Source organism: Strigops habroptila, chromosome 2 (assembly GCF_004027225.2).
Source record: "Strigops habroptila isolate Jane chromosome 2, bStrHab1.2.pri, whole genome shotgun sequence".
In the NCBI taxonomy this organism is placed as follows: domain Eukaryota; kingdom Metazoa; phylum Chordata; class Aves; order Psittaciformes; family Psittacidae; genus Strigops; species Strigops habroptila.
This window is the reverse complement of record NC_044278.2, coordinates 68035262-68154690: the sequence shown is the minus strand read 5'-3', so window position 1 is coordinate 68154690 and position 119429 is coordinate 68035262. Positions and strand designations below refer to the sequence as shown.

At 39.4% G+C, this 119429-nt stretch overlaps 2 protein-coding genes across 7 annotated transcripts; one reads left to right on the top strand and one right to left on the bottom strand.

The window, feature by feature from the left end:
• Positions 1-43122: 43122 nt before the first annotated feature.
• Positions 43123-94975, top strand: TPP2 (tripeptidyl peptidase 2). Of its 6 annotated transcripts, XR_003989660.1 has the most exons (31): positions 43179-43403; positions 49259-49387; positions 50475-50570; positions 50972-51076; positions 51739-51863; positions 52634-52797; positions 54918-55072; positions 56111-56187; positions 56660-56787; positions 58366-58465; positions 60547-60695; positions 60840-60955; positions 62488-62656; positions 64255-64412; positions 65730-65806; positions 66811-66917; positions 67690-67844; positions 68508-68624; positions 69856-69956; positions 71575-71671; positions 71936-72073; positions 73900-74144; positions 74349-74427; positions 76319-76357; positions 83191-83342; positions 83437-83533; positions 84031-84161; positions 85433-85640; positions 91837-91927; positions 93778-93897; positions 94527-94975. XR_003989660.1 is itself a non-coding variant. In XM_030473511.1 (30 exons), the coding sequence occupies exons 1-30, from the start codon at positions 43242-43244 to the stop codon at positions 94614-94616; spliced, it is 3786 nt and encodes a 1261-aa protein (XP_030329371.1). In that variant the 5' UTR covers positions 43179-43241; the 3' UTR covers positions 94617-94975. The 6 variants fall into 6 exon arrangements, 5 of the variants coding, with proteins under 5 accessions (XP_030329379.1, XP_030329371.1, XP_030329387.1 ...); XM_030473511.1 differs by lacking the exon at positions 91837-91927; XM_030473527.1 differs by lacking the exon at positions 91837-91927 and having other exon boundaries at positions 43181-43403; positions 56720-56787.
• Positions 94976-95780: 805 nt separating this feature from the next.
• METTL21C (methyltransferase like 21C) lies at positions 95781-104305 on the bottom strand. Its single transcript, XM_030477564.1, is given in 8 exon segments — positions 95781-96199; positions 96474-96591; positions 98179-98321; positions 99466-99629; positions 103524-103587; positions 103590-103632; positions 104062-104132; positions 104287-104305. Coding segments are annotated over 8 exon segments (1017 nt in total). The 3' UTR covers positions 95781-95804.
• Between the last annotated feature and the right edge of the window lie 15124 nt (positions 104306-119429).

Sequence of the window (119429 nt, the reverse complement as noted above, 5' to 3'; positions counted from 1 at the left end):
TGGTGCTGACAGCACACTTGGGGGTCATTCAGCCTTGTCACACAGGCAACGCTTCTCATGATTGAGCTGTTGCTCTTGGCCCCTGCTGACAAAGCAAAAGTTGCAAGCTGTTGCACTGACCATTTGAGAAGTATCTCTTTGTCAGTTAAGGAATAACCTCAGTTTCTGCAGTGGTGGCATGTCTGTGGCACCACTTAAGACTGAAGATGTTTAGAAGAAACATCTTTCAGGGTTGAATTCCCTCCCTGGGACTAATTGACTCTTTAAGGTACAAATGCTGCAGTCTACAATGTCCAGTACAGTGACACACACATGCACTCGAGACTCCTCTCAAGGCTGTTATTTGGGTGCAGGAAATGGTAGTTTATACTGGTGGAGTGATGTGTTGGTATGGCCATACAGCTTTGGTTGGCATGTGAGTCCAGTCAGACCTAGATCCAGACCCTGTGCAGAACAAACTTTCGTTGGCTCCCCAAATTTCCTCCTGTGTCAGATTCACACGAAGCATGGATGTTAATGGGAGCTTTATAGAGGGGCTTTGCTGGGTGAAGGATTTCACCCATGACTTCATGGCAGCTTCCCAGTTCTGTATTAAAATAAGGACAGAGGAGTTTTTATTTTAAAAAGTTAATATTAATATCCTTTGAAATACCTAACTGGAAAATATTTTATTACAGCTAGATGGAATGATTATAGCACTTTAAAAATCAATCACTGTTCCCCTTTTAAAAGGTTCTTTGCATTTACCAAGCTGATGAATAGCCTAATTAAATTCAAAGGAGTTAAAAAAAAACAAGTTCAGAAACTGAAGCATGCCAAAGTGCTATTTTGGGGAACACAAAATATGACTATGTCAAACGCCTGTTTGGTGAAGCAGCATGTGATAAAAACCATCTTACTCAATTAAGGCTGCTCCCTTTCTATCTCTCATAAAGATTTTGAATGAAGAATAGAAGTGCTGTTCTTTCATGATTGGAGTTCTTGTTTCATCTGCACCTTGTTCACTTCCAGGAGTGATGTAAAACAGGAAGAAATTATAAATGCACAAGTGTAAGTTACTGCTCTCCATTTTTATTCTTTGTGGAATTATGGATGCATAATCATTTTTATGGCTTGTTTCACTGTCCAGGCAGAGCAGAATTTTGTTGTGCAAGGCACTATGCAGAGCATAAAGTGGGCTGAGTTACTTTAGTGTGTAATAGGCACTAGAAAAAGTAGAAAAATTCTTCTCCTCCCTTGAACTGGGAGATTTAAGGGATAATATTGCATTGCTACAACTAAAATACTTTCATTTTTGTATCTTCAAATATAGAACTAATTTATATTTATTACCTATTTATACTTATTTATTATGTCAATTTATGTTCTATATTGAATTTATATCTTCTTTCTTCCTTACACTTTAGTCCAGTGAAACAGAAGGATGCTATAGGCACTTGCATTTGCTCATTCTGAACTTCTAGTGAAGCCTTCTTCTAGTTTCTCAGGCTCGTTTAATTTTCAAAGACAACAGGAGGGGTTAAGATTTCCCTAAAGGTGGTTAGCGGATCTCCAGTGTGAGAAGTTACCTAATCTGGCATTTGGGTTCCAAAAAACCAAACTCTCTTTTCTGCACAGGGATAAGTTATTTGCCCACCTTCCATGTAATACTTGTAGGGACCTGCTTTACTCAAAATTTTGAACTATTAGCTCAAATAAGGTGAAAGAAATAGAAGGGACAAAGAGCATTTATGATATTATTTGTACCCCGAATTTGAAAAAGCTGGCTGCAAAAGAAGAGGTTTAGATAGAGGATATGATAGAGAAGAAAATATGGTTGTGATTAGAGAAAACATATTATGCAGGCAAACAGAGATAAGGTCCAGAAAGAAACTTGATTGATAGGCGACAGATGGAGTTGAAATAGGGCAAGCGAGAAAGTGAAAGAAGAGGCAGCGGAGGCAGAGACTTCCAGCAAAAAAGTCAGAGGTGTTGGAGTAAGGGAGGAAAGTCAGAGGACTGGAAAAATGAAACCTGCAGACAGACACAGTATGCCATGTCTAAGAAACAAGAGAAGGAAATGTTAGCAAAGAGCTTGTTAAAGCAATCCAGTGAGAAAGGAAGAAGCACCATGCACGGAAGAGTAAAATCCAGCTCTGTGCTGGCCTTTACTGTGGAGTACCACAGCTCAAAGGAAGGGGCAAGTGTCAGCTAATGTCAACTTAAGGGACAAAGTAATATGGGAGGACACTGAGCTAAAGTGATAGATCCGTGCTCTTTAAATACTGTGCTCAGTGAAATGTGGGTTGACTTTTCTTCAAACTGTCAGGTTTTGAGACATGTTCAGGATTACCCTTTGCCTTGGGGGAGAGAGAATGAGAGATTACTCTGATTTTTCTAGTTGTGGATCAATGCTTTAACAAAATTAATAGAAGAATTTCAAGTAAAAAGAAAACTACCAGCAGCTCCTTTTCTTCCTTGGATTTCTTTTTGCTAGCACATATTGGAGTTTGACATTGCTTTCTCTTTGCTTCCAGATGCATTAGCACACACTTTTCTATGATAATAGTGTCACTGGCAGGTTTGGATTGACTTCTGCTACTGACTGACTTGGAAAGTGAAGCCTTCTGGGGGAGATAAGCTTCTAAGTAGCTCCATAAAATTTCTACTTGTTTCTTTTTTTACATTGTGCAGAGGTTATCAGGCAGCCAAAGTTCATTCACTCTCAAGTGCAGTTCACAGCTCAGGAATATACAGGTGCCAGAAGAACTTATTGCAGAGTGGCACAGCCTGATTTCAGTGGGAGAATGGTCCCTCCAATGAAAAATTCATAGCACATAGAATCTGGAGTTTCCAAAAAGCATCTCACAGTGAAAAACTGAAACCTGTTATAAACTTAATAGGTGTGTTTGCTAACTTTTTTGTTTTGTAAAGTTCATGTGTCTGGGAAAGATATCAACCTCCTGACCATTTTATTTAGACATTACAGTTGTTAAACCCTCATTTTTCTTCTTGTTTCTCTTCTTTATTTTTTTCTTTCTGTTTGATTGTTCGGGAGTTTCTCTTCCCTTTGCACCTCAGTAGTCAATGATCTTGGTCTAGTACTAACAATACAACTTTCTACCAGCAATTCCTGGAAAATGGCTGATGTGTCTCCATTGAGGAGTGAATACAGCTGCACGTTTGGTCAGCTGAATGTTGGAAAGTTTTAGAATCTGGTTTTGGTCTTGTATGCTGAGCTAAATTTTCAAAGCCGTGTGGGGGTAACCACATTAACAGGCTGATTATCATTGCCTGCTACTGCTTTGTGTTCTTCACACAGTGTGCCCCAGTTATGTGTATGTGCAAATAAGATATACATAATGCTTCTGCATGTTTAACTTAAAAAGGCATGTTTGGTTGACCAAACTGCTGCTGTGTATCTATGCTTCATTTTTCTTTCAGCTTGCTTCATTTGTAAATCCTATGCTCTGTGTGCACAGGGATAAGCAACCTTGAGCTTTAGTTTCAAACACACGAAGATGTCACCCCAGGTGCCCAGGTTCATCATGGCACTTTCATGAGCCAGCTCTCAAGTGGAAAGATCCTCATCCCTCTTGACTTCCCTGAACTGCAAACTGCTGGGAACAACAGCAGAGAACTGCAAGACTACCTAGCAGTGATAGGTTTCGCTGAATATTTGGGCTTTTAGGTTTCTGAATATTCATTGCCACCTTTTCATGTATTGAATTTAACTTTATTTTTAAAAAACAAGGCTATATTTAAACACCATTACAGCTGCCAACCAACCATCTTGATGGGAGTGAGAGAGTTTACGTATTAATGGTATGGGCTGTTATTTGCACCAGAGCAGGATCTGTGCCAGGGAACAAGCAGGGCAGGAGCTGCCCATGCAGGCAGGGGAGACAGGAGCAAAAGGTGACAGTGGGGCAGGGCCCTGACTCAGCCAGTGCAGACGCACAGCACCCAAGCAGAGCAGGTCCAGGGAAGGTCACCTGGATCAGGTGAGAGTCCAGATGGCCAGGGCAGACCATGGCAACAAGACAGGGCCAAGATCAGGATGGGAAGCCAAGTCAGCACAGCAAGGCCAGGCTTAATGAGGTACAAGACTGAGCATTGCCTTTCTTGTTGTGTAGCACACGTAGAGACAGAGGGCTGGCCTTAAAGCTCAGTTTAAGCCTGTGTTTAAAAGCAGATACCAAGTTAAGAGATGGGTAGGACCACTTTCTCTGACCCAGTACTTTTCATAACAGCATTACAGTGCTTGTTTTGGGACCTCAGTCCAGCATCTAAGTTTCTGAAGAGAATCCCCACACTCATTCTGGGTGGCACAGAGAACCCTCAGGTTATATCTGTGCAGTGCTTAGCACAGATAACATCTTCAGCTTCTGTGATGATCAAACTTCATTGCCTCTGCTCCCAAACTGAGCATGTTTAGTAATTTTCTAAGTTGTTTACATTTGTGCAGATCTTTATGGGAGAGAAAACACACACCATGCCAATAACCTTGAAGGTTCTTAAAATGCTTTTAATGGCAGAAAGACAAAGAGCTTGTCCCCACTTTCGTTTTTACCTAAAATCTTTTAAGAAACTACAAAATCCCAGCCTGGAAAAAAAATTTAGCCCAGAACTTTGGTTAATCTTTGGCAACATTTTAAATAACTGGAAACAGAGTCTTCTAATGGAATGTGTCAGGCAAATTGAACTGTAGGAGGGATTGTCAGCTGTGCCTATGATTTCTTACACTCATCTCGTATTGGAGATATCACTATATAAAAATCTTAAAACATAATTAGCATGAGCACTGCACCCTTACTAATAGTTTTCCTTATTTGAGCCTGATAATTGTCCATTACATCACCATTACTGCAGTTAATCATACCCTTCTTCACAGGTTTGCTTTCTTTGCAGTTAAGTTTTGCCTCAAGTAACAGCTCTTTTTAGTATTGTTGCCTTAAGGTCTAGCAACATCCTAGTTCTTGTTCCTGATCTCTTGGGACATGCAGATATGATAGATGTCTTGAACTAAATCCAGGAGGAAATGCCATTACCACTACTTGAGAGACCCTTCTGCACATATCTAGTTTATAAGCATCTGAAGTTGGATTAAATTAATCCCATCCCAATTGGAGTTATTTGCTATTACCCTCCTCACTATCAGATGAAGGACAAACAAACACAAGCAGTTCCCAAAATTTTCATCTTCATTTGCAGGTGTCATCTGACATTTTAATGTCATTCTCCCAGAACAGTGAGGATAGTATCCTGAACCCAAAATCAAAGTAGGCAAATTCAAACCTATGCAATCAAATGAAGAGAAGGTCCACTCACATCTGCCAATTCTGAGGACTAACCAAGCCTAAAAGCTATGTTGTCATACAAGGTCATAACAATCTAAAGGAAGAAGGATCTGTAAGCCATCTGTAATCATAGCATGGTCAATTCTCCATTTAGAATGCTCTTAAAAAAATAAAAAAAATAAGGTTGCTATTTCCCTCTAATTCGGTCCAAGAATTTCTCATTTTTATCACCTTGCAGAATACTGATCCAAAACAAAAACCCTCACGGCTCTGAGGGAATATCAGATCTCCCCTTCTCAACATGTTACATATAGATTCTTCTAAAGCTGTTGGCTTTTATCCCTGCTGGAGAAGCCCTTCACTTGCATTCTTCAAGAAGTAAGAGTCTGATAAATAACAAAAAGTCCTTCCTTCCTGTCAGCTCTTCCAACTGCTTCAAGCCAGATGGAGCGTTCTCTTTCTGCTTCTCCCACCTTTGATTTTGGAAGCACTAAACTATTTATTGTTCAGCCAGAAGCCACAGCTAGTCTTTCTCTTCTCATCCTATTTTGTATCTCCTGTTGCTGTAAATAGTTCCAGACTGTCACTGTGACTCTTCTTCAAAGCTTCTCCAAGCTTATGGAGGAGAACTCTGACCCAAGTTTTGTCAGTTGCTCAGCTGTCCCCAGCTATCCCTGCATTACTACTGTCCACAGCAATCCCAGGGGTACCAGTTTATCTTATTCTAAAATAGACACCTAGAACAGATAAAAGTGCCAAAGACCTCATCCAGCCATAACAGTTGGGAAAGCTGGAAACAGCAGTACAAACACTGACAGCTGTGTGCCCATAACCACAAGGAAGGCAGCATTGATCCAGTCATTCCTGCTTCATGTTCAGAAGGTTTTCATTCAAACCACACAGGCTCCAGCCTTCTATTTCCATACTGATACTTAAATAAAGCTAAAATTCTACACTTGTTTGGAAGAAATGAGGTTAGAGAGGAGCTGTTTCGTCAAGTCTTACATATTTAGTAACTGACATCTGCTACTATATTTAGCTTGTGTACTGGAGAGCAGATAGTTGATTATGCAACAAATTGAACTTTTTCCAACCTCTTTGCAATGAGTAGGGCATTCAGCACCCTGATTACAACTGTAAACAGTTAATAATTATTGTAATAAGGACTGTTATTAATCTAGCATTAAACTTCTGAGATTTTCAAAGCATTTTACAAAATAATGGAGACTCTTTCTTTTGGAACTGAGGATTAAGTGCCTGAACTGGAAAGGAATGTAGATGATATTGACTCAGGTTTCAGTTTTAGCATTAATAATATTGATAACATTTAATTAAGTGTTTAAGCTCATGTAACTTCTGTGCCTGAGTACAGTAACTGCTAAACTGTACTAACCTACAGTTGGCCAGACTTTTCCAGAAGTTTCTCTTGCTATTTATAATGAAAGCACAATTAACCCAAGTGTTAATGAACTTCTAAATCCTGCTAGTGTAACATTTGTTAAATGTGTGAGGAAAAAGAGGAAGGCTGAAAGAAAATTCATGCAGCAGAAAGCCAGGTTTTTAATCCCCAGTTAATGGTGAACCAACCATACAAGTATCAGACATAAGGATTTTTTTTTAAGACTGGTATTTTTGTCAGTGTTTAATTTCATGTAGTTGGCACTTTCCAAAGATTACTGAGGAAATGGATGGCATAGGGACTTTGAGATCTGAAGAAATTTCCCCAAATACCCAGGCCTTTCGTCTCTCAGCACTCTCCTCTAAAAATTAAATTCTCACCCTCCAATGAGAGAATGAAACAGATTTCTGAAGCATCATTACTGAGCTTTATAACTCCAGAAGTAAATCAGGAAAGATGCTGCATAAGAAATATGTATCTTACACTCTTTAGTTTCTCTCAAAGTGCTAATTATCAGTGCTATGCTTAAAAAGTCTATCTGTTCTTCTTTTTGTGATTGATCTTCTAAACATTTAATAAATTACCATGATAAAAAAATTACTTTGACTTGTTAACTGTGCTGTAAATTAAATGTTGCTGTATTAGACAGCAACATTTCTTAATACTGTGTTTGTGTATATAGCTGTAGGTGAATTGCCAGAGCAACATTAAGTCAATAATGAAACCTGTAGTTCTTCTTTCTAGTTTCACAAAAAGAAACCCAACAAACCAGTATTCACATTTGAAATAGAGAAAAATTTAAACCAAATATCTGTAGCTTATTCTATCGACTTACCATTGTTCAATTCATTCATGCTTATGCAATGTGTGAGCTTAGCCATGATAAGCATTCCATTTAAAAACTGAAAATTTACTGTTGATTAATTAATGTATATTTTATCATCTGCTGAAGTGCCAGCACTGGGGAGATGGATGATTTTATATTCTGTATTCCCTAAAGAACCACGCATTACCTGTGCAGTACCACACACTGGACACAACAAGCGAATCAGTTTAATTTGGAACAAGCTGTATCTCTCAAGACAGAGGGATTTTGCATTTGACTTAATGTATGCTTGTGTAAGTATTACTGAATGCAAAATTAATTTATTACTTTTGGTTTTCTTCTGATAAAGACAGTCTTTCACTTCCCGTTTCTTATTTATTGACATTCTGATGTAACTTTTAATGTTTCATTTTATAAGTTCTTTTCTCTTTTAGTAAACCAACTGCCACTATATTTTTGCCATTCTGTTTAACTGTGACAAACAGTAACTTCAGATTTAGCAGAATTTCAATTGTTTCTCCTTTAAATATCAATATTCCATAATTTTGTTACAAGCCATTCTTCCAAAAGAAAAATATATCAGAACTTAAGAGTGGTAAAAAGAATTGCCCAGTTTTCACGTGATCTCATCCCACCTTAACTCAACCACACAACATCACTGATCAGGCAGTAATGAGGCAAAAGCACTGCCCACCAAATGAATGATAGAACGCTACATATCTCCTGTTCTTTCAGCTTTCCAGTCTTATTCAGCCTTGAGGAAAAAGAAGTTTTATGCTCTTTTCTTTCCTTCTGTAGCTGTTTCTATGGTTTTGTGGGTTGGGTGTGTTTTTTTGACTAATAGCAACCCTTGATATTTGCAGAGTAATGGACTAGTTCACTGATTGGTTTCCTCAACTTTAATATGTGTAATTTTTCTGACTAGGGAAGAGAAGGCATCAGATACAACGGCTGAAGTACTGACTGCTTTGTGACATTAATTGGGAAGCTGATATAGACTTCAGCTCAGATGAGAAGCAAGCACGGACTTGTCAGTCTCCAAGCTCAGGATCACATGGCCATTGTAACTGCCTGATGGCTGAGCCATGACAAATGTGCCCCAGCTCAAGACAAATGCAATGCAGTATGATCTAACTTAGCCCGCCCACTGTGAAGAAGGGTAGCGGCAAGTCACTTCCCCTACATTCGTCACAGCCTAGGAACCGCGCTTCTCAGCACATGTGCGCGTTTTACCCTGCGACAATCTGGTCATGTATCTGAGCCTAGTGAAGAAAGTGCTAACATACAAAAAGCTCAGCTACAGGGAGGTGGGGTGGGAAGAGAGAATATTTTGTCACAGGAACAATGTGTTTGGAGTATTGTTAGAGGCATTTGGCATACCACATTTGGCTTCCAATGCATGTCTTCCCAAAGGTGCTCAGAGGCTTACCATTTTTAATCAAAGACTTTTATTTGAATTACTGAGCACTGAGAGTGTTAAGAATTTCCTGGGTGACAACTGTATTACTTATGGCAGACTGCTCAGTTTCCAGTTAGCAATAACATTAAATTAATATGACACCAGTATAGAAGTTAGCTAGAAAACCATGGAATATCATATGAATCTATTTGGGAAGTCACCATCTCAGAGGTTTCCCGAGGTTAAAACTCAGCTTTGTACAAGCATCTAATATATACACACAGCAGATCTAGAAACTTTAGTCGTTTCTGAATTGCTGTTATTAGTCAATTTTTAGTCTGTTTGTTAGGAGTATCTCAACACACATATTAAGCAACACAGATTACCATAGTTTAGCATCTTCTCACTCATCCTTCCATTTTTCAGCCAGTAGGTCTGTTATGAAAAGCGCTATATTATTTCTAATCTTTTGTTCTATTTTAACCTAGGACAACCCACTGCCTTTTGTTCACATATGTGGCAGAATGTCACTATGGTAATAACTGTGCTATTTTTTCAGCTGTTTTAATGGTATGTTAATATTTGTTGGAATACACCGATTTTGCTGTGGTACTATTTCTCGCATCTGGACCATATTGACCACTGAGGTTTGCATTGTTGATTTAATTACTGATTACAAATCCAGACCTGAATTTTATTGTTCTCCTTGGTTTTCACAGAATGAAGTAAATTTGTGGTTTTGTATTCTGTATGTGTAATTTTCCTTAAGACACTCTGTGAAAATCACTATGTAAGCACAATTTGTGCTGCATGGTGTTATTAAGTATTCTCTTTTAAGTTGTACAATGAAAGAACTGTATAATTCATTTTGTGGTAGCTTCCCAAACAAATATATTTTGCTAAAATATTTTTGATTAAAAATTGATATGTCATGTAGCTACTTCCAACTGATTTTAAAGTGAACACAAATAGGACTGACTGAAGGATTTTCAAAAGACAGGCTCATCTCATATATTTTCTTCAGGTTGAATCTAAAAAGGCTTTCACTGTTCAAACACCGTTTCAAAGCTACCATATGGAATTTTCTATGCCAGTAGTCCTATGGAGGTCAAGATTTTAGAGTCAGATCATCAATAACATAATGCAGACTTCATAGATATGTGAATCAATCTCCTTTCTTTCACTTTGAATTTTAATATTTCAGATCATAGTATGGAGCACCATGGTACACAGTACTGCCTAAAATATTCTGCTGGTGAGAAGGCAATGTGAGAACTGCTATTTAAAATAAAAAATCCCATTTTTACGTCAGACCAGGAGGTGATTATGCACTGCTATTTCGCAGTTCACTGTAACAGCAGTGAATAGTGAGTGACTGCTTCGAAAACATGGTTGGCTGAGTTTCTAAACAGATTTTAACCAAACTGCACTTCCACAGTAATCACCTATGGTGCATTAGACGTCTAATGGGTTTTTTTGTTGTACCACTACATATTTTGGTGTAAAAAAAATTGTGAGTTTTTGGAGAACAGTTCTTACAAAAGTTGCCTTTAATTCTTTGCAAAGGGATAGCTTTGTCTGTGGAGCCACAGACAAATTTTATGCTCAGAGCTACATGATCAGCTTCTATCTATCTTCATAGTACTGACAAATGCATATACAAGCTGATCTAATCTCACTATGCCATAGCTTACAATGACCAAAAAAGTTCCAATTCAAATCAATCCTATACATTCCCTTCTTTAATAAGCATTCAATTTGAATCAAAATGCCATTGAAATTTAGGAATATCTCCAGATTTCAATATGCACCTGAGTTCCACTGAAAGTAATAAAGTTACTCAATCAAATCCAAATAGAAATACCCTTCGAAGTTGGCGAGTGAACTGGATCTGAGTTTATGTGACTCAAAGATGTCTTTAACAGTTGAATTATGAAACAGTTACAACTGTTTCTTGATTTATTGAAATATCCAGGGCACAGCAAAACTTGAGATCCTCTGCTAAACTCTACTGTAGTCTTATTTTTATTTGTTTTTGAAGGAATCATCATCTTTCTAAGTCATTGCATATAATAGCATCTCTTCTGCTCTTGTCAATGGCCCTTTTCATCAGCTTCTCCTTGGCTCGCCACTCCTATTCTGCCTGCTCTGCAGTCTTTCCATTCCTCAGTCAACATATTACTGGCATATATTTTTATTTTTTCTACCTTTCTGAAATCTCACTTCCTGAGAAACCTCTTTTGCACCATATTCTCTGTAAATGGTCTGTTGTATACTTGTAGCTTCTTAAACCTATGTCTACTCCTCTGCCCAAATATTGGAGGGGGGAATGCAAATCTAGGCTAAGTAACTCAGAAGCCAGACTTGTGCCTCAATTTTCTGTTCCTAGTTCATCAGTTCCTGTAAACTAGATGAGTCTCCTCTATAGCTAATAGAGTGAAGAGTGTGCTTTTGAAAGTCTTCAGGAGGAGGCCCTATCTGCCTAAATTTTAAGTGCAAGTTAAAAGCCTAAATTAGGCACATTGTGTGTCATGTTCCATGACTCTGCGCAGAGAGATGGGATATTGTTTAGCCCTGTACTTCCTCAGCTTAAGACTACTAAAATTGAATTCTCTTTCTTCCTATCCCTCTTTTGTATTATTGTCATTAACATTTCAGACGTACTTTCAGTGATTCGGATTTCCACCTGTGCAGTTCTCTGATCTGTCATGCTTCTCAGGGGCAGATTTACTTTTCTGACATCCTTCAAAATCTATCCTTTTCTTTACATGTCCACCAGCAAAATTTCATGCAATCTTGTTTTCCAAGGTTACAGTATCCTTCTGTTCCTCCAATCTCTCTCACTGAAGATTTCCTTCTTACAATTGTTCAGCTTGAACATCCATTCAGTTCCGCTCTAAATTACAACTGACATGAGTTCCAAGAACCTCAGTTGGATCCCTATATCATGTAAGATAAAGATTTACTCTGCCCTCTCCTATTGAGAGAACCCACACTAAGTCGCTGCGTAATTGTGGTTCTTCTCATTTGAGTGTCCTTCTGCCCTTGTACTCTCTCTCTGCTTCCATTCTGCTTTGTTTCTTTCCTTGCCTTTTCTCCCTCTTTTGGAGGTTTTTCATGTAGCTCTAGCTTAAGGTGGTGGAGATGAGGGCAATGCATAATACATTGTCCTGGGTTCAGCTGTAGCAGTCATTTTTCTCCTTCTTAGTAGCTGCTGCAGTGCTGTGTTTTTGGCTTTAGTCTGAGAACAACGCTGATAACACCGATGTTTCTAGTTGTTGCTAAGTAATGTTTACTCTCATCAAGGACTTTTCAGTCTCATGCTCTGCCAGTGAGGAGGAGCACAAGAAGCCAGGAGGAAGCAGAGACAGGACACCTGACCCAAACTGGCCAAAGGGGTATTCCATACCACAGCACATCATGCCCAGTATATAAACTTGGGGGAGTTACCGGGAAGGGGCAGATCGCTGCTTGGGTTGGGCTGGGTATCAGTCGGTGGTTGGTGAGCAATTGTATTCTCTCCCCTTGTTATTTCCCTTATCATTATTATTATTGGTGGTAGCAGTAGTGGTTTTGTATTATACCTTAGTTACTGGACTGTTCTTAACCCATGGGAATTACACTCTTTTGATTCTCCTCCCCATCCCTCTGGGAGCGGGGGGAGGAAGAAGGGTGGGGAGTGAGCGAGCGGCTGCATGGTTCCGAGTTACCAGCTGGGCTTAAACCATGACATACATGACGGTAGGTTCCTGTTCTCAGCCGGCCTGGCAGGAACCTCTTCCTCTCTCCATTGACTATGGAAGGAGGCAGACAGTAAGCCTCTGTTGGGCCAGCCCCCCACTGTGTCTTCTGCTATACTCTGCCCTCTGATTAGTGATTTTCTTGTAGTGCATTAACATATAATGCCTTCCTATCCAAAACCTGTTTGTCTTCAGCCTTCCAATCCAACAATGATTCCCTGTGTCATTGCCTACTAGATCGGGGCAGCAGTATCTTCAGGTTGGATTGCTACAGAGAGCAAAGGAATTTATCCTTTTAAATCTGAAGGATATTGGTAATCGTGGCACCTGTACAAGATGTTCTAATGTGCAGGGAGTGCTTGCTTCATATTGCATTTTTTGCATAACCTTTATTTCTACAAGTAAGATTTATTTTTAATATCAAAACATTCATATCAGGATACGGTTTTTAACTTTCCTTGGTTTTATGTTTAAACTGCACTGAGAGTAATATTTCAATTAAAATATTTGTCTTAGACTTGAATGACAGAGCATATATTAATGAGGGATTCTGCATCACAAGAGCTGCAGAGAATGAAACAATCTTTACAAAACACATTTCTTGTCCTGCTCACTTGAACAGTGAATGATTGTGCTACCTGCCTGTGAACTGCACTTTTTGTCCTAATTGTACTTTGAGTTCCCAGAAGAGGGTCACACAGGACAGAAAACACCCATTCATTCTACCAGAAGTCAGCTCTAGTGAACATCCACTCCACGTGAAATAGTGTGAGATGATCAGTCATTTTCCCACAAAAATCCATTTCACTTCCACACATCTACTACCATGTCTCACTGAGCAAAAATTCTAGCCTTGTTGAATTAATATTCTGACTAGAATACTAATTACAGGAAAAAGCAATAGAAGACTTTAGCCACCTGCATCTTCCTTTCCATTCACAAAAATCACTACTCTCTCTTCACTGACAGGTATTACTACCTAAATACGGAGAAAGGGCTCAGTCCAGTATTTATATTCCAGGTTGTTCCACTGCCACTGCAGAACTTTATTTCTGCTTATTTCTTGTCTCATCTGACTTCATATGATGTATTACTTTAAGTGAAAAATTATTCAGAGGTAACATCTCACATCACTCTAGTGGAATCTCACATGAAGATTAATGCTTGAAGTGCTCTGAGAGTAGACTCATAGAAAAGAGAGACTGAAGAAGCCCAACAAAACTAAAAGCCAACACGAATGGGCTTTCAAAGAAAGATTAGAGTGGAAGTGTGAAATAAGATGTTACTCTGATAAAGAGAACAAAGCCTTGTTTGTGTCTGATCAATGCTCCTTGCAGTCTGGGAATGAAAAGAGAGGAAACATGACTATAAGGCAGTTTGGTTTGAGGAGTGAGGTAGAGTAAAAATAAATACTAGATAGCCAGATCCCTGGCAGAGACTAACCAGATTGACACAAAACAATTTCCTTAAGATTTCCTCGGCACTGGAATTTTCCTTTACATGGATAGCTTCAGACAGAGACATTCAGTGTTTGCTCTGCTGGGCTTATGGCATCCCCATCTAAAGCTGGTGTCAAAGATCTTGGCCTTACAGCCAAGAAACTGAGCTTAGGATGTATAATGTCTCCTGCAGTTCCTTCTGTTTCTCCTACTGGTCTTGGACATCTCAGTGGTAGAAACGGCACAGCTAGTAAATCTGCCTCAGTTTTCTGTGGTGTTTCCACACTGACTTTGGGTGGCAGAATGGAGGTATGTCTCAGAAACACAGCAACAAAGGTGGGAAGACTATGGCACAGGAGCCAGGAAACTGCATACCCCAAAAAGCTGTCTGAGAGCTAACACTCAGAAGTAGTTCCTTCTCCAGCCATCTCTTCGCACACACAAGTTTCCTAGATGTGGCAGCTCACACGTGACTAAGAGTAACCAGAATTTTCACAGGCTCAGAGCACTTATAGATGAAGAAGCATCTGAACACCACATTGATAGTAGAGCTTCCTTGCACAGATGCCACTACTAGCTCTGGCAGGGCCATGCACGACTCCACATGTCCTGGAAAGGTTTCACTCAGCTGGGAGTGAGGAGGTGAGGAGCACTTTGAAGACATCCTAGAAGTGGAGGTGAAAAACATTTGGTAGTCACTAAGTAGATGCCTTGCTTTGTAGTGCCATTCTGATGTGTGGTCCCTCTGACCCCATACAAAGCAACTAACCCCCACGCAGCTTTCTCCACATGAAGAGAGGCCTGGTTGCCTCCTACATCTTGGACTTTGCAAGGCTTGAGGCATATATGGAAGCTGGGTTGTGGGATTAAAGAAGTCTGGGTGTAACAAGGGCAGCCAAGGGGTTAGTACTTAGCAGAAGAAGAGGGCCTAAAAGTATCGTGTCCTGACTGTCCCTGGTGGGGCCATTCTATGTCACGCAGCCTTCTCAGAACAATATTTCTGACACATTTGACAGTGTCCATCATGAGTGAAGCTCTGGCTGCTATAGACGTGGGGATTGTCCAGCAGCAGGCAAGGAAAGGAGTCCCTCCTGGCAGTTACTCCTCTGATTAGCATCACTAGCACCCAGAAACGGAAAAGCTGCATCTTTACCGAATAGAGTGCTGTGCATGAGAGTGTGGGCCCTAAGCAACACCATCAACCCCAAAACGGCATGGGGACAGCCTGTGGGTGTGGTGAGCAAAAAATGCAAGGTTGCTGAGAGATCTCAAGGGAGGGTCAGAGACCAGATTCCCAACTGTACAAAGCACCCACCTTTCAACACTCCCGCATCTCCACAAGACAACCTCAAGGCCAACACAGTCCATGCATCTTCATGTCCTGAGAATGCTCTTAGAAATTCTCCTACAAGATGTCATAGACACGGCCCACGCAGTCCACCTTCAGCATTTCATCTTTAAATAGATGTCTTTCTCCCTAGAAGTAAAATCTGTGACCATGTAAATATTTCGAATTTTAATGCTATGTCAATGTATCTGAATGCTTTTTCCATTTTTCCATTTTTCCACTTACAGATCAATTCCTAGAAGATGCTCTGTTTTTCCTTAGGAAAAGTGTGTCTTGCCTACAGTCAGGCAAAAAAGAGGAGAAGAAAAGCAGTAAGCAACTTCAGTTCCTGCCATGCAGAGTTGTTTCATATGTCAACCAGCAATTAGTTACTGCTCTCCAGTTAGAGTACTTACGCTTGAAGAAGTTTTAACCTTAGGTTTTACCATTAAAGGAAATTAAAAGCCAACATTGCTACCCAAATTTTGTTTCAGAACAAGTAAGGTTTATAATATCTAAACTGGCAGTCAAAATTTGCTATATAGGGAACTGATGTCAGATTCAGCTATAGTCAAAACCTAAAACTGACAGAAGAGTTTGTTATACTCGGATTTTATGACATGCTAGAGTAAACAGGATTTTGACAGACAGCTTCTCAGGGAGGCACTCTTACCGTTCTTGTATTGTGAAAAGTATGTTAGCAGTAGAGCACAGTAAGTGGTATATGTGCCAATACGCAACAAAACCTGTTTGGAATTTTGAATGCTACTTGAAAACAGGTGATGTAAAGTCAGCTTCAGCTTTTCTTTGTTTGATTGATTTACAAGCACATTGGAAAAATCAGATAAACCTACTTAGAGTATCTAAATTACTCAAACTATAGTAACTTTTCTTCCTGTTTGTATTTTTTCTTTTTCTTCCCTCCCCCCCCCCCCCCCCCCCCCCCCCGATTTTCAGGTTAACAGATCTTTGATTTTGCAGTGTTATGTGTTGTAGAAGCCTTGTCTTTTTTTCGTTGTTACTTTTTGGACTGTTTGTACTTCAGGTACATCTAACAATGTATCTATCTGAGCTGCAATGAGAAGAACGGAATTCAGCCCAGTAATTATGTTAGGGACTTACTACTATTCAGTATAATGTATTTTTTAATACCTATTTTCCAGTGTTCTCTTACAGACCGGCCCTTATAGCTTTACACAGGCAAGCTGAGCTTTTCCCAGTACTGTACTCTGTAAGACGATAAATTGGTAGACTTCTCTATTCATCACCAAAGTGGCACCACTCTAATACATAAGTTCAGTAGTCGAACATTATCGATGTGTCTCTGCAAGAAAAGAAGCAGCAAAAATGTATCTTTGTCATCAGGATCAATCTGAATATGATGGCTACAAGGTGCAGAGATGGCAGCCTGCCCATGCAAGTTCATGGCAGAACTTGGACATAGCAGCCAATATAATCCCTTTAGGACCAAACCATCTCATCCTCACAGCTGGTAATACTGAGTCATGGTTATCAGTCACAGAGGAGTAGAGATGATTCAGAGGATCATTAATTAAGCACTCTTTTGACGTAGTTGGAGGCTATGCTAATTAGGTTCAGAGACATAGCCAGAAGATTCAAGAATCTTGTTCCCTTTTGTTTGCTTGTAATTTCTGCAGTACAGCAGTTTTCAACATTAAGGGATTTATTTCTAGTTACTACAGAGTATTACGTTACCCTTTAATGTAACTCTCTGGTGACATTTTTAAATGATTCATACCCATTTTATATGTACCAGCTTATTATTAAATGGAAGATGTAGAAGAAAATTTTAAAAGACACACATCTCTACTAGGAGCCCTGCATTCGAGGAGTCAGTGATCTTGGATGGGCCACGTCTGATCTGTTAGGGCTTGTACTTAGGTCTTGAGAAGCCCCTATGTTATTAATATAATCTGCAATTTATAATATAGCTTTGGGAAAGGTAAACTCTACATGTATCTAGGGGTAGTATGTATTGATTCTGACCAGAAGAGTACTGCTCGTGCCACCTGCCCAGCCTTGACTTCATCTAAAACAGTAGCAATAAGTCCTCATGTGAGCATCCTCTAGGAATAGAGTTATTTCCTTGTGTACAGTACAATTCTTGTATTATACAATAGCTCGAATGGCCAAAAAGGGAGCACTTCTCTCCACAGACAGGATCTACTCCGAGCAGCATGCTGGGAGAAAATCCATCCAGGCTACGTCCGATGCTGTACAAATGCAGGTGCCCAGCACCTGAATGACATAACATTTACTCACTACTTATATTCCTCTTCCTATTCTTTCTTATTAAAGCAGTTATCTTACTAAGCCTTTTGTTGTCAGGCCTTTCTTACTGAGATCCAGGAAGAGCCCTGCACATGCTTGCCCTCTTTCTCACCCTCCCCCAAAACAGCCTCCTCATCACTTCCCTTACTGCTCCTGCACTGTGCAAAGTCACTAAGGCTCTTAAACAAGCACTAACCTGATTTTTAAGAGATAGATAAAGAGCAAAAGCAGAAAGAAAAAAAGTAGGAGAGTGAAGCAGATTCAGTAACTGAATTCAGGACCTCTCACTGAATGATGTAATTTTCTGTGGTCACTGTCTATAAAAACTGGAGTGTTTTCATTTATATAGCTAAGTAACAGGAGGCAAAGCAACACCGGGGAGGAAATAAAATCCATGGTATGTTTATTACTAAAATATTACTCTGAGCTTGGAAAAACAGCACCTGAGGACTTCTGATACTTAGGCAAGAAATTTGGTGGGGAGTCTATACGCTTAGAATAATACTTAGATTTCTCAGGCAGAAAGTCAGATGATGATATGATTAAAACATGGGAGCATAAATCAAGATTCTCATCCAGGTGACTTTCATGAGAAACTTTAATTAAAGTTTGATTAGGTGTAGATTCGAGAGGAGAGGTATTTTTGTCTTGCCTATCCACCTCTGTGTTCTCCTCTCCGTTTGTTCACTGTCTAATAATCTTTGAACCTACCAGCCAGTACCAATCAAATATGACAGGTCAAGGTCTTAAATACATCAGGCAGCAGGCAAAGCAGTGGCTGGGTAGAAAAGGGTCCCGACTAAGCACTGCCATGAAAGGGGAGGCAGTGATTTCTCAGCTATTAATCCTATCAAATCCCAGGAGAAGCTGTCCCCTATCAAACAGCAAGAGCCTGAGGGGCAGCCAGCCAGGGCATGACAGTCCTGAGCCTGGCAAAGCTCGGATTAAACTGGGAGAACAGTCTGTGCACAGAAGGACAGGTAGGACAAGAGCTGGGTGGGGAAAACCATCTCTCATCCCCTTACAGCATAAGGAAAAGCAGAACTCACCAGTTCTGCTGCTCAGAGAATTATTTGCGTTTTCCTCTCTCTTTTTTTTTTTTTTCTTAATCTTAATGTTTTATAAGAGATGAAAATGTTTCTGTCCTTTTTGATCAGTACATAGAATCACTTAACCCATAATCTATTTCCAGCAGTGGCTGGAACAAGAAAAGCATTTGTGAAAGTACAGAATTGCCCATCCACAGTGGGACCCCTATTCCCACACCCTCTCAGTTAATAGCTGTAGCTTGGCCTGAACATGATTTTTACATCCCTTCTATTTCCTAGGTTGGCTTTCTGAAGGCAAAAGGAATTCACAACTGCTCTTCCCACATGCCTGTGTGCCCAGGTGTGTCTCATGCCCACCAAAACCCATTGAACTAATTGGCTGTTTTTTAGAAAAACCTGAAAAAATAAGAGAAGTCAGTGATAATCATGTGAAAATTGATTGTTCTGGAAAGGTACTCTTATTAATGTTCCCACTGAGAAAAGGTCTAGCAAAATTCAACTGCAATACACCCAGATTGGCAGCAGCCCAGGAGCCAACCTGCACACAGAGAGCTACAGTAGCACTGCCTCTAGACAATGAGCATTGTTGCCTGGGGAGTTAGGGCTAGGGCACACTGGGGAAAAGCAGATGAGAGGACAAAGGATACAGTAAATCAGTTTGATCACTGTTTACAGACGACTTCAGAGACCGTTGCTTCCCTAATAAGAAAAAAGAAGTACAAAATACACATAATTTTTGTGTCAGTCTCTTCGTGTTAGTTATTCTGGAGGAAAGGAAGGAAATGCTCCCTGGCACCACAAGAAAGTTTGTACAGAATATCTGTGGGGAGTGACTCCATTGTACTATCAGAAGCTTTAACCAAAATGAGTGAAGTGTTTATGAATTTTTTAATCCATGTAAACCAGAGCAGTTTAATTACATATAAAAAAGGGTTGCATAACCTCTGTAAGGCGTTGAATATTTCATCTCAGCCTAAGGATGCTAGAGTACTCCATTAGTTGAAAAAACCCTTGAGGATGTGTGAAAGTGGTGTGAGAGCATATCTCTATGAAGGTCAGACCAGGAATGCATGAATACATACATATATACGTATATGTGTGTATGTATAGGGGAGGAGAAAAAATAGGGCCATGTAATACTGTGAGGAGTAAGTTGTATCTCGCTGAAAGGAAGCAGGTATTTATATAGAAAGATACAATCAGCTTTCATTATAAAATCCTATTTTAATAGTATAATAATTTTGACTTGAAACATTGTTTTGCCTTGAGTCTTGCCTTTGATTTTGTTTAAGGCGAAAAGAGAATGCTTATGTAAAGTCTGAATAACATTCATAAACTCTTATCTGAGTATCAGGATGTTAAACAATATCCTGCCTGTAATATTTGGCATTTGCCTAAGATGTCTTTGTTTTTATGCAATCAGCTTGCTGCTGAATGTTCACACTCCTTGTGGCTATTTGAAGAAAACAAGATTTAATTTAGCAAGGTATTTATTGTTAATTTGTTAGATAATTTGGTCTCCACTGACGTAGAGACTTTATTCATTCAGTCATTTACTTTGCTCCTGGCTTATGCAGAAGCACAACATAAAACACATGAATTCTCCTAATAGCAGTTCAGAGATGGCATACACTATGTTCCCTGCAGTTTAGGATTACCAGTTTACACCTTCTGAAGAGTATGGCTCTGAAATGAGTTCAGCACCCATGTTGGGTGGAGGTAAGTTTGGCTACCCAGCCACACTCAGTTAAGCAAGAACATCCCTCTCTCAGTAGGTATTGAAAACTGCTGCTAATACATTCATTTCATTCATTTGTCCTTGGTATGTCTCCTAGATTAACCCATTAACAGCATGTAAGAATTTAACCACTTAAAGCTGTTCCATATTTAGCCCTTATAAAGAATAACACTTGGCTTTTCTTGCTTGTCACAAACCTGGAGCCAAGGTCAGCTCTCAGCAGCGTTTTAGCAAAGTGCAGAAACATGGGGACCACATTCCTCTGTAGGCACCTGGCACCTAGTCCAGAAGGTTCCTCTGTAGGCACCTGGTCCAGAGACCTTCCCGGGCACAAAGGTCACTGCTGCGGTCTGGTAGAGGAGAGCAGGCAAGGAAGAAGTTCAGCAAGTGCTGTTACTTACAAGGCAGACTACAGTTTGCCTCTTCTGTCCGACCTCCTAACAAACCCATCTCTCCTCGCATATATCTTCCCTTAAAAACAGAGCGACTTGTGGAGTAGGAATCTGGGACAATCTTCACAGTATAGGCACCGAAAAATCTCTCTCCAGGAGCCATGTGGCCAAAAAAAATCAGTTTTATTAAAAAAAGCATGTTTAACTAAAGGTCTGTAAACATCTGGGGAAAGGGTCAAGGCAATAAATGGTTGGTCTTTGCCATAAACAGCATAAAGAGGTTTGACAAGCAGTCATTCTCTGTTGGTGAACGAGACTGCTGCTTTGTTGTCTCCTCTTTGATTTAGTCCAAGCTGTCCGCAGTGCTCCTTAGCCCATTTTTCATCCAGTGTGTTGTGGTTTAACCCCAGATAGCAACTAAACCCCATGCAGCCTTTTGCTTACTGCTGGTGAGATGGGAAAGAGAATCCGACGGGTAAAAGTGAGACAACTTGTGGGCTCAGATAAAGACAGTTTAATAGGTAAAGCAAAAGCTGCACAGGCAAGTAAAGCAAAAGAAGGAATTCATTCACCACTTCCCATGGTTGGGCAGGTGTTCAGCCACCTCCAGGAAAGCAGGGATCTGTAACAGGTAATGGTTACTTGGGAAGACAAACACCATCACTCCGAACATGCCCCCGCTTCCTTCTTCTTCCCCAGCTGTATATGCTGAGCATGATGCCATATGGTCTGGAATATCCCTTGGGCCAGCTGGCATCAGCTGTCCTGGCTGTGTCTCCTCCCAACCTCTTGTGCACCCCCAGCCTGCTCGCTGGTGGGGTGGGGTGAGAGGCAGAAAAGGCCTTGACTCTGTGCAAGCACTGCTCAGCAACAGACAAAACATGCCTGGGTTAGCAACACTTTCCAGCACAAATCTAAACCACCACCATACAAACTACGATGAAGAAAATTAACTCTAGCCCAGCCGAAACCAGCACACAGTGTCACGAGATGGAGGTTGTCCCATGCTCCTCACTGGGAAGGCCCTGGGCTGATCTGCCCGCCCCGTGTCCATGTGTGACATTTCCTCCAGGGTGGGTGGGGTGAACAGCAGAATCAGCTGAGCCCATCAAGCCCATCCCTTTCACGCTGCAGGAAAAGCAAATCCCACGCTAAGGGGCAGCAGAGGCCTGGGCTTTCCCTTTTAACATGCACTGAAGCTCCTCAAAACGTTGAGCCTTCAAGTTGCATTGGGCTGGTGCAGGTGCAAGACAGGCCCAGGTTCAAAAGGATGTTCAAAAGTCCATGATGATACGCAGTGTCACCCTAACCTTGTCATCCAGGATGACCTCAGGGTTTTATTTCATTTGACAAGTTTAAACGAGTTGTCAAATGAACTCTGGCATGGGGCTCAATCACAGAGGCAAGCTTTCCTGAGTTAACCCTGGGAAATGCCATCAGCATACTCTCTTTTCCCTCTTGTTGAGGGTTTGAAGTTGCAACTTTCAGGGCTCCCAGTCAGCACCCGCCATATAAACACACTGGATATCTCAGCAACAACTGCATCGCACTTGGCTTCAAAGGTTTACCCCCGGTGTTAGCCTGTGGTTTCACAGACAGTTGTTCTGGTACAATGGTTGTCGCCACTACAAAAGGAGAGGGTACGCTGTTCTGTCCTTCTCCTTTCCCACAGTAAAAACAAAAAAAGAAAAACCAAAAAATAAACAAACAAACAAACAAACAAAAAAGCTTTGCTTTGTGCTGAGATAGCAAACCAAATTTGTTTCCAAAAGCTCAGCAGGAGGAGTATGAATGTAGAAGGCGGCAGCAAGGCAGACTGAAGAGGAAGCAAGACCTCTCAGTTGTCAGTCTTGGATTTTAAATCTGTTCAACCTCATCCTACAAAAACTAAGTTATGAGTGTAGAGAGATGAGTGGCTTCCAGCCTAGAGACTTTAAAATGGATCTTACCTAACTGCAGTCCAAGGCAATTTAACCAACGATTCAGTCTGTTCATTTAAAAAGCTAATTGCAGAGAGATACTTATTGAGATTGCTCAAGGCAAAGTGCATCAATGCTTTACGATTGCCATCAGTGCCTCACCTTGTCTGTATGAGGAACACACCCTAAATCCCATTTCTCCAAAATAGATGCTTTTAGCACTCATTTTTGCCTTTGGAAAAAGAGCTTTATCAGTCCTGGTTATCACCTGGAAGATACAGTTTCACTCAATGGGTTTTCACTGTTCCCACAACTCCTCTAGGCAGTTTTTTCCAAGAGATACCTCATCTTTGCTTCACTCACTGTCCTCTTTCCCCTAATCTGTTCCTTTAATGTCATATAATCAGACAGAATACTATCAGTTAGTCAAATTACAGAGCAGATGACACTCCATCAGCCAGAAGGAAGGAGAGGAATTACAGAGGCTGGTCCAGCCACATGCCAATATCTAATTAGTTGAAATCTTATGAAATTCTGTGATATTTTTGGAGAGTGGGGGTAGGCAGTAGAAGAAGGGAGGGTGTTGGTGACCATTTTTTCCAATAATCTCCAAAGGAAGTGATTGATACCCCTGTCTTTGAGTATTTTGAAAATTGTCGTGGGTAGAGCATTTTTCTATCTCTAAGCATTTTCCATCTCTACTCTCTACGGTGCTGCCAGGAAATACTTCAGAGTTAATTAGAGAATATTTGTAAATCGCTTTAAATACTCAAGTGCTGTGTAAGTACCAAGGTATTATTAACTATGATCCAAATGAATTAGGGAGGAAATTTAGACTCCAACAGCACCAAGCAGGCAGTGTTGCCAGGCTGGCTTAGAGAAGAGGGGAGCTGGGTGGGGAGAGGAAGGCTTCAGAGATGTGTTGCAAATTCACTTGAGACAGGTGAGTAGCAACATGAGGAGCTGGCCATCCTAAACATGCTAAGCCAACAGTCACTGAAATGGCTTACAGGTATAATTCTCCCTTACTACGGGTTCCTAAACAGAAATCTCTGCAGTGCAGCATTAGTAGTTACCAGTTACTAGATGAGAGCAACAACCATCAGCTTCCTCTTTGCTACACTGTTCCAGTCTCTTTACATATAAAGGATAAAGAACTTAGGCCTTTTGGTGGGTGATCATTTTTCATGTTGACTCTTTGATGTTATATATGGAGCACCTCACACATTCCAACCCAAAGGGAACAGCTCTTCTCCTGGGGCTCCTGCTGAGTTGAGCTTTTCAGATGGATATTGTCCCTCACCTATCCACAAGCAGAAGATGAAAGTGAGGAGAACTCTGCGATGCTTTTGATGATGTTTTGGTAACTTCCCATCATGCTGAGTTATGTGTATAAAACTCAGCAGTAAGCTGCAGCTCACTGAGGGAAAGAATCTGGAAGGCTTTTAGGTGGATACATATCTAGTGTTCTTCCTCCCTAGCTGTGCTGCTAAGCTGGGCTATGTAAGTTTGAGGGAGAAGAACCTGAGGCCAGGGGAAAAGCACTTTCTTATAGCAGTTTGCTGCTCCATTAACGTTCACTCTTTCCAAAAGACGCAGTTCTTTTGAAATCCCTCTAGCCCCCAGGTATGGTTTGCACCAGAGATCTGGTGATGTGCAACATTATATTTTGGAAAAAGTTCATTTCTGTCATTTTTTGAATCCACAGGGCGACAGGTAAGCCATTTTACTTACCTTTTGCCTTAAGAGAACCATGGAGATCCTCATGGGGTGGATTTTTCATTCATTTGGGTTATGCTGTGAAAACTGTGATTAGTAGCTACCACCACAAAAGGGTCTTACTGTGTGTGCAGAAGTCTGACGATCCACGGGAGCTCTGACTGGCTAGCCGGTTTTAAAATCAGGTCATTTCTGTTCAATGAACACCAAATATGTAACTTTAGGTACCCAATAGAAGTACTTAGAAACTCATTTTAGTGCACTGCTTGTTGTAATTTTCTGGCATTTCTTATCCTCTGCCATTGCTCTCAGCATGGTGTGAGTTGAACAGTTGTCACATGCCCATGCTTCAGCTTTGAGCCATGAGTCTGCAGGCTGAAATCTGAATGTGTTTGTATGGGAAGGTTGTGGTCCTCAGCCTCTGCAATGCAGCAGACCGGTGCTTCACTCTTCATATTGAGCCACTCCACCCACCTGCCCAAGTTTTACCGCTCCAGGCAATAAACCCCAGATATTTTAAATGTCCAGTAGTGCTTAAATAATTCATCCAAGCCTTTTAACACTGCTCACAGATGGGAAGGTGCCCCAGGTGGTGAATAAACTTCAGTTCCAGTAAGGCTTCAAAGGGTCTACTCACAGGACTGAGAATTACTATGGGAAGTGCTGGGATTATAGCTATTGTTCTTACCAGCAGGAAAGGAAAAAAATCCCAACCTGGTGACAAAGCAGACTTTACAGCACATGAGGTAGGAAGATCCTCCATGGGGCACATAAAAAAAAAAAAAAAAAAAAAACAGTATTAAGCAAGCTTATGAAATGGAGAAAGTAACTATTTTACCAGTGGGTAAATAACAGCATTTCTTTTTGCCCCCACTTCCGAGCAGCAGGGAACACTGCTGTGTAAAAGAGTGATTCCTGCCCCTTTTGGGTACTGCTGTTGCAGTGTAACTACTTATCTCTCCTGCAGGACACTATTTAACCCTATGAACATTCATGTTGCCTTTTCAGACACCTGAGAATACCAACGCAGCAACAGCTCAAGCTGAATTTCCAGCCAGAACCCTGTCAGATCAAATTGCACCACGTGGGCAACAACTTCAATGAGTTTAAACAGAGAGGTTTGCATCAACAGTACTTTCTCTGAGAGAGAGAAGGCTGGCAAATCTACCGTAGTGCCAGCCTAGGAAACCCAAACTATCACAAGTCTGCGGGACTGCTGCTCTTGTCTCCTCACAGAAAGTGGCAACCATCCTTCCTCTTCAGTCTTTCTGTTGTTGTAGATCACTGTTGAATTGCCAGGTATTGCCCTTCTCCAGGCTTATACTCACTGAAACCTGGACTTCAAATACTGGGAAGCTCCCTCTTTCATCTCTGCCAAATGGATAATATAGGGACCCCATTACCTTCCTGGGCAGCTCTGGTGTCTGTTGCAGCTCTGCCCCACAGTAGGGATTCCCACCAGGAGTCTTCCTGTAGTAAGTAGCTGTGGCCCCATTTAACACCCATTTCTGTCACCATTGCTTTGCTGCTGGTTGCTGCCTGTGCTCCTCCAATTGCCAGAACTCTTTTGTCAGTGGCATCAACCAAACACCATCCCTTCCCAAATGCTTTCATTTATATGATTTTAGAAAGAGAGAATTGCAGTACAGCTCCTGCCTGCACCTGTGCCACAACAAAAGACAGCTTTTGATGGCCTATTTTTGTCCCACTTCTCTTTCAAGGCCACAGGAGCTAACTCCGGTAGCTCCTTCCCCAAGGTATTTTTACCATAATTCTCTCATTCAGATATTTTCAAATAACAATACAAATGTATGGCTCATTGCTATATGTGTGCATGTGTGTGTGTATATATATCTATATATAAAAACTTGTATCTATAAATGGTGTATACATTTAAATGGTGTGTATATATATAGTGTGTATGCAAGTATATATAAAATGGTGTTAATATATGTATATATGAGATATACATATATGGGGCATATTTTAGGAAAATGTCCTGAACTGTTACTTAACTGCATGGCAAATAAGTCCCAGGTGACCCACTCAACAAAACTTCTCCAGTAAAGGCTGATTACTGCTCCCTTCCCTACTCGAAGTTCATCAGCTTGATAATCCAGTTGATCAGCTGGACACCTCTCTCTCTTCCCAAAGGGGAGCGAATGGTAACCTCCTCTGCAAGGTGTCAGACTATATGCCTACAAACTGCTTCAGAAACAGAACCTGATATTTTGTTATTATTTTCAGGGTCTGATAGTAAAGTTTGAAACTTGTATTAAAGCAGTAGGGAAATTGGCACCGAGAATGCTGACCTCCAGGAGCAGTGAGGAAAAGTGAGAAATGCATTTTTAATGTTTATCTGTTTTCATTAATACACTAACCTGTCACAATCTGTTCCAGCAATCCCTACTTGAAGTACTGTTGAGACACTGCGACCCATATTTTTTATTTTATGACAAAATGACCATAATGACTGAAATATTTTCAGCATGCTAGTAATGGTTTTGCCGGGTGATTGCACTCCATTTCATAGCAAGTAACATATTAGCTTTATTTTATAACAGGCATGAATAACAAAAATATAGATTAAAGCAAAAGCTGGGGCAAACAGTATTTCTACCAAGAGTTGGTTCTGAAGCTGACAATATTTTGTTGGCAAAATAACACAGGGTTTGGTATTTGATTCACATTCTAACTCGACAAGCTGAAATAGAAGATTATGAGACAAGAGTATAATAACTATAACATCTGAAAAGGAGTGACTCCCTTAGGACAGAAGATGATGCAAGTTCTGATACACAAGGGTGTGCAGTGGTAAAGATTAGTAAATAATGGAAAAATTGCAAGCAAACAAACAAACATTGATGTGAACATGTGGAATATTTATTTTTTTAAAGGGCAAATTAAACATTCTATAAAAGGTACATAAAATCTTCAATTGCAGTCAAAACACTACAAGGGAGAGGAAGGAGAATTGGATCAAGCAGTAATTTCCAACTGACAGACTAAACCCCTCTTCTTATGGTGGAGAAACAGTGGAATTACATATTTTCCTATAAGCAGTCTTGCAAATCATCTTGGGAGCTATGTTCTAGTACATAGTCTGTGATGTTTCCCACTCTCCATCACAATCTTCCAGTACTACTTGGTTACAAATCTTAATTACAAGGCAGCCAGTTTATCTGCATTTAGTCTTTTGAAAATTAAAAAATAAAATTTTTTTAAATTAGTAATTACTTGTCCTTATGATGCTATATCAGATCGTACTTTTAAAATGAATTTGTATTGTAGCATTTTGTTACTTTTTTTTCTTGTAATGACATTTTACGAGGACTTCCATAGTCAGGTAAGCAATAAACTTCCAAATTTGCCTGAAGTAGGCTTCTTCTGCAGAAGCCTTTCTTCATTGCTTCATATCATTCATGTTGGTTAAAATGATGAAATAAGAGTGGCCACACTGGCTTAGACTGCAGATCTCTTCAGCCCATTCCCCTGTCCTTGGCAGTAACCAGGGATGGATGCTCAAGGGAATATGGAAGATCAGGACAAACATGTAAGATGTTTCTCCTGTCCAATATGCTCTCCAAATTTTTGTGGCCTGTATACTTAGTGGTCTACAAGCATTTAATAACTGATACTTGACTAAGAATCATGAGGTCTCTGAACACATAAATGTTTAACCCATGAAAATGGATCCTGCAGCTTAATGATACTGCATGCAAAGATATACATCCAGTTTTGTTTGCTGCATACCAGGTTTTGTACTGGGAGATAGAGAAGAACATAGTCCTATTCACCCTCAGCACGGCACTCATCTGTTTACAGCCTTCTGCCTTATTGCCCTCATTTCTCTTTTTCAGACAAGTTCCAGCACCCCTGTTTACTAAGAAATGCATGAACTTGCTCAGCTTTGTCGCTCTTCTCTGAACTTCCAGTTCTGTTTTCTTATTTCTCCTGTCTGGACATATTTTTGTACTCTTCCCTGTTTGAGAGGGAGCAAGCAAGTAGAACTGCATATAATGGACTGTGGCACTGTGGCATAACAATGTTCTGTCCTATTCTCTGTGCCTTCTGATAATAACTCTTAATGTTTAGGTTTTTATCTCTGCCAGGCACCGATTCAATGTTTTCATTAAAACATACAGAAAAAGCAAATTGCCATTTCATGTACACATACATATACATATATATGTATAATTATGTATCTTATATATGATACCATCTTTCTTTGCCCTCATTTCCCTGAATGATTTAATACTACCTGAAACCTTACCTTGCCACATCCCTTTCTCCAGGCACATGCACATGTCCCAGTAGAGATCCATGCAGAACTCACTTATAATTTCCACCCATTTAAGGAGCTGAAAACTAATTCCTATACTATGCTTCCTATTCCAACCAATTACTTGAACATGAGCCACCAGCATCCCCTGGCAAAAGAGATGGCCAACAGCATCCGAGACTGCGTCAGTGGGAGCACAGCCAGGAGATGGGGGAGGCATCTGTTATCCCCTTCTGCTCAGCACTGGCTAGACCACATCTAGATACTGTGGCCGGTTTAGGTCCCCCCAGTACAGGAAAGACATTGATGAATGGCAGCAAGTTCAGTGATAGTCAGGGCTGGAGCAGTACCCTTGAGAAGAGCCTGAGGCAGGGGGCTTGTCCAGCCTGGGGCAGAGGTGGCTTTGGGGACACTTTACAGCTACCCCGGTGCCTATGGGGAGGTCATGAAGGAGATGGGAGTCACTGTCCAGCATGGTGTGCAGTGGTACGATAAGAGACAATAAACATAAATAATTTTCTTTGAAGTTTCACCTATTCTATCAACCAAAAACATTTTAAAACCTGTAGGCTGTATGCACTGACTTAAAAACCAGTATGTTATGCCCATGTCTCACAGTCTCTTAAGGCTCACAGAAAATAACTCCTTTATTTTGGAGGATTCAAAAGTCTCAGAGTCCCATTCTGAGCTTGTTTTCACCTCACGATGACTTGCAAATCCCCTTTGTGATTCCACTTTCCTGATCTGTGTCATATTCCTCATGAATTCATGGGCGAGGGTAAGTAGAAGACTGACTCCAGGAGACATTTTGGGCTAGTTATGTGGATAGGACAAATAGGTGTTAGACATCCCATTGGTGTGGTATGGAAAAAAAATCAATAAATTTATTGAATTTATTGTTAAGTAGATCTAAAGGTTATTCGGGACATTGAATAAGTAAATCAGCAATTGAAAAGGCCTTTTCCAATTTCCCAATTCTATCCAAACTGTAAAATATTTTGAGCATTTAATCAAATCAAAAAAGAACATCCAGTAGATCTTCCACACAAAGATCTACTAGTTTGTTTTTCTACTACCAATTTATTTTTCCAGAAAGATTTTTTTCTTCTAATACAAATATCTAATTGCTAAGACTTCAGAATAATGAAATAATTTGTTTTCATTGCTCTAAACTTCCAAGGTGTGATTTTTTTACAGAAATGTTATTTGATGTACAGAATTAAGGACACAGAATTAGAAAGCTTTAGAGTTATCCTACAATATTTTTTAAGGGGCTACAACTTAGAGCAATGAATGATGTTTCATGATGTGAGTATGCTCACATAGAGCAACAGTCACATCTAGTGGCCAGAAAGTTAGCTATTTCTATATACTTTGCATGGTTAATCTGAAAAGCATTTTTTAGATTTGGTATCAGATGCTACTATTTTCTATTTACATTGTATGCATCTTAATAAAATTTGAAATACCCATATAAGGAAGACACACATATATCTGTGTATACATACTTTATAATTCTGAATCATTAGAGCAAAAAATACTACAACACTAATGGAGGAAAGAAGAAGTTCAGAAGGCATTTAAAGATACTCATCTAGGTAAAGAAACCTTTTTGATTTTGGCATAGGATGATGCCATTTATGAATCCAGGCAAATGTAACATTTAAAATGGTAAAATAGCCAGAATTATCAAGGATTTAAGAGTTTTATACCCTTGAAAGCAGAAGGAGGGCCCTGAGGCTTGCCATGTATCGCAGCAAGCAGACATGTACAACATTTTATTATACTAATCCTTCAGGGCACGTTAGACCATATGGTTGAAAACCTTTCCTCTCTTGGCTAGTCCAGATAAATTGTTCTTCTGTTGGAAGAACAATTCTTCTGCCTGGGAAAGAAAAGGAAGGCTTCCCAGAGATTAGATGGAGGCTCCATGGCCACCACTCTGAAGGACTTCAGGGAAGCCATACTGATTTCACCGGCTTCCCCAGTGCAGTCATTTGCCATGGCACCCAGCCTTCCTGACTTCTTCCACGCATGGCCACCAGTGCCTTACTTCCCAACGAGGACTGATCAGCAGCAGTCCTTCAGTTCCGCAACCAAAAGAGAGAATATGGCACTATGTATGGACAAGGGATAGCTCTGCTGCCCAGCCCTCTGTGGGACGAACTAATGTTTCACCCAATGCAGATCTTGTCCTCTGGCCTCTCTTCAAGGGATGACACAGGCAGGAGGGGGCTCCACATGATTCAATCATGTGGGGGGGGCTTCACATGATTCTTACAGATGGACCTGAAACAAGCTGCTAACAAGTCAACCATCGCGGAAAGTGATGGAGTAAGTCCAGCCATACAGATAGATGGAGCACTGAATCACTTCAGTTCACCAACTAGATGCAGTTCACCTTGCACACCACATAACACAACCCTGCATGGTCAGGTCTCCTTCATAAGCCTGCACAGGCATGCAAAACCCACTGCCTTTCACATCATTATGAGTTTCATTCTTTTGGTCTACTCAATATTCCTTCAGGAATTTCCCCTGCCTTATGATGAACTGAGCAATATCACCATGAGTGAAGAATCTAAGTACATATAATCTACTTGAGGATTTGAGGTATGGGATTTTGATAACACATCCAGAGTATATGTTCCTGCTACAAAACTGTGAGTACTCCTGTAGAGTGCAGTTTGATACAAACCAGATACACCACACTGAGAATGTTATCCAGTTTTCCTCAGAGCTGGAAACAAGCCATAGAACAAGCAGAGGGCAACCAAACTCCTTCCATTGTTCCCAGAAGCTGTGCATCACTTTCCAAGCTTGAGGGCATTGTGTTTTCTAGGACATGAAGTAAATTCAAGGAAAGCAGGTCATTCCTGTGTCAGGCATACTTTCTGGCAAAGAGAAAAGTTCTGAATCGGAGTTTCTATCAATAATATCAATGTAGCAGTAAAATGAGACATGCTAATGTGCATTTGTAGCATTGCCAGCCTGAAAGGTTACACATGTCTAATTTATTCTTTTCTCCAGCTTCATTCAAAGATTACACAGAAGTCAGTTATCTTCAGTAGTAAACATAGCACTAGTTCAAACTGTTCTTGATAGCTCTTTCCCTAATGAATGAGGAAAGAAAGATTGTTCCCTTCAGGCTTACATGAATTTGATGACAGCTAAGAGAGTTCGCCCACCACTGGTGCAGCAGATTGCACCAGTACAAGAACTATCAACAGCTGGTGTTGTGTTGAGGTGTGGAAATACTTCCTGAACCCTGCTGCAGACCTACTGACCACTGCAATCATTTGCATTTACTTGTTCTGCAGCATGAGCCCACACAAGAATGAAGCCACATGGGAGACACACAAACAATATACAGGCAGACCCAGCACCTATGGTAGTAGTTTTTCTTATCTTGTTTGTAGTTGTTTCCTTTTCTCCATTTGAAGGCAGAGCACTACATCCATGGTAAAGACACAATAGACAGAACATAGCCAGAGATGTCATTCATCTTGGCTGGGCATGTGTGAATATGCTTATGAATCACCAGAGCTGTCCAAGGCACCCGAGCTTCTCACATAGCCTTTGGTTGAGCTCCATTATTATGAAGCCATATTTAAAAACCTCGTGTTAAACTTTATCACACATGACTGCAACAATGCACAGGAAAAGAAAAAAAAAAACACAACAAAACAAAACCCTGCTTAATTTTTAGTGGATGTCCACATTTTTTCACCTGACCTTACAAAGAGTGGAAACATTATGAAATGTAGGATATGTTTCTACATCTCAGTTACTCTGTTTTCAGTTGGTTTATGAAGTGAAGCCTTGACTTCATACGCTGCATTTTTCACTTAAGCTTTCAGGCTTTGTCCTCTAGCGTAAAAGAGTTGTAGAGCTGTAAGTAGAGCTGTACTCTGAATCATTGGGGCCAATGGACAGGCTAACCCTGGCTTATCACAAATCAGGATATTCTTTATCATGCCATTAAGAAACATGAACAACTTTTAGTTCTGAATGTCTGCTGCCCTCAAGAGGAGAAGTTTAACAAATATCTATTTCATGACAATAAAAGCAATGACTGAGGGGTGTTGTTTTTTATGTTTTGCAAAACAAAAACATATCCCAGCCATTTTACCCCTGGCTGATTATGTCTTTAAAGAGCTTGCAGAGTCTGAAACACTTAGCTTTAGAGTTATTCATATTTTGAAATCCAATAAAAAGAAAAAACACATACTAGATGGCTGTAACCCCACCACTGCCAACATATAGTTTCAAGTGGAGATTAAATATATATTTAGAAGACAGATCCATGTAAGATTACCATACAGACAGGCCTCATCAAGTTCAGAAGGCCCCTTAAGCTGAAAGTGGTAGAAGTTCACAGGATAACTCACATAATTTATGTTTGCCCTGATTTTACTCCTCCCTTAGGGTCTGATAATGTGCTTCACTGAGAGACAGAATACTGGATCAGTCAGAGCCATCAGCCACTCATTGGTTCTCAAATATAGTTTTCAGGTACTGGTAAAGTTACCTAGGAAATGTTTCTAGGAGCTCAGTGTCCTCATTATCTCCTGGAAGGAGCTCTGTAGCTCTTAAAGAAAGGCATTTCCTGGAAGCAGTTAAAAACTTCCCAGGAAATTCTCAGTAGTTTGTCCTTTTAGCAAAACTCTGTCAATGAATTTACAAACTTTTTTGAAATTCCTATTTAACCACATTTGTCTTTCTGAGAAAATTGAAGATTACTAAAAAAAATGGAATTAGCAACTGAAGAACAAACAAGCAAAATAAATAGTTTGAGTATTTAAGCTAAAAACCAAACTAAATAGTTCCAGGTATCACTCGAGCCGTCTTCTGTGAAATACTTTCTTTAATTGCTATATGTTCTTTTAGCCTTGTGCTGCTCAAGAAATGATGTTACACGCTCATATGTGACATATTAGTTAGAACAGACAGTGTGCCTGTGATACTGTTTAGCTGATGGGAATCTCAACAGAAAATGTTGTACCAGATGTCTGCACATGCATGTAAAACACTGAAGGTTTAGACAACAGTACCATAAAAGTCAGGAACAGTATAGGTTATGCTGTTCTTTGTCACCCACTGGAAAACAGAAAACAAAAGACTGTTTCCTTGTACAGGACCTTCAATTTTCTCCTGTGTTTCCTTTTCTCTTTTCAGTTCAAATTGTCACCTCACTGTCTCTATGACCCTGAAGAGAAACAGCAATATGCCCACTGAGAGCATATTGCTGTTCAAGGAGTCATTAAAAAAAACAATGGAAACTACTTACAAGATGCAGAAAGTTGCTACACATTGTAATTGGTTCATATGAGGTTTGTAGCTGCCCCTGTTTTAAAATGGAGGTAAACTTTCGCTGAGTACTTGTGCTACTGCATGGTGCACAACAAAAAGGAAAGATTTAGGTGGTGGATATGGACATCGCTATCTACAAGAAAAGAGCTGCTCCTGTTTGGAGAAATTTCTCACAAAAGACACCACCTACATTAGAGGAAATTCACAGTAACTTCTCTTACCTTGATGCAGCTTTCTTTTTCTTTTCTTTCAGGACAAGCTAGTAATTATAGCACATTTCTTAATCCTGACTACTGGAATCTAATAGCTGCTGCCCATTTTCCTATTTGTGTAAGCCAAGGAAAGATATACTTAGTGCTCAGATTTGTCCCCTAAAGACAAGAACTAGAACTTCAGCGCTCAGATTTTGTCTCCATTTCAGTTCAGGCTCAAAACAAAACCAAAAAAAAAAGCATTGCCAAACAATGTTGTACAAGTGGCTACAGGAAAATCTGGAAATATTTTTAGTTGGCTTATTGTGTAGTTTCTGACCAAGAAAATATAGTTTCAAACAGGTTGTATATTTACTTCTAAATAAAAAAAAAAAAAAATTATCAGACAGAAGCTTATGAGTTCCATTATGGGGAATATGTATATATTTCATATATGTTGACAGATATGTTATACACTCTTTAGCCTTTCTAAGATGGAGCTTTAGAGTTTAAGCAGATATAGTAAATCTTCAGAAACAGCTTGTAAGGATGTACGATCTACATTCCATCATAAATAAGCATGATTACTATACTTAAATCTGTAACAGTGTGCGCTGGCTTTGGTCATAGTAGCTGGTATGGGGCTATTATTACGGTTTATTCATATGCAACGTATATGGTTCTTTTGGATTGCTGGTTATAAATGCATTAACTGCAGAATAGCTATATAGTGCTAACTATGATTGCAATAACAAGCTTAATTTCCTGGGTCAAGACACTCAGCATAGCTGAAGACATGATTCTTACTGAAAGGCATCCCTTCTGGGGAGGGCAAGAAGGACAAACCCATTGCTCCGTCCCTATGATGTGGTGTCAAAATCTCATCCCCCACTTAGGTATGAAATCAGGGTATTTTTACACCTAGTTAAATATTATTGCACACAGTGCTGTGGGTGGACTGTGATCAAACTTTCTGTTCCTTGCGGACATGTTGTACAGACCAGTTGTACTTGGCAGCAGGTGCTGGTAACCATTTCTTGAAAGATCTTGCAATATGAGTCCGTGCAGAAGGGACAAGCTAATAGCAGAAGAACGTGACTGTGCAGCTTTGCCCTGCTTCATGTTCCTCCCCAGAGCCACAGCAAGACAAACCACCAGACCTCCATCTGGTTTCCATGCCTGCTGCAGTCATCCTAGGCCTCATAGGCCACCTTGAGCTTTTGCTTTTTCTTCTCTGTTTTATGCTTCCAACGGCTATGTTTTGGATTTGTGCTGGAAATGGTGTTGCTAACACAGGGATGTTTTAGCTGTTGCTGAGCAGTGCTTGCACAGAGTCAAGGTCTTTTCTGCCTCTCACCCCACGCCACCAGTGAGCAGGCTGGGGGTGCACAAGAGATTGGTAGGGGACACAGCTGGGACAGCTGACCCCAACTGACCCAAGGGATCTCCCATAGCATATGGTGTCATGCTCAGCATATAAAACTGGGGGAAGAAAGAAGGTCAGTTACCTTGTGATGGAGCCCTGCTGTCCTGCAGATGGCTGAACACTTGCCTGACCATGAACAAATAAATTCCTTGTTTTGCTTTGCTTTGCTGGCATGTGCAGCTTTTGCTTTACCTATTAAATTGACTTTATGTCAGCTCACAAGTTGTCTCACTTCTACCCTGCCAATTCTCTTCCCTATCCCACCAGGGAGGAAGGAGTGAGTGCTTGTGTGGTGCTTAGCTGCCAGCTGGGGTTAAACCATGACACAGTGTAACTTGCACAAGACAATTTGCATTCATAAATTTAAAATGAAACACAGTTTTGGTGTCTTATAAAATTCGACTAATTAAAATTCTAAAAACCCAACTGACTTTCATGTCACAGAATAAACATTGTTGCAATGCTGACTGTTTGGGCAATCACCCTATTAATACAGTATTCCTCTGATTGCAGAAATCTAATACAACAAAAATCAGTGCTGAACAAAATAGATTTTGTTTACAAATTTGTTTACAATGTCACTTACATTCATTATCTCATAGATTGTTCTTCCACACTCTCACGTACTCCTGCGCCAACATGTGTGTGCCCCAGCGGTCTGGACAATTTCACTTATACATGGTGCAGGGGACAAGGGACATCAGCTATCAACTTCTAACTAAACCTCTTGCTGACAACGGGTTTTAAACACTTTGTGAGTTAGTTACTATGGCATGAATTTTTGCCTCAGAATCTTGCTTAAAGATTCCTCCTCCATAAACTTTTGGGAAGGTTGCTACCCATGGTCTTCGTATTCTCATTTGGGTATTTTTGTGGTGACAACCTTGCTGCCATCCTCCTCTTATCAGAGTTCAACTCTTCTGCTTGAGCATCATCATGCTGTGGCCCCATCAGAGCTCAGGCCTTCTGGTCTTGCTATAAGCAACACATTCCTTAATGTTCACCTATTTTGACTGATGTTAACCATGTCCTTGGTTATCAGTATATGATGTTTTCCAACCTTTGCTTGGTATTGTTTCTTCTGATGCTTTTACATACATACATTTCCATCTGTAATTCATTCTACTAATTTTTGTATTTCTATTACAAATCTCTGCATGTTATGCAAGGCCAAGCCTGGGAATAAGGCTCAACTCTGTTTTAAGCTTCAGAAAAACCTTAAAAATGGGTAGCATGCTCAGCTCTAGAAATAGCAAGTATATATTTATATCCAGCAATTTCTTTGCTCATTTGTGCAGCATAGTTATAGAAGACCCCCCAGACTTTCTTGCATCTGCCTGCTGCTGCTGAAAATGTGGCTGTCTCAGAAAGCACAGCTGTCTCAGTTTCATTCATGTTCTTAAACACAACATATTACCTTGGCTTTGAATGCTCTCCCGCTAAAAAACAGATCATGGAAGCCACATTTACTCTAGTCTCATCATTCTGTGTTATACCATTACAAATCTCAGCTGTAAGTTAATGAGACAATTACATTCTCTCATTCCTTTAAATGTCTGTCTCATCTCCCCCATGTGGGGCAAAAATTGCGTATTTAATTTTCTTAGGGAAGGTAAGTTTCTGGGCAGTCACTCTGCAGTTGGAACACAGCCTCCAATGATTCAGGTGATTCTGAACTAGGAATTCAGAGAGGAATGTTTCCTATAGGGTAAAGTGCCAGCCGCGCTGAGGGTCTGTGGCGGCCCTCAAGGCTCTTACAACTAGGGATGTGTCAGAGCCCAAAACTCTCTAAGCAGGTTCTTTGAGATATTTCACACAAGGAGGGATTCATGTTTAATACCACATTTCCTTATTTGTAGATCTTTGATGTTACACAGGATTTTGATTTAGCAGAGAGATACAGCAATGTACTAAAATCACAAGTGCAATACAGAAATTGTGATACACAGGTGCACCACAATACAAACCCAATTGCCATTACCAGTCCCTGTATGCTCACTGTTACAACAATGGGCATCCCAGTGTACAGGAAGGAATACATGAGTTGAAACCAACTCAAGTCAGTTGTTCTCTTCAAAGTTCATTTTCTCAGTTGTTTTGCTTTTATACTTCTAGATTTGGCTGAGTCACCTACAGACTTCTCCACCTATGTTGTTTCTCTCCCCCGATTATCTCAGGCAAAGCTGTTTACACAACTCAAAACCCCACTGCTACAGCTGGATATCTAAAACTAAGGTCACTCTCAACACCCTTTGTGCTAAGTTCAGCTTTCCTTACAATAATTGGTGGCTATTCCTTATATCCTTCCCTGCGCTCATCATTCTTGCCCGTGTCCTCTGAGCCTTCTTTCATAGTAGGCGTTTGCTGTCACAGGGTGTGAGTCTCTTCTTTATTTCTTTTTATACCAAAAAAAGCAAACTTGAAAAACATTTGTTAGTTACATTGAAGAAGTGAGTATGGCATTTGGTTTTGTGCCTCTATTCCCAAGGAAATATGTCTTTTTAAAGCAACCCTACTAATAATTTTGTCACACAGAAAACCACCAGATGTTTGAGGCTTGACTGGTGCTGAACTTCAGCTGCAGTTTTTTGCTGAGGCCAGTGTCTTGCTAAAAGAACCTTAACTCCTTAAATTTTCAGGACTAATCAGTTTTTTCAGCAACACTATTAAGAAAGTTTTTAAAGCAATATATGAACAGCTCTCCATATGGATATCATTTCAGACAATTTTTAACAATTTTGTAAATGACAGTATAGCCTAAAACCATTAGCTGGGCCTCAAGACTCTGTGACAGAGAACAATAAGGATTCACTAATTTTCACTTCTGCTAATTCTGACAGGCATATTTGAAATACAGTTATGTTGGAGAGTAACAGCCAGCTATTGTTGACTAATGGTCTCATAATTTTATGTGTATACAATGATCTTCTTATATTTATCAAGGGATGAACATAGCAAACTGACCCAACCAGGTAAACAACTTGATGAAGACAAAACTGAGGACACATTGTCCAGGAAGGAAGATTTGTCATCAAAACTAAAAGATAGGTACGTGTTTTTCTCTATATGAAGAACGCCAACGTGCTCACTGCGTGGAGCTGATACCTTTGTCCACGCTGAACTGTTCTGTGCTAATCAAAGAAAAAAGTACTAGGACTGAACCTTCTCTGAAAATCTTTATGAAACAGATCCACCAAAAAAACTTACACAGGCTTGTAGCTACCCAGGCACTTTGTGGAAGTCTCAGTATAGAGCCTGGTAAACAAAATCCAAATCCTGTAAATCAGCTTTCTCTGCCAGAATGCACTGAGGACCACATGCAGTGGCCAGGACTCCCCACACAGTCCCAGGGCCCATTTAACCCGCAAGTTTAACCAGCAAGTGCTGCACTGTGAGAGACCATCTCCACTCTGCACCAGCACAAGCATGAGAGAGGGGGCACAGGAACCTGTCTCAGGTAAATGCTCCCGACTACTTTTATGGGGTAGTTTTCAGCCAGATTTATTCCTTGATTTTCTCCACCATGAAGCCACACCAGTGTAAGCGACCAGGCAAGAAGAATATGAAGGAATGGCCAAGGTCAGGCTGGGAGGAAGTGGGAAACTGTTCTTTCTTGAGGACTTGTTTTGATTTACACCTTCATGGGAATAACTAGAACCAGTGTGAAGGGAACATCTTGACATCCACCTCATTCAAGGATAATCTATCTCCATTATAAACTAGAAGTTAAATTCTGAAGCTAACCCTCTCTCATGAAATGGGAATGGGAGGGAGTCTGTGCCTTAGTAATTAATAAACTTACTCAGAATACTGAAGTGCTCCCTTGCCTAATGTGATTTGATCAAACACCTCCTCTCCCAGTCAAACTGGTAGGCTCATTCCTCCCTCAACATGTTGTAACTGAGGCAAGGTTGAGACATGAGTGGGTGAAACCTCTAACATGGTGACTAAGGTAATTGCTTGCAACTGAAATTTAATGAGTTCTTGTGCTCAATTCCAATTGATACTTTGCATATAATAATTTAGTGTTAATTAGAGAAAGAATGAAAACCCCATTACTTTTCCATCCGTGTCAATGCCTGCACCAGTAAGATATTAGGTCATGTCATCTCCTGTTCACTTTGGGATGCTTCCATGCAAAACAGAAACATCTGACTCAGAGAGAAGCCTGCAGCAGCTAGGGCATTTAGTTTGCAGAAAGGTGCAAGCTCAGACAGAAAGGAGATTCGAATCCCGGCATCCAGCTTCTGCATGTTAACATCAGGCAGAAGACGCAGCAAGTATCCTCAGCCTCTAAGGTGCGTTAAGGCTGCATGTGAAATGAAAGGGGACCGTTGGCTTAGCTCTGCACCTCAACAGGCCTGACATGCGAGCAAGGTGGGGAGTTGCTCAGGGCTGTCAGGACTGAAGCAGCTCTGTTGGCTCTCAGGAGCAGAGCTAGAAGCACATCCATACTGGAAGTATTCAGAGTTGAATTTGGATGGAGCACCTCAGGCCCATGGAGATCCAGCCACCTGTAGACATTTAGATGTTGCCAGGCCTCAAACCTATTTTACAGCAGAGGAATGACTGTTAGGAAAGATGAGCAGCCCTGGTTTTCAACACTTTCCAGGGGATCTGCAAATTATGTGCACCCCTGAGATTCAGAGTCCTGGGATGTGGCAGCAGTTGCTTCCTCCTTCCCTTTGGCTCCGTCCCCAGATACAGATGCAAACAGCTGAGACGGTTCCTAATATGGAGATGTGAATCTATTTAACACAGCAAACCCAGACAAACTGCTGTACAAGCTTAGATCCCAAGAAAGGCTAAATCGTTGCTGTAAAGACCAAACCGCATTGTCTTAAGAAGTCTTGTGACAAACTCTGAGTTTTCAACATGGCAGCTTTACTTTTGCCTTTACTTCTGCAGAACAGCAGCAGTATTACTCAGAGCAAAACAAAGCTCTATTAATTACAATTTAGAAACTTACTTAGATACCTTAAGGGGAATCAGTGTTGAATGTGCATATTACCGTTATAAGATAAATATATTGCAGAACTATCGTAACAAGCTCTATAAGCAAACTAACATCAGAAACCCGAGATGCTCAGAACCTGAGAAGCTCAGAATTAAAGTTCAAAAAATCTCAGTATGTTCATATCTGCAAAGGTTCAGTAAGATGCACAACCTTAACCCTGTATCCTAACAACACAACTGTACTCATACAATTGATACAGTACGGTTACGTTTTAAAAACTGTAACCAGAATTAGGTTTTCTTTCCTCCCTCATGGTCTTGCTTTAAAGCCTGTCAAAAGATGTTTGGCATACCTTCCTCAAATCCCAATTTTTCCTGCAGAACCTGCCCGGCTACTTGGCAGTGCACATCACTGAGTTATGTATACCTGCACAATTCATGTACCTGCTAATTAGATGAGTTGTTTGTGGTAGAACTCTTAAGACCAAGGCAACAGAACAGAGCAGAACTTTTCAGGGTTAGTAATAAATGTTTCCAAATTGTAACATACAGCCCATTTATTGAATGAGAAACATTTTGAGAATTTAATGTAGTTTAACATCTCAAAATATACTTGGAATAGGATATATCAGACTTCTGTTTATCTGAACGTGCGGCCAGAAATACAAGCCTCTCCCATTGAGGTGCGTTAGCAATGATACACAGATGGGAAACTAAATTAAAATGGGCAGTCAATTAGGTATTAAACAAGTGAAAAAACACCTTGTCAGAATAATTCTCTCCCCTGGACTAAAACCAGTCAATGTCTTATGTAATTCTAAAAAAGTCTGAATATGGCTGCCAGACACCAGCAGTATTCCAAGAAAGTCAAGCACATGGTATCTAGACATCAAAATGTAAAATTTTGACTTATGATTGAAAGCAAAAGAAGGAAGCAGATTGAGTTGCACAGTAAGTACATATGGAACAGCTTTGACTTTTTTTTTGTAGAATATGCATTTTTAAGACAGTGCTCTTCAGGTTTATTTTAGTACTTTACTTGCATAAAAATTCTGTACATCTCCAAGTCGTTGATGAGCTGGAAGTCACTGCTGATGGTAGCCCATAAAATGGGGAAAAAGCATAATGTGCCACTATTTGCTAGCAACCCACCCTTCCCATTTCTGTTAAGAAAGAACAAATTCCAGATTTAGCCCAAAGATTAATGTGTGATATTCAATAACAATTTCAGCAGACCCATGAAACAAAAAAATTGCACAAATAGAACAATTCTCAAAAGTCAAAATCCCCCTTGCTTGACAGTGAACACGTCCATGTAGTCAGACAAATTTCACCTGCTTCCTCTAATGCAACATTCCGAAGAGAAATTTGCTTGAGGAAAGCAAAGTGATACCCGAGTAACCAACCAGCTTGTACCACTATTGCTGGTTAAAATGGCTAAAAGCCACACGTCAGACACTACAACTAAGACATCTATTTAAAAGAAATTCCTGTATTTGGTCTCAGCTTTCTCTGGAAGCATGTATATGACCATGAAAGCTACAAACTAACCTCAAAACTCCCCTTCAAAGTAGTTTTTCCCCTGAGTACCTCACTAAAAAAAAAAACAAAAAACACAAAACACAAAATTAGTTTTATTAGTTACTCTTTTTATTTTCTCTTTGCTGAACAGCCGCACAAGCAGCAAACTGCCGTCCAACACTTTACAAACGCCGCATCAACCCACGGTAACGTGCACACAGCGCTCCTGCAGGCACCGCAACATGTTTTAATCCGGATAATGAATCAGCAAAAACCAAATAAATTATTAAAAAAACCCAAAGAGATTAGCACATTGGTTCTCTGACTCCAGAGGATTTCGCGGCTGCAGCACTGCCGTGTCCCCTCAGCAGTACCTGAAGGGGGTGTGAGGGAAGCGACCCGCCACCGCCACCGCCACAGCCCACAGCCCACGGCCCACGGCCCGACAGCAGCCCTGAGGCAGGACCGAGCGCCCGAGGAGGCCGCAGCCGCCCCGCCCGCAGGGAAGCGGTGCCCACGGGTGCCCTGGCACCTCCGGGAGGCGCTTCTCGCCCCGCCCCGAGAGCACCCCCCCCGCCGCTGCGGTACGTGGCCGCCCGCGCCCCGCGCTCCGCTCCCCGCCCGGCCCGGCCCCGCCCCGCCCCCCCCCAGCCCGGCCCGGCCCCGCCCCGCCCCGCCCCGCTCTAGCCCGCCCCTCCCCGTGGCCGCCCCTCCGGCCCGGCAGCCCGGCTCGGGGTTCCGGCGCGTGGAGCACGCGGCTTCTCTGATTGGCTGCCTTCCGCCGCGGGCCCCGCCAGCTCCGGCGCGAGCGCCGGCCCACCGCGCGGTCCTATTGGTCGGTTCAGCCCTGGCGCCCTCGCGCCGCGGGCCGCGAGAGGGTGCGTCTCCTCGCGGATTGGTGGGGCGCCACGGCGCATGCGCCGCCCCTCGGCCTCGCCCGTCCTCCCGGTCCCCTCCGCGCCCCCCCCCCCCCGCAGCCGTCGCCGCCGACACCGGCCGCGCTCTGGTCTCGCACGGTGCCCCCTCACCCCGCTATGGCGGCCGCTGTGGAGGAGCCGTTCCCTTTCCACGGCCTCCTGCCTAAGAAGGAGACCGGTGCTGCCGCCTTCCTCGCCCGCTTCCCCGACTTCGACGGGCGGGGGGTGCTGCTGGCGGTGCTGGACACCGGCGTGGACCCGGGGGCGCCGGGCATGCAGGTAACGGGCGGTGTGGCGAGGAGCCGCGTCCGGCGGCCGCCCTGAGTCACGGCGGCGGGCGGCCCTCAGGGGGCGGGGGGAGCGCCCGGGCCCTGCCGGGCTGCGCTCCTTGGGGGACGGGGACGAGCGCGGGGCCGGGGCGCTCGTCTGGGCGCGGCCGTAGCTCCCGAGCGGCCGTCGGGAGCGGGGCAGGCCCTTGGAGGGTTGTCCTGCGGACTTGTCGCGGTTTGGTTGTTTGCTTGCTCGCTCACAGTTCCCGCTAAGCACACACTCTGCGTGAGCGTGGGCTCTTGCTACGGGAGGGCGGGGAATCCGGCAGACGGGGCTCCGCACGGGTCCCGTCGGGTGTTTGTGCAAGGATCCTCCTTTTAAACCCTTCACAGAGGTTTTAGGATACTTAAATCTCTTTCATTGTCTTCTTGCACGTAGAAATCATTGCGAAAGAATAGTCTGTGGGTTTTGTTAAGCTTTAGCATTACTTCAGCAGAAGGTAGCTTGAGGCTACAAACAGCCGCTTAGATCTTTTACATGAAAAGTGTATTTCTGGCAAAATTTGCATGCCTCTTTCTCAGTGTGTTTTTCGTGCGTTGTATTGCAACAACAGTCTGTGTCAAATTTGGTTCTGCCAGCTTTTTTTTGATCGTAGCTCAGATCGCGCAGTGATTGCCATAATTATCTCAATCTCAGTTTTGTAAATTTCTGTATACATGATTTTAATTTTGGCACTCCTCAGCACTTCCTTATTTCTTTTAACTCTTGTCTCTTAACGTTGCTTTATCATGTAAGTTTATATGTATTTGGCCTTTTGTTTCACTGCTCCTTCCTGCTTCTCTTTGGCATATTTTCTCTGAGATGTTGTAAAGGAAGCCTTGAGAAGTGATTCAGAGAGGGTTGCAGGGATCTTGCTTGGAGACAGAATCCTTTATTTTTTAACTAAACAGGGCCCGTGTTGGTTTTCAGTCTTTCTTTGGCACAGGCATAGATTTTACTCCGAAGTGCCCTAGTTCAGGGACCTAGCCGTGGCAGATCTTTAGTTCAGTGTTCTGAAATGACTCCTTATGGAGTTCAGGTAAGCGAAAGGATGAATGAAGAGGACAGGTAGTGTGAAAGGAGGGACGGGGCAGCTGTAACTTCAGTTGATTTAAGCTGGAATGAAGCTGGTGATTTTGGCAAAATGTTGAGGGTAAGTGGAATAGTAACCGGGAAGCTCAAGAAAGCTCACAAAAAAAACAAAGGTAATACCATGGGCAGACCAGAAAGTAGCAAAACACAATTAGGAAGGTGTGGATATAAATGGGATGTACCTAGATCTGGAGTTTCACGTATGAAAGCAAAAAAACCCCCTAAATCTCTAAAGGTTATGAGAGAGGAGTAGTCAACTGAAAAAAAAAAAAAAGAGCATGAGTTTATGGGCAGTAGAGGGAAGCTTTGTTCTGAGATAGGTAACCCAAGGCTCATGAGAGATACTTATGAACTCTCGTGATCTTAGTGTCGACGATACAAATTTTATTCAACCTATTTTATGTGGAGGATAATGTTTTGTAAAGGATTTGTGGAGAACTTTGGGAGTGTGTGTATGGAATTAATTTTGCAATGGGTGAGAGTGAGTTTGCAAGGCTGTTGAAGAAACATTTGAAGAAGCTGTGTGGTCTTTCCACGCTGCTATAGAGTGAGTAGTTACTGGGCTTAACAAATGTTCTTGCATCTGGTTCATTTTTCTGCTGGTTGGCTGGCTTTGCCACACAAAATATTCATTATCTAACTTGTACTTTTGTGTTCTTTCTGAATCTTTTGTAGCCAGTGCCCTCTAGGGAACACTTTTCACCTCGTCTTCCACTGCTTTACACTCCACCTGTTGATGCCAGCTGTGATGTTCAGTTTGTCTGCTGCTTTCATGCTAGTTTTTTTCCTCTCTCAGCCTCTATGGTAGAATCTATTTCCTGTTGTTGTCTGCCATATCATGGTTTGTAATTCCTCGTTAAGGCACGGCAACTGGTAAAATTTTAGGTGGGAGGATAAAGTACATTTAATGGACGTATGTTGTGGTTGTGTATGTATAATCTTTGTTCAACCCTACCCTGCCCTTTCCCTGTTGCTGTTGCCACTTCTTATGTTTCACAATAGATAAGGCAGTTCATCTACTTCTTGCAATTTTGGTTATTTTATGAAGTGCCTGTTGGAGTTGTTGTTGTTTACTATCTAAAACTAGCTCATACTTGTATGAGATGATCTTCTACAGTAGCAGCTTGAGTTGGTTTGACTTGTTTTTCAGCACTGAGTTAATTTTCAACCAATTTTCCTTTTTATTTGTGATGATGATCAGCTGTCCCGTGACCCAAGTGCTGAAAAACTTGTTCATCTCCTGCTGCTGCAATAGCTGTCAGTTGGAATCAGTAACATTGTATCCTCTGGCGAAAACATGCTCAAATGCATCTGGTTTTGCCTTTTAAATCGGGATTGCCACAGATTACAGAATCACAGAATACCTAGATACGGGTGCTCCTCCACTTCTGTTATATTCATCAGCTGCCAGGATTATGCAGATAGATTTGGGGGTTTTTTAGTGTTTTTACTAAGATTTATGAATTTATTTGCTTTACAAAGTCAGAGCTAACATAAGAGTATGTTTTTCAAACTTCAAACTAAAATGTATAAACAACAAGTCATAAACTTGTAGACTATTTCATGTATTTTTTCAAATGGCTGTAGGCAAACTATGATATCAAAGGTAGAATTGGGGGTTTTGTTCTAAATACACTATAAAATATTTTTAATTGCATACAATATTTTTTGTTTGAATTTTAACGCAAAAGGTACTAAAACATACCTTGTTTGTAATGAACTCATTACTTCCAATTTTTTTCTATTCGCATGAGGGAATTGATCAAGTTCACTTGATTTTTTTTTTTTTATTTTTTATTTTTTTATTTTTTATTTCCTGTTTTCCTCAGAATTACAAGGCTTGAAAAGGAAAATCCAGTTGAACTGAGTTTCACTGTAGCATTACTACCGGTGGGCAGCATGTCAGACTGGTCCGTGACAGCAGAAGCAGCCGCATTTGTTACTTGCACTAAGTGACGGTGAACCCATGTGGATTGCTGCCATTAGGAATTGAATCTTGGACCTTTGCACCTGAAAAACAGACCTTTGAGTCTGACTGCAAGACTCTCATTTGTCAGTTCTAATTGTACAAACTCACGTGCGCATGGGGACCTGCTGTTCACCTAGGAGGTGACGTGCCGTGTAGCGTAGGAATTGTACATTGTCTTGCTGGCTAGGAAACAACTTTAAAAACTACTCAAGCTCGCTGTGGCATAAATCTGTGTTCTGGCCACCTGTTGCAGTATAACTTCTCTCCTTTCAACAAGTCACCTTGGATTACATTTTCATTCTTGTTTTCTTCTGCTTTGATCACCGAATAATTCACTTTCTTTAGAGGCATATTGAAAAATGCCCAATCCTGATGATCTCAGGATTGTCTTTGCAGTTGCTTTATTATTGGAGCAGCTCTTGACTTTTCTGTGAGTAGAGACTGGCATTTGAAGGCATTAATTAGAAACACTAGAAAACCATATGGTTTGAGTGCCTGTGCATGGTGTTTCCCAAGTAAATTTTTACTACTGTGTAGTTGTTGTTCAGTGGATGTGTTACCAGGTTAACATGCTTTAACAATTTTCAAAACTGAATGTAAATTTCTGTAGACAGAGTAACAGAACTGTAACTGGTTTCTGTAATGGCAGTTTTTCCTTAGGAAGCATCTTCCAAACCAGTATTTGTTACCTTCTGGGAAATGAATGTCCTTCTTATGGTTGCTATGGGTTTGGGATTTGGGGATTTGGTCCTTTTTTTTCTGGCCTACTGAAACCTGTCTTTATTTGGGGGAGTGGTTGCTTGTTGTTTTTCTGATTGTTTCTGGTTTGTTGGGGGTTTTGGGGTTTTTTGTGGGGGGTTGTTTGTGGGGGAGTGGTTTTGTGTTTTTTGAGGGGTTTGTTGGGTGTCTTTTTGTGTTGTGGAGTGTTTTTTCTTTGTTCTGGTTTGGTTTTGTTCGTTTGTTTGTTTGTTTTCCCCTTAACCATAAGAATTTGAGACTTGGAAATATTTATCCTTTTTTGTTGAAGTGTGATAAAAGCTTGAACCTTGTTGTCTTTTTGACAGCAACAGAATGATTTTCATGAAACAGCTTGATCATGTTGTTAACTTCAGCAGATGAATTCACAATTCCAGAGCATGATTTGAGCAAAACTACATGCCATGTATGTTATGTCTAGCATCAAAATTATTGATAGAAAATAAATACAACAATACCAAATATTTAAATGGTAGAGAACAGCAAATATTGCTGTTTTTCTGAACAAGAAGTTTTTTTCACTTTCAGTGTAGTTATTGTATAGAAGGTTTTGAGAAGATTGATTTTTTTTTTTAATATATATATTTATTATTTTTTTTAATCTTTAGTGTAGAAGTATAAAAAAATAGATGCATATGACTAATTCATAAAATCAGAGAATGATTTGGGTCAGAAGGGACCTTTAAAGGTTGTATAGTCCGGCCCCTCCGCAACGATCAGGGACATCTTCAACTAGATGAGGTTGCTCAGAGCCCTGTCCAGCCTGACCTTGAATGTTTCCAGGGATGTGGCATCTACACCTCTCTGGGCAACGTCTTCCAGTGCCTCACCACCCTCACAGTGGAATATTTCTTCCTCATAGCTAATGTAAATCTACGCTTTTTCAGTTTAAAGCCATTATCCCTTGTCCCATCGCTGCATGCCCTCTAGAAAGTCCCTCTCCAGATTTCTTGTAGGCCCCCTTTAGGCACTGGAAGCTTCTCTAAGGTCTCCCCAGAGCCTTCTCCTCTCCAGGCTGAAGAAGCCCAAACTCTCTCAACCTGTCTTCATAGGAGAGGTGCTTCAGCCCTCTGAACTGAAGCAAATACTACTTACTGTATATGTAGTATAGTTTATTTCCTGAATGAACTTATGCAATACCTACTGGATGAAGCATGTTATTACAAGAAGATAATATTGAATATTTTTTAAATGTAAAATGAAAGAAAAAAGAATCTTAATCATAGCCTTGGTAATTGTGTAGAAGGTTTCTCTAGGTGAAAGGAACTTTAGATAGGTTAGTGATTTCTTTTTTGATGTTGTTTAGTTGCCTGCAACTACTGAAAAGTCCATCAGGGCTAGTTTTCATTCAATTTCAAGAGGCTTTAAAGTTATGTTTGTTAACTCTTCTTAACTAGTCAGCTCCCTTTCTCCTCACCCTGGTAAAAACACTCCTTATACAGTATTACGGTATATAGCAATAGTTCCTAATACTTCAGATTGATTAAAAGAAGAAGTAGAATCCTTGAGAAAGGAGAAATAAGATGATGGTAACTTGTGTTCCTTTTAGGTTTAAGCGCAGTTAAGAGAATCAAGCTTGTGAGTGCCTGTACTTAAACATCTTTCATTTTGTTAGAGTTGTGTGTTCATGACTGTAAAATTTGGCCAGAATGGTGGCACAGAAGCAGCACAGCAAATTATTTGAACACATATAGTAGTTTTTGCAAATTTCAGCTTGGTTTTAAACTGGGGCTCCTGTGTTTATTGATAGAATGTTTTTACTTGTTTCTCTTCTAAATCCTTTTTAGAAATTAGTTAGTGAATTTGTATAAACTAGAAAGATGTACACATTGCTTTTAGTTCCTTGAAAATTTAAGTGATTTCAAGTTGGTTTTATGTCCTTCCGTTAAATGTTGTGTGCTTAAGAAAGTTAGCTGATATTTTTCTTAACAGTAATAAAAAGTTTCCTGGGTTTTGTGCTGAAGGATAATCAACTACATTTTCATTTTTTCTGGATTCATATTGTCAGATTACAACTGATGGGAAACCCAAGATAATCGATATAATTGATACTACAGGCAGTGGTGATGTAACTACATGTACCGTTGTGGAACCTAAAGATGGAGAAATTGTTGGTCTGTCTGGAAGAACTTTAAAGGTGAGTATTTGCTGGTGCAGAGATGCTACTGGGCATCTTTTCCTTTCTTGTTTAACTACAAATTTAGTACTTATTTTAGGTTCTGCAGAACTTATTTTCTTTTAACCAGATGCCATGGTTTAGCCCCAGCTACCAACTAAGCTCCACGCAGTCGTGCACTCACTCTCCCCCTAGCAGAATGGGAAGAGAACTGGAAGGGTAAAAGTGAGAAAACTCGCATGTTGAGATAAAGACAGTTTAACAGGTTAAGCAAAATCTGCACATGCAAGCAGAGCAAAACAAGGAATTCATTCACTGCTTTCTATCAGCAGGCAGGTGTTCAACTTGTGGGTAGATAGGTCTAGAGACTGAAAAACCTGTGAGGACTTAGTTGTAGGCTCACTGCATTCTCACTATAAATAGAACAGAAACCCTGTAGGGTTCTGAAAAGGATATGATGAGATCTAGCAGGGGTCTGAGCTTAGAACTGCTGATGCTACGGACATAATTTGATTGATGTTAGGTTGATGAGGTGGTATGAGGGCATCAACTCTTTGGATCTTCCCGTGCTATCAGCTTTCTTCTGAATTTTGCACAGAATATGATTGTAAGGGTGAATCTATTGCTCTCTTTTGATTTTTGATGATTTTTTTTTTAAACTAATAATAGTGGATCTGATATCCTGAGAGTCTAAACTGCAGTGAGATATGAAAGTAATCATTCAGATGTTTGTCATGACTTCTAACCATGATACCCCTTCATGCTACGGTGCTGGTTTTTGTTTATAGCGCTATTATTTCCCTCGACTTCTACCCAGTAAAGTCACTGCTGGGGCTTTATGTTTTGAAAGTGGATCATCAGGGCAATGGCTACTTAAAGTTGTTTGATGGTAGTGTCACATGAATTGGTACTGATTCCTTTTGAACTAGATTGAAATTGCCATGTCGTGTTGTTGAAACTTAGTGCAGTAGTTACTGTCATGGAGGCAGGGAATTAAATTGGTGGTATTTGCAAGTCTCTCCTCTAAGTTCCCTTACAGTGTTGATTTTTCTTCTTATGTTTTTTTAATGCTATTGGTTAACGGATTTCTGAATATACTTTTCTGCAGATTCCAGGAACCTGGGTAAATCCTTCAGGCAAATATCACATTGGCATAAAAAACGGCTATGATATCTATCCTAAAGCTCTTAAGGAGAGGATTCAGGTGAGGAATTAGATTTTGCTTCTGGTATATAGTTATATTTCGCTGTTCTGATTCCTAAGTTTTTCTAGGAAACTATGATACGTGATTTGCTAGCACATGTAGGCTGCTAGCCAGCACTTGAAAGCTATTCTCTTACTGATTTATGTTTAGTTTTGACATGATCCATTTCTTCTGTGATTTTTCAGAACAGCCTGGTCGGTGGTCCTCCTCATAGTGGCAAAAAGTCTAGAAATTACTGAGAACAGTTTCTTTTTTTCTGTGTGGCGGTTGATGTTCACTTATAGTTTTGAACTTTTCTAGCTATTGTGTCTCAAAGTGGAATTTTCATATTACTTTTGTAGTCTCCATACTTTGACATATGTATTTGTCCATATATTGAGGAACTTGGTTTTATTCTTTAGAAAGAACGCAAGGAAAAGCTGTGGGATCCTGTTCACAGACTGGCTCTAGCAGAGGCCTGTAGAAAACAAGAAGAATTCGATGCGGCTCATAGCTCTCCTTCCCAGGTTTGGATAAGTAAATAAATTTCTAAACTTGTTTGCAACAACTTGTTACTGGTTAACAGGATTAAAATATTTTATTAGATGAGTGAAGGACAGATACTTGTGGTTCTTCTGGCAGATCACTTGTTAGGTTATCTTCCGATTAGTTTAAAAAGTATATATATGGATGGTTGTTTGATTTGCTTAGCATTGTTAACTTTCTAAACTTGTCAAATACGAAAAGGGTGTTACTTCAGATACTTTATAGCGTATTTTCAGTAAGTTTTAGTTTAATGTGCTCTTTTTTTTGAGGCTGTCATCTTTGCTGTGTTCCAAGTTGGAATCTTCTAAACGTATCCTTTATTTTGTAAACTAGATACTATTTCAGTAAAGTACCAGGAATCTCAGGTCACTCTTGTAACATTTAATGATGTGTAAATAAATAAATAAATAAAGGCTTTAAACTTTACAATTACAGAAATTGGAAATAGTTATACAAAACAGGCTAAAAATAAACAGTGCGCTGTTGAAGACGATTAAACTTCTAGATGTTTGTGACTCCTAGGATAGTCTTACATTCTTGGTGAAGTAACGGAACAAATGTATAACATCAGAAAGGAATGTGGGATTACCTATCTTGTAACAACTTTAGAAATAGTCTAACTGTATTCTTGTTGCCTTACTAGGTAAATAAGCTGATAAAGGAAGAACTTCAAAATCAAGTGGAACTGTTGAATTCTTTTGAGAAAAAATACAGTGATCCTGGCCCAGTATATGATTGTCTGGTATGGAATGACGGTGAGACCTGGAGGTAAATGCCTAAACTTGTATAACATGTCATCTTCTACACACAAAAAACAGCTTGCCTTGAAGGCTGTGTTAACTTTGAAATGTACCCTCTTTATAGAGTTCTTAAATATTATTTGCTTTAAAATAATCCTACTGTATCACTTGAGTTTCATGACAAAGTTCCAATCCCAAATGAAGATGGGGTAGAATGAAGTCTTGTTAATGAAAGCATGGTACGAAGGGTAAGCTTGTGGGATTTTCCTCTGAGGCAGAGTAAAATTGCTTCGAGTATCCATTGGTGAGAGGGAAAAAAAAACAAAACCAAAACACACCAACCAACCAAACCCCAAAACAGCAGCAACAATAAAAAACGAACCCCAGAACCACAGAAGTCTTTGCACAAACTTTTAAGATGTAACATGGCACTTTTCTTGGCTGATAATGTGCATCATACAAAACAGTGGGTAAGGCTTCAAATATTTGTGTACCAGCACCGAACAGCTAGCATTAGTAAGATTTCTTCCATGAAGAAATTACCTTAATTTCCATATGCTTGCTTTTCAAAGAAAGGTTTGAATTTAATAGCATTTGAAAGTGAGTTTATTTAGAAACCTTTGTAGTTTCTGAATCTTAAGTGCAAACAACCCAGTTTAAAATATTGACTTAAAGAATTAAGATACCATAAACACAGAACCACACTTCTTGAAGCCTGCGTAGCACTCTTTGCTGGGGGCAAGATAACCGAAAGCTTACGTCAGCTGGAAAATTACTTTTTTTTTTTTTGGTCAACAGAGCCTGCATAGATACAAGTGAGAGTGGTGACTTGGCAAGCTGTACAGTGCTGAGAACCTACAAAGAGGCTCAGGAGTATGGATCTTTTGGAACATCTGAGATGTTGAATTATTCTGTGAACATATATGATGATGGAAACCTTCTTTCCATTGTGACAAGTGGAGGTAAATGAAAGAAATAGTAAGAAAATTTTGCTGCTGAGAAGCAGCAATTTGTATTGGGTCCTGATTTTGACACTTGGGATGGCTCAAGGCAGCTGTCTTAATACGGCATTCATTACTGTGGCAATCAAGATCAATATTCAGATTTCCTGAACTAAAGCTATAATGACGGCTCATTACCAAACTTGCTTGCATTTTTGTCTGAAATATTGTCAACTATGTGTTCAAATGCCTATAAAAATACAGTGTGTATATTTAGGTACTCTTTAAGATGTTCTTGCATCTTAATGTCTAAAATGGAGAGAACCTTCTTTCAAAGTACCTTTCTTTATTTTGTTTGTTAAATATAGGTGGTGACTGATTTTTAGTTGCTGTGCTTTGTGCTTGTATAATTTAAGAATCTTAAATAAGACATAGCTGTGAACAAAAGGGGTATCGATCTTTGTTTTGGTTTATCTAAACTTTTTTGTGATGGCAGGTGTCACCATAGCTGTAGCTCTAACAACTCTGAATTTGTGTGTTCTTTATATAATCTTGTTTTGTTTTGGAAGCATCTCAAGTGGTTAAGGTGTTGTGGATGTATTTGATTTGAAGAATGCTCTTAATTTATCATTAAACAATCCTATCTCAGTAGAACTACAGAAGCAGTTCTGGTTTCTAAATTGATGGAAATCTTTTGAGAGATTCCTTTTTATACTTTTTGCAGTTTTTTTGTTTTTTGTGGGGTTTTTTTTGGTTGGTTGGTTGGTTGGTTTGGTTTTTTTATGTTTTGGGTTTGGGGTTTTTTTTGTTTGTTTGGTTGGTTTCCCTCTTGATCTCCACTATCTGAGTCATCTCAGGTATAATTTTCATAACTTTGAGTAGGAAGTGTTGAGCCTTTTAAGTAATTCCATTAGTGGAATTAAGTTAGTACATCCTTTATCTCTACCTCTTGCCTCCTTTCTCCCTTCAAAAAGCTGTTTTATTTTGCAAATTGCTGCTGTTCACTGGGGTGGTTTTTTTTTCCTTAGAATAATAGGACATTTATTTAATAAGTGATTTAAACCCTGGGCTCATTTTGTAGAATTTTAGAATCATTTAGGTTGGAAAAGATCTGTAAGATCGAGTCCAACTGTTAACATTTCAGTGTCTCTAAGCACCATGTCTACAACATGTTTTAAATACCTCCAGGGATGGTGACTCTACTTCCCTGTGCAGCCTGTTCCGATGCCTGACAAATGTTTTGGGGAACATATTTTAATTCCTAAAGCTGCCCTGGCTTAACTTGAGGCCAGTACCTCTTGTGCTATTACTTGTTACTTGCGAGAAGAGACTGACCCCCACTTCACTACAACCTCCTTTCAGGTAGTGGTAGAGGGTGATGAGGTCCCCCTGAGCCTTCTCTCCTCCAGACTAAACAACTACAGTTCCCTCAGCCACTTCTCATCAGACTTGTTCTCCAGACCATTCACCAACCAGCTTCATTGCCCTTTTCTGGACCTGCTCCAGCATCTCAATCCTTTTCTTGCAGTGAAAGGCCCAGAACTGAACACAGGATTCAAGGTGCAGCTTCACCAGGGGAATGATCTGTTCCCCAGTCCTGCTGGCCACACTTTTTCTGATACAGGCCAGGATGCTGCTGGCCTTCTTGGCCACTTAGGCATGCTTCTGGCTCATATTCAGCAGCTGTTGACCACCACTCAGGGTCCTTTCCCATCGGGCAGCTTTGCAGCCACTCTTCCCCAAGTCTATAGCCTTGCATGGGGTTGTTGTGACCTAAGAGCAGGACCTGGCACTTTGCTTTGTTGAACTTCATACAGCTGGCCTTGGCCCAGTGATCCAGCCTGTCCCAATCCCTCTGTAGAGCCTTTCTACCCTCAAGCAGATCAACACTCCTGCCCAACTTCGTGTCATCTGCAAAATTATTGAGAGTGCACTGGATGCCCTCATCCAGATCATTGATAAAGATATTCAACAGAACTGGCTCCAGTACTGAGCCCTGGGGAACACCATTTGTGACCGGTTGCTAACTGGATTTATATACTTAAAGCTCAATAAGTGAAAATTAATTGAGCCATAGTGTATTAAATTGGTATAAATGAAGCTCACTAAAGATACAGTGATACAACTTTTCATTTTCTCAGGAGCACATGGAACACATGTGGCTAGTATTGCAGCTGGATACTTCCCGGAAGAACCAGAACGAAATGGTGTGGCTCCTGGAGCTCAGATTCTTGCAATCAAGATTGGTGATACAAGACTAAGTACAATGGAAACTGGCACTGGTCTAATAAGAGCTGTGGGTATTTCACTGACTAAACGATTAATTTCAGCAGTGTGACTTAGTGTTCCACAATATTCTACAATTTTCTTCTCTGCTTGCTTATAGGGAGTGTTTTTATAGTTCTAGAATATTTCCAACAAAAGGAAGTAAGCAACCAAATGCCAACAACCCTCCCCCTCAAAGAAGATCCAGAACAAACAAAAATAAGCCAACCAAAAAAACCTGCAGAGCAAACCAGAATGTATTTTAAAACATATCTTAATACTAATGTTTTAATATAAAACAAGTCTTCTGTTGCACAGAGCATTAAGGTTTTTTTACAGACTAACAGAGTTGCAGTTTGTCTGGCTAGCTTGACATGTGGGTGAAGTTAATTGTATGTTTATTTCTAGTTCCTTACTCTGTTAGCGTATTTTTTATAGTTACATAGATAACTATAGAATACTTAAATCTAGCATAGAGACTAGTATCTACTAATGTGGCTGATTTTTTGTTGTTGTTGTTTTTTTACTTTCTTTCTGAAAAGTGAGGAAAAATGTAATTCCCTTTTAATGATAAAAGGCCCAAGACCTTTTCCATGTAATGAGTTGATGGGGAAAAAAGGTCACACAAGAAAGGGAACTGAAAACAGAAAACTATACTTGTGGCCCATAGCATATCTTACTATAGCATCACTATGCTGTAGTGTTTTGCAACTTTTGAGAATTTAACCAAACTGCACAGGAAAAGAGAATTTTATGTAATTGAGGACAGACATTTGAGACAATACTAATGAAGTCTGCGGTTTTCTCTTAGGGTACTGTTAATTTATAGCTTGGAACATGACAAGAGTAAGACTGTTCAGGAGCGGGGGTTTTTTTTTATTCTGTTTGTTCACTGGGGAAATACCACTTAAACAACTGATTGAAGTAAATTATTTTCTAGAATCAAAAGAAATTTATCCCTTTTTCTTAGATCTGTGGCAGATCAGTTTAAGCAGATGTTCTTTGCCATTCCTTAAGTGACTTTTTCTATGACTAGTATGTATTTTGGCTTTTATTTTTACTTTATCAGATGATAGAAGCAATAAAATACAAATGCGATCTCGTCAACTATAGCTATGGAGAGGCAACACATTGGCCAAATTCTGGGTGAGTACCACTGTGGTTAATATAAAGTATTTTAATATGACAGAAGGGGAATTACATTTGTTGAGCTTTGTGTAAATGAACTGTCAGTAGGATGAATTGTCCAGGCTCAAACAATTTGTATACATTAAACTGTTGCAGTTTATATTTTTAACTGCCTATAATATAAAAAATGTTTCAGAATAATAAAGAATTTTTGTAGTTGGAACACCACATAATTTGTGGGGGGGGGTTTTGAAGACCTAATTCTGCTATGTAACTGTTGCTTCTTTTTAAAACCAGAAGATATTTTTTGTGGTCAGCTTCTGTATGGAACCACCTCTGCTAGGTGTGGGAAGCAGGCTGCATAATATTCCTTGTTCTGTGACTGATTGATCACAGAGATTCTACAGGAAATGGGCATTTTGCCCTGTGGGAAGAAAACAGTGTTTTTGATTAAATTACTTTTTTTTTTTTTTTTCCCCTCATACATCAGGAGAATTTGTGAAGTTATTAATGAAGCGGTGTGGAAACACAACGTAATCTATGTTTCAAGTGCAGGAAATAATGGCCCTTGCCTTTCTACAGTAGGATGTCCTGGTGGAACTACATCTAGTGTAATAGGTAAATCATTTTCTTTGGGAAAAAAAAAAATGTTGGCAGTATTCAGCTTCTGTCTTATCTGTAACCATCTGAGGACACCACTTCACTCAGACCATTACCTGCTGGTAAATGTGACTTGTAAAAAATATAAGCAAGTTGGATTCTAAGTAATGTTCTAGAAGGTCTTGTAATGTTGAATTGTCAGAACCACAATTTTGGATCTTTTGTCTTCATCAGATACTCTAACTTCTATTTGTAGTGAATCAAAGCATTTTAACTTGGATGTAAAATAATCCCATGACATGACCTATTCAAGTCCTTCTAGAGGAAGAATTCTTTCAGCTGTATCCATTTCTGTGCAGGTCTATTACTGGCGTAAGAATTTGTTTTTCTGAAGGGCTAAGTGTATGTTTTTGATATTTCAGTGAAATGTTGAGATATAAAACTTAGCAAAATGTCTAGCATTTAGGGATAACTTCCTTAGTTTTTATTTTTATATAAATCTGATGCTGCATTAGTGAGTTACACAAGCTGATTGTTAAATCTCAGAATTCTCATGCAAGAAGACTAGCATGTAGATTTGAAAGTTGGAGAGACGCTATTTCAGGACAGCTAGTAGAATGCTGATTACTTTCTAAAGTTAATCTGCAGTTACTTCACTAATGAGACAGGGGTTGGAACTGGAACTTAAAAGCTCTTTTCAGGTTTGCATTGGCTTTGGTCTTTCAGTGCATCTACTCTGTCAGTTCAGTGTACTTGTATCACTCCGGGGACTTGAGTGATTGTTCGCTCTGCATGTTCCTTTTCTTCCATCTGGAGTGAACCAGATAGGTTGGGGATTTCTTGTTTGTTTTTTGAGTGTAAAGCAAAATCTAGTTGATGGGCTGGCTTAGTTCACACAAGCAGTATGGACACAGATGTTGCCAAATTTGTTTGTCAGCTTGGTATGGTAATTTTCTACTATTCTCATAGTGCTTGTTCCATAAAGAAAATGGAGTGTACACTGTAGGTACATGGCATGGGTGCAATGTGATTCCTTGATATCGTGTTTTAAAAATACAACTTTAGCAGACATTGACAATCATTTACACACTCTGGGCACTTTGAACTGGTACATAGGAAAGTAAGTAATGAGTGTCTCATTGCTGTGTTTGAGCCATGTGGATGTGGCCATCTGCTCCGGGTAGTGTAGCTATGAGCCATGTGACCATGAACCAATTCACACAGATTGCTTTGAGGTATGTTTGGTGTAGTTTGTAACAGTGTAAACACAGCCAAAGGTGTGTGGGAGAGAGGGGAGACATGTGAAAGTGATGTGAAAGAAATGCAGAAGGAATACATTCTATTCCAGTTGAATAAAAATGAAACTTTGAAGTTTACATAGTATTTCAATATTATAGAACATTCTTACTCCATAGCATGCTGCTTTATATTTGCTTTGTAAAAATATCTGGGTGTAATGATATGGAAAATGCATGTTTCCATTATTACATGTCAAGCAAATAATTCTTATAATGAATTTAAACCACAGAAATATTTTACTTTTTCTGTTAATAAAAATTTAATTGTACATTTAAAATGCTTGAATGTTTTTTGCAGGTGTTGGTGCCTACGTTTCACCTGACATGATGGTTGCTGAATACTCTTTAAGAGAAAAACTGCCAGCAAATCAATATACTTGGTCATCTAGAGGGCCTAGGTAGGTTGCACTGAAAGAACAAATTCATTGCTTTGGGGTTCAGATTGTGTAATTCAAAATCCAAAAAGTGGTCATTAATACCAGCATAAAGGTATTTATTTTCCGTGGGAAGAGCATAGGTAGTCTGCTGTTTTTAGAAGGCCTTTGTACATCGGGCTCTAGAACTCCTGGGGAAGGGGGAAGACCACTGCACTGCCTCAGCACAGGAGAAAGTGTGTCAGGAAAGTGTATTTGAGCACAGACATATTCAGCGAACATAAAAGTTGTTTGGAAATTTGATCTTTTTCTGAAATCTTTTTTTCAGAGGATTTTTTACATAGCATTTATTAAGTTAGTGTGGTGAAGTTACCTGTTTGGTTAGTGTTGGAGATTAGAGGAAATGCTTGTTATTGCAGTGATGTTATTTCTGGCTTCAGTGACATTGCTGTGATGGCACAACTTAAGGGTTTCGCTTGAGTCCAGTAGAGGTGTGCGCAGGCAGAAAAAAATGCTTTTCTACCTCACATTTTAGAAAATTTTCTCAAAGATCGGTGAAAGAAAATTACGGGGCAATGAAAACTTCAAGTTTTATTTCATGTCTCAGAAGTATTTGATAGTAATGTGGTGGCCAAAAGCAAAAAAGAATTGTTCTCATGAGTCACAGAGTTGCAATATACTGTCTTTGTACTTTAGCCTACAATAGTATTGGGTGAAAGAAAAAATAAAAAAACATAACAAGGTTAGTCTATGGTTTATTTGCTGGTTATAGCAAATGCTTCCCTATTAGCATTGGTCTTCAAAGTTAGCTGTCATGGTGTTTGTATGTTTACAGGCAAGTATATTGTTTCAAGAACCTTATTATGTAGAATTGTCATGTTTCATGTAGAGAAAAGAGAAATGTGGTCTCTGCCTTCACCTGAGAAAGGGAGAAAAATTTGTAATTAATATCAGTATGCATACGTATATAAAAACTACATTTAGTGTGCTTCATCTCTTTGCATTGTGAAATAGTCAGAATGAGCATATGTCAGCTGAAAGGCCCAAGTCTGGCCAAAGAAGGATTCCCTTGTGTAGGGTACAACACACAGAGTTCCTAAAGCTTTGCTAGAGCAGCCTTGGGATAGGGGATGAGCCTGTCTGAGTAAGCAGGAAAGGCTTTCAGGCAGATACACTGTGCACTGCTTGGCCAGAAGTGTCACGATACAGAACCTGTCATTTATATAGGGCTGTCATAAAATATATCCAAAGGTTACGTTACAGTATCATACTGAGGGTACTCTGATTTGAGACAGATTTTAGATACATGACACTGTTAGTGTAGGACATAAATACCCTAAAATACCTTGCCTCTCCAAAGAACTTAATAGCTCAGGCACAGTGCTGTTCGTATTCAAGTGGTACAGTTTTTGTCTGTCCAGAGCAAAGAAAATTGAGTATATCTGGCTCAGACCATTGAAAGCTGCTTTTAACTGTGTCATAGGTACTCGCTCTGTTCTTAAATATGCTTCAGCAAGAAAGAAAGGTGACCTGGGCCCAACTGATCCTGATCCACTTGGCATTCCTTTTTATTTTTGTCTTCTCCCCTTGCTTTCCTTGTCTCAGGCTCTGTATTGTAATTCAGAATTTGACCTGCTAGTCAAGTGGCAACATGCAAAACTAGAGATCTGCATTTTTTTATCTTTTCTAGTTGTCTTCTCCCTTTTACTGTTTTTCTGTAAAGACAGTAAATGTGAAACAGGCTATGTTGAATACTGATTTATGTATGGAAGTGTTTAATAGGTTTGTTCGTGTGCATTTTCCAATTCAAATCGCAGAGGTTACTCTGCTGACTAAACAGAAGCCTGGTGAGAATAGTATTGAAGGAATGTAAATTTAGAAAACTTTCACTGTAAAACAGGCATAGCTTATGATTAATGTAACATTTTTAAATTGCTACTTGGTGGCATGCTTTTTCTTGGGTTTAATGGATTAGTGGATTTAGTGAAGTAATATACTTGTGAATGTTCCCTGAAGCTAAAATATTTTTTTAAGCACACAGAAAACTTTTAGGTAAAGTGTGCAGAAAAAAAGTTTGTTTTTCAACCCTTCTGTTTTACCACTAGCACTGATGGAGCCCTTGGAGTAAGCATCAGTGCCCCAGGAGGTGCTATTGCTTCTGTTCCAAACTGGACTCTGCGAGGAACACAGCTCATGAATGGTACATCCATGTCTTCTCCCAACGCATGTGGAGGCATTGCATTAGTATTGTCAGGTAATATGTTACAATGTTAAATATAGATGCATAGTCTAAAAGAGATTAGATACTTCTTTTCTCTTTTAAAAAAAAAAAAAAAGAAAAAAGCTGTAACTTACAAATTTTTGTTGTATCCAATAATACTCTTATTTTTAATTTCAGGTCTCAAAGCTAATGATATTCATTACACTGTTCATTCTGTCAGAAGAGCTTTAGAAAATACTGCAGTGAAAGCTGAAAACATAGAAGTATTTGCACAAGGACACGGTATTATTCAGGTACTTAATAGCAAAAACCCCAACATAATATAAATAACTGCCAGTGGAAAACCGACTCTGAAAAAAACCAGCTTTCTACGTGAGCTCACTAAGTTTGCTCCCATGCTGCTTGATTTTCGGATCTGATGGAGGGAGAAGAAGGGAATGTAGTGGGAGGGGAGGAGGAATGAGACTGTTCTTTCAGTTTCAGCACGAAGTTGCTGTAGAATAAATGTGTTAACTAGACACATTCTTAGACTGATCAAAAAGGTATGTGGGCATAAAAGTGGGATGTGGGTTTTTATCGCCCACATGTGGATTTGGATGCCTAAATTCTGTCCTGATGTCTAAAAATGTTCTTATGATATTGTCGGAGAGAGCTGAACTCATTCTGTGCAGACAAAAGCTGGAACTGTAAATTCTGGACAGTGAAAATAAAGACACCCACGCTGGTTCGCAAAGCAATACAGCTGCAGTTGTGCAATGACGTTGCTCCGGACCTGGCTCTGAAAAGTCTGGGTGTTCGTTGTATCTTGTGATCAAGGACCTTGGAAATTTGTGATGTGATACTTTGTATGATGATAGTGAATGACTATCTCCTGCATAATGTAAGACAGTCTCCCTATGCATAAACTTAGGTTCTTAAAGAGCTGCTGGTCAAATAGACGTACTGAGATTTTTCTCTCATGCTTAAAGATGCTAGACATTAAATGCTTAGCCCTAAACTCACGTTCTGGAGATGCTAGAACCTAGTAACAGCTGCTAAACACATCTGTAACACTGAGTTTGATAGAAGGCCACACAAAAATGAAATGCACCAGTCATATCTTACAATTTAGTAGTCTATGATTAAAGCATGTATTAAAATGTGGTTAAAACTCATCTGGGAAACCGAGGCTGTCTACATGTCTCAAAGAACAGTGCCTTTATTTCCACTGGCGAAGGTAGCTCATTGTGAAGTAGAAGAGAATGTAAGATTTTGGAGTCAGTAGACTTAGAAAGTGAGATAGAAGGGTGTCTTTTTAAAACAAAAAGGTGGGCTTGTCGTTTGAGTTTACTCTGGCAACTCATTTACTGAAATCCAGGGTTGGATTTCATGCCATGATTATCTTGCATCAGTACATAAAAATTACATGGGCATCCCATATTGCTTGTCTCTTTTGAACTGCTCGACTTCTTATATTGTATAAAAGGTTTAAATGCTGAAGTGTTGTTCAGCATATGAGAAAGGCACCTAAATTAGTATAGTAGGTCTGGGCCTTTGATGTCATCTCTGAAAAGTTTGTTATGCATCTTTCGATGGATTTATAGCAAAGGGGATTTGTCTTCTTTTCTTTTTTTTTTTTTTTTTTCTTTAATAGTCCTGACTTTCTGCACTCTGTGTGGCTGTTGCAGACTGAAAATGTTGCCTTATTTTCTATACTGAGTATCATGTAAGGTGCAATCAGTGTCACTCAGGTAGCATGTCACTGTTAGTTGCTGTGATTGTTGAAAATGTCATAAATTATGATTAAGCTGAAGTTTGTTAATTTAGAATGTGTTCTTTCTAACAGGTTGATAAAGCCTATGACTACCTCATTCAGAACTCATCATTCACAAGTAACATAGGCTTTACTGTTACTGTCGGCAGCAACCGTGGAATCTACCTCAGAGATCCTGCCCAGATAGCTGCACCTTCTGATCATGGGGTTGGCATAGAACCTGTCTTTCCTGAGAATACAGGTAGGAAAGAGCTTTTGCATGTGGGGTGGGGAAGAAAGTGCCCTGCTTTACTTTATTAAACACAAATTGGAACTCAAAGAATGACCTATGTGTGGCATGATGATCTTTAAACAAAAAGCTGTGATGATGAGTGATAGGAATCTGTACTGTAGAAGGAGTAAGTGCAACTCTAAATTTCATAGTAAATGATGGCATGCAGCTAAACAAGTTTCCATTCTAACCTCAGAGTTATAGCTGCAGCACCTCCATGTTTTGCTGCTTCATGCTTCTTCCCACTGGAAAGAGGGGATATCTCTTTGTTTTGAAGAACTTACGAACTGGGTAAAACTAAATTGTGCAAATGTAAGGTTTGACGTGTTTTATCCATAAACCATTTTGCCCTACTTTATTAAATACAAATTAAAACTCACTGAGAGGCTGAATTATATTGTATTCAAAAACTCATCCATATGAGATCTTGTTACTGAGATTAATTCCTAAAACCGGTGATGCCCAAGAAGGTTAGCATGTGACAAAGGGGTGAGTTTATTTAGGGGAAGAAAGGGTATGAATCAGGACAGGTTACTGATTCAGAGTAACTCAGTTTGACAGGTTACATTGCAATCAGTGTTTTTTAAATTTACTCTATGACATGGAGAAATAAAGTAATTGTTCAGTACGCCCTTCCACTGGAAGCAAACAATCTGAAAACATAGACATTTGTAATGGATGACTGCCTTGTCGTGCCTAGCATGATGTTCTTTCCCTAGTACCTGTCCAATTGTTACTTCTGTTCTGTCTGGTGTCTTCAACAAGACCGAGTTAGAGAAGCTGTAGTAAGAGGTTAAGGGAGGCTGATCTGCTCAGTCTGTCTGTTAAAGTTCTCAGAGCTTTTATTGCTTCTCATTTACCAATGAGGGAATTAGATCTGATAATAGAGTGCTCTTTACTTAACAAAGATGTAATGAAATGTCTTAAAATTAATCTAAGGTTAATTAGGACTAGGAAATGTGGAAAAAAAAAATCAAAGTGTCATTAACTTTTAGAGCAGGAGAAAGCTGTTTTTAATCACTAAAACATTACAGCTAGGGTTGGATGTCTTTCTGGAAGCTGTGCTTTAACCCATAGCTTTTTTGACATGAAAGCTCATTTGCAAAATCAGCTAAATTGGCTGTTTGCAGGGTCAGACTAGATTATCATGGTAATTTTAAACAGACTTTACCTTCTGCTTAGGTTGCTCTATAATGTAATTTGGTAATTAGCATAACCTTCAGAGTCAGTGCAATTGCTTTTTATTGTATGTGTCTGCATTAGGCAAGACTTTTTATCTACACAAGAGTTTATACCTGCTTCCAGACTATGTTGTGGGTAACTGAAGCATTGCTTACTAGCCTATCTTTAACTTTTGTCAGGTTTGACTGTTTTGGGGAGGGGGGGTGGGGGAGTGGGAGAGATTTCAAAGTTGGGTACAACCTTTATTTTATTGTACACTACAGCTATTCTATTTTTCTCAAGTTAAGAAAAATAATATAGAACACTTCAATGGCGAATACTGTGTTAATAGTAGAAAATGAGTATGCATTTGTGTTATTGAACTTTCAAATTTTGTGTCTTGACAGAAAACACTGAAAGAATATCTCTTCAGCTTCATTTAGCTTTAACTTCAAATGCATCATGGGTCCAGTGTCCTAGTCATTTAGAGCTTATGAACCAGTGTCGACATATAAATATTCGTGTGGATCCACGTGGCCTGAGAGAAGGACTACATTATACAGAGGTATTGGAGTATTGGTGTTCTAAGGAAGATTGTGTGCTCTTTCCTTTTCATGTGGTCTCTATCAACTTTTTATATAAGTAATTTTTAAGGAAATAAAAGCTGTGTGCTGTACAGACCAGAAAATAACGCCACACTCTATTCCGCTATACAGGCTCATTCCAGGGCTCAGCATTAGTTATGCTGTAGAGTGTTGTGTATAGCACATGCCAATGCGACTTTGAGAATCTGTGTTTAAAAAATAAAATCATATAGAAAATATAAACCAAATAAATTAACATTCATTTTCACCTTTGACTATCTGGCTCAGTCCTGTAGTATTATTGAAGACAGAAATTTGTGGTTTTGTGTGTTTGAGGTCTTAAATACTTTTCTCTTTCTGTGGTGGCTTAAGGACTGGCCTAGCTTTTGTGGTGTTGCCATGCAGTCTTATGTGGACCCAAGATTTTGCTTTACCTTGAGGAGTTGCTTGGATACAGTGATGCAACATATTTTCTTGTTTCCTTATCTCTACCCCATCCCATTTTGGAAAGTGAAGGAGAAAAATGCATGGTAATGGCTGTGTACAGCAAAAGCATTTCACTGACTTCAAGCATCTACATTCAAATTTGGAAAAATTTAATACAAAAGCCATTAAATTTCTCATTTTCACTCCCAAACATCCTATTTCACTCCTGCAAAAGAAACCCACCAATAAAAACTATTTTAAAACCCCTTCCATCCTCATCCCAAAGCTTATATTAACATTGAAATGTTTCCATTGCTTTGTAGTTGATCATAATGAAGATATCATCAGCTTGCTTTTTAAAAGTGACTTGCTTAAGATACTTGAAGTTGCAAGTCTCCTATGGTATCACTGAGAACATTTTAGCCAAGTGATGATGGAACAGATTTTCAGAGATAGTATTTAAAGCTTGGCCATGAAAGGCATGGTAAATCAAACATAATCCTGGAAGACAAGCATTAAAATATTTTTAATACAACAACAAAATAGCTGAAATAAAATAAGGCTGTTTGGGACAAACTCTGATTTGAAACTAGGTTGATCTTTTGATATAGGGACTATCAAATGTGGGTTGAATGCTTGAAAACTTCTGAGGAAAGACTGAAATGAGTCTAAGTATGAAAATTAATGTTTTTTTCTTGGTAAGTGATGCTGTTTTACTGTTTCTAGGGTGACAGTGGTCAAATGAGGATCTTTCTTTCTCAGTGGTAACAACAAAGATTCAAAATACTCTGCAACTAGTTCTGAGTTTAATGTTATCTTCTACGATTTCATTTTGACCAAAGATTTTAAGCGGTTGTATTTTATTTTGTTAGGTGTGTGGATATGATATAGCAATGCCTAATGCAGGCCCTCTCTTCAGAGTTCCAATAACTGTTGTTATACCAACAAGGTAAGTAAGCCCAGGCTTTATCTGCATTTTTAAAGTTTTGTTTAGTTTTCTGTACCCACTTGACTTGTCATTTGTTTCACCACCTTCTTTCTCTAGGAGTTCTTGAACTTAGTACTACCACTGATAAGGTAGCAGAGTTCTGAAAAGATTCTCTGGGCAGACTTGTGCACCAGTGGCTCTTTTGCAGTGGTCCTGGCAGGCAGAAGGCAGTGTGTTCCAGTGGGCTTAGCCACAGTGCCAGCAGCTTCCTGGTCCATCAGAATACAGATGAATTCTGGCCTGTTGACCAAAGTATCAGTATACTCATAGGTGTAGGTGTCATGGTTTAAGCCCAGCTGGTAACACAGGACCACGCAGCTGCTATCTCACTCCCCAAACTGGAGTTTGGTGGGGGTTTTGTTTGTTTCTTTTTTGTTGTTGTTTTTTGTTTCTGACTGGTGGAGTAGAGTACATAAAGGTGAGGGTATTATTTGGCATGTGAACATTGGGATAAGCTTCCATGATGGCTTCAATGCAGCAATTTTAAAGAGTATTGTGCCTATCATTGGTTTGAACATATGACTTCAGCGATGTTGATAAGGAAGGAGAATATTGTATTAAATCTCTTCAGTGGACAATCTGTCCCAAGAAAAAAAAACCTTAAACTTTTCTCTAACTCACTCATAGAAATATTACTTCTTACGTACCTTATCTCACTTTAGTGGAAAGTCACTCAGCCAGGAATAGCAGATCCACGGAAAACTAGGATCCTTTGATAACTTATGTTTAAGCACAGTAACTTCAGGGAGGAAGGTAGGATGTCTACATAATGTGCTGGAGCTGATATTTTAAATCCTTTAGGCACATTGTGCTGTCAGATTATGTACTAGTACAGGCTAAAAGAATTGGTACTGAGGGCCAAATCTCCTCATTGTACACATTTTTTTAGAGTACTTTTGCATTTTAAAATGCTTTTTAAAAAAACATATTGTTTGGTTACTGTTTGTTCTCTTTATGACATACAGAGTAGATGAATCATCAAGCTATGACCTGACATATACAGATGTTCATTTTAAACCTGGTCAAATCCGAAGGCACTTCATTGATGTTCCACAGGGAGCTACATGGGCTGGTAAGAAAAATAACCACATTAATTAAATAAAAAAATCACATCTGTCAGACTTGACAGAGTTGTTTGGAAATCATTTTGAGTTCTACCTGAATAAGAACTGAAGGATTTGATCCATGAATATGTAATATATTTATTTGATTTTAAGCTCTTAGAGGAGTGATTTTGAGTTATCTCATGGTTTCTGGTGTAGTAGAATCCTGACTTTCAGTCTTCAAGAAACCAGCAAATACAATCTGAAATGATGGAGGAGTACCCTATGTTTAAGGAGAACTGTCTGAGATTTGCCTAGGTTTTTGAGGTGTATGGTTATAGTGTTGAAAGATTTCTTAAATGTGGTTTTCATAATGGGCAAGTAGCTCATAATTCTGCAAGAAGAGAAAAAGGGCTTATTTTATTGTGTTCCTGTGTGAGATTACTAAATAATAATCCTTCCAAGAATCTTTCATTTAGCTTGAGGTTAGTGGTAAGACTTAATGTGGAATTCAGCAGCAGTCTGTCCTGTACAGGTTATAGCTCTGATTAATTTTCACTGGTTAGTTCAGTCATGTTTCTCGTAACTGGCCTCTGAGTTTAGTTAATTTTCCTTAATCTGAAAGGGTCTTTGTAAATAACTGATATATAAACATTATTCACATATGGAGCCACTGTGGGTGTTGCAGAAAGCTTTAAATTACAAATTACTTGTGAAACTAGCGTTTTTCTGGTGAATCTCTGCTTTCCTTCTAAAATCCTTGGCTCTTGAAACTAAACTCATTTTTTTTCTTTAATCTAGAAGTGACAGTATGCTCGTGTTCAGCTGATGTGACTGCCAAATTTGTGCTTCATGCCGTTCAGCTAGTGAAACAAAAAGCATATAGAAGTCATGAGTTCTACAAATTTTCATCCTTACCAGAAAAAGGATCAGTGACTGAAGCATTTCCTGTCTTAGTAAGTTACCTTAGGGTGGCATGGGGGAAGAGAGAAAAAGTACTATTTCAGTGCAGTATAACATAACTCATTCTGGCTTTTTTTCTTTTCCTCAAAATAAAAACCCAAACCCAAGAAATCATACATTTGTTACAGTAGTGAGTGCATCTGGTTTTCAGTTTTTAAAATATCCCTAATACCAAACAAATATCCCTAGTATCCTAAAACAAAACCAGACAACGTCAACAAAAAACCAACCACCAAACCACAACAAAAAACCCCTCCCAATCTTCATGTCATCTTACTGAGGCAGAGAGTGGGATCTCTTTTTCTGATACACATTTTCTAGGGCACACATGTGTTAAACTCATCTGTGAACTAACCTGTCTGCCTAGTTTGAAGGATAAGAAAGGAAGATGTAATATTTAAAGGCTCTGTAGAATATACCTCAACACTCTTTGCTTTGGTGCGGATATCAGGCATCATATTTTGTTGGAGCTATCTTATATTTTCTGCATGTGTTTTATTTGGTACTGTACAAACATATACAATTGGCGTAAACTGGACATAACAGCATGGTTTTTGAGCTAGACTCCAATTATTTTGCCTTGGGATGAGGGAGTCTGGGGTGAATAGAAGTGAGAGATGGAAGTTTGAGTCTAACTTTGTGCTTTTGTTACCCAGGCTGGAAAAACCATTGAATTTTGTGTTGCTCGGTGGTGGGCAAGCCTTAGTGATGTTAGCATTAATTACACAATTTCTTTCCATGGTGTACTTTGTGCTACTCCTCAGCTAAACATGGTAAGTTTTCCAGAGTGTTTATTTGGAGTTATTCTGAAGTCCTATGGTATCTCAGAATAAAAGAAGCTTTGCTTCAGTCTTGCCTGTAGCTAGAAAGACTAAAAGTATCTTTATACATGAGATTTTCACCTTTTTTCTTAAAAACAAGTTAATAGGAGTTTGGTCCCACAGAATGGAAGGGCAGTGTTGTGACTCCTGTGGCTCTGTGATACTGAAGGATTGAAAAAGTTGCTAAAAACATTAGTATCATAATGTTTACAGTACTTTTGTCTTTCTCCTGTGTTCTTTGCTGTCCTATGCAACCTGGCTTGTCTTGACTTTGTCTCAAAGAGGGCTGTCTTTGAGAGCTAAGATGGCAATACCTATGTGAAGCAGCACCATGCTAATTTATACTGGCTCCTCCCTTTTTTTTCAACTAGGGAGTGGAGCAAATTATAGCTGTCCCGCAGGTGGATTTGGATGTATTCAGGCTCTAAGAGCTGAATAAACTGGGGGGAAAAAAAAGTGGGTGCATTGTGTTAATAAGGTACCAGGTCTTGAATCTGTAGAGCAGCAAAATAAAGAGCTTGTGGTGGTGCTGTGCACGGCAGCTCCCCCCATCCCAGCAGGATTACATTGACTGAATAATGGAGAGTTGAAAATGAGGGAATACAGTAGTTTTGCCCTTTCTTCTTGGGCACGTGTAACTTTCATAAAATAAATTTTAGTAGTGCTGATATACTGCTCAGTTTGTCATAGAATACTGGTAGAAAAAAGTTTTCAAGTTATTGGGCCCATTACTAGCCTGTGTATGGTGGTAATGTTTCTTTTTCACAAAGTTAAACTATTCTGTAAAAATAATCCTAAGCAGAAGTAGCGTAAAATATTTGTTACAAGATTCTAGATGAATAATACTTGTATTTATTAAATGTCCAAAGGAAATCTTCACAAATGCACAAACAAAACATGGCCCTGCCCAAAGTGTGACAGTTCTGTACAAATATCATTTAAGTATAAATTAGAAACATGGAAAAAAAATATATATAAGTAAGACTTCCGCTCCAGTTGCTGAAGTTTTGCAAGTCCTAGTATATCTACTGTTGTAAAATGTAGGTAAGCTTGTGACACTTTCAAACTTGTGCACTGTTACATCCTATAGTATAGTTAAATACAGATTGCATTGCATTTTTGATGGTACACGTCTGATGTTATAAGTTCACAGAAGCATAATTGTTATATACTCTTTCTTTAGCATGCTTCAGAAGGCATCGTACGATTTGATGTTCAGTCTCTGTTGAAGTATGAAGATATTGCTCCATGCATAAATCTGAAAAGCTGGGTTCAAACACTCAGGTAGAATTTCTGGGGAACTGTGTTTGGAAAGTGGGAAAACTCTTTGTACTTTAAACAGTAACAAGTTAACAGTGAAATTTATGATAACAACAGTGTTCTTGTCAAATTTTAAGTAAGTTTGGAAGCATCTATTAATAAAATTCCTCAGCATTCTCTTTTTTGGTTCCTTTTAACTTCAATAAAATTTGAGAATTATGGTGACTTTTTCAATGCAAATTATTTTCCTTTAGCTAGTTAAAGGGGAGGGGGAAGGGGGGCAAAAATATTCCATGACTTCTGAAGGAGACACTTAGATGTAAAAGGCACTTCGATACCTAAAGAAACAAATTGTAGGGTTATTTGCTTCCCATAATTTGGGCCTCTCAGTGGAGACCTCGGGCTCCGTCTGGGGCTTTTGGATACTTGTAGATTGAAATGAGGTAGCTAGGAGTTAGCCACCTACTGTTAGGTTCAGAAATTGCCAATTTGATATGCATTAAGTGAGGAAATATATCTTTGCCTCATTCTTGGCTTGTAAAATGGAAATGCTCTTGCCTCCTTGTAATATTTGAGGCACTCATCTGACAATAAACAAACTACAGTTAAATAAACTAATGAGAAATATTTGTGTGCTTAAATTAAGGCATGAATATTGTCTGTTGAATGAACTAATGAGTCATAACACAGAGGAAGAAAAGTACTGAATGGCTCCTCATTCAGTCTGTTGATTTTCAAATGCTTGGAGACAGGGTGAATATTAGGGGGACGTGTCATGTGTGGTCATGCCGGTTCTTAACTCTTCTGTCAGCAGTCTATGTGGTGAGTGCCAGACTAGGAAACCTGGGTTAAACTGACCTGTGGTATGACTCAGCAGAGATATTTTAGTGGATGACTAGTCTGTGCTCTTGGCCATGAAAGAGCTGAGTGAATCTTACAGAAGATGCCATTAAAGGTTGTCTGAATGAATGAAATGCTAACTTAAATGATACCAGGGCACACTCATTCCACTACTCTTTATTTCTGAAGCCCTGATTTTCCTATATCATTATTATTTAGCCTATTCTTTGATGCTTAAGATCTAAAGTGTTTGTGCTGCTCTGAACAATAGTTTGTGCTAACTGTGACTGAGTTAACACATACTGCACAGGTAGTGTATATTAACGTTCTCCTGTGTTACTACTCTGATTTCTATAAGGCCTTTTATAGATTTACAGATTGCCTTCTGACATAACCTCCTATAACAAACAATTATCAACTATTTGTTCTGTCTTCTAATTACTATGCCATTAATTTTTCACTTTATGAATAAACAAGTCTGAAGTCTGGGTTTTTTTGTTTGTTTGTTTGTTTTTTAATGGATTTAATTCCTATAATTTTTCGGATTAGATGTGCTTGCTTAGTTCTATTGGCTTCTTTCTTTGGCAGTGTCTGCAATGTTACTAAACCTTGGTTTTTTACTGACAGTCATTTTAACTTATGAATTTATGCTGCCTGGACAGTTACAATTTTTTGAGAGATGTTATTGTATGGGCTGAATTCAGTTGTACTTCAGAATATGCTTCTGCTTAAGTAAGACAAATTTTGATAGAGGATGCATGTTTCTTAAGAGTACCATCTGTTCTTTGTTGTTTATCTGCAGACCAGTGAGTGCAAAAATAAAACCGTTGGGCTCCAGAGATATTTTACCAAATAATCGACAACTATATGAGATGATTTTGACCTATAACTTCCATCAGGTAAAGGTTATAGATGGTTGTGGTTTTTTAAAAACTCGTTAATAAATATAGCATATTTTCTAAAACCAGTTAACTTTAACTAGCTTTCTGTCAGAAACAAGGTCTAGATTCATACTGTAGGCTCTCTACAGTCAAAATTCTGATTTGGTTCTTTTTAGGAGCTGCTGTTGCTTGAAGTGGGCTTTAGTTCAGGTATCTTTTTGAATATGTGTGTACTTGTTTTATTCAATAGTGAATTAAATGTTTTGACCTTTCTTTTAAAAGCCTAAGAGTGGAGAAGTAACTCCAAGCTGTCCGCTTCTTTGTGAATTGTTGTATGAATCTGAATTTGATAGTCAACTGTGGATTATTTTTGACCAGAACAAAAGACAGATGGGTTCAGGAGATGCCTATCCACACCAGGTACAGAACAATGTATTTATTTTACCTTCTGTTTTCTGCACGTTGTGAAAATCTTCATTCTTTTTCACCTTCTAGGCCTGCTGTTGGCTCCTAACATTTCCTGATGCATAGATATAGTGTTCTTATATCTTCACAAAAAGACAGGTTCAGTGGTGATGTATTTGTATGGGGAAAAAAAAAGTAATGACAGGTTTCCTTCCATGAAATAGAACATTATGATAATTTTTTCCCTCTTCCAAGGAAGGAGAAAGAGTGGTGTGTTTTATTCTACAAAAAGCTGTTAACTTGTGGTATCTTGTGATTTTTGACTGCTGTTTCTCAAGGAGTGAATTCAAGTTCTTGTTTTCTTTACCATCTTTGTATGAAAACCAACATATCTTGAACTTTTCTGTTTAAGGTAGAAAGGATCCATTATTTTTTCTGTAGTCTGACTTGTCTGCTGGTAGATCAGAGGCTTCTATATCCATGAAGGCTGTCTTCTGTGCTGTTGCTATCTTCAAACAGCCTTTTAAATGCTATAGCTTGGTTTACTTCCTGTTGCTGCCTTTCAGAAGGAGTTTTTTGCACAAGCCGTGTAGATACTGTACCCTCAGTGGCAATCTTTCTGCTAGAACAGACTATGTTTCTGGATCATTCAGGGAGGGGAATAAAAACGGAAGGCAAAAAAAAAGAGAGAAACATTTTCTATAGTTTTTTTATTTGAAACCATTTCTTACCAATCCAAAATCACAGTTGAACTTCATCAATGTAATATTTATTTTGATAGATTCATCATTCTGGAAGTGTACAGGTGATCAGCTTTAAAGCATGTCTTCTGACTCTTGTAAATCAATTTCAGAAATTGCATTACTTAAGCTTCTGTTCCTTAGCCTGCATTTTTTAAGCTGTTATAAAATCTAAAAATCACCAAAGTAATGTTACTTACACCTGGTGGGCCACCACACTGTGTATCTCTGATGTTGTGCATCATGGAAAATTCTAAAGCAATTCAAAATTAACTATCCAGGAAGAAATGCCAACTGAATCCCTAACCCCAGGAGAGTAAGATTCTGGGAGCAGGATAGTTCTGAATTATTGTCCCTTTCTACTTGGGGCTGCCTTTTGCATTATAGCAGCAGCAGAAAGGCAGGTTAGAATGCTACTGCTCAAAACATCCACATGGTGCCCTTTTAGGTTGATAGAAGTGAAAGAATGTTTTCAAAACTAGGAATTTGAGAGTCTGGGTTTAGAGGGGGGCAGTATTTGTGGGTTTTGCTTTCGGTGGTGGTGTTTGTTTGTTTTATATAAATGGAGATGATGTTATCTGTGTAACTGAATATATAAAAAGCTCAGGGCAAAGAGTCTGTCAGCTCTTCAAACTGCAGCCTTAAATCTCACAGTATTACTGGGTTCCTCAGTGTGAAGGCTGGTACAATGTTTGAGATAGTAGAAGATATTCTGTGATCTAAACCACAGAGCACCCAAAGTTATGTAGTAAATTGAAAGTGTATCAAGGCAAACCTGCTAGAGGTATTGAACTGAAATAGCAAGAATTGTGATTATTATTTAAGCAGTTAATAGTGTTACAATAGGAACAAATTATGTCAGCCTATTTTGTGGTCTGAAAACTTTTGGGGCTTTTCAGTCAATACAAAATGTGTTTTGGCTGCTATCAAGTCTTGAAAACACTCTGTTTTCAGGAGACACCTAAAACTACGCAGTCTAGCATATTTTAAATGGCTACAGCTATATGGATCAAGAAGAACATATGACAGTCTTATTTCTGGATTTCTTTGTGAATGGTGAGGTATTTAACCTTGACATTTATGAGAGCTTCTTTCTTTCAGTATTCTGTGAAACTGGAAAAAGGAGATTACACTATTCGGTTACAAATTCGTCATGAACAGAACAGTGAGCTGGATCGCATCAAAGACCTTCCATTTATTGTTTCTCACAGGTTGTCTAGTACCTTGAGCTTAGATATTTATGAAAACCATAGCCTTGCTCTGTTAGGGAAGAAGAAATCCAACAGTTTGACATTACCACCAAAACACAGTCAGCCATTCTTTGTTACATCTCTGCCTGATGACAAGTAAGTTACTGAAGTCCTGTTTTTCTCATCTACATCTAACCAGCTGCCTCTGCACCTAACTAAAATGATACTTTGATTGTGTCTACCTGTTTAGGCTTGGTATTTCCTCTTGTGTTGTTCTTTCACTGTTCGAGTTCTTTATTGTAGTCCCCATGGAACATTAGTGAACCTGGTTTTAACGGTGAACTTTCTTTCTTTAAATAGAATACCTAAAGGAGCAGGACCAGGATGTTATCTTGCAGGAGCTCTTACACTGTCTAAAACAGAACTTGGAAAGAAAGCTGTGAGTATTCGAAATGTATGACAGCTTCTTTTTCTGAAATTTTGGAAGCAAGTAAATTGCATGCCAGGAAGTGCTTATTTCATAATTTTAGTGCATTAAAGCACTAGGTTTATTAATGTAACACATTTTGGAAGCAGTTGTTTCATCATAAGGTCAGAGTAACTTCTAAGTAAGTCTATTTCTATTTTTGTCTTGCAATTTCAAATTTAATTGCATTTTCTAGATTTTGAATTCTAATTCTTTCCCTCTGAATCCTTCCATTTCTAGAAGCAACTGCTTTTTTTATTGGTGTGGAGCCTTTAAAAATGATTTTGTGTAATTGCCTTTAGTATAATTTTTCTAATGAAAAAAAGTGCATATACAATTTTGTGCATGTTGGTTCTCTAGTAAAAAGCTTTACTCTTCCTTGCATGCATACAATTTTCAGCAAACAAATGTGCTTTCTTAACACCTACATGTTACTGTTAAAAAGTAGTAGGAATTTTGCCATCCTAAATGCATAAACTGATGTTCTTACCTGCTGCACATTGATGTTGTCAACCACTAATATGGCTGTATGCTCCACGAGAATGGTGTAAGATCTCTGTATGTGGTGCTTGAAAAAAGCTGTAGGATTGTTTTGCTCATTAATGCAGCATCCATGCAGCATCCTGTAGAAACTGCTTTCTAACTTGTATGAATCCGTAGTGCAACAGTGATTATAATAAGCAGATCACTTTTGTGTGTATCTGGTGCTAAAATATTTAGAAGATTCCTTTACCTATTTTAAAATAGATTGCAAAGCCGAGAGTGAATTTGAATCAGTCCTGGTGATTGTTAGTATTTAGAGATAGTCCATATATCACTAGATGTGGCTGAAGAACATGTATAAAACTAGAGTATGTTTTCATGAGAATAAGTTTCTGTGAGTGGGTGGGCACATAACCTTTAGATCTTGAGTAGTAAAGTTTAGTTCAGTCTGATTTGGTTGTATGTAGTACTTTTGGGGCAGGTTGCATGTAAACGTAGATTAGGTAATGTCTGTCAGGACAGCTTATGTATCATTGAGGAAAAACCCAGGAACTAAGAACTCTAAAATATTTAATTTTATATTTCTTTGTGATTCGTGCAAGGTTGCAAGTAAAATTCCATGAAATCCATGGTAAATTCATTACAGTAGTGTAGTATATTTTCCCTAACTTGAATTCTGCACTTCTTTGAACTATTGGTTGTAATTCTCATCTATCTTATTTTAAAACCAGACTAAGTGGTTATATACCATGATTTCTGGGATGGGGGAAGTAGGAGATAGGTAGGTATTTCCTGTCATTTCATGTGATGAAAATACTTAAGAGCTTACACAGACAGCAGCTCTAGCTGAATCATGTCATAGTGTAAGGTATTACTGTTAGGTCATATTTCACTGGAAAAAAAGGATGGTACCAAACAGCATCAAATACTTTATGCTATCTTTAGTGAACCTCAGTATGTACCAGGAGACAAAAAAGAAGGGCTAGGCAGCAAAGTTGTCTCTAAGCCAATAAGTGGATGCAATGTGAGGGGAAAATGTATATATACTTTCTGTATATTTATATGAAATAGAACAATGCCACTAAACAGTCAATTTCTGCACTTTTGAGGCTGAATTTCTGTAATTCTTAGTTTAAGCTAAGTGGTTAACAACACTTGCTTGTCTTACAGGAGTAACGGACTGTATAAACAATGATGCATTCGTTTATTAATTTAAAAAACATGAAAGAGCATGCTTAAGAGCATGTTTGATCATAGATATGACTCTCTAAAAGTTTAAAAATCTGTAGGTTGAAACTATAACCGTATTTGTACAGAGAAGGTGTCTCCATCCTGTGTGGTGTGTGCATGTTTTCTTACAGTATGTTATTCTAACTCCCAGGGGCAGTCTGCAGCAAAGCGACAAGGAAAATTTAAAAAGGTACTGAATGTTAGTTTTTGAAAAAGATATACTTAAGTCTTTTTGCATATGACTTACAGAATTTGTCTACCAGTATTGGTTTTTTTAATTTGTCTCCCTCATTACTTCCTTAGTCCTGAGTTATTTAGTTCAGCACCTTAAGTATGTCTACTGGTAGAATGACAAAACACTATTGTAATACAAAGCTGAGAGGCACATGAGCATCTGGATGCTTCTGCAATAAGTGCTGTAAAAATGCATGTGGTGATTAGTGGTCCTTAATTTTTGTTTTTATGAAACACTTGGGAATCTTCAGTGTGTAGTGTCAAGATTTTCTGTGGCAAGTGTTTCTGCCTCTTCTATTCTATCTGCAAATTGAGATCTGAATACAAACCTAACACTTTGATGTAGAATTGAATAGCTAACTGTATACCAACTCTACTGAATTGGGAGCTGGCTTCGTTACAGTCATAAAAACATACTGTAGCAAGCAGATTTTTCTTAGAGGGATGGACTTGATTGAAAAGTCTCTCAATTTGTGATTCTACTTAAACTGAATATAATTCATTATAGGCTAGCGTTTATACAGTGATGTAGCAGGTAGTAGAATTTACAGAAAGAATTTTGGAACATGTATTAAGGTGCTTCGGTTAGGGAGTGACTTTTAACATAGCAGTGTTTAATATTGTGCTTTCTTATATTTTTACTTTAGGTAGTACAATATTCTGCCAGCAGTCAGACTGAAACAGTCTTTATAAAAACCCCAAATAACTATTAGTAGGCTACCATTATAAGGCTACTGGGTTTTTTCTAGGTTTATTCTTAAGTTGTAAGGCTAATTACAACTTACGTTTTCAAGCTGGTGTGTTCTGGAGTGACAGGCAAATTAGTCAGCATTCTTGTTGGAAGGCATGACAAACATGAATAACAGTATATCAGTGTAATTGTTATTTTGTTAACAGTGAGCTGGTAACTGTGCCAGCTAGCTTAGTCTGATCTTAGTGCAATGACAGTGTGTGAATGTGATTAGGCTTTACAAGAAGGTTTTTAATATGCATTGCTGCAATTTTCATGTTGCATCTGAAAAGTGTGCAGATCACTTTTAGCAAGGTGATTTAAAATCCCATGTGAATGTGCAGCTTCCTGATGAGTAGGGTGTAAAATCTTCACTAAGTGAATCTCTAACAAGAGAGTTAAGCTCTAATCGTGATTTAATTTATGTAACAAAACCTATTAAACAGATCCAAGATGTTGCATGTTCTATTTTTTTGTTTTGTTTTGCTTTTAGAACAGAGATTTGTGTTCAGATCTGAGCAGTATACCCACCCAAGTCAAAATAAAAACTGTTCTTGATACTTCCACCCATTACTCATGAGTCATCAGCATACTAGCAGCAAATAAATAAAACAGTGTATTTCAGAGCACTGATCTGCAAAAGCTCCATTAATGGATATGTTTTTCTGGGAATGCAACTCTGTGGGCTTCCTAGTTTACAAGTTTTGAATATTTACCCTGCCCTGTCATGAGTTTACATGCAGTTAAGATGTTTTCCAGCATAGAAAGAGAGAACTTGTTGGCTTGCACCTATGTGCATGACACTACCAGAAATCCAGGGTGGGTATTTCTGGCTGTTTGAAAGCACTGTTATTTTCACAGAATACCTGAGTTTGGAAGGGACTTCTGAAGTTTATCTGGCCTGACCCACTTGCACAAGCAGGGCCTCCTAGAGCTAGTTTCCCAGAACCATGTCCAGAAAGCTTTTGAACTTCTCCAGGAGTGGAGACTCCATGATCTCTGGGCAACCTGTACTCAGTATTCAGTTATCCCTACTGTGAAAAAGTATTTCTTGATGTCCAGGGGGAACCTCTTGTGTTTCTGTTAGTGGTCATTGCCTCTTGTCCTGTCACTAGGCACTGCTGAAAAGAATCTGGATTTTTCTTTACACCTTCCTTACAGATATTTACACAGCTACAGGAGATCAATCCCCAAGTTCCCCTACCCTACCACCCCCCCAAATGCTTTCTCTAGGCTGAACAGTCCCAGCCTTCTCATGCTTTCCTTATGAGAGAGATGCTCCAGTCCATCACCTTTGTGGATCTTCACTGGACTCTCTCCAGTACATCCATATATCTCTTGTATTGGGGAGCCCAGAACTGTACACAGTACTCCAGGTATGGCCTCCCCAGTGTAGAGCAGAGGAGAAAGATTGCCTCCCTCTACTTGCTGGTAGTATGTCTAATGCAGCCCAGGATACCGTTAGCCTTCTTTGCATCAAGGGCACATTGCTGGCTTACATACAAGCTGATGTCCACCAGGACGTGCAGGTCCTTTCCTGTCAAGCTGCTTTCCAGCTGGGTGGCCCACAGCATGTACTGGTGCATGGGTGTATTCATCTCCAGGTGCAAGACTTTGCAACTTTCCTTGTTGAACTTGTTGAGGCTCCTGACAGCCCATTTCTCCAGCCTGTCAAGGTCCCTCTACATGGTAGCATGACGCTCTGCTGTATCAGCCACTTCTCCCAGTTTAGTGTCATCTGCAAACTTGCAGAGGGTGGACTCTGCCTCATCATCCCTTTATGGTCATTAATGAAGATGTTGAACAGGATTCAATCCATTATTGACCCTTGGGGTACATACAGGTTACTGGCCTCCAGCTGTGCTGCTGATCACCACCCTCTGGGCCTGGCAGTTCAGCAGGTGTCAATCCACTTGATTGCTCATCCAGCCCATAGTTCAACAGCTTCTGTAGTTTACATGAAAGTAGTTTGAGGTTATGCCAGGAAATAGCAGCCTAATTTTCCAAAGATAGTTAATTCTTTTATAACTGGAGAAAAGTGTCAATGGGTTCTTTCCACAGAATAAGCAGGTGTCTTTGTTTTACTAGACACATACAGGAGATTTGTATGCCTAATCCATAATTTTCTGCTCAAAGAGCTATTCTGGAGAACTTAATTTTATCTAAAAACCCCAAACCAAACCCAAAATAACCCTTGGACGTGGGTTTTTACTTAATGCCATCCAATCTCTCATACATATCATATGATCAGTGTTCGGAAGTTCAGAATTCAGTGATGTTTTTCCCTTGAACTGATCCCCACTGAAGTAGAGAGTGCCCTCTAGTGTACCCTTAGAAGTGCCCTTGGTCTCCAATGGGGAGGTATGTGTTAAGCGACCATGTGAAAAACAAATTGGTTCTACATACCTTTCTTCTTTGACAACTTCTGTAACACAGTTACAATCTGATTATTTTTTCCCCATTGTTTTCAAGTTTTGTCCTGAACATACTTAGAGTGAAAACAGGTCATTGACTTCTTCCCATCTGTAAGAAGATGTTTTTTTGGGTTTTTGTTTTCTGGTTTTTGTTCTTGTTGTTTTAATAATGCAGCTTTTGAGGAGCAATATGTAGCAACTGGCTAAAGGGTAAAAAATTTCTACGTCTCCCTACTCTGCCATCCTTTCCTCCAGTTTCAAGCAAGAAATGCATTGATGAATACTATTGGAAGACTAATAAATACCACTGTGAAGGCAAGTGGAAAGGATGACTTCCTTTGAGCATTAAGACACTATCCCTGTTTAATGAGGAGGCCTTCAAAAATAGAATGAAGCACATGTCTGATTTAATTTTGTTTAAGCCTAGCTGTTGACTTCAAGAAACTTCATTCTTTTTCAAATGAATAAGAGTATTGCTGTAAAAATAAGCAATCCTGCACGAATTGTATGCATCTTAAAATTGATGCAAATTCAGTATGTGCACATTCAACTTGTGTGTATGTGAAGATGTGCATGGTATTTATTAAATGGAAGATGAGACCTGGGATGTGGTCCTTCAAGGAGCTTTTTCCTGTTGTTACTTTTGCTGTGAATGCTTAAAGGTACAAGTGACAGTAGTTCATAGGTCTTTTCCATATAAAGCAACAGATGTTGAATCATCAGACAGAAATCTAAATGTTTAAACAAAAGTAAGTTACCTGTTAACTAAGCTCTTCCAAGAGGTGATTGTTTTGAGGGCATTGTGCTTGTTTACGTTATACAGTTTATAGTTCTGTTAAAAGTAAACTCACTGAGGCTTATCAAGCTGTGCACAGAGTACACTGACCAAAGTGCATATCCTGTGTGCTTCTAAAGTCTTTAATATTGGGGGGAGGGGGGTGTTGGGGGGTTTTTTGGGTTGTTTTGGGGTTTTTTTAGAGAATAGTCAAAGGGAATCTTTCTCATTAACTTCAAAGTTTCCTAAAAGTAGTGTTTTCAACAGATAATATGCTTGCTCGCTGCCTTTCTCTGGCTATAGCCCTCTATCTTTTTATAGGTATATATAAAATTAAATCCTGTTCACCAGCAATTCTGTTGCTGTGGAACAGTTATAGTGAAATTTGAATAAGAAAACAGATTAAAGCTGTGAATTGTGAAGAATTGCCTGCCTTCTCCTTTATCTCTAATGATGAATGTTTCTGTAATGGCAATGACAGTGTCATTCTGGGATCTTCTGGTATATAGGGGGTTGCCAAGTTCTATAAATGATGCTAGTGTTTACAAACAGAATAGAGAAAAGAAAGAAGGTGTCAGTCCATCTTACAGTCTTGTGATAATTTAGTTAAATGTGATAAGCACCTAAACCTTATTTATCCCATGAAATAAGTTTGATGTCTGTAGAGTGCACCTCTTTTTCTATAAGCTCTTTTTCAAAAGGAGGGTGCCTGTATCTGAAGCGCATTGTTTTCCTGTCAATGATCATAGCTTGTAATGCTTGCAGAATCTCATGAGACCAAAAGCACCTAGCTGAGAGAATGGGGAGATGACATTTTACTGTTGATGGTTTAGTTAGATAGAATTAGTCTCTTAAATGAAAGTGTTCATCAACATAAAAGTGGGATTTTATTAATCTGGTTACACTTGGCTTGAAACTTAACCCAGAGTAGTAGCCTTGTCATACAGAGAAGGCTTGAGAATGCAGAGGCCGTTCAGGTGCATAACTCCAAACATGTTGCCAAGTAAGATCAAAGAGGACTTTCAAGAATGAAATCCTGAAGTATTAGAAGAATATTTCTAGGAAAGCAGGTTTCTCTCTTAGGAAAGTATTAATCTCAATAGAGGACAAAAACCACTGCAAACTACTGATTCAAATTTTTGTGCTGAACTAACTTCTTAGGCATCTTAAAATGCTTAGCTTGCTTTAATGAACTACATTGTTGCTTTCTAGCATTCTGATTACCTTATCCAGCTCCATACCTGACTTCTGTATGCTCCACTACATGTGCTTGTTTCCAGAACCGTTTTTGTCATGCTCTGGCCTAGCTCTTGCTGAAGTCTTAGTTAGGTGTACTGCCTGGTCATCCACTTCATACTTTAAATGCACACAGAATCATAGAATCGTATGTATGGGATAGTTCTTGTGAAAGCTACACTTTGACGTAGATTAGTGATCTAAACTGGGTTTAAAAAAAAGTATGTAAACATTGATTTAGTGGTTCATCTGCAATTGCATATTAAGTAGCTGGAAAAATTGTTTAAGGGAATGTTGATGTCACTTTCTGTTACTAGTACTCAGTTACCCATAGTAAGCTGTTGGTCTGCTGAACTCCAAGTTCAAATAAAATTGTTCTGCATCAATGTTCTGGAATAGTTTCAGAAGCGTAGTATTGAAGTCCATTATTTCAAGGCTATACACAGCAGATTCTAACAGTCACTTTTTACTCACTGTTTAAGTAACCTGAAATAACTCCATCTTGTGCACAAGATTTCATTTCATTACACAACACTGACCTGGTTTATGAGAAACATTGCCACAAATATATTTTTGAATAATTGGCATAAATAATTAAATTGCCGTGGCAATTGGGCATGCAGCACAGTATTGTGCACAGTGTTGCAACAGAGTAATGGTATGTAGAGGATTTAAACTGAAGTGATCTGCTCTGTGAAATACCTTGTTTGTAAAATAATGGGACATCTGTCCTCACTTGCTCTTTTAAAAATTTCAACATTAAAACCAAACCCAACAAAACAGCCTCCCCCAGCAATTGCAATGTTTTAGAAGCAATGACTGAAATCTAATGCTGGCTTATTTGCCAATTTATATGTAAACCATCTTGGGAAATGGATTGAAGGGCATGATCTAAGATCAGTTAGGATTTTCCTTTTAAATGGCAGTAGCTGGTTTTCTCATGGTAATCCCTGACTAGGGTAGCATGAACTCAAACTACTTCTGTGCTAGCATATAGAGTTTTAAAAAAGTCTTGCTATTCTGTCTACTTAGTTTGAGCACAGACACAAGTAAAATTAGAAAGTCTGTACCAGCAAACTGGAAAACAGTTGACTGTGGATGCTTCAGCTATTTCAGTAGGCACATGGAAAAAATACTGTCTCAGTAGATACCTAAGCATGGCATGACTCACGCTTTGTTTATCCTATTGTGGTATTATTTTTTAGAATTCATTCATCTTTATTAATTTGCATATTGCCAGATTTGTAGGATAGGATCTCTAACTGATTTTTTTTTTTTTTCCCTGTGCCTTTTAACCAAGTTATTTGCTTTTTTATAAACAAACAAAACCCCCATCCTTCTGATTCTCTAATATTATGTAAAATCATATGAACACAACAATGTCAAACGTGCTTAATTTTCAGCTTTCTTGTCTCTACACTCAGTGTGCTATTTTAATATTTACATCCCTGCATGCTTAAAATAAAAACTTTAAGCAGTTCCTGAATTCTTAATGACTAATATCTTTTCAGAATCCTTACTCAGTGTATGCATTGCTCAGAGTAGTTGCTTGCTATGATTTAACTTTTATATAGCATCAGGAAAAAAAAGTGTACTGTATCCCTCTCAGTATATGTCTCTTTTGCTACCTACAGGATGTCCTTACTGTTCACTATCATCTGATACCATCACCATCAAAAAGTAAAAATGGCAGCAAAGACAAAGAAAGAGAACAGGAAAAAGAAAAAGATGTAAAAGAAGAATTTGCTGAAGCTTTAAGAGATCTAAAAATACAGTGGATGACCAAGTATGTCTGCTGTCATGACTACATAAGCATGAAGCAGCTGTACACAAAAATATCCACAATCTGTGTTTTCATGCTATGTCCTCCTCTCTTCTAGACTGGATACCACTGACATGTATAATGAGTTGAAAGAAGCATTTCCTAATCATCTTCCGTTGTACGTTGCAAGACTTCATCAGCTGGATTCTGAAAAGGTCATTTAATACATTTTAAACTTGTTTGTCTCAATACGTCTGTGTAGCCTAAACAAATGAATCTATCTTCATACATGTTTGGTCTTGAAGTGACTGCCAAAGCTGTAGTCAGTACTATAAGGCAGAAATTCCTAATTAGTTTGACAGCTGCCTCCCTAACTGTGGGATTTACTTAATCCCACAGCAAAATGAAACAGAGTATGCCTACCTATAATGTGTTTGCTTGTCATTTACTCCTTGTTAAATTAGGCTCATTGTAAGTTTCCTTACTGGTTTCATCTGTAAGAATATTATTCTAAATGGTGGTTACCGAGACAATCACATATCCCATTCTACTCCTCTACTGGTTTGGTAATTTCTTCTAGCAGAATTGCTCAGTCACCTGAGGACAGTAACCCCTTGAAATGACACAGTTAAATCCACCATCTGTCACTGTCCTCAAAAATTAGAACCATGATTTCATAGTGCTAAACACTTTTTTTTTATTCTTCCTCTAGGAACGAATGAAAAGACTTGATGAAATTGTTGAAGCTGCAAATACTGTAATCTCTCATATTGATCAGACAGCATTAGCAGTTTATTTTGCCATGAAGACCGATCCCAGGCCTGATGCAACTACTATAAAAAAGTACCTACCCAGTAAATAATTTTCTTGCATCCTATTTCTGTAATCTATGTATTTTGTCTCTGCTTATAAGAAATGGAATGACTATAACCTTGTTGAATAACTTGTGCTATTTTTAGGGGTTCACGTAATTTCAAATTTGACTGCAAAATTATTTTGTTCTTTTATCTCTCTAGAATGCAGGAGCACCGAAACCTGCACATTTTTAATTAGAAATAATAAATAAACAAGGGTGCTTTCAGGATTTAAATGTGTTAGGAAAATGCAGTTTTGTATTAAGCTCAAGCTTGATACAAGTTTAAGCTATTTTGTATCAAGCTTAAATTCAGATCAGAGGGACCACTAGAACATCAGTCTAGAGGTATGTGTTATGAGTGCTACCTGCCTTTTATAATACCTTGCAACCTTTTGGATCTGTATTTGAAGACAAAATTGACATCAGTCTAAGAAGTGACATATTTCATTTGTGAAAAGTGTGACAGCTATACTTGTGCTTCAAAGTATTTTTGAGGCCCGTTGTTTAGGTTTAGATTGTTCCTGTGAATTACCAGCGTATATACTTAGGAAGACAGTATTTTGAAGGTCACCTCAGTCTGGAGAATAACCAGTGGATTCTGAGCGTGTGGCATGCTGCTGTTTAGTCACGAATCGAGCAGCAGATTTGAAGATTAGGCCCTTAAAATGGGAGATGCATACTTGATGATTACTTTAGATTTCAGTTCTAAAACTAGGCTGGCTGTTCTAGCTACCCTGAATATTCATATATAATTCTAGAATTGCTGATAGAAAAGGAAAGCTCAGATATAGTAAACTTCATTCTAATACCGTTTCTTGGTAAGTTGACCCATTAGGTCATGTGGTTGAATCTAACATCTGAAACTGAACACCAAATACAGTGGTGCTTTAGATAGGTGCAATTCCTTTGAAATCAACAGGCTTGTATCTGCTTATGTTAGTGGTGGATTTGACTCTCTCTGTTTATCATGCCAGAAACTATAAAGTTGTATTTCTAGATGCTGGCTCATTCAGTTTTAGAATATTGAGCTTTAGAGCTTTAGAATGATTGAGCTTGTTTAATGCATAAGTGTCTCTAATTTTTTTACAATTAGTTTATTTAAGTAGCTGTGCTTTAAAATATCTTTTTTCTGCTGATTTTCGTTTTATGTGTACTGACTGCTGTAAACATTTTAGCTTAAGCTCAGTACAGCACTGATTCTGTTCTTAATGAGGTATCTGCAAAAAGACCTAATATTTTACATACTGTTTTCTTCTAGTGAAATGGAAAAACAGAAGACTACTTTAGTGGATGCGCTTTGTCGAAAAGGAAGTGCGCTGGCTGACCAGCTTCTTCATCTGCAGGCCCAAGAAGGAGCTGCTTCCAGTGATGCAGAAGGCAAAGATGAGGATCATGAGAGCTGCTCAGAAGCTTTGACAGAGACATTCTGGGAAACAACAAAGTGGACTGATCTTTTTGACAGCAAGGTAAGAGAGCAAAGCAGAATTTTTGGATTTTGCATGTTGGGTTTTTAGATGGTTTCTCCTGGAATTATGCACCGCCTCTGTGTGCACAGCTTCATACATTCCTCCCTTGTACTTTTTCATGCTGTTCCGTATATTGTGCTTCCTTAATGGCCTTTTTCCACAGAGGTTTTCCCAAGCCTGTCAAATCCATGGTAAGCCCATCTCCATGCATGTGAACATAGAGGTTAAGGGAAGGGTGTAGAAAAGTACCAGACTTCCATGAAAATGCTGCTTGCTTTATTGAATTGCTTTTTTCTGTACCTTTCAGGGAATATTTTTGATTAAACTCTACGCTGTTCTAGCTATACACACACAGAAGTGTGCAGCATCCCTACTCTGTTCAGTCCTGCATTCTGTAACCTCTTCTACACCATGGACAAGAGAAGTTTTATGTTTTGCTGTCAGTAATGTTTGTAGAGGTAAAGGAGAAACCCTTGGAAATAATTACACTTACATATTTATTAGCACAGACTTCCCTGTCATTTCAAGGTTCCCAATCCTGAGATTTAAGTTTTTGTCTGTTTCATTCAAGACAGCTATTCCAGAAGAGTAAAACAATCCATTGTGGGTGATTAGTTATGTAGCTTTTAATTTACAGAGTTTATTACTTTTTACATTTAACTGTTGAGTTGTTGAGTATTAATTAGTTGCTGTACTCAACTCTTACATACGGCTCTGTTTTAGATGAAGGTGAAGTGACCAATATCTTTGTTTATAATTCAGTTAAATTGCCAAAGCACTTCATATAGTTACAAACAAAAAACTTTGAAATTAAAAAAACCTGCTTCATTTCCTTGGCAGTAAATAATCTTCCCAGTAAGAACTTGTGCTTTAGCTGGAGGCTTGAACAAAAAAGTTGATGGTGCTTACTCTCACTTCTTTTAATGTATATTTTCTTGTACACCTACATCTTCTCAGCATATCTCTTCTAATCTTTACCTGATTATAATATCCTGTGGTAGCAGATTTTGTGCTTTAATCATGTTGTCGGGCACATGATTTTCTTCCTGTCTATATTTGTAAATACAGTACTGAGTTCCAGTATAGTGACCTGGTTTGCTACTTTTGATTTTTAAAGCTGACAGGGGTAATTTCAGTGGAAAAACAGCCAACAGAGACATCTTGTTGGGAGTTTATCAGTCTGTTATATGTTGGTTCTCTTCCAAGACTGATATTGGTTCCTGGCACTCATGAGCTGTGGGCTCTGGGCCTCGAATGAGTAACTCTGATTTGAATTGCACAGGTTAGGGTTTGAACCTGTCTCTTTGGCTGCCTTAACCGTGGATTTGTCTAAGTGCATATTCAGTTTTTTCTCTGACAATTAATGTCTCCATATAATTGAATTGGTACTGAAAGGCCAACAAAACTTTTTAAATCTTTATAGCATTTCACATGGAAATAACTTCCATCCTGCTTACGTAGTCTGCTTTTCCCTCTTGGTTTTACGAGTCAAATTGACATGACTGTCATGAGCCCTACACAGTTACTTTCTCTCTCCCCTGCAGCAGGAGGGAGAACTGGAAACATAAAACTGTCTTTATCTCAACCCATGAGTTGTCTCAGTTTAATAGGTAAAGCAAAACCTGCATGCACAAGCAAAGCAAAAGCAGGGAATTCATTCGCTACTTCCCATCGACAGGCAAAAGTTCAGCTATCTCCAGGACAGCAGGACTCCATCACACGTAACAGTTCCTCGGGAAGTAGCTCAGCCTTAACTCTGAATATCCCCCCTTCCTCCTTCCACATTTCTTTTATTGCTGGGCATGATGTCTTATGGTATGGGATATCCCTTTGGTCCTGGCTGCATCCCCTCCCAACAACTTGTGCAACCCTAACCTGCTCATTAGTGGGGTGAGGAGCAGAAAAGGCCTTGACTCTGTGCAAGTGCTGCTCAGCAATAGCTAAAATATCCCTGTTATCAACACTGTTTTCAGCACAAATCCAAAACGTAGCCCTGTACCAGCTACAATAAAGAAAAATTACTCTATCCCAACCAAAACCAGCACAAATGTCTTGCTGACTTTAACGTGAGCTTCATTTCCTTCCAGATTACCAACACCAAGACCTCCATCTGCCACAGATCTGTTCTTGGTGCCTATTTAGTTATGCGAGGCCATCAGATCAAAAGGGAATGCTGCTAAGCTTTCTGCTGTTGTTAGCAGTGCAGGCCACATGTGACCACACAGGAACAAGGCTTTGCTATGAGTTTTAGGCACTTCACCTCTCCCATGATACTGTTCAGTAATTCTAGTCCCATTTAGATAGTCTAATACCTATCTAAAAAAAAAAAGTTTGCAGGGAAAGAAATACATACTGCCACTTAAAGCTTTCATGTGGTTATTGGAACTGAGACTTTAATTGTTCACTTTTACACTTTGAGGTTTTCTTGAAAGGGATGAGGAGTGAGAATCATGTGGCTTGGGCCTTGATGGGTTTGCGAATTTTGCTTTGAAAGGAGATAGTAGAGCACTGTAATGATTTTTCGCTGATAACACGTTTGGAGAAAAGGGCTAGGGCAAAGGGAGTTATTTTCAAGTGGGGAAAAAACCTGTTTTGTTTTTCCTTTATTGCTTCATAGAAGTTTCATGCTTGCTGCTGTTCATGTTCTTTCACTTCCTTTACTAACAGATGTCATGTCCACCTAGTAGTTTTCTTAGGAGCTGGCTGTAGTTAGCAATTACACTATTCAGACGAGATGTTTCAGTTGTTAGCCCTATGGTTTCCAGCCAATGACAGAATTTTCTTTGGTCATTCAAAATCATAAACGCACAGTGAAGATCCACTTATGCTTTATTTAGCTTTTTTAAGGGTCACTATTAATGACTAAGACTACATAATTATGATATGGCCTGGCACAAAAAAGTATAAGAAAAAAGTGCAGTTATATTCCTACTGGTTTTGTTGTGAATGTGAGAATAGCTGTACACATGTGTCATGAACTGTAAGTTTTCTTTAAACATTAACTCAATACTTTACAGTTCCTTCATTCCACTCACCTCTGCCAAACTGCACCTTACATTCAAGTTGTCTCATCAGTATTCATTCATTTTTATTTATAATGGCTGGCAAGTTTTGTAAGTGGGATTGCATTTAAAGCTCTCAGCTCCTGTTTGATTAAAAATGTCTTCTGCCCTAGAGATGGGCCAGTGGAATGTTCTAAATATCTGCAGTGGCCTTTGGTCTTCTTCTTTTGCAGCTTCTTCTGTCTTTTTGGAAGAAACAGTTGTATAAACCTTCACCTTGGTGCTACATGCAATATGCTGTTGTATTTCTGGAGTATTTTGCTATTTTAAAAACAAATTGAATAGCTTAATGCAAATAATTTTATTTTACAGACTGTTAGAGGAAGATTTGGAGTTCCCCCATTTAAGGGAAACCAGACTATTCACGTAGCTTGGGGAGTTTAATGAACAATGTAATGTTTAAGGCTTCAAAGCAGAGTCTAAGAAATGAATATTTTTTCTAGGGTAAGGGCAAAAGTTCCTCAGTCCAGCTGACTTGTTTGTGCTTGGCAAAATTCATCTTGCTAGAAAATAAGAAATTATGGCTTTAAAGGCCTTTCTGTGATGCTACTCTGGACTTACTTAGGCTGGACTGATAAAATCAAGTGTTGTGATTTGGCTTTATCACCTAACCTTGCATGACTCATTTGCCTTTTGGGGAATAGAAGAGGTTTGGAAGGAGGAAGGGTAGAGTGGAGTACTGTTATAGGATCTGGGATAGACCTCATGTGAATGTCCTTCAAATGAGTCCTCAAGAGGCAACCAACTTATTCTAAAGCAGTAAGTTGAAAATGTGGAGCTCTTCCTGTATGTGAACATGGTTTTGTGGCACTGGCACTTAACAGATGGAGCAACTGGGTGAGAAAGGATGGAAATAAGACACTTGAATACTGCACTGATCATTCAAGTATAGATGGCTTTCGATAAAAACATTGCTTGAAGTGTTTTTATTTCTGAGCTTCCTGTAAGTCTCAGGTCATCCAGATGTCAGTAATTAAAAGTGAAGTAAATTTTTGAAAACAGAGACCATGTTTTCTTCTATGTTGTTTTTAAAGACGAATCAGAAACATCACCACTTTTCTGTGTGTTTCTGCCCACCCTCTAGTAAACCAAGTACTATCACTTGTTTCACCTCTCTTCTGCAGATGTAGCACCTATGTTGCCACAAGGCATTTGTTAGTTCTTTTGAATTGCCCGTTTTCCACTGAAATATCATGCTTGTCCCTGTATTGTAGCAAGCATGTAGGAAAGCTGGTGCTGACTTTTGATAGTAAGTGCATTTGTTCCCACTTCCAGCTATTCTAGTTAAAATAAATCTTCAGAGACAAGTGATCTAAGCGAAACATGAAGGAAAATATTTATGTCCCCTGCATACACAAAAGTATTTCAAATAAACTCCAGTTAAGACAGCCTTATGCAGCAAGTATTTGTTTGATTATGCTAACACATTTGTGATAGTGCTTTAGGAGTTTTGGTAATGGAATATAAGACGTGCAATTTTTCTTATACCTAGAACATGGCTTTAAAATTTGTAGGCCCAAATCCCCAGGCTGAAACAGAACTGCTACAGGAGAGTAGTAGGATATTGCCTGTTTATTACTGGGAATGACTCATCTGTAGAATTTAATGCCCCTCAACCTTTAAATTAGCTGAAAAGCAAAAAGTCACATCTAAAAATAAGTTTAAAAACAAATGAAAGGCCTGAACCTTTCTATCTTGTCTTTTAAACATCTTTAGCCTGGATTGTTTTTCATATTGCTGTCTGCACTGTCAGATGCAGCTGTCTCTTCCAGCTGATCATATTCGGTCACTGCCAGAATCTTGTTGCTGGATACTTGATTCCCTTAACTCCCCTCCCTTTCTTGAAAATATTATGAAAATATCAATTTCATATAAAAAATGTCAATTTTTTATATGAATATTGCTTTTATTTGTAGTAATCCAGTTAATAGAGCAGAGAGAAGTCAACAACTGTAGCTAAGAAACCTTAGTTTATTACCATAGATGTATTAAACCTGAAAAAAAATAATTTTCTGTTACTAGTATTTTAATTATTTGTAAATGTAGATATATTTTGATCAACTGTTGAAATAATAAAGTAACTGATTATACAAGTCTTGTTTTCCCCTCAATAACAGGACTCCTCCAGGTAACAGGACTGGGATACTAGAAAAGTTTGATTAGGTAGTTTAGCGTTGCTGGATTCAAAAAGTGTTCTTTATTTAAAAAGTGTTTTCAGGCTTTTGAATACTTTAGCCCTGCAAATGGCAAATGTCTGAGGAGAGATGGTTTCAGCATTTTACTGTCCTAAATATGCATCTTTCTATAGCCAATGGTGAGTTAAGCAGCTACGTAGGAGCTGGACATCCAATCACTTCCATGGATCTGGCTCTTCACACACTTAGCATTGCAGGCCATTAGCTTGGGGAATAAAATGCCTATCAGTGATTCCTGCCACCCCATCAGTATCCTCGAAGTATGTATTGCCTTTTCTCACGACCCTTTGTTTATCGCTCTTTGGCCAATTTCTGGGCCATATCACCTGTCCTGTAAAAGCTAGTCTTACTTATATTTATTGAAATTATGAAATAATACCAGATACTTAGAAGTCATTCCCATTGTTTCATCTAGCAACTGCTTTTAGATACTACGGACTGTTTTACTTGCTGTTATTATACATTCAAATAGCAGCTGTTTTCTTTGTTACATCTTAATAGCCCTCCAGTTGACATTTTGTTTATGTGTATCAAGGAATCATAATCTTCACTTCTGTGATCTTTTAAAGCTTGCAATATTTTAATTTAAGGCTTAATTTGACCAATATGTGTATAAGATATAAAGTATTATTTCTTACCTAACATTTTTTGTTTGTAAACCTATTCTGATATTAAGCATCTCATGCATTATTTTTAACTTCTGAAGTGCTGATGAACTTTTAGTAGTTTTACTTAACTTGTATGCAGTGGATTGGGTTTTTTTTTTTCCAAGCACTAAGACAGAAATTACTGTCTTTTATCAAGAGCTCTTGGAGCACTGTTTTCAACCTTTTGGTCCAGCAGAGAACTTTTCTCTCATTTAGAAATACCCAAACTTTTATTTGGCCAGAGCAAGGGTGTTTCGTAAAATGCTTTGTTTTCTTGCCACAAAAACTCTAGGAAGCCCTGTTACGAAAGAAATGCTGTCAAGTGGCTTTCCTCCTGCCTTTATCACTGATGTTCAATAACCATTCAAAACTTACAGGGTCAGGTAAGAGCTTTCTTAATAGAGCAGTGACATTATTTCTGGATAGCCTCCGATATGTTATATTTGCTGAGAGCTCAAACGCATTTTTCATTTTACTTTTTTTTATTTGTTATGTTTTTGTTTTGTGGTTCTATCATCTTTTACAGAAGGGAATTATTATTTTCTTTATAAGCTTAGTTTAACAAACTAAAGCTGCTTATGAATCCACTGAGCAGTTGTTCAAAAGTGTTTGCTAATGTGTTTTGCTTTAAGAAAATATCCAAAATAATTGGATGGAGAACACAGCATGCAAAGTATTTTTCCAATAGCAATATTTGGAAAATCTCTATGTGAATGGTGCTGTATGCTCATTGTTGCATATATGTGTGTTTTAAGCTATGACACCTTAAGTGTGAACACCTCAAACACAACAAAAAAGTACTTGAAGACATAAGAAGAATGAGCAACTCAAAGTGCTTGACATATACTTTAGAGCTTCAGAATTACACCTTTACTTGCTTGATAATTAAGGTTGTTATTTTTTTATTTTTTTTTTATTTTTTTATTTTTTAGCTCAGTCTTTTAAGTATTGATCCTGCAAAGCCCTGTGCATGTGATTAACATTCAATGGCAGTGTTCAGGCAGATAAAATTAGCAGGTTCTTCAATCCTTGCAGGATTCAGATCTCAGATTCCTTAATGTTTTAGATTCTTATGATTTTTTTTTATTTTGCTTTAGTACAAAATGTTTATTTCTGAACATCCTTGAAGTGTGTTTGTTAGCTTTTCTTAAAGGGGTATTTTAAGTGGGCATTGGGAAAATGTAACTTTTGTTTGAGGTGTCAGAGGAAAGGAAAAATATAATGAGTGAGGGGAAATGAGTAGCAAACTAATATGAGATTTCATAAACTTTGCCAACAACGCCAAAAACACCAACACCACCATATTAACCAACTTTGCTGGTATGTCACTCTTCAGTAAAAAAATAAAAAAAACGTACTTACTATGAGTGTTTGTCCTGGTTTCGGACAGTGGAACATGACAGTGTTCCAAAGTGAATATGTGAAGCCATGTCTTGATTGCACTAATTCTTAGTGCTGTAACTGGTGAAGTGGTATGAACTATCTTGCAATACCCTGAACACTGTCAGTGTTTGGGTATTAAGAACCTGATTTATTTTACAGTAAGTCTTAAATAGACACATTTATTTGCACATGTTAATTATAGCATTGATGAATATTGTAAGCTGTCTCTAGAATCAATGTTATCAAAAGGAAGCTTTTTTCATAATCTCTTCTTATTAAATTACCAATAGTGAGGAGCTGACCCCAAACCTGAGGCTTGTCTTCATGCTTACCTGTCTTCATTGCTTGTTTATAGTTATGTGCATTTCTGTGTGCGTGTGTGTATCATTCACTATGTACGTTCATACTTGTTTCTACAGTAAGTTTGTGATTTACTAGGAATCAAAATTCTCAGCTGGGTCTTTGTTTCTGTGGGTCAGAGATATACCTGCCTGGTTCCTGATATTTTCTTTTTTTCTGTAATACCATACAGTTGCATCTAGAGAATGAAAATCCAAAGAAGGTAGAAATGTGATGAATAAAGAATTAGAATAGTGACATCTGTGTTACATAAGATGTTCTGAAGTCAAGTATGTTCATGAAGTCAGAAATAGTCTCTAGAAAGTTCATGTTTATAATTACTACTGTGAATCGTCTGTTTTACTGCAAAGAAAAATGCAAACTATCTTGTGTAAATGTTGTACTTTGTTTAAATCACTTCTGCTACCTGAACAGAATCTGCTATTACTTGTTAAGCCTGCGAAGATTAAAATATTAAAATATCTGATTTATTTTTGTTTTCACATTGTAGGTTTTGACTTTTGCCTATAAACACGCATTGGTAAATAAAATGTATGGAAGAGGTCTCAAGTTTGCCACAAAACTTGCAGAAGAGAAGCCAACGAAGGACAACTTGAAAAACTGCATCCAGGTAAGGTGTATTTGGTAAAGTAATGCACTATGTTCATGCTGAGTAAGCTTTTTAAAGTAAGATACAAGTCTTTTTGAATTTTTGGTACATTGTAGAACTCACTAAATATAGCTTTAAATTTTAACTTTATCCAGGCTTTTGTGGCTTGGCCTCCATTTTTAATAGCGATTTCTTCTTTCTTTTTCTGGAATAGCTACTTTGTGAGTAACTGTCATTTTTAGCAGATTTACATTCTCAAGCCTGCTTTGGGGCATAAAGACAGTAGAGACAACTTAGCCGAAGATTTTCTGCATATTTAAAATCCCATTATGTTGCTGTTTAACCACTGTTATTTTTACTACTATTAATCACAATTATTGCTAGTAGAACATAGGTGGCAAATTAATGGGAATTACTGTAACTCTTAGTTACAAAATTTTCGTGCGTTGAGTTGAAAGACTGTAGATCATATAGAATGGTTTTCCCCTTTCAGGAGCAAGTAAGTAAAAGATCACCAGTTTTCCAGTCTGCTGGCTTTCTGATAATAGACATCTTTAGTAAGATGTTGATTTCAATGCAGTGTTTGATTTTAAAAAGAGTAAGACCCTAGAGCTTCTCACTGTTTTTAATGTTTGCTTTTTTTTCTTCAGCTAATGAAGTTGCTTGGATGGACTCATTGTGCGACTTTCACTGAGAACTGGCTTCCTGTCATGTATCCACCTGATTATTGTGTATTCTAGAAAACCAACAATTGTAAACTTAAAGTGATTTTATATGGGTCAGGATATTAAAAGATAAGTTTGACTTTTTATTGGAACGCATGTTTTCATTACTGAATGCTGATTATTAAATTGTGTGTATTTATCAGTAAAGGCACCTGGGTACAGCTTAATACCGGTTAACCTAACTCCTGTCATCAGGAAGTTTCCTTATTGTGCATCCCATTGCTGGCAATGGTCGTGCCAGAACTGCCAACACTTAAGGATTTGGAATTAGGCTGGAAAGTCTTACTGCATGCATATTAGGTTCTTAACTGTCACTTTTAACTTCAAACCTGCAAAAGCTCTGTATTTTTTACAGTAAACTGAATTTTAACATGTTTGATCTTAATTTCAATTGTATGAAGGCCTTAAAGCTACTTCAGGAGTAGCTAAAATCTTATTTATTAGACTAAAGTAATGGGACATCATTACCTGGATTGTTTGCAAGAGTTTACATTTAATTTTTTTAAAGAATAATTCAACCTCTCAAACTGTTACAGTGTGTAACTCGGAATTGCTGATGCATAGGTGCTCTTGTAAATCTTCATTTTGGAGTGATTTCAGGCAAACTCAAAAGTCCACGTGAAGCAGGGTATCAGGACAGGCTGATACATGTATAAAAGTGCCAGACAGTTAAATCTCGATCAGGTATTGTAAAGCTATACATATATGTTTAATAATGTTTAAAATGTAAACCACAGCAGAATAAATGTGCAAAGCTGAAGATCAAAAAACACCATGTGCACTCTGATACTTTAAAAGATTATTTTATAATTAATAAAAACAAATTATAAAGCTAAAAATTGCATTGGTTTCTGAAAGAGTACATAAATGAATCTTGCTGAAAGAAAACACCTTACAAACAACAAAAGTTCAGTGCATCCCAGAAGATCAATGCTTTCTGTTAAAGACTTTTTACAAACGGTTGCTAATAACATTGTTCCTTCAGTGGAGTGAAATTGGTCTGTTTGGACAGGTCACATGTATCAACCAGAGACAAACTGCTTTATCATTTGTCTTGCCAGTTTTTTCATAACTTAAAATGCAACACTTGGATACAGTTGCAGATTTACAAACATAAATGCACAGAAGGTGCACCCTAATGCTGCAAAGCATTCCAAACTGTAAGGTGCTGACACTAAATCAAACTTAGTAATAGTTTTCTGTTTAATTCTCTCTTACTGTAACTTTAAGCAGCTTGACGTCTGATTCTGGAAATTCTGCTAGAATCATTGTGTTAAATATATTGCCAAGTTTTTCCAAAAATTCATAGTCTGCAGTGAATCTGAATTTATTTGCCCATAGTAATACTGTTCCTGGCTTACAAAAATACACCATTGTTGCTAGCAGGGGTTCCAAAGCTGCATGATGATACACAACATCACTTGCCAGTATGAAATCATAATGGTAAGTTGATAGAGGAAAGTCTTCATTGAGGCCTTCTCCCCATACCAGTTTTCTCACTTCAGGTTTGTGTATATTCATGTTTTGTGTATTTTTTGAAATATTGTATGAGAGATTTTCAAGAACTTCAGGCAAATCAGTAGCTGTAACATAAGCTCCTGAAGAAAACATGAATTTGTTTCAGTTCATAGGTACGTAGTTGAACATAAACATATATAAAACTTTATCTGCATAACTTCCCCAGCTTCCCCCTCACCAGTAATTAGGGTAGTTTCTTTCTTAACAAAACAGTGTTTTACAATACTTTTCATTTTTAAAAAAGCAGTGACAAACAAAGTTTACTTAAACTGTTGCTTTATTGCCTTAAAGTGACAGTGGCAGATCTAGATCATCTATCACAAGAAATGCAAAAGGAAATACAAATTTACTAACCTAAGATGCAGGCCACAATGGAAACCAAGCCTGTTCCAGCACCAATTTCCAAAACTTTTTTGTCTTTGAGGTTGAATTGTTCTTGATTTGATTCCAGATACTGAGATAAAGCCAGCGCCTAAAACAGTTAACACATATCCATATGAGGGTAACAGGTAAGTTGCACAGAAATTCAGTAGATGTTTTTATACAGGGTTTGTTGGTTTGGTTTGTTTTTTTGTATACAATGAAAAACACTGAAGGCTGTAACATAAAAATGTAATACGGGAAGAATTATGATGTGTCCTGGGGTTTTTTATATTTAAAAAAAAAAAAATGTAAACAGCTTATTTTTAGTTCTAGGTTTATGGAATATGGATTTGCTACACACATCTATACACTGTGAGTCCTCTCACAGCTTAAGGTAGGCAGTGTTTAGATGAGAACCATGCAGTCAGAACACCAAACAAGATGTTCAACAACATTTAAAAATGTTGTTGAAAAATGTTTAAAAATGTTGCAATGTCTTGTTTTGTTATCATAAATGTTATGGTTTATTATCACTATGATAAAGTAGATTCATGCTTCAGCAGAGATTTTTTTGAGAACAAATTTTTTTTTTCCCAATCTTTTTTTTTTTTTTCCCCAAAGGAAATATTAAAGATTTGTTATTTACCAACTCAACACTTGTCTATGGATAATGGTATAAGCTTTAAAAAAAAAAAAACCAAACACCAAAAACCAGCACTGTATGTAAATATTGCTTATCAGACCTTTGTAAGAATCTTATCAACAGGATATTAATTGGCTTTTTATAAACAACATAAATCAATGCCAACGAAACTACCTTCCCCCCTTTGCTTCTCTTCCTTAGAGTTGTGTTACTGTTTTAACTCTTGTGCTTTTCATAATGCAACGCTGGCTACCTGTTCTGGGAAAGCTGACAGCTAATGAATCACCAGTCCACTTTGTGCAACCTCTCGATTTTCTTGGAAAGTTTTACCATTTGCATTCTGGCACCTGATTAATGTGAGAACTGATGATCTGTCATTTCAAAGGAAGATACTGTTTCACTCACCCATACACTTTCTTTTTCTCTATTGTTTTGAAATTGCGATTTTCTGTGACCTTTTTCAATAAATGTGGATCTGAAAAATTTTGAAATCCTAATTTTCATGTCTTTATGAGTTGACCCTCTTTTACCCCAAAGGCAGTCTTCTCAGGTCACATAAAATTCTGGTTTTAAGAGCAGGAGAAGCAAAGACTGAAGAACAACTGTTTGCAAGCATGGTTTTCCATGCTGCAATGGACCTGTTCCAGCCTGCTCCTTAAAAGAAGCATATATAATTTTCTTAACCTCCTTTATTTAATCTCTCAGTTTTCTTTTTCAGCTTCCTTTTTGTACTGCTGATTGTTTACTTCCCAGCAGTGAATTGGAAACATGGAGAAAGCTGAACACTTCTTCCCAAGTTCCCTTTCTTAATTTTTTTTTTCTGTATCTGCATCCAATTCCCAAATACTTAGATGCCACAGTATTTTTGGCATGAACTGGCAAATTAGCATAAGGCAGAGCTTTCTGCTGAAGTTCTTCACAGCTTTGTTCTGCATAGGGAAACCTCTGCTGTCCAAAGTGTCCTCTAAGAAAGCTTCCTTAATGTTTGTGTGCCACTGTCGTGGTCTGTTCTTCTGTTGTGTCAGCTTTCTGGGTTCTCTGTCATGTACTTACCCCCGGCCATACCACAGCTCCAAAGTGTTCTATAGACTCCTGAATGACGATCTGGTGGCCAACGTACGTGTAGTGCTCTTTATCGAAGTAGTGCGAAACTCTAGGAGTCCAGCTCTGTAGTATTTTAAGAGTTACTGGTGAATCTGTGAGAGAAAAGATGAAATCTGTGTTGTTACATGCAGGTGTTGGTATGAAGCTTGTTAAAGGTAAACATATTTTGCAAAAATAGTACGTAGGCATATGGGCTAGAAAAGCTGCCATGCCATTGGCTTTGAGACTGGTTGTTGCCCAGAAGTGGATGGTCTGTCTGGCCAGGGACTGAAAGGAGAAATGGTCATTTCCTGCCAGTCTGAGTGTTTGAGTAGGCAATTTACAGATGGAAATGAGGCTTTTAGAAAAAATCTACTGATTCAAATACATAAATCTGCTAATAACTTCTAAAAGACTTTCAGGAGCAAATTGGCCTGTATTTTGGGGTATGTCATAGTTCATACTATGCCAGAGTATGCCATGCAGGGATTTGTGCTGTAGTTTTCATTTGTGGGGCCAACAGCTCTAGAACATGAAATTTCTTTTGTGAAAAAGAATTAGGATTTACCTCTTTCACTGAAAAAACCTAGCTCCTTTTTGTGGTTAAAGAACTATTCTTCCACAAAAGAAGGGCTGTAAGATACTCCAAGTACACATTGACATATACAGTGCTTTTCAAGTCAGTACTACAGTAGTGCTATTGCTGCTGTCTTATTACACCAAATAGGCTTGTAGGTGAGATTTTTCGGGAGAGCCCTGCTGAACTGCTCTGTTTGATCTCACTGAAAACAAGGACACTGTTCTGAACGACTTTACTGTTGGCAGAAGCCTGTTAGGAGATGCACAGATGATTAACTTCAAAGAAACCTTCTGCTCTGGCTTGCACAGATTTTACTTGATGCCTGCCTGGAATCCTTGGTAGGTGTTTGAGCAGTTTAGCCTGTTGAAATGTGTAATACCACAGCTTCAACAGTGATAGCCCAATTAATGCATGTTATAATCATATCTTTGTAATTGAGAAATAATTCTCAGATGTCTAAAATCCAGAGACCTTTTTAGGTATCCATCTTAATTATGGAGATAGTCCTTTCTGTAGATTTGGTCTGATAGTAAATGCAAACATAAGGGGAAATGGTGGGGAAAAAAAGAGATCAAAAGGAAGACTGATATGGTGACATCTACTGTTTGAAAACAGAAAAATTAAAGTATGAAATGCTAGTATGCCATAGCAATTGCAGTATTTAAATTGGATTAAACCTGAGTGAGATTCTGCTGTTGATGATGCATGGTTGGAGCTGCAAGCGCAGTTTTCAGAGCCATACTGCTCTTCACAGGTTTCTTCTTCCTCAGTTGGGCAGTCCATTACTCTTTGAATTTTGTTGGGGAATGGTGGCTGCTGTGCAGATATCATGGCAAAAAAGCTGAAATGAAAGGGAGAAAATAATGTGTGAGAGCTTGCAGGCACTCTCTTTATGAGGTATAACTGGAAGCAGACAGTGAGTACTTTGGGTGGGCTTTGGTTTGGGGTTTTTTTCAATGATGGGTGGAAGGGACAGGAAGCCGTGATGAGAGGTGGCATCCCCACTCCACTGGAATTTGCTGCGAGCACTTTCTGTAATGTAGTAGTACTGTCAAGAGTTTTTATTTTATGGTGTTTATCATGTTTGTTTTACCATTTATGCAAAATCGTAGCATTATGTCACTGAATTGATGCCACTAATCAGTCTGAAACATGAGCTACTTGCATGGTACTCCTATCAGCTGAAGCAATAGCTGAGAAATATGAGCTGTCTTTTAACGCCTGTGACTTTATATGTGTGATTTACCATTTCTCAAAGAACTCAGGACTTGGCATTCCTGCGATAAAACTGATTCATTTGCTGTAGCCAGTGCTCTTAATTTTGTCTTCTTGTGTAGAATTGCTTTCTCTGCTTTTTTCCTGCAGGACAGCTAATTGAATTACACTAAAATGTAGTGAACTGCTCAACATGCAGATTGCAGTCAGGAAATAATTGCGGTGAGAAGTTTGAATCAGTAAGCTTTTTTGGAGAACTCTTTGTCTGTTACAAATGAGTGTGCATCTTCAGTGTGCAGGGCAGCACCCAACCTAAGGAACTGCTTGACTCAGCTAACAAGCAGTAAAAGCAGGAGTAGGGCTGGGTCTGAATTTGCCTGGGCAGAAATATGCCAGTGAAACCTCTAGCATAACTACAGTTTTCTTCAGTGATAGCACCTGTGAGTATGTGTAGATATATACACAGATAAAGAGAAAAAAAATGGTTCATAACTTGCTCTGGCCAGAAGCTGTACAAGTTCACCCTTCCCACATATCATGATGGCTGGAGTGTGCTCTGTTTTTATCCATGGTTTGCCTTATTCTGCTCATTCCTGAGAAGACGCATTTGTTTGCTCTCTCCAGCCACATGCACTGCAGCCAAAACATTGTATAATTTGGGTTGGATCATATTGCGGGAGGCTGTTCTGGATATCCTGGCCAGAAGGGGGAGAGGTTTGGCAGCAGCCACAAGGCTCAGCAGTGCCCGCAGGTAGTTCTATAAGGAGCAAGAGTGACTGCTGACTTGTGTGGGTGGTTTATTCACACACGTGATATTGACACCATTGCAGTTCTGCTGATACCTGATATATTCCTTATTGGTGAATGAGGACAGGATTTATTTACAAGGATGGGATTTGTGTTCTAACTCCTGACACTGCATTTGCTTAGTTGTGGCAGTGGCTTTGTAGTGTTTGAGAAAAGAGAGTGCTTCAAAGTAAACTGATATTTGCAGATGTATTTTTTTTAAATACCTTTTTTTCCTCAGAGGGCCTCTAGCTTGCTAGTAACAAGTTCTGGCTATGCACCTCTTTTGTATAATTTGAGGTATCATGATGATGTAGATAAGAGACTGAAGTTAATGCTGCAGTTACTGCATTCCCTGACATAGGAGTGAATGCATCCATGTTCGTGTCTTACACATGAAAGTGTGTCTCCTTACAACAGCAGTGGTAATCAAAAGTATACTTCCAGTTTTCAGCAATGCCTCTTTTTTATGCCTTGAGCTAGAATAAAATCTGGTTGTGTTCATGATTTAGGAAATCTCTAGGAAAATACATCAAGACCTGTGTAATTGGGAAGGTGAATAATGGAGAGAGAAGAATCTGTCAGAAGTGGTGATGGCTACAGCCAGAAAACACTTACTTGAAGACCCAATCTTCTGAACATTTCATGTTTAAACACACAAAGCACTACATTTTCAAATTTGGGGGTTTGGGCTTGGTTGTATTTTTGAGGTTTTGGTAAGGCTTTTGTAGCATGAAATTTGTGCTGTTTAAGTGGAAAGCCAATCCTGAAATTACATAGCAGGAGGAAACTTTGCCTTGTCTCATGTAAAAAACAGAAGGGCTTGTTTAATGAGTAAACTGTTTGTGGGTCTGGGTAGAAAGTGATACTTCTGTATTTTTTTTCCTTGCTTAGACAAGTTCTGTCAAAATTTCAGTTGGCTGTGGGCAGCAGTGACTACCAGAAAATAGGTTGGAAACATGCTTAATAAATATATATTTGTTAATCCACTGTTAAGAATGTGCAATAAATATAATTGCATCTCTAACCATAATATATATACTCTATGATCACTCAGTACAGACTGAATTCTAAGTTCAATTAGACATGTTCTATTACGCTTTCAAACTAAAAACTGTTATGCTTTCTTCTGGTTTGTCCTATGAGCTCCTCTAAAATAGAATCTGCTTAAATATTTATGAAGACACTTTGCTGTTTTTATTAAATTCCTTCTTAAAAATCATAGAACAGTTTTGGTTGGAAGGGACCTTAAAGATCATCTGGTTCCAACAGCCCTGCTGGAACAACAACCCTGCATCTAGAAACTGGGGCTTCTAGATGCTATAGTAATATCAGTATCTTCTCACAGGTGTAGCTTTTGCTAAACAGAAAGAGTTATATATATATATATATATTTATTTATACATATCCTACCACCATAACTGTTAAATTGTGTTTCATAAAATGTAATTAAAAGTAAACTACTGGACAGATTTAGTCTTTAATTTCAAGAATTCAAGTATGTTAGTATCTTGGCCTTAATGATGCACAGGTTTATTTTATCATTTTAAATGACAAACCGTACCTGAACACTACAGGCCCAAGAGAGTGTTGAGTAAGCTATTTGCAAATAGGTGGTATTTGCAGCACGTGTAACATGGTGAAGTTGCTGCTGTGCTTCCAGAATTGCAAAAACTGACATTTCTTACTATTTTGACATTTTTCTGATCCATATTTTACTGCAAATGCTATACCTCTAAAAGGATTTTGATTGAATAATATTGCAGCCAAAATCTGTTCCCTTATAAAATGTTAACTCTTTCTCAATGTTAGCAGCTGACTTCTTTCCATAATGATCCTGATGGGAAATAATCATCTAAATTCTGTGCTTTCCAAAGTTTTTAAACCAGTATTGACTTCATTAGTAGTCTTAAACTGTTGTGAATAAAATAACTTACAAAATCACATTCAATTTCTTCAGAACCTAAGGAGGAAAGAATAATTCACAAAATTATGTCTATTCGATAAGGCCATGTAAAATTAACAAGGCAATTGAACACTGAAAGGCAAATTGTGAGATGATGATAAACATTAAGGTAATAGTTTATCCCTTATAAAATAAACTTTGTGCCACTTAAACTTCCAAAATCCATTGCTTGGAGAGAGCTTTTCACATCTAGCTGCATGTCCAAAAGAAAAGTAGGTTAGTGAGCAGTACTGTGTCACTAGGTCTTCAGCTGTAACCACAGCTCTGCTGAAATGTGTTTCTCTCACTTCCGCACAAACATGCACAGCATAGTCTGTTCTAGTCTGAATTATTTGGGCAAAAGCCAATTCTATTTGCTCTCATGGGAAATGCAATTGCAGCGTGTGCTTTGCGAGATAGGGTTAGCTGTACACTCATACCATGCGCCAACAACTGTATTTCCTAGAGCTCACGCAATTTTCTCATGTTATCATGCAGTAAATAAATAATAATATAAATGCTAAGAACTAAAGGAAATGTCAGTGCTAGATACATCACTATAATAAACCTATATGCTATTTGAGTCCACAAGGTAAATGCGTCCACATACTGAAAAGCAGCAGTGACAGTCACTCCTCACGAATAGCAGGGGTTAGGTAAGCTGGGTTTCATTGGCTAGCAAGAGCTGACCTGGAATACAAGAATTCAGACAAATATTATTTCCATTGTTAGTTAGCAGAGAACACAAAGGCATGTCAGAGAGGTTAGCTGGACAGCTGTTGTAGGTACCTGCTGTGATGGAGGGCACTGGAGGGTTCCTGTGGGCAGATGCATGCTCCAGAGGTTTTTATACTACCTGGAAGGAGTAACTCTCAGCTCCACCCAGTCGGATTGCAGGCTATTTAGAGTAACATTACCAGGCAGTGCTTGAAGAACTTACTGTGGTATGCTAAACACTTCCACATTTGAATGTGGAAAAATGCTCTTAGGCTTTAAATTCACAAGAGAACCAATCTTCAGAAATAAAATCTCAGCTGCCTCCAACCTCTTGTTCTGTTACTGCAGATTAAGTGTTCCCTGCTTTTGCCTTGTGGTCTGCAGTGCTGACCCAAACAAGCAACTTACTTGTGGGCAAACTACCACATAAATAACGTGTGTGGACACCTGGCCACCAGCCCAAACACAGAGAAAAGTTCAAGCTCCTACTGCCAGGGAAAGGTCAAGTCTTCCTTGCCCTGCTGAGCGCCTGGCTGGGGAAGCTCTGGGTGTCCCCTTCCCTCCCCTTCACTCCCTCAGCACTGAGTCATGGAGAGCACAGAGAACTGACGGTCCTGAGGAAATCAACAGCTTCCCTGTCGTCTTTAGAGCAGGTCATAACCACAGGAAACGTTGTATCTGCTGAAAGAGAGAGTGCAAACATGAAAATCACACTTTCATCAGAAAATCTCACAGTTCCTTGTTTTGAAACAGATGGGTATTACAGATTTGGGAGATAAACCAAATATGTATTTCTTACGTGTCTCAAGAATTTGAGAGTTTTATATGCATTTACCATGTTGCTGCCCTTCCATTGTTCTTCTCCTTCTTGCAAAAGACTCTGTAGAAAGAAATTGAACTGAGGGTAGAAGAATTTAAAGGAACTTTGAAAGTCATAAAGCTAGAAAACAACTCCCTGCTAATTAATGAACAACTGAAGATTGGCAATAGAAATGGGGGTGGGATGTAGATTCTTTCACTCAATTTGTAGGCATTTGCATCTTTGGATGGACAGCTTTTGAATTCAGGTAATGCTTTCTTGAGGAGCAGCAAAGGAAAAACTGAGCTTTTTCCGTCACTGGCACTGTGTATTACACATATTAGCTGCTGCGTGTCTCTAGTAGTCACCAAACACAGGAAACACTTGGCTGCTCATTCAAGTGTTTCTTTCCTCTGAAATGTGATAGCTGAAAGACACTTTTTTTTATACTGGGGCCTAGTATTAAGATATTAACTGTATTAAGCTGATACTGTAAACATTGCATTTCACAGACCTGCCTGACTTTACACGTAGTGCAAATGAGCGGTCCTGAGCTAGGTCAGTAGCTGTTATTAGAAAGAAAACAAGGAGATACGCTGCTGTTGGAATGACTGCCATACCTTTTTTAAAGACGTGGTCTTTTTAGCCAGCACATTCCAACTGTCATATTTATTGTATTCGTCATCAGGAGTGAATGTAGCTCAGACTGGTGCTGCTGGTGAAGTTCTGTCCTAAGCTTTGGCAATGGGATTGATGCTGAACATAAACAGTTTATTTTTTAAATCAAATCAGAAGAACTGGTTTACTGTATATTGTCTCTCGTGTAAGCAGCTGAAAAGGATGGCAACTGTAGAGCCAATGTTACAGCTTGCTTATAAGTCATGTAGGTATGGCTTCATTTCTTGTTTGTAAGCGATATAGCAGTCAACACTGATAGTCTGGAATGTAGCTGCTGTTGACATATATTTACTCTATAATTTGTATAAATGCTTCTTGCGCTACAGTCTGTCTCCAAGCATTTCTTGTTTAACATTGAAAATAAGTGTTGTCTGGAGGTGTAGCCCCATGGAATTAAGTCTGGTTATACTAAACCAATTGGTGATGTGGTTGTTTTTCCTCTTTAATGCTATCAAACTAGCAGGAAATCTGGGAAGAGTATTCTTCCTAACTCTACCTGTCACTGAACTCAGCAGTAGCATCCTCTGCAGTGTGTAGGCCAAGTAGAATCATATTTGTATTATTGGATTATAGATTAGTGATTTAAATTTAAAACAAATGTAAAAGTTCCTCTGCTGTTCAGTGTAAAATTATTTAAAACTGTGAAAACTTTAGTTAAAAGATTGTGAGAAATAGGCATTAAAATGTTAAGGTCTTCTCTGAACCCACTGGGAACAAAAAGTCTGCCAGATTTGTGCCAAAAGAAGGCAGAATTCATAGAATCATCATAGACTGGTTTGGGTTGGAAGGGACCTTAAAGCTCATCTAGTTCCAACCCCCACTGCCACAGGCAGAGACACCTTCCACTAGACCAGGTTGCTCCAAGCCCCGTCCAACCTGGCCTTGAACACTGCCAGGGGTGGGGCAGCCACAGCTTCTCTGGGCAACCTGTGCCGGTGCTTCATCATCTTCATAGTGAAGAACTTCTTCCTTAATGTTTAATCTAAATCTACCCTTTTTAAAGCCATTCCCCCTTGTCCTATCACTACATGCTCCTGTAAAAAGTCCCTCTCCAGCTTTCTTGTAGGACCTCTTCAGGTAGTGGAAGGCTACTAGAAGGTCTTCCCAGAGCCTTCTCTTCTTCATACTGAACAACCCAGCTCAGTTAAACCAGAGAGGTTAAAATATATTCTTATCAATTAAATTAAAAGTCACAAATTGCCAGGATTGGATGGTAATTACCCAGAACTCTGCAGTGAAATTACCAGCTCCAAACCAGAGCATGGTGCTGCTGCTGAAAGTAGACTTGATATCCAAGCACAAGAAATGGTACAAATGTGTGGCATATTTCAGAGGGGGGGACCTAGGGAACAGTGGGCCAGTAAATCTGACATTGGTTTTAATTTTGACTGCTAACTAGTAGCTGTATTTGTCATCCATGTAATAGTCTAAACATCAGGTAGCATGAAGTCTCAGAAACTGGGGTTGCAATTGCTTGTAGAAGGCTATTCTTCCAGCCCAAGGCAGGAGCAACTATATCTAAACCACTCCTGGCAAATGTGTGCCTAGGCTGCTTGTTGAGGCGCCCAAGGAGGTGCAGTCTTCATTTTAGAGAGGCCTGTGATGGGCAGCAGATTGCAGAGGCAAGGCCTGAGTGCCAGCGTGAGAGGAGATTTGCACAGTTTGGTTTTGTACAGCCTCTGGTTGAAGCTCCAAGTCATAAGATCATTCAGCTGTAGCACAGTCACTAAGAACATTCCATATCCCATTATATATAATAAGATTAAATTGAAAAATGCATGTAAGCACTTTACTGAATGACAACTGCAAATGCATTTGAGTGTGAGCTGGGGTTACTTGCCACCTTATTTGGTGGCACTTGTCACCAAGTGATACCACTTGGTGACAAGTAGTATCACTTGGTGCCTCGCTAGACTGAGACTTAGACAGCAAGAAGTCGCTCCAACCCCATATGAGCCAGCACGTTTCACAGGGAACAGTAAGTGTCAAGTGTCCTCTGAGTTAAATTGTGCTTCTTAGCAAGCTTGCAGGGCAAATGCTCATTTAAAAAGAATAAATAAATGGCATAGGTGGACAGAAACTACTCTGCTCCTACCCCCACTGAATTTTAGAACTGTTTCTAAACTGTAAAGTGTGTATGTGACCCCCTTAGTGGGTGCAGATGGTGCAGACATCTGTGCTCTCAGAGGATCGCATGGACAGAAGCTCCTCACTTTGGCATGGGTTGTTTTTTCCAAACTGCATCAGTCTGAAGACCGGACAAGAATGTACTCACTCCTTAAACCCAGAATGAGGTCCTGCAAATATATCCAGCATATATATATCCAGCAGAGTTTTATAGACTCAGAATTATCTCCAGCATCTGTGCAGGAAACATGAGAAAGGACATTCTCCATGGTTTAAGATGTTGCTAATGAGAGTAAGGTTGCCTCCACTGTTTCTTGTCAACTGCCCCATGCACATTCAAGCTAGTGCATCATTTCAAGCCCTCCCCTTCAACGCCGAAGTGCTAAGGGCTCTTTTCTAAAGGCCACCATCTAATGAGCCTCACATGCTGTAGTACACCTGTGAAAGCAAGAAAACTTGTCTAAGAGCATTCTCTGTGGCATCTGCCACTCTTTTCTGTAGGAAGCTGTATCACCGGTTTGTGTGGTGTCTGACTAGGAAAATATTTCGTCGGAATGGAGAATCTGGGACCAGTCAGTCATTGCCTTAGTTCTTGGCATGAAGTGCATCTTCAAAGAGCAATGCTGGCATGACTATTTCAAGCGCGGTACCACAGCTCTTTTCAGTCAGCTGCTATCTGGGACTAGGACAGCAATAGCCAAAGCCACCAGAGTCAACTCGAAGTAGCCAAACCAGCATAAAATCCATTTAAAAAATTGCAATTTCAATGTTTTAAATGATTGATGAAACAAATACAGCCTCAGTTGAAGGGGACAATCTCTGTGAACGGACTAGTTACCTCATAGTTTTAAACGTTTACTTCTGCACTTCTAATGTAACATCTGGCTATGCTGAATAGAAGACCAGCTTCTATGCTCAGAAGCTCCTTTAGGAAGGATCTTTGATTTGTTGGTTTTAAATGACAGCTCACAAAACATAAAAAAATCTTATCTGCTATTAATAAATTCATTAAAAACAACAGAGGAGAAACATGCACACAGCTCAGCTGCTTGCGTTTAGTATTTATCTTTTCATTTAAATTCACCAGTGAGTAATAGTGACACGTTATTTAGCAGAATGCCTTGCCAGTGTTTGCTAATCACTCTCCCTAACAGTAACAGATACTCCGCATGGTGAAACAGATTGTAAGTCAATCTTCAGGTTCAGTGCAAGGCAATATCCTGAAAGAAAAATTACTTTGGCAGTTTGTGACCAGCAACTTGAATTACAGCCTCGATACTCTGAGCATCACACTGTTTCATTTAAGAAGCATGACCACATGTTTGCAAAGTGAGGACTGGTTTTCTATTTCATCGCGGAAGCCAAGTTAGAAATCATAAAGATGGCATGATAGCGACAGCCTGCTCTTCCAGAGGAGGGAAAATCAGAAACTGTTAAGTATAAGAGGAAAATAATGATAAATAACATATGTAAAAGTGTTTATGTTATATATATAATACTAATTATAACACTGGGCTGAGGATTGTTTACTGAGAGCTTCTGAGCTTGTTCCATTGCTCTGATCTCTGACTATAAATGTGGCATTCATTTTTTCCATTGTGAGTACCAGTTCTTACAAATTTACCAGAAACATTTAAACAACCAGTGTCCCATCTCCAGAAAGGGCCCTTTGATATAATTTGGGTTCTACAGCATTGCTAAAAGCTGGGACAGAAGAGAAGCAAAGGCCAGGGGCTGTCTTGCTTGGTGTCCCCATTGGTGATACGAGGGATGAGGCTATGACCCCACAGGCTCTGCCCTTGCTGCCAGAGCTGACGTGGTTGAGCACGTGGGGTTAACCCAAACGGTTCCCAGCAAAGGTGGGGGGAACCTGCTCCAGTTATTAACCCAGAGGAACATGATTAATCCAGAGGAACGATGATGGGAGCTGAACATAAATCCTTTGGTGGAGCCAAAATAAATCAGGAAAAAGCATTCAGGAAATACTTCCTCCACCACCCCTCAGCAGACAAGGCAGGGTTGGGCAGGGGAACACCCTGATGGGGTTCAAGCCAGCTAACACAAACCTCCCTGCGTGTGCTAGGTGAGGAGCTGCCCAAGCACAGTTGGGGAGAGGTGAGCTGTCCTGGTCCTGGTCTCCTGCCAAGCCACCCAGAGCCAGACAGGGCATTTCTGACCTGCTGTCTTCAAGGACTAGTTAGCTCAGACTTAGTTTCATACAAGGCATGAGTCAAGATTCACAGCGCCCATTACTCAATCCTAGGTCCAACCTACTCAACCCTCCATGGGTTGAGCCTGCACGGGCCCCTGAGCTAGTTCCCAGCACATTGAGGGGTTCTCCAGGACAGGAGCAACCAGCAAGTCAGCTTAGGGAGCTTGGCAGAGAAGCACCAACCTGCTCACCCATCTCCACATCAAGAAGTGGACACCCTCAGTGAAGTTGGCCAGCAGCTCCCTGCCACCGCAAGCATGCTCAAGTTAACGATGTGCTTAAGAGCTTATGCTTCACCTTGGTCCCCAGAAGCAAACTCCTTTGGACCTGATGTGGATGTAAGTAATCTCTTCTTCAGCTATATATGGCCTGGAAAGCAGCTGCTTAATAAGCTGCAGGTGCATTTAGGGGTCTTCATAAGATTACTTCTTATTTTAAAAGAGCCTGGGATGTTTATTTCTATCAGAGGATGCAACTCTTCACAAGTAATTATTCCTGCACCCTGGAGCTTCCCAGCCTCCCCCAGCAACTTTTTTCCTAAAATCCTTTGACTTTCCTATGCTGAAGGATCCTCAAAGTGTTGGGAATAATCTGTTCCCTTGTCTCAGTGCACTTAAGATGTATAACCCCCCTGCAACACCCCCGCTATTCCATTCAACGCTCCTGACTACACATACACCTAAGAGAAATCATGTTTAGATTGGAATATGTATATTCATATGTGTGTACATGGACTCTACATACACACACACATTTCTTGAAAAAGAGACCTCGCAAAGCCTTTGACATGCATCTATTCACAGACATGCAGTGAGCTTTTTGAACCCAGGTGAACACATCACTCCCAGCACCCTTGAACTCATCTGGATCCTTAACTCTGCTGCTGGATCCCTGTAGCACTGGGAGATACACTGAAGCTGGGCACTGGGCACAGCCAAGCACCGCCAGGCCAGCGAGCTCCGACTGTGCTCCCCACACCTCTGAGGAAAGAGGAAATACCCTGGCATGGTCCTTCCCCGGGCAACTGAAACCTGGAGTCAGGAGCACACGCCACAGCCCTGCTGTTGCCTCAACTACGGATCCGCCGGGATGGTGCCAGAGCCGCCTCTGATATCTGTCATAGTGTCAGAGCTGTTAGCATCCAGTTCACAGGAAAAAATGAGCTCTGCAACCAAGGGGAAAAACAGATTCTGCCCTTCCGTAAGCTGGGAGGTTTGTGTGCCTGGGAGAGAGGGGTTTTTTACTGTGAAATAAATAAATCACTGTGAGATGTGTTTCCATTATACTGAAAATGAGGGATTCTTTTAATGTGTAGCTGTTCTTCCAAAGTACAAAGGATATTATACATAGAGACATTTTGCTAATGTATGAGAGTGGGGAAATTAAACTGGCTAGCACTAACTTTAGTTAGATTGATCAAAATCTGAGACCTCCCTAAGTTCCAGAAGCACAATTTACCTTTCTCCATTTTTATGCTGTTCATTTTACATATCCATTGGCATGGTTTATGCTTGCAGTTTTCGGAGCCTGTGGCAAGCTATTATGTGAGTTAAAAAGACTGATGCAAAGAATGGCACCAGGCATTACCCTCTACACATCAGTATTTTGGAACCCCCTGCCTCTGGGGGGATTAGGTTACTGGTGAGCAAGAAGGCCTTCATGGTCAAAAATACCCTGGGGACACTCTACTTCCCAACTTTCCATAACAAGCAGCAAGGAAAGAACATCTGCCGTGTGTACCTACAGACACAGCTGCCCTCTTCACTCTCTCACAGAGGTTTGGGTGTCCTTGCCTCAGCAAGCTGTGGTTCCTTCTCTCACCCCAGGACGAACTGGGAGATGCTCTGTCTTGAGATGTGCTCCTCAAGGCTGACAGAGGCTGTGCTGTCCCTTTGCAGCTACAGCAATGAGATGGCAAAGTGCCACCTTCAGGAAGCTGATGCAGAAAACAGAGTGGCCAGAAATTAACCCTATAGGGGCAAAACAGGGAATAATTTTATTTTTGCCCATTCAGTTCCCTGAATGCAGCAAGACTTTCTACAGGAGTATTGTAAAGCAATCACTGGAAGAATATGGGGAAAAGTAGGAGGAGGGCAGACACTGATGGGGGAAAAGAGCAAAGTTAAAGGGAGCGTAACCTCACATTCCCACCTTCCAATGGGACATGGACATCTTGTCTCGTAGCAGGGGCTGAACTATATGCTTGTGACTTCAGAAGACAATGTAAAGATGAACCTTTAAAGATGTGCTTCAGCAGCAGGACTTCAGTTCTGGTCACAGCCCCTCTGCTGTCCTCGCTGCCCAGCCACAGGAGGGTGCAGGCAGAGCATCCTTCCTACCCAGCAAATGAAACAAAGACAAAACCAGGCACCACCTCTTCCCCCACAGCTCACCCCGGAGGCCTCTAGGCACCACCTGCCACCAAGAGGTTCCTCACAGCACTTTGGGCTGATGAGGACAGATGGTGGTGCTCAATTGCCCAGAAAAGGAGAATCCTTCCAGGGAAGGGGACCTGTGGGGTATGACCCAGTCAGGCTCCTGTGGGTACCTCTGTGCTGCCTGGGGGGACACCTGGGCATAGCCATGATGGAGGTTGTCACAGGCTTCTGGCAATCTCCTGAGGTGAAGGGAGGAACTGCAGCTTGCTGAGGCAGGGACACCCTGAACCTGTGTGAGAGGGTGAAAAGAGCAGCAGCACCGGGTCCAGTCAAGGCTTCAAACCCTACTCCGCTACAAACAAAACACCTCAAGCTGAGCTCCATGCCGTGATGTTTTACTGGTTTGATGCTACTGAGCTAGAAGTGGTGTTGATGAGCTTATCTGAAACGAGAGCATTACAGACATATCTCAGGCTGTTTTCACACCACCACTGCTCTTTTCCTCCTGACAGGGGTTTTGATGGGGATTTCTGTCATCCAGGGGATATCCGAGGAAGAATTATCTGAAGGGAGCAGCTGACCAGCAAGGGATCCAGCTGCCCCCAAAGCTGTCATGTGAGATTTTTCACAGGATGCCAGAGAGGGCACCAAAATCAGCAAGATCACAGGTCTTCCAGGCACGGATTCCCAGTCACCCTACCTGTAACTATTAACACAAGCATTACTTCACAGTGAACAAACTCTACCGACTCCCCTTGCAGAGACTTGGCATGATGCTCCTGCAACATTTAATACTACCTAAGCTCTCAAAATAGGACTTTAATAAGGCTTAAATGCTGAGTTTGTGCTAGACCTTCCAGAGGGAAGTTTATTTCATCCTGCATGTTCATGAACTTGAAAGCAACTCTGGTATAATTAAAAAATAAGAAGTGCTAGTTTACATGTACATGAACATATCTGCACCTACGAATTCCCTGTGGAAATGAGTCCTCCAACTTCTGAGTGTAATGTTACTATCATTAGCATTTTCCCAGAAGGCTAACGTGCAATGAGCTGCTTTTTTTCATGGTTGTTTTTCAGCTAATGGGATTAATTGCGGAACAGACATGTGAGACACCTATGATCTTAGATCCAATCTCCAAAGTAAATGATTGAGCTTTGCTTGTTGAAGTAACTAGGTGACCAAGGCAAGCCTATATGTCCAAAAGTTCAAAGGTTAAACTGGGATGACCAGACCCACATAAATATAATTCATGTGATGCTACAGGATCTTTGTGGTACTCACCATGGGTGAAGTCCTGTGCTTCATCTTTCTTCTAAACTTGTTCGTGTCACGTAATCTATTGATTTACAAGTGCTGAGGAAAAGAAGTGCCAAACACATCTGGGGCTAAAAGCTGTCATGTGGACTACAGTAATTTGTTGCCCTTGCACCATCTTGTGGAAGATTTTCCAGTTGGGAATGAATGAGTCCTTCTAAAAGGAAGGCAGGTTTTGTGACATGCAACCCACAACTTCAAGTGGAGCTCAGGGCCGTGGAATGGTGAATGTCACGTAGCCAGGAGCTCAGAGAAGTAAGTAGAGACACATTCAATGGTGTATCAGAGGAGCTCTTAACGAAGCTTTGGTTTTAAATGTGTCACATGTATGATGTGAGTATATTACTACCTGCACCATTCACAAATCTTCTCTTCCAGCCTATAGAAGATTTTGCAACAGCTGCAAGAGCCATTCCTATACAATTTATAACAGCTTTGATCCATTAATTTCAGTTGAGTTCCAGCTGACTGACCCTAGCACAAGAAGAAAACAGCATAGTCAGAGCAGATCTTTCAGCCTTATTCAAAGAGTCTCATTCTTAGTTTGGTCACTATATAATGATCAAGTTTCTATGCATCTCTCTAGTAAATTTTACATACAAAACTGCAGAGCACTAAGGGGTGGGGTAGAGATCACTAACACCACACTTAACCATTTTTTCCAGTTCACTGTAGATGTGAAACACTTGTAAGAACTGAGATGACAGACCTGACTGGGATTGGAAGCTCCTGAACAACATTGTTTCAGGCTGTCCCTTCCCTGGGAGGGAGGTTGCAGAAAAGAAAGGAGCGTGAATGCAGGACAGCTGAGATGGAAAAGATATAGTATCCAGAAACAGAAAGTAGAGAGTTTCTGCTCATTTGAGGGAGTATGGGTACAAGGACCCAAGGAAAGGGTAAAGGCTTTTCAACTAGTGATGTGGCTGGGAATGCAGGGGGCTGTAAGGCAGGACATTGTCTCTCTATGGTTGATTTCTCTTGTGCCCAGAAAAGCAGGTCTTGTAAATAAAGAGATCTGCACCAAAGATACTTGACTCCAAGACAAATATAATCTCTCCAGGTATGCTCAGATTGCTTTTAGATATGGCACTAAACACAAGACTTCAAGAATACCCACATACTTGGATTACCAAATGGAGTAAGATGCTAACTCCTGAAAGCACTGATGCATAGAGCACAGGCACCGAGGTGACCTCACTAGTTTGCTGAGCACTGAGCATAGCTTTGCATGACACTAGGAGGATTTAAAATACCTGGCAATAGCCACGTAAGCATTCTCCCACCCAGGAATCACTGAGCGCGGTTCGGTGATGTCTGAACTGTCTTTGGACACTCTGTGATCTATAAGATAGCTCTGAGTAGTACCAGTACTTTTAGAAAATTCTGCCTGGGGCCACCCATAGCCACATCTGTAGTTAGCAGACATTCACAGAATTGTTTCCTTGCTTACTAGCACTTTCAGTGTGTATGTATGAGTATGGATGTTTATATTCAAAAGAATATAGCTGGTAGCAAACTAGATCCTCTTACATACGTAAAGTCATGGCAATGTGTAAGTTAAAAGAGGAAAATACAGAGAAGTTAATAATGAGACTTTTCAGTTTAACTTCAGTTCCTAGGCACTATTAAAGCAAATACATGCTCTTTGTGTACACTGAAATCTACTTAAAGGTGAACAGTGTCCAGGATGGATTTGCTAAATTGTGTCAAACCAAATTATTTTTCTTCCTACCTTTGTGAAGAGCAGCAGATGTTGACTTTAGTGAACTTTGCCACTACTTCTTTCCATCAGACTAGAGAATCACAGAATCATAGAATCAACTAGGTTGGAAAACACCTTCAAGATAACATAAATTAAACTTTCTACAGCACACATGCAAAGCCAGAAAACACATCTCAGTGGTGTGAGTAATATTCCATCAGAACACAAGAATAAATCAAAGAGACTTCCATGTCGTCCTTTCTGGAACTCATCATATGTAGAAATATCTTGGATTACAGTCGGTAATGTGCTTCTTAAATGTACAGGTAATGTGAGGCTGAGGAGGATTGCTGGAATGCTTTGGAGAATGGGGTTAGAAGGTGAATGTCTGTATAAATGAAAGAAGTGACCTGGAGGACTGGTAACTGAAGAAGGGATGGCAGACATCTGCAGAGCCTCAGGGTTACTCTGCAGTTGCCCCAGCTCAGACAATTTACTGAAAAACAAAGGGCTTAATTTTCTGATCTGTGTGGCTCTGTGAATTACAGGTAAAGACAGGTTCAATGTCATTTTCTGCATCTTGGAATGAACCAAGTTATTAATGGAAGTGAAAATAGCCTAGGGGCTTGAAACAAGATGCAAAATGTTCATAGTTCCTGTATTTAGGGGCCGTAACAAGGTGTTTATAATTATAAATAGCAATAATCTCCCAATAAATAACTCCCTTGGATGACTAATGACATGACTTCAGAGGCTATCAGTGTTTTGGACTGAGAATTACATGTTAAAGAGCCTCAGATCATAACACAGTGTTCACAATAAAGATAATCCTAGCAGTGGCAATAATGTTCTTTACCATCCCTAACCATGCTAATCTCTTGAAGAAGCAACAGATATAAACAGAGCGAAACTCCAGAGCGAAAACGTATGTGGAATTGAGTTCAGCATTCAAATATTGTACCAACATGCCATGACTATTAATTCTTTCCTTGTAGCAGCGGGACCAGAAAGGTTTGTTCCACTGGCTCTTGGCCAGGTCAGTTCACTGTCAGCCACGGGGAGAGAATAGCCAGAGCAACCTCCTGTCAGCAGTCCCTCGTGCAGTCCCAGCACACGAATGAATTGTAACAGCTGCCACTGGAAAACAACGTGGTTGCACTTATCAAGAACAATGAGGGAATACAAAATCCCTAACAAAGACCCTGAAAAATGTATAGCATCCACAAGTTGCCATACAGAAGCACGTGCTATGATGACACCTTCCTTAATTAAGTAAAGACCTTCTATTTAGCACCACAATTACAAAGCCAGAAATGTTCCCAGAGTCTCAGGCAGTTCGAAAGGGAAAGAAAGTTTTACGCATTGCACATTTGCTACCTGACGTTATCTGTGCTCCCACAGTTTGTGACCAATATAATGTTACAAGAGACACCAGACATACCATAGTTTCATAGAAATCAGTATCTAATGAATACACATGACAGCGTGTTACTGATGTATTGCAGTCTGAATAGGCTAATTAATGATAGACAGACATCATGAGAAAGCTGAGATCACAGGAAAAACTAGAATAATAAACCAAATGAACAAATTGCCTAATAAATACATTTCATCAGACTGAATTACAGAATTACGATTAATACCATTAATTGCCATTAATAAATGGTTTCAGTAATTCACCTGCTGTCTAGCCTAAGGTCCCAATGGAAGTTACAGCCAAGACAGTTTCTGACCTCGCTGGTGGTCTATGTTCACATCTGCAGAATGCGAGCATCTGTCTTGCTCCTTCACCCTTCCTGCAGAAAATCATCCAACACAAACAGCCAAGTTCTCCGGCTCATTGTAAAGACATGGGGATTTACACACACCACACTAAAATCCTGTATTTTTCAGCACATTATAGTGGTTCTGCTTATCACCTGCCCAAAATTTCCTCTTTCACAGAGGACCTCAAAATCTTTTCAGCCCCTCAAGAAGTATGATACAATAGGTAAAAGTTATTCAACATTATGGATATCACTACTTTTTAACTCAGGAAACCCTACTGGCTCACGAAATTACAGCTTGCTGATCACTTTCAGAAAATCAGCAAGGGTGCTTTAGATACCTGTGCACACAGCACGTGTATGTGTCGCTGTGTATCCACATCCTCTGCAAAAGAAAGAAATGAAAGGTCTTGGGCAAAAGTCAAGTTTCTAATTTAGAGTGAGAGTTGAACTTTTAAAACAAATATGTATGTCTCCAACCTAAAGCAAGGGAAAAAAATAATTCTGATGGTCTTTTATTAAAAAGTTTCAGAAAAGAAAAAAATCTGTTTCTGATCCCCATGCCCTTCAGCCTTCATTTGTTTTGTGCTGAAATACACGAAACCCCCATATTACTTTATACTCTCATAACTATTTTTATACATTTTTCTAAACAAACCTATTCCAACACAAGATTAGTGGGAAAGGTCATCTCTGTTGTTCCTATTGCGTAAAATCTAAGTCTCTGTTATGAAAAGCTGTACTTATAATCCAGGAAAAGAACAGGGATTGTCTGATGCGCTACTGAAAGTTAACAGGTCCCAAGTTTAGATTGTGGATAATGTCATTCTTTGATAAACAGCCACTGTTTCTTCAAACCCAGCTGTCTTTGGTGTATCAAATCTGTCAGAGGTGCTTACAGCAGTGTATAGGTTATAATAATATACAACATATATTCTCACTGAGATATGTTCAATCACATACCTTTCATAATTTTCATACTTTGTGACAAATTTAGACTAGTCTACACCACATATTGTTTTCAGAATAAACATCTATTTCCAGGAGTGATGTAAGGTTAGTCATAAAATGATGCCACACATCTAAGAAACCATGTTTTCTTAGATGTTGAATTAAAAACATTAATTCAGAAGTTCAGAAAAGATTTATAATCAGTAATTCAAAGGCGGGAGCTTAAACATAAACTCGTAATTCATGTTTAGGTCATACTTGCATGTAAAGAAAAGCATTATGATTTTCAGTTACTCCTGGCAGTGAATACTTCTGGATTTCAGAAGTTACTGAGAACACTTGAAAATCAACCAGAATCTACTTAAATATCCCCCTAAAAGTACAGAAACCTAATTTTGAGGAGCTAGATATGTTGCAGAATGAAAAAACAATTCCTAGGTACTAGGGTGGTAATTCCACAAAGCTAGCAACCCCTCTCTGAGGACATGAATAAATAAATACCTTGACCCAGTGTGTTTATTGGCTTCCTGAACGCCGGGTCGAAGAACCCACATTTGGGACAAGAGCAGCTTGCTGCATGCACAGACAATATGAAAATAGTTTTCCATCGGAGAGGGGTCACACATGTATAGATTTAATGGGATGCATGTTCCTCAAGGACCACTCTGAAAACAGTAGGTGAGTAAAGCAGAGGAAATACAGCAGGTGGACTAAAGAGGGAGGAAAAATTAAAAAGAGAGAATGCAAAAATCAGACCAAGAAAGAAGCAAAACACCACCAAAAATATGAACTATACCAGAGCACATAAGCATCCATTAAGTATCAGAAAGAAAGCAGTGAAGTAGAAAAAAAATAGAAGATTAATATAAAGTTTTTGTTAACTCTTTCTTTCATTGCTATGTTTTGAGTTGAAGTTGAGGTTGTAACTGCTCTGGGATAACAAATCTTCTTGGTCCTCTTTTGCTAAGTATCTCATTTATAAAGGCTTAATGGATGTTGAGTATTAATCAGAATAGTGTGATCTCCACCCAAGGTAAATTAATCTGGCATTACTCCAAAGCATTTTCTTTCCCCTGATCTGCTGGACCCCCAAAATGTGAACTACGGCTGAAGGAGCCGCTACCTCAACATCATCTGCCATTCAGCTCCCAGTGAAAGGCATACAACTCATGCAGGCTGTGCTTGTGCTTTTCACTCTGCTTTCTGCTTCTGCATCTCACTTTAGCTTGACGTTTTCTAGGCAAGGTAGAAATTTCGACAAACAAAGCTCCCTGTCTTTTTCAGCTTGATTACAGCTGAACTTCTCCACTTCTGCCCTTAACACTTACACTTTACACCTGGGCCGGCAGCCCTCAGAGGGCAGGGTGGTCACCAACGTAGTGGGTACATCCGAGCTGCTCTGGTACGTTCACTACTCAGAGGGCTGCAATGTTTGGATGCCAGCACTTGACAATATTCAGCTGGCAGAGTGACAGCAAGACACTTGAGGCAGAAGCCAGAATGTGGCTTGAATATCCAGCCAGAATAGCTGGCAGTGGATAAGTGAAAAACAAAGTTCCATTTGTTGACGGCATCTTTGATCAGGTAAATAATAGGGAATCCTAATCTGTTTAAGTTTTATACACTGGTAATGGAAGAAAATACGATCTCTGACTAAATACCTTGCCATGTAAGATTTTAGAAATTCCTGTGACATCTACCCCATCCCTGGCAGTGTTCAAGGCCAGGTTGGATGGGCTTTGAGCAACCTGGTCTAGTGGAAGGTGTCCCTGCCCATGGCAGGGGGTGGGAACTGGATGAGCTTTACGGTCCCTTCCAGCCCAAACCATTCTATGGTGATTCTATCTGTGAAACACTCAATATATAAATACTGCAAGCGTTGTTGTAGAATAATTACGCTGTCTTCCATCAGTTTAAGGCTGTGTTTTTAACACACAAGATTTTTTATGGTACAATACAGAACAGCCCAGGGGATAGCAGTATGTTGGTACCTAAAACGCTGTCTGTGTAGTCTGCCTCTCCGCTTTGTGCACACCACGTAGATTCA

What these genes read in the sequence shown, in the direction of transcription:
- TPP2 (XM_030473511.1), top strand. Translation starts at nt 43,242, where the DNA reads ATGGCGGCCGCTGTGGAGGAGCCGTTCCCTTTCCACGGCCTCCTGCCT. An exon ending in TGGTCATCTAGAGGGCCTAG is followed by an intron (nt 58,466 to 60,546) that starts GTAGGTTGCACT and finishes TTTTACCACTAG; the next exon opens with CACTGATGGAGCCCTTGGAG. An exon ending in ACATCTCTGCCTGATGACAA is followed by an intron (nt 74,145 to 74,348) that starts GTAAGTTACTGA and finishes TTCTTTAAATAG; the next exon opens with AATACCTAAAGGAGCAGGAC.